The 144,179-nt window shown below is 43.8% G+C and overlaps 1 protein-coding gene and 3 long non-coding RNA genes across 4 annotated transcripts; 2 read left to right on the forward strand and 2 right to left on the reverse strand.

Moving 5' to 3' along the window:
- Nucleotides 1–2,405: 2,405 nt before the first annotated feature.
- LOC142774956 (uncharacterized) lies at nt 2,406–22,959 on the reverse strand. Its single transcript, XR_012886590.1, has 3 exons — nt 22,890–22,959; nt 10,792–11,005; nt 2,406–2,796 (listed from the first exon to the last, which is right to left on the reverse strand). It is a non-coding gene; the product is annotated as an uncharacterized LOC142774956 (long non-coding RNA).
- Nucleotides 22,960–57,584: 34,625 nt separating this feature from the next.
- On the reverse strand, nt 57,585–113,209 carry LOC119160868 (uncharacterized). Its single transcript, XR_005108363.2, has 4 exons — nt 113,066–113,209; nt 84,164–84,581; nt 59,256–59,478; nt 57,585–57,752 (listed from the first exon to the last, which is right to left on the reverse strand). It is a non-coding gene; the product is annotated as an uncharacterized LOC119160868 (long non-coding RNA).
- LOC142774957 (uncharacterized) lies at nt 67,132–71,430 on the forward strand. Its single transcript, XR_012886591.1, has 3 exons — nt 67,132–67,280; nt 68,862–69,832; nt 70,380–71,430. It is a non-coding gene; the product is annotated as an uncharacterized LOC142774957 (long non-coding RNA).
- LOC119160867 (leucine-rich repeat-containing protein 20) lies at nt 104,272–118,058 on the forward strand. Its single transcript, XM_037413134.2, has 4 exons — nt 104,272–104,527; nt 113,120–113,263; nt 113,791–113,958; nt 115,220–118,058. Exons 1-4 carry the CDS (start codon nt 104,422–104,424, stop codon nt 115,393–115,395), a joined length of 594 nt encoding a protein of 197 aa, XP_037269031.1. The 5' UTR covers nt 104,272–104,421; the 3' UTR covers nt 115,396–118,058.
- Nucleotides 118,059–144,179: the final 26,121 nt, after the last annotated feature.

A 144,179-nucleotide genomic window follows, 5' to 3' on the forward strand; every position in this document is an offset into this window, starting at 1 on the left:
CGCCAGGGTGGCCGTGGAAACTCCAACGCTGGTTACCTATACTAGCAACGTTTATAATTCGATGGTGCGGGTTCCGGATAAAAAATCTTGGAGAAGGATAACTTCAACATAAAAAAATTTTGAAGGACCCCTTTGCCTGGAATGAGCGACAGAAGTGAAACCTGACAGGCACATCATCAGCACTATGGGGAGGACCCTAAAAACTGGAGATGGCAGGACTGTGAAGTTGCAATTTTGTACTCAATTGAATCCACTAGACAAACAAGGTATCTTTGAGGTAAAACATCTTGATTGAGGAGATGCATGTATGAATAAACTTTCACGCAACTGTGAGGTTGCTAGAACAGAAAACAGTTGTAGATAACTCAAATGAACTTTGCATTGTGTAACTTTGTGCTAGCCTTTTTTCCCAATCATTATCTGCCAAAAACAACTTTGTAACAAAGCTGCCCCACACGACAAAGATTCATTTGCCTCACCTTCCCTCCCCACCTCAAAAGAGACATTTTTAATAAAAATGTGGATCAATAGAACACTCCGTAGTGCGAGGGAAGGTTTTATAAACGTTCTGCCATTATTCATTATCCTTTATATTGACCATTCACCAACAAGAGAAAAAAACATAAAAAATCTGTCACAATTAACTCCGTTTCACGGTAGTACAAGTCTTCGACATCTAAGATAAATTCACTGCATGTCTTTGGATCATTCTGCCACATAAATATCACGATAGCCCCTGAATTGGGCACTAGAAATGAATCATAATAACGCTACGCCATGCCTCAAAAAGAACTGATAACTGCTGTTAAGGCACTACAACCCGAGGTCAACGACAAGGCCAAGTTCAGCAAAGTGATAGAACTGAAATGTCAGTGAACCTCTCATGTTTAACTTGAATAAAATGAAATATTGCTTCAAAGCAGTGTTTGCAGTGACTGGTGTTGCACCAGCAGTTGGTAATTTTTTCTTAAAGGTATACTAAAGAGAACCAATTTCTCAGTTTAGACCGACATGCTGCATATGAGACCTCTCATGCCAAATTTCATTATCAGTGGAGAAAATTAGGGTTTAAGTTTATTTTTTAATTTCGTGATGCTCAAATTTTGAAAATGCATTGTATTTTTGCAACATTGGCTTGATGAATATTTCTGAAACTTTGTATCTTAGGTCCATCACAAGGAGAGATGACATTGTACCTAATTTTGATGAATTAGTATTTACGTAAGACACAGTACACGCGTTTGAATTTCATGATGTCACGTGGTTTTGTGTGAAAAGATTAAAGTGGCATCTCCACCCACATTTTGTTCTCGCGCGTTTTCTCACTTACCAAGCATCATTTCGTGGTACAAGTGGTATTTTCTGGATAGATAAATTCTACTTGACTAATACGTGAAAAACGTTTTCGGTTTTAGTGTCTTTTAAAGATGTACCGAGAAAATTTTGAGACATCGCCAAAGGGACATTTTTAGTTTCCTCTGTACGCATGTAGTATTACCACTTAGCACACAATAGTCAGCCAGCATGCATAAGAGAGTTACTTTGATTTTTAAGTTTTTATTGCAAAGTATTGGCAAGCAATGGAGTGGACATTATCTTGATGAGTCAACAAGGTTCACCCCCGAGTTTTCAAACGGAGTTTCCGTGCATCCTAGATCACAGAAATCACAGTCACGGTGAATAGGAACAATGCACTTATCGTTTATATGTACCAGAGCAGATCGCTTATCTGCCACTAGTATGTAGCAAATTGTCAAGTTCCTGAAACGTCACACTGCCTTGTCATGTTTTGGAGAAGCCACAAAGTTGATATCGAAACTGAAAGTGTCTTTTAAAGGTAGAGGTATTAAAATATATGCGATGCTTTCCCGGGCAACACAGAACTCTCTTCTTAAACCCAATCGTTTTCTATAAAACAACAATTCCTAAATATTAAAATTCGTCTCAGTACTCCTTTAGGTGATGCCAACAAGATGAATCGGGACTAATATCAGATGATTTGGCAGTATGTATTTCGGTACATGCACGATTACCTGATCAATTGTGAAGGAAACAATATTAACGAACGGATGGTATATCACTGCCGGTCTACAGGCGCTCGCTTCGTGCTTTTATGACCTAAGCAGCCACGGCGAGTAAAATATAGTTGTTTGTATACTGTGTCAGCGCACTCCGCATGAGGGCGTCGAGAGCCCACTCTTCAGAACGCCTTTTGCCGCATACGCATTGCATTGTATATCAGCTGTATCAGGCCACTTTCTCTAACCAATCACTTTTCCATTTGTTGGAAGCAGTGAGAGTAGTAGAGGTGTGTGTGGGCACAGCCTGCATTGTTTGGCACTCATGCATTGGGTAATGATAATGCACCCGCAACAACACAAAAATCTTTTTGTCTGCATTTCCGATGGAGGCGGAAATGTCGAGGCCCGTGTGCTCAAATTTGGGTGCACATTAAAGAACCCCAGGTGGTCAAAATTTCCGGAGCCCTCCACTACGGCGTCTCTCATAATCATATGGTGGTTTTGGGACGTTAAACCCCACAAATCAATCAATCAAAAATCTTTTTGTCAAGGTTTGAACACATTCTATTTGCTGAATTCGAAAATGCATGAGGCTTGTGTGGTTGTATTTATCATTTAGTTGCACATTAAACTCCACATGGTGAAAATTCCCAAAGCCTCCTACTATGACGTCCTTCATAAACATACCAGCGAAATAACTTCCTCGAACAAATATTCTTGACAATTGCAGTAGATTCTTGAGCCATTCATTGAAGATTCCCTGCTACTGGCCTGTCTGGAAAGTGTGAACAAGAGTCACGCAGAAGGGTCGGCGTGAATTGTGAAAAGTTTCTCCGACTTCTTCTAGTTAATTGTATAAATGTTATTGGATCAAAATGACATGCCATCTGGCTTGTTTACAAGCCCATGCAAAAGCATTTCCGGTTAGAAACAATGTTGCTACTTCAGCAAAAAGCATCACTACAGAGTTTTGCCAACAGTGCTTTTTTTTTCTTCAGGTGCAATTAATATATATTAGTTCTAATGAAAACATTTTCTGATTCTCTGAAATTGTGTTGTTCCCCTGCGTCTCTGGCAACGTATATTGAATATGAAAATGTTTCACGTTTTTTCATCGGCATTGAAGATTTCATCTGGGATTCTGTGGGCTCTGGGTTTTTTCTTTACTACAACAACTTTCCAGAACTGTATCGCTACATGCTCTTTCATGTTAATAAATTTTGTGTTTTCACTTTGAACAATTATTAGTTTTATTGACAATCCTATTACTATTGCTATTACTCCTGCTATTGCGAGCGTTATTCACACCTACTTGTAAAAAATAGTGACCATCCCTATTATGCTTTTCCTTTCACCTTTTTGAAGAACTTATTTCTCACCAGAGAAGAATTGGCCAACTTGGTGCAGTATCTGGCCACTACCTCCCACATGCATACGTCAAATAACTCACGGCCCTCAGTCCCCAGCAGCTGCGAAGCAACTGACCACGGCGGCGGTCAGATCTGCAACGCAGCAGAGGGTGCTAAGAATCTCTGGATCCGGACAGGTCGCCATTGGAACCTGAACTTGGCAACGTTTAACGCTAGAACCTTATCTAGTGAGGGAAGTCTAGCTGTACTATTCGAGGATCTAGAGGGTGTTAAATGGTATATAATAGGGCTCAGTGAGGTTAGGAGGACAGATGAGGCCTATATGGTGCTAAAGAATGGGCACGTCCTTTGCTATCGGGGCTTGGCTGACAGAAGAGAAGTGGGAGTGGGGTTCCTAATTCACAGACACATAGCTGGCAACATAGAGGAATACTATAGCAATAATGAAAGGGTGGTAGGTATTGTAAGTAAACTGAATAAAAGATAGAAGTTGAAGGTAGTACAGGCTTACGCGCCTATATACAGTCTAGATGACGCTTCAGTTGAAAGCTTCTATGAAGACGTGGAATCGGCAATGAGTAAGGTAAAAACACAGTATACTATAGTGATGGGCGACTTTAATGCAAAAGTAGGGAAGAAGCAGGCTGGAGACGAGGCAGTAGGAGATTATGGCATTGGTACTAGAAACGCCAGAGGAGAGCTACTAGTAGAATTCGCAGAACGCAATAATTTACGGACTTAGAATACCTTCTACCGAAAACGAGAAAACTGCAAGTGGACATGGAGGAGCCCTAATGGCGAAAATAAGAACGAAATAGATTTTATAATGAGTGCGCACCCAGAAATCGTGCAGGATGTGGAAGTGGTTGGCAAGGTACGATGCAGTGACCATAGAATAGTACGATCTCGAATGCGCCTAGACTTGAAAAAGGAACGACAGAAACTGATACGCAAGAAGCCAATCAATGAGATAGCACTGAGAGGGAAAGTACAGGAATTCAAAATGTTGTTGCAGAACAGGTACTCGGCTCTTATTGAGAAAACCAACCTTAGCGTAGATACAATGAATGATAATCTGACGAGTATCATTACGGAGTGTGCAGTGGAAGTAGTTAGACAGGACACCGGCAAGCTTTCCCAGGAGACGAAGAACCTAATTAAGAAGTGTCAAATCATGAAAGTGTTAAGTACAATAGACCAAATAGAACTAGCAGAGCTTTCGAAGTTGATTTATAGACGTAAGGTATGCGATGTAAGAAGGTATAACATGGACAGAATTGAACACGCTCTGAAAAACGGAGGAAGCGTCAAAGCAGTGAAGAGGAAACTTGGGATAGGCAAAAGTCGGATGTATGTAGTAAGAGACAAAGAAGCCAAAATAACTACCAATATGGATAGGATAGTTAAAATAGCGGAGGAGTTTTACAGAGATCTGTAGAGTAGCCGAGACAACCACGACCTTAATACTATTGGAACTAGCAGTAACCTTGATGACACCCCACCAGTAATGATAGAAGTAGTCAAAAAAGCTTTGGAGAGCATGCAAAGAGGCAAAGCTGCTGGTGAGGATCAGGTAACATCAGATCTGCTGAAAGATGGAGGACAGATTGTGTTAGAAAAACTAGCCACCCTGTTTACGAGGTGTCTCCTGACGGGAAGAGTACCAGAGTGTTGGAAGAACGCTAACATCATCTTAATACATAAGAAAGGAGATGACAAAGACTTGAAAAATTACAGGCCGATCAGCTTGCTATCTGTAGTATACAAGCTATTTACAAAGGTAATTGCTAACAGAGTAAAGAAAACATTAAAATTCAATCAACCAAAGGAACAAGCGGGATTTCGAACTGGCTACTCAACAATTGACCACATCCACACTATCAATCAGGTAATAGAGAAATGCTCAGAATATAACCAACCACTATACATAGCCTTCATAGATTACGAGAAGGCGTTTGATTCAGTAGAAATATCAGCCGTCATACAGAAACTGTGGAATCAGGGCGTACATGAAGTATATATAAACATTCTGGAAGAAGTGTACAGGGGATCAACTGCTACCATAGTGCTTCATAAAGAAAGCAACAGAATACCAATCAAGAAGGGTGTAAGGCAGGGGGACACAATCTCGCCAATGCTATTTACCGCGTGCTTACAGGGGTTTTTCAGAAGCCTAGAATGGGAACAGTTAGGGATAAGAGGTAATGAAGAATAACTTAGTAACCTACGCTTCGCCGATGACATTGCATTGCTGAGTAACTCAGGGGACGAATTGCAACTCATGATTACGCAGTTAGAAAAGGAGAGCAGAAAGGTGGGTCTTAAAATTAATCTGCAGAAAACAAAACTAATGTACAACAACCTCGGAGAGGAGCAGCGCTTCGAGATAGGTAATAGTGCACTTGAAGTTGTAAAAGACTATGTCTACTTAGGGCAGGTAATAACCGCAGAGCCGAACCACGAGATTGAAGAAACTAGAAGAGTAAGAATGGGGTGGAGCACATTCGGCAAGCACTCTCAATTTATTACAGGTAGATTGCCACTATACCTCAAGGGGAAGGTATATAACAGCTGTATTTTGCCGGTACTTAACTACGGAGCAGAAACCTGGAGACTTACAAAGACCCTTCAGCCTAAATTGAGGACGACGCCGTGAGCAATGGAAAGAAAATGGTAGGTGTATCCTTAAGAGACAAGAAGAGAGCAGAGTGGATTAGGGGACAAACGGGGGTTTAGGATATCATAGTTGAAATAAAGAAGAGGAAATGGACATGGGCCGGGCATGTAGCGCGTAGACAGGATAACCGCTGGTCACTAAGGGTGACTAACTGGATTCCCAGAGAAGGGAAGCGGGTCAGAGGAAGACAGAAGGTTAGGTGTGCAGATGAGATCAAGAAGTTTGCGGGTATAAATTGGCAGCAGCAAGCACAGGACCGGGTTAACTGGCGGAACATGGGTGAGGCCTTTGTCTTTCAGTGGACGTAGTCAGGCTGATGATGATGATAATGATTTCAATACACACGAAATGTGGTACCTTGAACAAAAATGTCCAAAATTTATCATTTTCATGGGCACTGGCGGCCGGCATGTGGATTCAAAGAAAACGTTCCCAAAACTATTTTTTTCAGAAAAAAAAAGGATTACGTTGTCTGTCATTTCGTCTGCCAGTTAGTGACGGATCATGTGGCTGAGCCTTCTGAACACGACGCACACTCGTGCATGCGTGCAGAATGGAATAATTATCAATTTACTCCAGTCTTGAAGTATCAGAAAGAGTTGTCATATATGCTTCCTACCATGTTTCTATTGCATTGGTACCACCAGGAAGTGCGACAGTAGAAATGAACCTGAGCAATATTTGAGTGCGCTAGCCTTTTTTTCTAATGGACGGCAGAGAGTTAGTTTGGAATGAGATTGCAGAGATAGGTAGAAGCACAGCCTCCTTCCTATGCACAGGCCGTAAAAAAGCGAGCGTGTGCCTCCAGATTGGCCGTAGGTAGATATACTCGGGACAAAAGAGAGAGAGAGACAATGACTTGACTTGGATGAACGAACTGTGGTCTGAGAACTCTAATGCTACAAGTTCCGCTGTCACCAGTTTCATTATTATTGAATAAAAATCAAGGTGAAAATTTCAATGTTGAATTTCATGCTTAATCGTTTTCCAGGGGTGCAACAGCCGAACTAGAATTCGGAGCAATTTTCGGAGCAGAAAAATATTACTTTTGGAGCATAAAACTTCAAATTCGGAGCAGGTTACAATTGAAAAAAACATTCGTTTTTTTAGCGCGAAAGACAGAATTACGAGCAGCTTGAGAAAGAAGGCTTATATATATATATATATATATATATATATATATATATATATATATATATATATATATATATATATGCAAGCCATTTAACATTCCTTAAATAATGCACAGTGAATATGAGCACCGGCACCGCTATTTCGACAAAGTAGTATTTTCTTTAATTACCCCACTCAGCAAACAATGATGAGGTCCACATTACAAGTTACCAGACCTGTCAAATTGTTTGAGAATTCAAATGTGGATTTCCCAAGATTGTGACCGAAACATTCGTAAAACTGGAACAAAAACTGGCTTTTTACAGCTGCAGAGATGTCATATTGTACTCCAAATAATTTTGCCAGTGACTTTTTTATGCATCAGCGAGCATATTAGTTCTCACAAATATGTGGCGTATACATACATCAATCACTGAACAAACTGTGCATTGTCTAAAGACTACAACTATAAGCCCCTTATAAATAATATAACGCTTTTCCACAGGCCACCCATGTACTATAGCGGAGGTGGCTTAAGCGGTGTTTGTGCACAGGTTAGAACAAGACCAAGAAAATTTCAAACCATAACCCCCCCCCCCTCCATTTTTTCATGAAGAGGTTAGGTTCACAGCACAACTTTTTAGCTTGCTTGCAAGGCACGTTTGACCAGATAAAATAATAACGGCATGCGCCAGTTGGCCTCGCAATGGCACTGGATATCTATCGCATGTGGCGTTGCTATGGCAACTGACGTGGTCACGGCATGAACTAAAGCTGGTAGTGTGCAAGCTCGATATGCTGAGAGTTTGTACACTTCCAGCTTTAGTTTCTAATGATTCCTAACATGCCATGGACACACTTGCTGACAAGAAAATTCATATTTCCAACAAAGTGTTGCTGGCTACGGCAACACATCTTTTGTGTTGTAGTTGCGTCGTCCCGCCAGTAAATATCTGCTGTGGTCAGCAGACCGACAGGCACGCGGCGTTGTTACTTCATTTGGTCGATCGAGTTTCGCGAGTGTCTTGACCAAGTGAGCAGCCATCTTACATTGCGGTTTAGGGTCAGGGTCTGCCCCCACATAGATTGATGATGCAATCTACAACTGGCTAAAGTGGTCTTCATTTCTCGCTAAAAATAGGGCAAATTAGAAAATTTTGAGGTTGGTCGCGCATTTTGCGCTGTGTGGTACGATTTCGGCAAATATCATGGTTTCCGCACAGCTCGGCACACAAATGAAGAATTTCATCACATTGGCGTAATCAGTGCAGCTGTTGCACCCCTGCATTTGAGCATAACGTAGCCAATTTCAAAGTGTCTTTTTCGTATTTTCGCGACTTTGGCGGCTCAATGAAATTTTCCAACCATCGTATGCTAGGTCTAGCACCCACTGAACACGGTGTACTTTATTTTCATCGAAAAGAAGCTATATTGGACTCCCCCAGTAGATGCCTTCAATATTTCGTACGTCACTGTGTTTGGGATGGCAATCTCAGTGAAATCTCCACCCAAATTTTCTTCTTGCATATTTTCTCCGTTGCCGAGCAACATGTCGTGCAATAGAGGTGTTTTCGGGATAGTGAAACTACATTTAGTAGTATTGAAAAAATTGTTTTGCTTTTTAGTGTTTATTTAAAGAGAATGAAAGCGTACTTCACTTTATGACAGAACTGCTGCAGGTATTAAACCTTCAGTTTTTAGGCCTACGCTCACGCCTTACTCAAACTTGGGTGAGATGGCTGAAACTATATTAGAAGCAGTTTTTGTAGCAGCGAAATTTCAATTTTGGAGCAGTTAGCAGGCTTTAATAAATTGTCCTGGGAGCTTAAAAATACCTATGTTCAGCAATATGGGGGCACTAGTGCATATTTTATTTGGCTTATAATACACATTCCACTGAAACAAATTTTGAAGGAAGGTTTTGATCAGATTATCGCTAGGTATGAACTGCACTACCTTTTTACATAACATACACGTGACCTATCTAACCCTCGTAACACATGAAATAATATCTAAAAAAAGGTTTTGTTGAAAGATAGGTTCTGCAGAAACATTAAAAAACACATCACACTCAAAAAGACTATAAAAAATTGTGATTGCATAAGCATCTTAGTGACGTTACAGTGGTCGTTCGCTTAAAAAAAGCCTGACATGATAGCTTCAAGAGCTTTCAACAAACAAAAGCTTGCTGCACTGCCGTTCGCGGCCACCTCATGCAAGACCACCTCCAAGAGTGCAACGCGAGAGCCAAGAAATCTCGCCGCATAGACTATCTCGTAAAGCACATGCATATGGCACTAAGTGATAAGCGAGTGATACTGATAACGCCTCTCCTCATGAGCAACCACGCACTATTATTAGAGCACAAGTTGGTCAGTTTTATATTTTTTCAATATCTATAGGCCTTCACCGTCGATGATGAACTCCCAATAATACATCAGCTTGCGATTGCTGCCTGCACCGCTTCTTGACTCGCGTAAAGTGCTCGTGCACCACAGTTGAAAAAATCCCTGTCCATGCAAACAAACCGCTGTTCATAGAGAGGCAGGTTTTATTGCAAAAAAGAAGAAAAGAAAGAAAACGATCTCACACTGCTGCCGACTGAAACATTGATTGAGATAAGCCAAAAGCTTGTGTAGCCCAGGGCCGGCACTCATGCAGCGACACCTCTTTAAGCATTTGTTGTTGCAAATTTCGATTACAAAACGAAGCAGTCGCGAATCGCCATTAACGAAAACTGTGCCAAGTGATTGCCGATGCATAATAAGTCACGAATAAAGCACCAAGGTGCCCGTTATTATTGTTTACAATGGTTTGAACACTCGTTTTGTCACCGCGGCTTCGCATGTAACCAAGTGTTTTTTTCTACCTGCAGACATTGTGCGGAATTCATTTGCGATGGCTTTTTTTAAATGCCAAATGCAATGAGAACTCGCCTGTCTAAATAAATTAGTAGCTAATGGGTGTCAACCGGGAATAGGTTGCACACATTCTGCCGCTCACGGAACCCATTTTGAGAACCCATGTGCACGTGCCAGAGCATCCGGCAGACGCGTTGGATGCAGGGAAAAAATCACTCCACATTTACAGCTACTCGCTCACAGCAAACACGTACTCGTAGGTGACCGCATGCAGCAGCGTCAACATGAAAGCCACAGTGCCTGGAGGAACCCGCAATGCACGACAGAGAACCGGAGAGTACACCCCGCTGTGCTTGCCACCCCACTCGGTGGTTTTCGCTAGCCGACAGTGGCGCTAGAACACACAGCCTTGCTAGTAGAAGCAGCACGCTCGATGCACGGCAGCACATTTTGTGAGGTCACGCATATTTTCTAAAGTTTGAAGATTATGGCGGCACCACGGGAGCCTCTGTCACTAGAAAAATGGAAAGTGAAAAAAAAAAACACAATTGGATGCGTCTTATTAGTCAAACTCGCCATTTTTTCCCCACTGAAGCTGAGGTTGGCATCAAAATTCCAGCTTTCGAGGCTGTTTAGGGGCAGTGCGGTGCAATTTTCTTGATTACTATGCTTTTAGAGCAGCTTGGCGCAAAAAAAAAAACGGAAATTTATAAAAAATTTGCATTTTGAGCAGCTGTCTCACTCCTTACCAATGCATGTGTGTTGGCAGTACAGGCCCAGGTCGCAACAGTCTCTTTTGCCTTACACATCAGCTTATTCCAAAGTGATCAAAGATGAATTGGCTGCATCTTTGGTACAGGAGGCTGTGTGCAAGTCATGTGTGCACAAGGTATTGAGCAGTGCTTATGCTCAGATCCAGAGGTTTCCAACAGCAGGGTTTCCAGATTATGTGGTCACTAGATCCTGCGAAAAGGTTTTGAGATGGATCAAACATTTCAGCAAATGCGAAGTCTGTGAGAAAAATCGTGAAAGCCGCTTTAGCCTGCTGCCCTACGCTCAAGTTCTTTATTGATATAAGCTCTTATTAGTACATGAAATTACACAACACTTGTTAGACTTGTTGTTAGACTTGGCGCACAATTAGGAGTGTCGCATCGAGATATGATGCGGCAGTGGTATGTACGGTTCTCAAAAAGCTGGGCCGCACTTGCACACTTGTTAAGCTCGGGGCCAAAAGTAAAAACCAAAAATAAAGGTGAATGTGGTCACAAACACCGAGGCTCCTCTATTTTTTGTGTTACAGGAGTAGTGTACAAGATTGCTCAGTGATGCGCCAACAGTTATATTGGTCAGACTGGTAGGTGCATGTTAGATTACGCGGGCACCAGAAGAAATGCGAAAAGAATATCCGAATACCAACTTGTTTACTTATTGAACACAGTGTCACTGAAAGCTACTGTTTAACAACATCAGTGGTGCAACAGCTGAAATACAACTTGGAGAAATTTCAGGAGCATCAAAATATTACCTTTGGAGAACTAAAATGTAAATTTCGAGCAGGTTACAGGGAAAAAATGTGCAATTTTCATCACTAGATATCAATTTTTGAGCAGTATAAAAAAGAAGGCTTACATTTTGAAACGAAATATGTATAAACCATTCAACACCACCTAAACTGTGCAGTGTAAACATGAGCACTGCTATTTCAATGAAAGTGGTATTTTGAACCACCCACTGAGCCAACAATGATAAAGTCCATATTAGCATTTGCTGTGCCTGTAAAATCATTTGACAGGCTCTGCGAATTTAAATATGGATCTGCTAAGCTTGCGACTATGGAATTTAGGAGATTCCTGAAACCGAAGAGCACAGGTGGTGAAAAAAAACCAAAAAAACCGGTGCACAATTTTAGTTTGCTTTTTTAGGAAAGAAGTGTCATACGCAGATCTAAACTATTTCCAGTAGCATATTTAGACATCAGTGATTACACTGATACTCAGAATTAGGCAGCATATAAACGCATGAGTAAGTGAACATTATGTGCAGTGTCCCGTGACTAGGGATAACAGCGCCTTCAAAATCTTGATACGCTTTTTCACAAAGCACTAGTGTAAAATTGCAAAGGTGGTCTATTTAGGATTCCCTGCACGGGTTAGAATCCCAAGCCAAGAAATTTTCTAATCACTACACCTCCCCTTCCCCAACTTCCCATCTTGTTTTTTTTTCCACCGTGTGGTTAGGTATTGCTTCGGGCTCTTCCTTGAAGGCGTGTTCGAGCAGGTAAAGTGGGCACGAGAGCAGTGGTCTCTGCACAGCTCTAAGCCGCTATTTCTTCACCATGCAGGCCTTCTTTGCGAACATCCTGCCGTGGTTATCAATTTGCTCTGCTGGCTTGGCGCATGTAGGTGCGCCGCTACCGACAACGAACCTCGTCAGCGTAGCCGATCAACACATGCCGAGCTCTGACGCCCCTTGGGTGCTCTTTGAGTATCCACCAGCCCCATCGACGACAGCAGCAATCGCCACCGACAGTTTTAAGAAGCAACACCTGGACACCGCCTTCAGTGGGCACGAGAGCAGTGGTCTCTGCACAGCTCTAAGCCGCTATTTCTTCACCATGCAGGCCTTCTTTGCGAACATCCTGCCGTGGTTATCAATTTGCTCTGCTGGCTTGGCGCATGTAGGTGCGCCGCTACCGACAACGAACCTCGTCAGCGTAGCCGATCAACACATGCCGAGCTCTGACGCCCCTTGGGTGCTCTTTGAGTATCCACCAGCCCCATCGACGACAGCAGCAATCGCCACCGACAGTTTTAAGAAGCAACACCTGGACACCGCCTTCAGTGGGCACGAGAGCAGTGGTCTCTGCACAGCTCTAAGCCGCTATTTCTTCACCATGCAGGTGTGTACTCCTTTACTACACGCTAAAAAATCTGACAACCGCTGTCTACTGCTGTTCCCGTGCCCACGGGTGTTGTGCGAGACTCTGTGTGAATGTTTTTCAATGGCTCACACCTTGCTTTGTTCCGGCGACATTGAGACTAACCCTGGACCCAATACCCGTGCCACAACACAACAAGAATTTCATGAGTTACCCGAAAACCCTGCCGAACAAATGAATGTCTTATTCCATATGTTGAAAGACGTGCACTCGCGTTCGTTACAGAGCTCACAGTGTCAGTCTGAGCTTGCTATTGATGTAAAAGCAATTAAAGCCGGACAAAAAAACATTCACGTTGAAATTACTGGTATCCGGAAGCGGCTTGACGAATTGGAAGAAAAATCGATCAAACTGGATACTATGACTGAAGAATTAGCAAGTGTGCAAAAAGCCGTAGAAGAACTAACCGACGAGAATAACCACGTGCAATCTAGACTAACCGAGCTAGAGGACAGGTCCAGAAGGGACAATTTAATCTTTCATGGTGTTCCAGACTCTAGAGAAACGTGGCAAGAAACCGAGGCGAAATTGACGAATTCTATTTCTGCTATTCTTGACAGTTTTTCCAGCGAGTCATTTCAAAGGGTGCACCGTTTGGGTAACCCTTCACCCACTAAGTGCCGCCCCATCGTCGCCAAGTTCACTGACTTCAAAACGAAAGAGAAAGTGCTGTCACTGCGCAATCAACTAAAAGATAAGAATATTTCAGTAAGCGAAGATTTCTCTGTGGCAACGAGGCAGGCACGTAAAAAACTTATTGACTTTGGGAAAGCTCAGGCCGGTTCTTCACCACTTAAGCTGCGTTACAACAAGTTACTACTAAATAACAAATGTTACATGTATTTTCCCGAGTGCGACAAAGTTCTAGAGGTGAAAAAACGTACCAATTATGTCAATAATGCGAGAGCTTCTTCTTCTGTGAACACGACTACATAGGGTTGCGCGAGGGGAGGTGACCACAAATCAAATCTTCAGGTATCTGTCATTTTTTCTAACGTTAGAAGTGTACTAAATAAATATAATTCTTTATCATCAGCTATTGATACATGTAGCGCAAAAATAGTTGCATTGACTGAAACTTGGCTCCATGCGCATGTCCGCGATCAAGAAATCTTTGATGACGCAACCAATTTTCACATGTACCGTTGTGATCGGACAGTGCGCAGGGGAGGCGGCGTTCTTCTGGCAGTCTCAAAAGACACTCCTTCTTCCTGTATTCATATTAACACTGAACTAGAGCTAGTCTGGGCTATAGTAACCATTGGACACCATAAGATAATATTAGGTGTATGCTATCGTTCTCCCTCTTCACCTTCAACATTTGTCGATGAACTTCACGACGCAATTAATATAGTTTGCACACGATTTCCATCACATCCCCTGTTTCTCCTCGGAGATTTTAACTTTCCTAGTATAATGTGGAACGCATACGCACCCTACTCTTTACCGTCTTCGCCGCAACCAAATGAATTCATTAACCTATGTTCAACGTTTTCCCTGACGCAAGTAGTGGCCTTACCGACTAGGGCAACTACTAACAGTGCTAGCATTCTTGATCTGATACTAACAAACCGACCAGACTTTGTTACCGCTATAACCTACGCACCAGGTATCAGTGACCATTCTTTACTTTCATTTTCATTTAATGCACCCTGTCCTAATAGAGATAAAAAAAAGAAAAAGATACGGGACTATAAAAAAGCCAACTTTGACAAGATAAACAGTGAACTAGCAACTTTTCTAGACATATTTCTAAGCAGTTTTGATACCCGTTCAGTGCAGTGTAACTGGGATATGTTTGCAGATGAAGTTGAACAACTAACCAATAAGTATATCCCTTGCCGTACTATCACAACTAACGCACGTGCGCCATGGTACAACGCGTACATCAAACGCTTATCTAACCGAAAGAAACGTTTTTATCGTGCAGCAAGATGTTTACCCACTAACCACCCACGCTGGGCTGCCTACAAATCTGCATCATCCATCTACATATCTGCACTAAAATCCGCTAAAGACAACTTCCTCACTCAAGTCCTGCCGTCTATGTTACAAACAAATGCAAAAAAATTCTGGCGAGTTATTAACCCCCTATCTGACAATCATATTTCCTTGATCGATTCATCCGGTAACGAAATTAGTGAAGCCCTTTGCGCTTCTGTTCTCAACGATTCTTTTATCCAAAACTTCTCCGTAGATAGCCATAATGATTTACCTAGCGCAACCTTGCACAATTATTCACCCATGTCATCCGTGATTATCGAAACTCTTGGAGTTGTACGTCTCATTGAATCACTTAAGAACGATTCATCTCCTGGTTATGATGGTATTAACACAAAATTTTTAAAAAATACTAGCGCTTATAGTTCCATTATAGTTACTAAAATTTTTCAACAGTCACTAGATACTTCTACTATTCCTAGTCAATGGAAAATCGGAAAAGTCGTTCCACTCCATAAATCTGGTAATAAACACTCTTCGAATAATTATCGTCCCATTTCTTTAACCAGTATTTGTTGTAAAATGCTCGAGCATATAATATTTACAAACATAGTCAATTTTTTAGAATCAAATTCATTTTTCACGTCAGCACAACATGGCTTCCGTAAAACATATTCATGTGAAACACAGCTAATATCATTCACTCATCACTTACATCAGATCCTTGATAAATCATCCCATGCTGACTGTATTTTTTTAGATTTTTCAAAAGCTTTTGACAAGGTTTGCCATAGACTTCTACTTTACAAACTACACCAACTAAACCTTGACGGTAACCTACTAATGTGGATTGAATGCTTTCTCACTAACAGATCACAATTCGTTACTGCCAACTGTCATAATTCTCCATTTCGCGAAGTTCATTCTGGCGTTCCGCAAGGGTCCGTCTTAGGTCCCTTGTTGTTTCTCATTTATATTAATGACCTGTCATCAGTTGTATCATCAAAAATTCATCTATTTGCTGACGACTGTGTTATTTTTCGAGAAATTACTACCGATAATGACATTAATATATTGCAGTCTGACCTTAACGCTATATCTAACTGGTGTGATAAATGGCTAATGGACCTAAACATTAAAAAGTGTAAAATCATGCGTGTATCAAGAAGTTGCACTACTTCACCTATTTACTATCTTAATAACATTCCTTTGGATTCTGTTAACTCTTATAAGTATCTTGGAGTTCACATAACAACTAACCTCAACTGGACAACTCATATTGAATACATCATTATCAATGCTAACCGCATGCTTGGCTATTTACGACGTAACTTTTTTAACGCTCCACATGGTTTAAAACTGCTACTTTATAAAACACTAATACGCTCTAAACTAGAATATGCTACAACCGTGTGGGACCCTACCTATAATAACCTGGTAACTTCCCTTGAACTTGTTCAGAATAACTCCGTTCGTTTTATATTGTCCAATTATAACAGAACCGCTAGCATTTCAACCATGAAAACTTCACTTGCACTTCCTTCCTTAGCATCTCGCAGAAAAGTCTCCCGTCTAACTCTATTTCACAAGATCTACCATCATCCCATCTTGCATGCCCAACTACTACTTCGCCCACAGCACATTTCCCACCGCATTGACCACCATCACAAAGTAGGCATCCCTTCATGCAACACAAAAACTTTTTTCAATTCTTTTTTGCCTCGCACATCAAAGGAGTGGAACAGACTTCCCGGTGACATTGTTGCTATTACTGATAACAATTTGTTCCGTGATGCTTTAGCTAACATTGTGTAATAAGTTCTTTTTTTTGTGTTTTGTTGCAACAGCTAACATTGTATATTTAGGCTTGTTGTTGTATTACCTAACATGTATTATTATACAGCATATTAACAAACATTGTGCTCTTCCAAATTTATTTGTACGATTTAACCGTATTCACTGCTTTTTTTGTTAAATTCAATATTTTATTGTAAATAACCCACCCCCCTCTGTAATGCCATTTGGCCCTGAGGGTAAAATAAATAAATAAATAAACAACGGCGTGCACCCGTTGACCTAGTGACAGTAACAGATGTCCATCGCCAGGACCGTGGCCGGAACGACGCAACTTTAAGACCAAAAAAGGAGGGGGCGGGGGGGCTCAGATCTTTCTATGAAATAGGTAGTGCCCAGTTTTTTAAGCTTCATCCACAAATTGTGCAATATTTCACGGTGGCACTCGAAAGATGAATCAGTTTTCTAAGCTAACCAAGTTTTTGCCTGTAGATCAAAACAGCATTGAGAGGAAGGGACAGTGGCTATGGGCCCATCCTACAGACGTAATCTATAAGCAAAGAACCCTGTAAGCTGAGGCCGTAGATGGCAGAGGCGTTGCCAGAAATTTTTTTGAAGGGGGTGCCACCTTGATTGGAATGGGACCCAGCTTGGCAAGTAGATGTGGTAGACAGTTATTCTCTGCACCCCTATATACCATAGGAAAATATTGGGAGGGCAGAGGCACGGGCCTGGTGTGCCGCCCCTGGCTACGCTACTGGTCGATGGGAACCAGTGTGGTCGAGTACACTCATAGAGAAGGAGAGCCGGGGAGGAAGGTGGGAGTGGCACAGGCTACTGTTAGGTTACCTTGACGAGAGAAGTACCTCTAACTGGACGGCACATGTATGATGTAAGAAACAAGGTTTCGTCCAACGTGCTGGCCGAACACACAGAAGCAACATTCATTTTTAGTTGTGAGCGTGGCTCCCATGCGGAAACTTAAATGTTTCGCTTTTATGCAAGCATTCATGGTCGGTGCTCATGTTAACCCCATAGCTGAATAACAACCACAACAGAAAAAGAGAGAGGTGACAGTGGCACTGGAAGCCGCCGTGAGAGTACCCTCACGTATGTCGCGCACTGTGGCATGCCGCCGGTAACTTCAGCTGTCTTTTCGAATTGTGTAGTCTGCAGAAGTCTGCACACATGAAGCCAGAGCAAAACAACGCTGTTCGAAAATGAAGACACTGCAAAGTCACGGTAGAATCACACATGCAACCGCCAGCTTTCCTTTGCCAGTGCGAGGCGAGAGCTCGTGATCCAACCCTGCATGCCACAGCGATGGCAGCACTCGCGCCTCCGGTGATGGGCCTCTAACCCAATACGATAGGAAAACATTATGACCGACCCTTGGTGTACTGAACGGCGCAGCAAGAAATAGAGAAACACAAGTGTGGTCGGTGTGGGGTGAATCAGCGGTCGAAAAGACAGTGACAAGAAACTTTTCGAAAACAGTCAATCATAGATTCTTGGCTCTCTAACCCATTTTTATGTAGTGTAAATAAACATCTTGTATGTTATAGAAACCCAAAGTCAGTGAATCACTGAATCAAACCCTTTTATAACAAACTCTGTCCTGTCATGCAAGTTTTGGTTCATGTCAAACTTTAGTTGGCAAAAAGTTAGAGCTCACTAAAACTCACTTATACATACTTCGCGCCTGGGGCTCATTCGGACCCACCAAAGTTTTCTTAAAACAGACTCGCTCGACCTCAAGCTCGCTAAAATATTACTCACCCTTACTCACTCAAGCACATGGCTTAATTTCAGTATGAGCGAGTCTCGACTAAGTCTACTCATAAGTGAGTTGCTGACCCAAGGTGTCAAGTTAGAGAGACGATCACAGAGCGTCCAAACTTAATAAGCTAGATTAAATCGATCGATCAGATAGATACCACACAGACTGACTCACAGACAGATATGGTCAAGGTGCTTTTAGTTCGCTAAAAAATGCTCTGCTTTAAAGAGCACGTGACTACCAGGAGCTCAGCCCTTAAGGAAAGCTTCACTTTGAGACTTCAGCTTTTCTGGTTTCTATGAATAGAAAGCACTTACGAGACATTTTGAAACTTGCCACTCTGTACTAGCACTGGCGTCCAAGTGATAGCCGACACACTGCCCTAAACAAGCCTTGGAATGCAAACCACATGTCAACATCACGAGAAAAAAGAACTCCTTGTAATCATGCAGGACGACAACACTTGCTAGGCTAAAAAAGAAATAATTGGAAAACTGATGTGTTTTTGAAACACCCGACAGCGTTGTACAGACCTTGTGTAAAATCTGCTGCCGTCTAACAGACACCGAGCGCATTTCTGCAATGTTGAAGGCTGGGCGCGCTCCACCTGTGCAGGCACGGAATGTCCATATTAACGTGTGGTGGAGATAGGGGCGGCAGTGCCAACAAGTTTTCGTGTGCCAAGTTGCTGAGACTGAGGAAACTTGGATGCTAAAACAATGTTTGCAGGAAATTAACCCCTATGTTATTAGACTTCCTCGTGGCTGACGCAAAGGGCCTGATCTGTTGCTTATATTGCTGCTTACAATTAACTGCCTGTTTATGTTATCCATTCTATCTAGATGGGAAACAGCATAGGCACTAATCACAGCACGTTCTTTTATGCCATGCTGGAATGAAGAGTTTTTGCACCGTGTGAATGCAGGCACAGACAAACCGGCCTTATGTAGGAGCTTCGAAGCTGCGTCACGGCTACTCATGCTTGCCTGTGCTGCTGTACAGGATTACTTTGTCGATTACATTGCGATAACAATTACATACTAGCCACGTAGCTTCTGCATGTCATCGATTCTCATCTAATGGACTGGTTGTGCTCGAATATGTTGCTTATTGTTACTTGTTTATTGTGGAGTTTAATAAGGTAACATTTGGTGTTGTGGTTTGCATACGCATTGCTTCACTATGTGTACTTTTCAAGCATTCCATGTTCTCTTTCAGAGGGGGCGGCCAAATTTATAAGGGCAAAGCGAAGGCTGTGACCCTCCCCTTGTTTTTTTTATACCCCAAGAAGAGTAAATATGTTATTCCAAATGGTGATGCTCCTTCATAAAAAATCTTGTTTCCACCTTTGTGTACCGTAAAATGTTAATAGATGTCTCAAGTGTGTCAACACTGTTCAAAATTAAAAAAAATGCTGTTATGGAAAATCTTTTATCCTTAACTGTGGGTGCGCTCCCACTCTTTAGACACAAAGGTGGTTTCGCAAATGTTCAGTAGGCGATACACAACTGCCCTGCTGCAAACGGCGCGAAATTGTAAGGTGCAAGTAAGCCGCGAAAGTGATGATGTGAACCCAAATATTTTACACCTACTGTGCTGTTTACGAGTACATGCCCCCCCCCCCCCCCCAAAGGGTATTCAATGAAAGACCAGCTAATCAGCACCTACTTTATGGACATGCTTTTCATTTTTCTTTTTCACGCACACAAGACTAAAAGTTAAAAAATTTTGCTTGTGTGTTAGTGCTATATATAGCACACTTTGATGACTACAGCAGCAAAGCATTATTTATTTGAAATATAAAGAAATAGTAAAAAGTTTCAAGATAGATGTGCGATAAATCGGAGGGGCTAATTTGTACGTATTCTAACTAGAACAGGGCAGACATGAAACAAAAGAACGAAATGGAGCCACACTAGATTGGTCAAGGCTATTCTCATGGTCAAGACATAAGAATAGCCATGGAAGGTGCATGGAACAGGTGGAGGCCGCATTGCGTCAAGAAAATGGAGACAAGATGGCATCCGAACAACATGCACTTACCATAATTCTGCTGCGAAAATCACAACAAAATGACTCCTCCAAATTGCAACACCACCTAGCATCTACTCAAGACACAAATAAATGGCTGAAGTCATCTCAGTCTGTAATCTCAAGCTTTGAAAAACAACACGTGCCAATATTGATGATGTGCTGTATTCATTTTAAATTTTTAGATGTGTTGAAAGCAGTTCCGAATTTTCTTTGCTTGCCTACAAGCTTTTTGATCCCTCTTGTTCTTTCATTCTATCTCCACCAATGCTAAATAAAACGCTTACGAATTAACCCCCACGTTGACATAGGCCGTTTGTGGAAAATTACGCTTTGAAATGGTGTAACAGGGCCTCGTTAGCCCTAAGTTGTGTCTCACTATGGCCTTTTATTAGCCACCCTGCACCTCATGAATAGCAAATAACTAAAGCAATCTTTATCTTAAAATCCGGCGACCGCTCTGGTTCATTTAGAGGGCCCTTAAACTACCTCCTATAGTTTTTTTCAAACGTTTGAAGTAAACACGTGCATCATATGCAAAATGCTGCATGATCAATGATTCTCCACGTGGCAGCGCAACAAGCCACCAGTGCTCCAAAAATTCCAAGAAACAATCTCCCCATGCCGTTTGGGCTGGCACGTGACATCAAGAAGTTGAATCTGACGTGCAGAATAAATATGCTGCAATTGGTCAAGCAAGCACCTATGACTTCCTCTTAGCTTGCAAGATGCTGTCCACGCCACTCGTCGTTTGTTGAGATGACCGCATACATGCACGTGCTTCAAAAACAGGTACTGTGGCCCGTAGGACAAGGTTCATACTGACACTATTCGTATAAGCACCGGCTGGCACAGCAACAGCGATTCGCTAACAAGCACACAGTTCACAGAGGGTAGAGTTGCGGCAACCGTAACAAGACAGTGTTTGGAGCTCATTGATGATGTATGCCTCGCAAGATTGGGAGAGGTGCTCGGCAAGAGGACAAAGCGATTTCAGGAGAGGTACGAACGGAGGGTGGTGAAAAAATAGAACGAAAGGAGTGATTACTGTGCTTAGATAATCAAACGCATTTAGATCCGCTATTACAGCACCATTTTAAAACTTTTCACAGCTTTGTGGTTGTTGTGCACTTGCGCACAACTTCTTCACCACAACTGAATTTCCACCTCCGGTGGTGAAATATTGCATCTGGTTTCTGGCTGCATGCACCATAGCACATATTGCGTGCCAGCACTTATCAGGTATTAAAATAATCCTTGGTGCATGGCTGTGAGATTGGTGGCCTCGAAATCAAGGGGCAAATGTTTAGGCCAGCAATGCTATTACCACTGATACACACTGTCAAATGTGGGACTCTGGTGCAGCATAGCATAATCTACATTGATTTTATCAGGATGGTGCAGGAAACTTAGTTTGGCACATTTGTGCGCAGAAGCAGCATCACTCGATGAGGAATGGGGGATTTTACATAATTAAACCACACGAAGCTAATAGACTAGGCAAACATAGAAATTCAGATAAATTATTACTTGAAATTTTCTATTTTGTTTCTGACTCGCCACGAGTGAATTTTCAAAACGAACTGAAAGGTATTGTTGGGCATGCAAAGCAAGAAAAAACGAAAAAGTAACTCATACCTCCTTTTGTTGTCTGCCAAGCTAACCCCGATAGTAGCAACGTAATCACCACCACAACTTTCTTTGCTGCGAAGTAACTGACATAAATGTTGATGGTACTTTTATTTACTCGTATTGATTTCACGAAGCTTTTAAACGTCACTGCTCATTTTATCTAATGTGGCTAGCAATTTACACAAGCCTTGTCTAGCGTACTAACCTCCCACACAGAGAACTGCCTCTAGTTGCAATGGGCCACGCTCCACATAATGGCAACGCTGAACCCACGGCATACTGCAGTAGTTGGCCTTGTTTTAGGTGCATCGCAAAGAAAAGACGCGGTTATGCCAAATGGTACGACATGTGCCACGAGTATGCACCATTTTGCTCACACTGGCGATCCACTGTGCAAGTTTGACAACCAGGCACTTAAAATTAGCATTGGTGACAGGCAGGCACTTTTTAAAAAAGATACCTGAAACATAGGCAGACAACATAGGCTCCCGTCATGTTGCGGTAAGCTTACAGAAATTGCAACTTAAAGGTTACCTGTACTCTACTATGTACCCTCGAATCGAAAGAAAAAAGATCGGTCACTCGGGTCGCACGTACGCGACTAGCCGCAACTGTTCGTCCAACTTACTCGCGAATTCTCGCACACTATGGCGAGCGGTTGATTAAGGTGCACGTGACAGGTATGAACAAGACGCCACTCGTACAGAAGAACAGTAACTTATACTCACACATGTAATCTGGCTCGTCGCTGGCGTTGCTGAGGCAGCTGAAATTATCTTTTCCCTGCCCAGAACGCGGTTGACAAAATCAGTGTTGCCAGGTCTTAGTAAGGAAGCGTCGACGAAATCGGACGAAATCACCCTAAATATGGCCAGAGAAGTATTTATTCACAACAAAACTAAATATGATTTCAAGCTTCCTTAATAAAAGTGATAACTAGCTCTCAGAAAGGCAGCGATGGTGTAGTCAACCAGTAACTGTCAAAATCTACTGTCGCTCAGCTTAGCGAGCTGGTATCACGACCGAGGTCATGGTTGGCACAAAAGACTGTAAAACGAATTTTTTTAATGAAGTAGCATGCAATCGGTAGCTTTTATACAGCACCAGCTGTCTGTATAATCAATAAAGCAAGCGTACTACTTCATACGACTGTGCTAAGCTTGCGTTGTGTGTTACATGGACACCTATAATAGCGGAGGGAGTGAGACTGTTGCGATCTGCGCATTGCAATTTTCGACTCTCAGGCCGTGATTTAGCTTACGTCTTCGCCAAACGTTTGCGTGATCTGCGCCAAACACAACCTGATAGGTCTCATTACAATCAAAAGACACCGTTACAAAGCATCAGCAAGGAAATTAAGGTGATCCTCGCAAAATCGCGAAAACCAGCATCAGCTGATCCGATTGCAGCATATATTTCATTTCATCATGCCGGAGTTCCGGATGGTATGCAGCTGCAGTAGTCTTGAACTCGACATGCGTGAAAAGCCACTGTTGTACGTGCGAGAATGACGCGTGAATACCAAGCGAGAATGACGGCCGTAAAGAGGCGAAGAAGCGCACAATTTTCGTCCTAATTATATTAAGTGGTAGTATAAGGTGCTAAGCGTTGCCACAAGGTTGGGTTCACACTATACAGTTCAATACAATAATACCGGTTCAGCCACACCATGGTTTCGATGCTTCACCTAGAAATAAACACTGGCTACGCCCTTTAAAACGTGACCCAACATGGTGACATGTGTGTGTACTTTTAATCTCAGATACACCTCGCTCGCATTGCGACATAAACCAGACCGCGTGAACACAATACGGCAGCTCGTAAAATATAATAAGCAAGCCTATACACGTGCATGCTTTATTAGTAAGAAACGTGCAAAACCATAACAGTCCACCTACGCCTGTCTGCTATTAACTTAGTCCTAACAACATTACATGTTGTTAGGACTAAACTCTGGGAATGTACCTGGGAATGTACATTCCCAGGTACCGCGAATTCACTCTGGGAATTTACCTGATCATGCTACCAGCGAGCGTATAAGCAAAACGTCGCAAAACTAATGAGGACTATGGTAGTGTGTGCACAACACGAGCGCTAATTTCCAACAATTTTTACAGCTTAACCGCTAACGAAAGCTCTGAATTGGTGCGAAGCGATCGGTCATATTATTGCTTGTGTTTTAAGGCATAGCAATTCTACCTGCTTCTTTTCGCTGCAACAATATTATAGCAGACTACATTATCACTGTTTCATAAATTAAACCGCGGAGCCACACCAGCGGTATGAGATGGTTCTTTGAGAAAGAGTTCTAGTCTCAGTGCTCTGATGACAGAGAAACAAAGAAGAAATATTTCTGCATATGGCAACTCAACCATGATATTGATGTACTACATAAATTATATTAGAAGCACTATCTCAATCGGGTGGCAATTGAAAAGAAGTTTTCAGGCAGGCTTGCCAAATTATGCATATATCTACAGAATTTGCCGACTTTACTGAGCTCAATGTGTGCAGTGTGTTGGTATTACTTTGCTCTGCGATTGGTGCTGAAGTGTAAATCAGGATGCCGACGGCATACCACCAACAGCAACTGAGCCTAGTTGTTTCAACCTAGCACCTCACATTCGTATATGATGTCAGGTATATGATGCAGATTTTTTCTGAAATTGGCCTCATGTGGTTCAACCATCAAATCTTTTAAGAAGATGCGTAGATTTCAAATAACATACTGATAGTGACACCGTTCATCGTGTCTGATCTTCTACATATGCCATGCAGCATGAAAAATTCCAGGCATACATTTCAGCATTTTCCCCAGCCTTGAATTCTATCATGCTTGCCTCGACAATCTACTCATCGCGAGTTCATCAGATGAGCACAGTTCATATCTGAATTTTGTAATCCAACATCTGAACAAAGCACATTTGTCAGCGTAAGCAGGTGTGCATTTGATGTTCAAAAGCTAGCCTAGTCCAATCCTCGTGTTCTCCCCATCCGGTATTCAGCTCTACTTAGGCAGATTTATAGGTGTTGAGAGCTTCTCATCTCCGAATACTAGATGCTGATAAGCCGTACAAGCTCCTTCGTCTTATTTTTGTGAACTACGTACTATACTAACATATTGTACCATGGTGCCAGGCCATTATACATATTCCCTCCACTTCGTGCTATTGATACACAGAAATGCTACTATATTGAGCTACCTTAGACTAAGAACTGCCATACAAACGTTTCGGGATTAACAGATGCTTGCAACACAGTATATGCTATTCCCCGAATATCAAATGAGAGTTCCGCTATACATCATCGTACGTCATCTTGAATGCAATTGGTGGTAGATCACCAACTCGTCAAAGGAGTACACACGGCGGCCAATCAGTTCCCTGACTTGTCCTGAAAACTTATGCCCACTATCCGAGCAGCATCACAGCATTTTTTTGTGGAGACTGAAGCCAATATATCCTCAAAAACGCCACTGTATCATGATGGCCCTGTAAACATCTCATGCAATGTGACAATGCGAGTGAATCTTGAAGTGCCACGAAGCAATCTACCCAGGTGGTACGTACACCCACCTGATGCTATACTACACCTGATGTTATTTGCCTGGGAAAGTCTTTGGATTTCCCGTGTACTTAGGGGTGTGTGAAAGACTCTCTAATTGTGATATATCTAATTGTGCTTACAAGTGGGCATAGATGGTAAGTGCTTATGTCATTACATTATTACATGGAATAAACTACGTGATTTTTTGTCATAAAATACGTGAGCACATCTCTTATTGGTACATGTTACCCTCCCTCAGTTACAATCGTTGCATTCATATTCCCATGAATTGCAGCAGATGTCAAACATATCCGACACATATCATAGGAGCTGTCAACATTGTCATTGATGCCCTGTCACATAGCCCAAGCAACATGTTCACCTGTCCCAGGGAAATATACACCTTAAAAATTGGCGACTGGTTGACATGACAACAAATTCTGCCATCTGCAAGAAATATAAGCTTCGACGCTGCTAGACTTTCAGTGGTGCAGGGTCGTTTGCCAGTAACAGGAGACATATTTACCTACAGGAACACATTTTACATACCAATATATTTAAATTCCTTGATTCAGACGCTTTCTTTACTCCCTCCCAGCACGGTTTTCGAAAAGGTTATTTCTGTAACGCACAACAGAATTTCAGCATTTCGTATCCAAAGCCACTGATAACAATAGTCGTGTAGACGCGGTTTTTATAGATTTCCATAAAGCATTTGACACTGCGTCCCATAAGCTCTTAGATGTATGGCTTGCTGCATTGGGCATAAATAAAAAGGTTCAAAAGTGGATACGTATTTATTTGAATGGTAGAACCCACCCCGTTGTCTAAAATAATGTCAAATCTTCGTCCATAGCAGTAACTTCGGGCGTTCCCCAAGGGAGCGTTTTAGGACCTTACTGTTCCTAATCTACATAAACAACATAGTTGAAAACATTACATCACCCATAAAATTATTTGCTGACGACTGCGTCATATACAGAAAAATCACGACTTAATCTGATACTTGCGTTTTGCAAACCGACCTAGATCACATAGCAGACTGGTGTAAAGAATGGAAAATGAATTTAAACATAAAAAATTTTGCAGTGTAAGCTTCTCAAGGAAAATATCCAAATAATTTCATCAATATAAAATCTGTGGCGTACTTATTAACACACACTGCGATTATAAGTATCTCGGTGTTCATTTTACTGAATCGTTTAAATGGAACAAACACATTGACGCGGCCATACGGAAAGCTAGTAGGATGTTATAATTTATTCGAAGGAATTTCAACCAGGCGACGCGTGAAATCAAGGAAACATTATATTTTTTGCAGTTCAGGTTCATACTTGATTATGCATGCGTAGTATGGGACCCCCACCAAGACTATCTTATAAATAAAATAGAAAAACTTCAAAATCAAGCGGAAAGGTTTGTTTTGAATAATTATAGCCCCTACGCCCGCGTTTCACAAATGAAGGCCACTTTGGGATGGGATCTGCTACGTGTACGCAAACAGAAACTACGGCTTAAACTGTTGCACCAGATAAATTACTCTACCACAGGAATCAATCACCATAGCTACCTTGTTCAACCCCCCTACACATCCACTCCCTGTGACAACAGCAAAAAGATATCTACCTTTAAATGCAGATCCAATACTTTTTTCCACTCATTATTTTGAAAACCATAAGAGAGTGGAACCGCTTAAGTGACGATTAGGTTAATATAACAAATAATGATTTACTTTTTTCTATGCTGTGAAATTCTTCTTGCATTATATATGTTCTGTGCGTATGAAAATGTATTTTGTGATGCATTATTATGTTCTGATAAATGTGGCGGTGGTTCTTTTTTATTTTTATTTCAATGTGCATTATTTATTTTGCTACGGATTCCTTTGTACTGACTGTTTTTTGTTCCCCTCCTACGTACTGCCTATATGGCGACGTAGGTACTCTGTAAATGAATAAATAAATATTAGCTTCAACACACGCTGTTACTCGAGGACTGACTATTTATGCCCGATTGCAAGCACAATTAGGCATATTACTAGACTGTCTTTCATGCCCAAATATGCGGGCAATCCAAAGGCTTCTCCTGGAAGATAACGTAAGGTGTATGGCATCACGTGGGTTTACGTACCACCTGTGTCGAATGCTTTGCATCACTTCAATATTCGATCACAGTGTGACTTTGCTGGATATGTCTGCAGGCTCAACCACTTGATTCAGCGACGTTTCTGAGGATATTATTGTGCCATTGACTATACTGCTGCCTTGCAAAAGACAAACTTATAGGCTTGTGTTGACTGCATGGTTCAGCGTTGGGTGGAATATATTCTTCAGACATTTCTAGGTCACGCACTGTTGCTCCTGCTTTTGTAGCTGCTGGCTGCATCACTCATGTCATCCTTGGTCACAAGAGATAGAAAAAGCCAATATGGACCGACAGTATTCCACCAAGCCCTACCTACCAATGAGCAATGGAATTAATGAAACGTATATGCATGCCATTCAAGGCAGACATTGGTTGCAACACTGTAAAACTCGCTTTAGGCCGGACTGTAGGTCTACCCAGTAACCATGTTCCTTTACTCTGATCGACACGAATCCCACCTTCCTGCCAGTGAATACACATCTCGTTTATGTTACATTATAAAGAAGCTTCTACCTATAGCTGTGTGACAGCGCATTGGAAGGCACATATAGTAGCGGTGAACTAGACCCTTGGACACGCATGCACAATGATATGATACGGGCTAACCATCCCTCGTTGGTGTCATGTTGCCAACTTTAAAAAAACCTTTCTTTCAAGTAACTTTTACTGCAGTTTTATGAAAACAAGACAGATTATTCATTTCCTATGAAGAAGTCATCACCAGTGCACAAATGGCCTGAAATAGCAAAAATATCCCACTTACATAACATCAATAAACATTCCCCACAATGCCATGATTAAAATTGCATGTTAACTGGTTGTCAAGCCAATCTAGCTAATAAAGCCTTTACCAGAATCATTTCTTCAGGCAAATCGATAATATTTTTTCTGTGTTTTATGCATTTGTTATATCTGAAATAATAACTTATGCGAAAAAATGCCCATTGAATTTTTGACACCTGAGTTATGTTGGCTACAAAAAGTATTGAATACCAGCTGTAATCTTATCATAAAATCAGTATATCTATGTTTTGCATTGGTTTACAAATGTGCGAGTTCTCGAATGCCACAAATAGAAAGTGAGAATGTAATTTCAATTTTTATTGCCTGGTACTTGCGCTCAAGTGCTATGATAAACAAAGTATAGCTTCATGTTGGCTGTGAGCTTGACACTTGCAACCAGGCCTCACTTAAAACAGGTTGAGGCACTATTCTAAATATTTAAATTTTCAATCAGTTGGAATAAAAGACGGTGTGTTCTTGCATCTTGAGCTTTGTCTCATTTGTAGTCTAACAAGCTCGTGGTCGTAAGTCATGCCTAATTGTCTTTCCTAACTTATTCACATCATAAAAGCACTGAAGCTTGTAAAGCCACATTTGCAAAAGTTAAAGATTAAGACCGTGCATGTCCCCCTGAACAGCAAAAAGGCAATATTCACGCAACCAATGTGATGAATGCTGTGAACCCTGTCATACATCAAATGGTCCTCAAAACATTTTGAGAGGCAAGCTTGGTCATAACTCTGAGATAGTTTAGTATAGGAGCCAGAAAGCTTGAATAGCCATAGGAGCCAGAAAACTGGAATAGGACTGACAGATGAAGTTGGTATATATTCATGATATTAGAACAGTGCAACGAAGAAGATTAAAAACAAATAAGCCACAGGAACACAAGTGCCGATTCGTGGCTGAAGTTTATTCAAAATTACAAAACAGATATTTACTACAACCACATGGCAATACGCAAAATTGACCAGTAATAAAAAAACATAAAAAATAGGTTGTACACAAGAGTGAAGGATTTTTTTACCCTGCAGTATGATTGAAAAAAAGCAGATGCATGATTGTTTTTCATTTTGACTGTACCTTCTCAATTGGTTCCTTTTTTTTCAAAACATTATCACAGGACAACTCGGAAAGCCTGTGCTCGTGCACGTTAATCAAAAGTCTTTGTTCCTTCTTTGTCGTGTCATTCTAAAAACCAGAAAACTTACTGGTTCTCAAGATGAGTTATAGTAGTTCTTCCCCTACTTATTTGTGTGAAAATCAACTAGTATGAGCTCATGTCGTCTCCACTGTTGCCATAATTGTTGTGTATCTTCTGCCTGAGTAGTTCTTTTTTTTAGTCAACTCTATCACACTTAAATAATGCTACTATTAAGACTCCCGGCAGCTTTGGTGCAATGAACTGAAGTTGTCGCTGACAGTAAGTCAGTGCAGCAAACTTTCCTGCAGTTCAATGAATCAAACACACATTCAAGGCAAATCAAGTAAGGGAACAGCTAGTGATGGCATTTTTTATATTGAAAAAGTTGTTTGGAGCAAGGCACAGCATTAGATTTTAAAAAAAGCCTTATAAATCGAGGAATATGTGAGCCCTATCTATATACAAATAATAATATTATTAATAACAATGAATTGAGAGCCGAGTCTGACGGGGGCTATACAAGAAATCACGTTGATTGTCACGCTCTGATTAGCTTCCACGCCTCACTTTAGCTTAAGCAAGCCTGGCTTTATTCACTCATTCCGTGTAGAAAGATACTAGAAACACAGTACAAATGTTTCTCTATAATATACACAGTGTCACTAGAGCGACAATTTGTTTGTTTAAAATCTAACACAGTTCAAATTTGCAATAACTAAAAGGCGTCTCAAATTTTACATGCCTCTCTTACTGATATTCATGTCTTTCATGTCTTTCATTAGGCACAACTACTACACTAACATGTCAACGTGAATATAACAAATTGCTCAGACGTAAAGGGCGGTCAAAGATGACCATGCCGGCCATTGCTCAATTATTCGAAGAGCACCATCTGCATGCAGCCCCACCAGTGCCCTCTGTCTCGTTTAATTCGAACACACTCCAAGCAACGATGAAGAATTACCAAAAAATTTATAGAGACGGTTTCTATAAACCTGAAAGGAAGAGTATTTTATTCACGTAAAGATCAGTTGTGTGTGTGTATATGCCCGTGTTTCACATCATGGCGATGGGCAGCAGGTCATCGGAACATTCTTATTGTGTTTGTGAAGTCGAGATTTCGGTTGGGAATGTTCAGTGTTCCCAGTGTTCAAGATTTCTTGCGGCTTCCACTCTAGCGTAAGTTCATGGTTGGTGGTTATTGTGTTCATTGTGTCACATTGTAGTCTGCCTTCATGTTTCGTTCACTTGCAGTCAGAACTTTTGAGGTTAAGTTCAAGAGTTGTACTGAAGCCATTGTTAGGAATCCAGCCAAGTATATTCTATCAGTGCATAAGAGGCGGATTCGGGTAATGGCTTTGTCCTCCATTATTGTGCATTCCTTTTAATGTTCTTGTGCAACAAAGGCATTAAAGGTAGGTTTTCATGACTGCTAAGTGCTGTGCATGAACTGCTTGCATGCCTGAAAGGTTTTTTTTTGTTGTGGTGTTGTCTTAGTCAGGGCCACACAGCCTCCTGTTGCTTTATAATATTTCGCTTCATAGGATTGCTCTTTGCATGCTTCTTTAGCACTTTGTACTATTATGAAAGCAGGTACTAGCAGGTGTGGACTGTGGTGTTTAATTCGTGTTCCACATAGTTCTCGCTAGATTCATTTGCACACAAGAGAGGGATAAAGATGCAAGAAAAGGCAGGGAGGTTAACCAGACGCATATCCGGTTTGCTACCCTGCACTGGGGAAGGGATAAAGGGGAGAAAAGAGGTTGCAGAAAGATGAGAAGGTACACACAATGACGAGCACACTCGGGGAGCACACACAGTCTACAGGTGGTCGCTCAGGTTTTTTGACTTGAGGTAAAGTAGCAGTGCTTTTGTTGCTTTCTGCGCAGCTTAGGCAGATGCCCAAGGTCCTAGTATCTTCTGCACACAAAATGGTCCGGGGTCAAGTCGATTCAAAACAATCCGGAGCTGGCATCGCTTTGTGTCGTAGCAAGCGCAACTGCACAGGACGTGTTCGATGGTCTCTTCAGCTCCGCAGTAGTCGCATGTAGGAGTGTCTGCCATACCAATGCGAAAGGCGTACACCTTTCTAAATGCAACACCCAACCAAAGGCGGCATAACAGTGTCGCATCAGAGCGGGAAAGTTGTGATGGTAGCTTTAGCTTGAGCGAAGGATCCGGTTCATAAAATTGACACCTTTGGAAGCTGGTAGACGACCAGAACGTGCGTGTGAGATCTCGAGCCAGCAGGTAAAGTTGTCTTGATGCATCATTCCTTGATAGAGGAATCGGGACTACACGGGTTTCTTCATGGGCTGAGCGGGCTGCATCATCGGCTAATTGATTTCTGGTAATACCTATATGTCCAGGCAGCCATTGATATATAATATCATGCCCTCGTGCAAGAGCTTCATGATGGCAATGTCTTATTTCTTGTACCAGTTGGTCATGACTCTTCCTACGCATGGCAGACTGCAAACTCTGAAGCGCTGCCTTCGAATCACAGAATATGACCCATTTTCCTGGACGTTCTTGAACGAGATATTGTAAAGCAGCCCTTATAGCAGCAAGCTCTGATGCCGTAGATGTAGTCATATGCGACAACTTAAACTTGATTGTCATTTCTGCAGCCGGAATTACAGCGGCACCTGATGAGCTGCTGGATGAGACGGACCCATCAGTGTATATCTGCGTTCGGTCTAAGTACAACTCATGTAATAATAGCAGTGTTGCTTGCTTCAATGCTACTCTGGAGTGACTGCTTTTCTTTTTGATTCCCGGAATTTCTAGACGTACTTGCGGCTGGTCGAGGCACCACAAAGGACAAGCCGTTCTCGCAGCTGGCGTATATCCTGATGGAATGCTGTTTAGGTGCTTGGCTATGACGTCTGAAAACGTAGCACGTGGTCTTCCGGAAGGTAGAAGGGCCAAATGGTGGTCGGGGACACGACTAGCATGTCGAATGTGCGCTCTGAGGCAATCCACAACTATATATGTCCTGACCGGATGGTCTTTGGCAAGCATGATTGTGGCATAAGTAGAAGCGCATCGGGGTAGCCCTAGGCAAATACGCAGTGCCTGACCCTGCAAACTCTCCAATGAATGAGTATTCGATTTGCAAGTGTTAGTCAGTACCGGCAAGCTGTAGCGCAATAGACCCAGAAATAGGGCCCTGTACAGCTGTAGCATGGAGGCCACAGAAGTTCCCCATGCTTTACCGCACAAGAACTTCATGATATGCACAATAGATAGCAGTCTCTTCTTCAAGTACGCACAATGTGGGCTCCACGAAAGACCTCTGTCGATTATTATGCCCAGGAAACGGTGCGTTCGTGCATATTTGACACTCTGCCCATTGATGTAAACAGGGTATGGCGTCATTGGTTTGCGTGTAAACGCCACACAAAGCAATAAGTCACACATTTGCACACATTTGCACACAAAGCAATAAGTCAAAGTATGGTGGTAACGTTTGTTTTGAGTTTTCTGTTGTTCTTATTGTATTTTAGCCAGGGTTGGTACCATGATTGGTCTATACCGTGGGTGCTCCCACGATAAGCGAGGTTCTTCAGGAGTAGCAGAGAGGTGGGGAACTTGGCTATTGTGTTACGACTATGTTCCTTTTTGGGAACATAGTCGTAACATATAGTCATAACACAACACAGGCGTCAGGCGAAAATTGGGGGAGGGGGGGGGGCTCCACTCTAGCCTCTTTGTGCTTACCGTGGCACCACCCGCGATTCCAGCCTGTGTCGTATGACTGCTGATGAGCTCGTGTGACAGCTCTCCCTCGTGCACTCATTGTTTGTCAGTTACTTACTCGCCTTATCAGTTGAAGGCTGTTCTTGTGATGAATAAGAACCTCTGTCGGTTCTTGTTTTGTCATTTCCTGATGGCGTATTTTCTGTGTCTTTTCTCAGTGTACCCTTATTTTACTTGGCTGAAAGATCAGCAACATTACAACTTTGAAATATTAGCTGTTTTTATGGACTGTAAAAGTGATCACCGCTCTTTTCTCTGGCATTCCGTTTTGGGTGGTTGGCACGTCAGTACTTCTCCTCCCAGCTGGTGAGTGTTTTGTAAGTAGGACTTTGTCGCGGCAGCCTCCTGGTACTGGTTGCAGTGCTCACTCAGCCAGCCTTATTGGTACAGCAGAAAACATTTATATATATCGACTAATCACTGCAGGTGTGCGCTTTCTTGGTTGGGGCTAGTTTATCTTTGCAAAGGTGATGTCTTGAGCATGTATTACTAGCTCGACAGGCAAAGCCTCTTCTTTAAGTCAGCTGCAAATCACGTGCGAAGAGTACTATTAACACTTGTTAAGATTATAGCCCTTTCAGGTGTGAATTATGACGCACTGTCAACAAATGTGAGAAATTCAGATAGCACAGTCACAAGGCACTCAATATTACATTCCAAGGAACAAAATGATGTGTTCTTTCGTGTGAGCTTGAGCAAGTAATTACAATTTCTATAAAATTGAATACTTCATCATTCTGTTGTTAGGTATATTTACATTTCATATAAATAGAATGAAATCATAAGCTCCTGATGTATGTGCATTTAGTTATTCATTGCATAAATTTCAGGAGAAGAAAAGCCACACTTGACGTTGCTTTTAGAACACGATTTTGACGACTCATCAAAGATTACAGTTTCTTCACTTGAGTGATCAGCTACAATTGTGAGCAGTAGATTGAGGTCAAGTGGGACATACTGACTAGGGAGAAGATTGAGTTAATCTAACGAACTATGTATTTTACTCTATCCAGGCCTCAAGTTGACAAAGCTAGCATAAACAAATTACACACAAATGTCGCCGCTGATGGTAAATGTTTATATTTGTTTCTCTAAGAAAAATGTTTCCATTTGAAAACATAAGGTCACATAAACCTTGACAAAATGCTTGAACATGGGCCGTGGACTTATAACCTGTGATATAGGTGGAACGTTGTGTGGTGGAGGCATATGGGGATGACGTCCTCGGTCTTCAGTGCAGGCAAGTCGAGTATGTGTTATTTGGTTCTCGGTATTCTATTGCTGAAAATTTCAAGGGCGGGCCATTTGCCCAGTGTCCCATTCTCGGCTACACCACTGCATTAACTATGAAGCACACATCTTGCACTTTCGCGCTTTCATTGGCTCATCAATTAAACTTCCTCTCTGGTGGACGAGACCATGTGAGCCGTTGATAATACAAATAAGCTTAATATCTTGATCTGCATGTCAAACTAAAAATGAAAAGGGTCGTTTCAGTTTGAAACGCCTTGAGGAAACATGTTCACATACCACAAGAATATGAAAGCCAATGAGAACTTCAAGTGTGTAGAGCAGTATAAGTCACAAAGAGATAAAGTATACAAAGAGTGCATGATATACACCAGCTAGGCTGAAATACGTGGCGCAAGGTTGACAAAGAGAAAAAAAGACGAGACAGAAAGAGCGCCAACTCACAACAGTTGTGAGTTGGCGCTCTTTCTGTCTCGTCTTTTTTTTGTCAACCTTGCACCACGTATTTCAGCCTAATATGTACCAACTAGCCCAACATAACGGACTGTTATGCACCAGCTACTTTAACCAACTGAGCCGTTCCTTGCTTTTAGTTCTGTTTGACTCTCCCACTGATTATAGGACGTCCTGAAGACACATACGCCACAAAATTGCACACAGAGTATGTGATAATCAAGACAAATGAACTAGTCATTCGCTGATCACAACAATCCTGTTTGCTCTTCTGCACTGAGTCTGGAAAAAGGAAACTATAAAAGCATGACTGAGCCAGATTGAGAAACACTGTGAGAAAGAAGTCGCAAGATCTCACATGCCAAATATACAAAAAATGCACAGCTGCTGACAAAACAGGCAACAGTCTTCAGTACTACAAACAATCACTCACTCGTAGCTTAAGATTTATTCATAAATATTGCCTTTCAGTTGTGAGGACCAGTACTGACACCAGCTGTCAAATGATCCTTTTCATGTTCTGGACATTACAGCAAATTTTGACACATTTTCCGATTTGTACCGTGTACGTCCATTGATTTCTCGAAAGACACCCAGCTGGTCTTAGCCACCCCACTAAACGGAAAATTATTAAAGGACAGCGAGTGTGAAATAAAACTTTCTACTTTACAAGAACAAGCTTGCCAGATCTGTGCAGATCACTTCCTTCTTTCCACAGACTTAAAAAAAAGCAGGAGGGAGGGGGTCGAAGAGGGGTCTGTGTTTCTGTATTTGATAAAAACAACACGACGCCGTAAGCGTGCGTGTTTCTTGTTTATAAACGTGTTATGCGTTCTATGCATCAGCACATATGAACTCACGGAAAGATTTTTTTTGCACGTCGTACTGCGGGTTCAATTAAGTATACGTACTGCGCAAGCTAACTGATGTTTTGGCTACAGTAAGGCAATATATATATATATATATATATATATATATATATATATATATATATATATATATATATATATAGGCAGGCATGGTGGTTGAGTGGCCGTAGCGTTGCAGTAGATCCTCCGTGAGCGGTCACAACGTGGTTTATTTCGACGTTTCGGCCTAGAGTCTCACCTTCATCAGGATTAAAGGTACAATTTGTTGGTGCTCAGCTTTATACAGTTTGAAATCAGAGTGAAAGGAAAGAGAAAAAAGTCAGGAAAAAAGAAAGAAAAGAAAAGAAAGAGAAAAAGAATGTAAGGTGTACTCCCCTCGGGTGCCCCCCTTTCACCGTTCTTTTACTTCCCCCTTCATCTCTCTCCCCTTTCTCTCCTTCACCTTTCTGATGTCAGTGGTCTGTATATATATATATATATATATATATATATATATATATATATATATATATATATATATATATATATATATATATATATATATATATATATATATATATATATATATATATATATATATGTATATATATATAATTATATACATATATATACATATATATATATAAATAAATATATATATATATTTATATATATATATATATATATCAAAATAATCAACAAAATAACGTTCCACAACAAAATTGTAACTCGCGACGACCACGGAGACAAGGTGGCCGACGCCCACGCACTCCACCACACTTTACCAACCGCTCGGAGCGATATTGTAGGTAATTCGTGTGGTCACTGTAATACAGGATGCGAGCGTCGGTGCGTGTGTCAGATTACGGCAAATGCGTGTGTTGTACGATTCATTCACCGTAACGCAACTGATAACTCCAGTTCCCCCACATCAAGTACTTGTGTGCTATTAACTGGTACAGCGCTGTGAATGCGAAAAAACCAAATCGTAGGTGGCGATAGCATAGCAGGACACACGATACGATGCGCTTTGCCTCCGATATCCACGAAATCGAAAGCGCTTGGCGTGGCAATGCCGGCATGATGCGACGAAACGAACGGCGGCGCACGCGCGCGCTTGGTCACGTCGAAGTGGGTCACGTACGGCAGTGGCATCCACGGTTGCTTCAGCGCCCAGATCTGCACGATTTTCATCCGGGAAAGCACCGCATCAGACGTCTGACAGGCGACAAACTCGATAAATGTTTATCAGTAAAATAGTCTATCTTGCGGAACATCAATCAACAATCGTGCATATGAACTAGCTGTGCATGATTTCTTGACAAAAATATATTACTCATGCGCCCAGCATATTACTCTCTCGAACGAGAAAAATCGACTCGTGAGTGGGTACAGAACAGCGCCAAAAGCAGCAGATGCAGAAATCAACTCATACCGGTCTCATGTTATGCCAACGAAGTTGACTCTTTAGCCGACGCCGGCAATAACGTTCTAACGACGGGCCAGTAATGCCAGGCTAATTGCATGGCTCTGCCCATATTGGCTGCTGGTTGTACACCTCAGTCCATTGTGGCCGTTTTAAGGCGCTGGCACAGCTAATAATGGCGGGAAGTTCTGAATGCTGGTCCAACATCATCGTTCTATTCGGCTGGCACAGTCGTTATTGGCGGTACGTTGTCAATGCTGGCCTAACATCGCCGTTCTAATGGGCTGGCACAGCCATTATTGGCGGTACGTTGTCAATGCTGGTCCAACATTGCCGTTCTATTCGGCTGGCTCAGCCATTATTGGTGGTACGCTGTCAATAATGAGCCATTCTCGGGCCATGAACTGCCGATCTATCCCCAACATCGGGCCAACGTTCTGTGCTGTCTGGGTTGTCGAGCCGCTGGACCCTTCTCCGGACAAGCGCCGTCGGGGAGAAGAAATCGTACGCGTCTTTCGGCTCAAGCCATACCATGCTCCCTTCTATGTACACCTGTCCTTAGGTAGCCAGGATGGTTCCCTCTTCGCCCGGGGGTGATTGTAACGAAAGCAGTGGACACGGAGCTCAGGTAGAGAAAGAAGAAGACACACTGGTATCACAGGCTTGCATTCAGTTTAGCCCTTGCACTAAAGAAATCTTTTGTTCGCCGAGTGAACTCCTGTTGGTTCAACACCTCGTCAATATCAAATATTTGGAAGGCCAACGAGAATGAACGATGAACGTATCAGAAGAGGGTGGCTCGACGTGTAAGATTAACATACGCTACTCAATTCTTTAAAGGCGTTCCTCGTTATTATTGCACTTCTTTACCGCAGTGGCCATAAACTCGGACCCTTTTTATGGCCCCGGTGTTCTCCGATGGAGCTCATCAGCTTCTTGTGAAGCACCAAAACCGAATATGTGGCGCACATTTCTTGGGCGACGATATACTTTTGATAGCCTTCTATTGTACCTGTGCGTTGAGATGGATTTTCTTGCGTATTGATGGAAACGCGATAGCGTGAACCATCAACGACGCGTTGAAGTACTTCATGTCTACAAGGGGACGCGCTCATTGCCAGAACCAGGTGCAACTGTGCAGTATGAGTGATCACAATTCTTGACGAACATAGCCAAGGTGGCAGCATGAGTACGCCTTCCTCGAAAACCAGCCCTGCATGTGCGCCTTGCTCACAAAATGTGTTCTTAGACAACCGACAAAATGTACAAAATTATCGAAGAGCTCAAAGAAACCTGCGGTTGCAAAAAAGGGCAGATTTCACGTACCTTGGGAACATATGTTATACAAAGCGTGCGGATACAAAGCATCAGGAAGGTGGATGTCTTTTAGCTTTTTATTGCATCATATGTTATGCACCCCTAAATATATGTACAAACCCATGCACAAACGTACGTTAGCGGCCACACATCCTTTTTATTAGCAGTTGTTTACCGTTGCGTAACGATGCAAAGAGCAGCATGGATCTTAGCAACACCAAAAGTGGTAAGCAGATATGAAGCACTGGTGCGTGCCGGGTTAGTAGCCGTCAACACTGCTGCACAAATCAACTTCAGCGGATAGTGCCTAACTACAATTTACGTTAACCTGAAATGACGGCTGTGTCATGAGAGCAAATATGTAATGTTAATAAAATTGAATAGCCAGTACTACAAGCAGAATCGACGTTTCTCGAACATTATGATCCATTTGCAAAATATTTTCGAGTCCTGGCAATGCTCTCTGGTAGACTACTTCATTTCCACGCAGAATATTAGGGTTTGATTCCTGTGGGACACTGACATTTATTGTTTGCATTCGTCTGGTCAACGCTGACTATATCAGCTTTTACAGCAAAATATCTTATGAGATCATAATTCGCGTCACGTGCGGCGCCGTAGTTTTTCACTGCTGCCAGTCTCCGTAAACACTACCGCTCGAAATAAGAAAAAGTTTAGTAAATAAAAAAACCAAAGCCACAGTGGGATTCTAATCCGGGACCACAGCGTACCAGTCCCGTATTCTACGTATACAAAGCCACGCCGGTGTTTGGGGCTCGTTTGCAAACTTGCCTTAGGCAGGCCTGATGTCGGGAACGTAATCGAGTTAATGTGAGTTATAAGGCATTTAAAGCAGCGAATCACTGCCGAGATAAAGAAGCGGCACGCGTGCACTTCCTTACGGCCTGCGCTTCGTGTCAAGTTCCTACCTTTCACTGCCGCTAGTTCATGGCACTGCTGCCTAACCCTTGCTAAACCTTGCTAAACCCAAGGAGGTTTAAAACAACGATTAAGCGGAAATTATGGCTCACGAGTGCAGTGTTGTGCCGTGCAGAGAATTTTCCTTTTTTGGGAGAATTTTCTTCTGTAATAATGAGCCAAAGATAAAAAAGAAAATTTCGTGATATTGCGAGGAATTTCAGGAATGGGTAAATTCACCTATTGTGACCGATAATTAGCGGTCACAGTGCACCTTCACCTGCTGTATTTGTTTCTCGCGTGTGCACCACGCAAGCATGGCCTCTGAGATTTCTTTCTAATATTTACGCAGACCAAACTCTAGTTCACTATTGGTGTTAGACTTGAAGCCCACAATGGCCGCGCAGTGGTGTTCTAGTGACTAAAGCACTCAGCTGCTGACCCGCCGTTCACGGGATTGAATCGCTACAGCGACGGCTATGGTGGTTTTTGGATGTTAAACCCCACATATCATTTATTTGAAGCCCACAATGTGCAGTGTGTTAGCAGTATTGTTACACTGGCGGCAGAGACGCCGCCGGAGACATGAACTAGTCGGTGTTACCAGGCAGAAAACAGCGTTTATTGACCGCTTGAAACTTATATTATGAAAGAAGGGAAAGGGGATGGAGAGGGAACAAAGAGAGTGAAGACGCATGCACGTGCTGTTCTGCGTCCACTTCGCAACCGCTAGCGTTGCAACACTTCTTCCACCTTAGTAACCATAACGTTTCACCGTTTTTTTTCTTCTCGTGGACCGTCGTATCGGCTGTGATACTGCAGACGCGTTCTTTGTGTCTTTGTCGTCACTTCCTTGTCGGGTAGCGGCGCTTCCCAAGTGTCCTTGATTTATTGATATGTGGGGTTTAACGGCCCCAAAGCGCCATAAGAATATGAGAGACGCCGTAGTGGAGGGCTCCGGAAATTTCGACCATCTGGGGTTCTTTAACGTGCCTACAACATTTCCGCCTCCATCGGAAATGCAGCCACCGCTGTTGGGATTCGAACCGGCGATCTGCGGGTCAGCAGCCGAGTACCTTAGCCACTAGACCACCGCGGCGGGGCCCAAGTGTCCTTATTCACCAAGAACAATTTTTTATCGCACTTTCGTACTTGGTCCATAAGGCGACGGACAGTCCTTGCCTCAGTCTCCACTTCCAAAAGTCGAGCACCGGTCGTGGCCTTGACCCTTCCCTGCGTCCATTTGTCGCTCATTCCGTAATTTCGCACATAGACGAATTGCCCTGATGCGAAATTCCAGTCAGTGTCTTGCGTCGGCTTGGCTCAGACACTGCGATGGTTTCTTGGCGGAAAAGATAAGTCCAGCCTTGTGCGCAACCGGTAGCCCAAAAGTCTTTCCTAAGTTTGAAGGCCAGATTGTTGAGGGGTATTTCTATAGTTGCAAAGCACTCGGGCCAGGGAGGTCGCTAACTCGGCGTTTCTAAATTTCTGTAATGCATCCTTCATAGTCCGCACAGCATGCTCAGCCACCCCATTGCTCTGTGGATGATGTGGGGATGTTCTAATGTGAACAAGACCATTGCGCTCAATGAATTAACGAAATTCAAAACCTGTGAAAGGTGTTCCATTATCTGAAACCATCGCACGTGATATTCCAAACTGGGCAAACATTGTTTTCAAGGCCTCGATGGTACTGCGGGAATAAGCATGTGCTACCGGCACAGCCTCGATCCATTTACTATGTGAATCAATCACAATCAACACAATCTTGCCACGCAGTGGTCCCGCATAGCCAATATAAAACCACGACCACCTTTCGCCTGTCTCTGGCCAGTTTACAGAAGTTTCCGCAGGCGGCTTAGGCAGTGCTTGAACGCAGTTGTCACAGTTGGCGCCTACATGTTGTTTGTCTGGGTACAACCCAGGCCACCTAAATGTCGATCTTGCTCTAGCCTTCAGTGAATACACTCCCTGATGGGAGTCATGCAGTAGCGAGAGAAACTTCTTTCGGGCAGACGTAGGTATCACCACATGATGACCCCAGTACAGCAGGTCGTTTTCCACCGACAGGTCATATCGCTTCTTATAGTATTCTGAGAGTTCGTCATCTCCTTTAACACTCCATGGCCAACCACTGCGGGTGTATTTGCATAATTGAGAAATGATGTCGTCTGCCACCGTTAATACTTGCAATTATTTCATTGGCATAGTAGCAACGTCCTGCTGATCTTGGAATAGAACGACTGGCGTGATGTCCTCCAGTTCTGATGCATTCTGTTAGGTTATAGGTAAACGGATGAGTGCGTCGGCGTAGTACAAAAGTCTCCCAGGCTTATGCTGCAAACGGTACCTATAGCGCCTAGCGTGGCCTATCTCTGTATCCAAGCTGCTGCCATGGTAGGGGTTGGCTTGTCCGCCTTCAAGAGACCCAGCAAAGATTGATGATCGGTGAATAGAGCAAACTCCCTTCCAAGTAGATAGTCGCGAAACCGTGTGACACCATAAACAAAGCCAGTGCCTCTCGCTTAATCTGGGAATAATTCTTCTCGGCCGAGGTGAATGTTCGCGACCGAAACACGATTGGTTTATACTGCCCATCCACTCAATGAAAAAGAGCAGCTCCTACACCATACGGTGAAGCATCACATTCTAAAAACAGCTGTGTAGACAGGTCAAAATGAGTCAGTACCAGAGTAGCAAGCAATGCTTCTTTAGATTTTTTAAAAGCATGCTTTTTTGGCCCCCTATGACCATCGAGTTGTTTTTTTCCAAACGTTGGTACAGCGGTGCCAGTAGAGTCAACAGGTTCGGGAAGAAGTTGTTGTAAAAAGTTAGCATTCCCAAAAATGATCGCAGCTCTAACGTTCCGAGGGCCGGGAGCATGTCTGACGGCCTCCGCGTTCTTTTCTGTTGGGTGCAACCCTGCGGCGTCGATTCAGTGACCTAGATAAACCACCGAGGCCTCAATTATCCGGCACTTGTCGGCGCGAAGTTAAATGTCGTGTTCTCTGAATCGTTCTAAAACCTGTTGAAGCTTTAGGTAAGGCTCGTCTGCAGTCTCCGCAATGAACACATCGTCCAATTACACTTGCACCACGGGTATTCCTTGAAGTATAGACTCGATTGTTCTCTAGAATATTGTCGGTTCTGAAGCGATTTCGAAGGGCAATTGGTTGTAGCAAAACAATCCTTTATGTGTGTTTACGACAGCCAGCTTTCGCGAGTCCTCGTCCAATGCAATCTGTTGGGTCTGGCAGATCCAAGATACTGAATTTTTCTCCGCCTCGCGAATTCGCGAAGATATCAGCAATGACAGGCAAAGGGTATCGCTCAATTTCACACACAGTGTTTAATGTTACCTTTAAATCTTCAGAAATGCGCACAGCGCCGTTGCTCTTCAATACTGGTACTATTGGAGTTGCCCAATCTGCAAATGGTACCGGATATATTGTGCCAGCTTCTACTAGTATCTATCTCCGCAGATACCTTATCTAGCAGCACAAAAGGAACATTTCTAGCCTTGCAAAACTTTAGAACTGCCGTGTCCTTGATGTAAAGTTTAGCTGGTGGGCTTTTGACTAACCCAAAACCTTCTGTGAATACGTCTGCATATTCGTCCATTATGGCACCAGTTCCTGCTGCCTTTTGTTGGCTGCCATGCTGGCTGCCGCAGTGATGTGCAGAACCGGCGTTCCTTCTGCTACAAGCTTCTCCAATAAATTTCGTCTACACAGACTGGGACCTTACCTATCTAACAAGGTAAGGTTACAGTAAACCTCCACCGACATATAATTTGCATTCATTGTCAATGTGCCTAACACAGATAGTTTGCCCAGGTAACAAGACAGCTTTAAAAGAGTATTCTGCAGCATAGGCTAATGGTTGCGATATGCCTCATACGTTCCTTTAGGAACTATGCAGAGAGGAGAACCTGTGTCCACGTTGATCTTTATGGTGACACCATTCCATGTGATAAACTTCCTTAAGTGCGGAACCAGGGGCTCAGTACCAGTGACTGATCAGATTTTCAATGCGCTAGAGTCACTGTCATCACTTTGGTCTGTATTTTCTGCAGTTAGAGGTAGCGTTTTTTCGTTGTCGCCTTTCTTTGTACGCATGCGAGCCAGGTGCCTTTGCCTACCACAACTGTAGCATCTACGGCTCTTTTGAAAGCATGTAGCAGCTTTGTGACCGTACTTGCCACAGCATTTGCATTGCCAGGGTGCGTTTCTTAGCTCCTTCGTTATGGTATCAGACGCGCGCCGTTGGCTAACGTTCAAAACCGTCGAAGTAACAGTGTGTTTATCTATCTGCTGCGAACTAACTGGCTTCTGTGCTTTTCGCAACCAAAGAAAGGGCTTGCGCTTCTTTAAGAGTCAAGTCGCTTGTCGCGAGCAACTGTTTTTGTAAACTTTTCGGACAAACACCACATAAACATTATAAAATTTTACACCCAGAAGGGTGTAAATGGTCTTGCCCCATGAACGACACCCTAAGGGTGTTATTTCAGCACCTTCCATGAAGGGTGCTTTTCCATGCAGCCTTAAAATACGGTGTACATGTAAAAAACTGTAGGGTGTTACAAAAACACCCTTAAAAAGGGTGCCTTCAATGTCCTTCACTTTTTTAACACCCACTGAGGAGGGTGCGAGAAGGGTGCACAAGGGTGTTGAGTGCCAATGGCAGGGGTGCCAGTATTCTTTTAGACTGCACTAATTGATATCAGCATGCACTGATTACACACTACTTGAAGAAAGTGGTCTTGATTATCAATAGTGCGCCACCTGTCGAGGTCCATTCATTGCGTGTGGGCAAAAATATATACACGTACAAACGTGTATGAACTCCTGCCGGATCTATATATACTTCACAGTATATGCATAATGCGCGTTACGGAAAACTAAGCCTTGTTGCCCTTGCATATTGCATTCATTTAATAGGCAAATGAAACTTAGAAAACGTTATTCTTCCAACAACTTGTCACCAGATGTGTAACATGTTCACGTATACGTACACTACAGACACAACACTTCAAATGTTTATTATATTTTTCACTTTCACTTTATTGACCATTCTTTGAAACTAACAATTACACTGATTTCAGTTTAGTATACTGCTTCAAGTACACAGAGACTACAAATGAAACACACGCTAATATATCCCTATAATTCTTTCAAATATCTACAATCCGAGGGGTTTCCAGTTTAATACTGCTTCATGTACACAGTCGGTTAATAGGAATGAAATACAGGCAAAGATATACCTATAATTCTTTCAAATATATACAATTATAATGATTTCGCCATATACGCCTTCATGTACACAATTGTTCCCAAGAAGTGATGCACACGAAAATATATACCGATAGTGTTCGCAAATGTATACAATCACTTTGGTTTAAACTTTGTATTCCTGGATGTATAACAATTGGTTATGAGAAATCATGTACATGCAAACATATACGGGTGTTCGAACATATAATTTTAGCAAATACCTAAAAAACCAAACCAATAAAATGATAAGAAACAAATTGAGCTAAAAACGAACACAAAACTGAGTAAGCACACACAAAATCAAAAGAGGTAATGCATAATTATGGCTAATGACACAGCTCGGTCATTTTAAGCCAAATCTCCAGCCATTTTGGCGACCATCTCAAATGTATTCGAAAAACTCTTGCTGCATTGAAAATAGTAAAGTTCTAGAATATTTAGGAGAGGAAAATTATTTGGTCACGTGGCTGCCTTCTGTACTTCCTGCAATGCCGTCTAGATGTTGCATGTGAAATTTTTATCTTAAAAGCACCGCTCCTTCTTTCTATAAAAAACTCGGTCTACGTATTAAGCAACAGCAGTTTCATTTGGGCGAGTTAGTTCATCGCGGTTGTGTGCTAGTAGTAACAGCGCGACAACTTCAGGAAGAGACAAAAAGGACAGGAAAGAGCACTGACTATCAACTAAAATTAATGAATGTGCTACGAGCAGTTTTATACGAACAGTGCTCATACGCGACGACACGAGTGACCACTACAAAATAATCTTAACTGAGAAAAGAATACTTTCTCTCGGAAAGGATAAGTGGAGGTGTAGTGATGCAGTGATCATTGATCTTCCTGATAAAAAATACTTCTACAAACTTTGAATTGGCTTTAATTAAACCTATTCTCGTGACGAATGGTGCAAGATTGACTATTCTTGTTGCTCTTTAGTACACACACTTTTGAAAGCTTGCAAAGGGTGGGAAACAACATGTTAATATCATGTATATGTTGGCTATTTTTTTTAAGTGTGAGACACCTTATGTGGTATAACATGCAAAGGTTTTGGTCATTCTGTTTTTTTGTTGGTTCTGTCTTCTTCAACTTTACTTTCTGCGGGAGGGTTTAGCGAATGGGTGTGATGATTCTGTTGGGATATCCAGCATCTTTTTGTCTTTTTATCTGGTGTTTAAGCCTGACCACACCCTTGTGCTAACATGACTTCTGAAGGGTGGCCTGAATACATGTTGTGTCAATTCCTCTTTTTACTAATTTTGAATGTCCACTATCAAAAGGCAGAAAATTTTAAGCACTCCTGGGCTGATAGCACCAGCCAATACCTCAACAGCATCATCACACTCGTTTGCGAAGCCCTCCTGCAGAAAGTAAAGTTAAAGGAAACAGGACAAAAAGAAAAACAGAATGACCAATGACCTTTGCATGTTACACGGTACTCACAGTTTTAAGAAAAGAGCCAGCAGATATAATATTCTTGTTTTTCACCCCTTGCAAGCTTTCAAAAGTGCATGTACTTACAGCGACAGAAATAGTCAATCTTGCACCATTCGTCACTAGAATAGGTTTACTAAATGTCAATCTAATGTGTATGAGAGACCGCTAACATGTAGAAAAGTAAACATAGGACAAATTGGGAAATGCTTTAATGATCGAGCAAAACAGCATGCTTCATTTCTAAAAATGGCTATAGTAGTCTCATGGCCGGACACCGTAAAGAATGTAAGTGCAGTCCTAGGTTTCATAAAACACTGTTTTTGAAAAAATTGCAAGCAGAAAAATGAAAGATTTTAGAAATTTTTATCAGGAAGGCCAAGGATCAATGCATCAGTACACCTTCACGTATCTTTTCCGAAAGAGAGCATTCTTAACTCGGTTAAGATTATTTTGTCATGGTCACACACATGTTGTTGCAGATGAGCCCTGTTCTTGTGCTCAGTATAAAAGCGCTCGTAGCACCTTCAATAAAATTCAGCTGACAGCGCTCTTTCCTGTCCTTTTTGTGATTTTTATTATAAAAAAATTTTATTTTCTTACAATTTAGGTATAATGATGAGTTTTCATTGTATCACAACATGGAGCAAATTGCATTTCTATACGGACAAAAATAACAATTTTGTGAAATTCGTGATATTTTCTCGTATCTTTCAGCAGCTTCAGAGATCCAAAAATATTTTTTCTCAAAATATACTTTCTGTGGAGTAAGTATTCACTGATAAGATATTCATACAAAGTGCAATATTGCAATAAAAAAATGCAAACAAAACACAATTTGGCTTGATTCTTGGAAGCGAATGTGGCGAAAAAATTGCACTAGTATTATTAAGCTTCAAATACCTTACACAAGCCCATTTACTTAACATGTAGACCGAATCTGCTTTAGAAAAAATAAGCGGTACTTTTAAAATGAAATTTTCCACAAACAGCACCCAGACGGCATTATGCCAGGAGGTTCAGAAGCCAGCCACAAGAAGACATGTTTTTTTCTCGCTGAAATGTTCTAGCACTTCACTGTTTTCAATGCAGTAAGCCAGCACATTTTGTTTTTCAAAAACATTTCACATGGTCACCAAAGCGGCTGGGACGTTTGGCATAGAATGGTTCAGCTATATTTAAGCAAAATATTTTACACAAATAACAATATTTGTTCATCTACCATGACCACAATAGAAAAAGTGTTTCAGGCATTGTGACACTAAAATTTTCAGCGTCGTACTGCTTGAACAACTTCTTTGACACACTCCAAACTCACGCCGAGATAAAGCCGCTCTATCATGGTGGTTGTTAAAGGCCTTGCGGCCGTAGACATTGCTGGAAAAAAACAACTCATCAGTGCTGCCACTCTTTCTTCGTCATTACTGACACGGAAGATTTTTCGGTCATCCACGTTGAGGTTCAGGAACTAGGCTAGCTCTAGGCTGGGGACGGAATAGACTACGCAGGACGTCAGCGGTACCCTCTGGTCCTGTATTAAGAGCAAATATAATTTCTCATAAAATGATGTTCGTGCTGTTCCGGCAGCACCATATATGAAGAATGTGTAGTGTGTATCTTTTGAAATGGCGTGTAATTGATATTACACTTAACTCGAAGCATACAACCCATACATTCCAATAATTTCTTATGATGGATATAAGATAGTTTTTCAGCCTACAGCGAATTCCCGAATTGAGGTGAAGTGTAAGACTACAGCTCAAAAATCGCACTTACGAAAGCCTGAACTCACCTAAGCCAGTGTGAAAAACAATTTTTAAAGTACGAAATTCGGAACATGTAGCATTAATCAAAACGCACAATAAACTTACCTCTTCATGTACAAAATGTGAAGGCATCTCTGCTTTCTCTTTTACATGAGAACAAATTATCTTGGCCGTGGCACTAGCAAAGAGGTCTGCAAAAAAGTAAAAGGTTTACTGAATTTAATCACGCCTCTAACAATTTGAGGAATTTTGACAATTCAGCAATCAGTGAAATTCAGACTGCCTCTATAAGGGCATCAATAATTAGCAATTTTCTCGTTCCTTCTACCCTCACAAGAAGCTCCGTTCATGGCATCTAATCCAAATTTGACGCTCTGCTTCCTATTTGCCTGCTTTCTAGACGTAGGGCTGCGAACAAGTATTGTGTGAACCTAATCTAGCACGGAAATTCGTCATCTATCATTCAATCATCTTAATTCATTATAATTTATTAAAAAAATGTGATAACTCGTCCAGTTTTTAAGGCGTTGCGGGCCTGAAATACGCACTGCCTAGCACGTATGAAAGTATTTCTTTTTAAAAAAACTTTCTTCAAAGCTTGGTTTCAGAAAAAGTGTCTGGCATATTTTGACAACCATGCCCATCCTCTGATGGCAATCAGGGCACGCTATTAGCGATTATTGACCACAGGATTTACAAACGCAATCGGTGCCTAAATGCTCAGTTAAACACAATCAAGCAAGTTGAAGCGCTTGAACGACACCAACGCGCGTGGACGCCGTCTACGTTGCAGCAGCCTTGGCTTAAGCTAGAGCTACCGCACATAGCTTCCACAGTCACGTATACTCTCTCGATTCTGTTATAACGCCGAACGTTATCGCAGATGTAAGCAAAGCACAAGAACAGCAAACATAAACGAGGGAAAACAATGCACGGCAATGGCCACAACAACGTGCCTTTAGAAGTCTACTAGATCTCCCTGTTGCTGGTGACACGTGTCCTAAATATTTTAAAATAGCAACGCGCACGTGCGGGGAGCATCGCGGCATATCAGCACCTCACACTATACCGTCTTTAGGCAAAAAAAAAGCCATTTCGTACAGTGCGCCTGTGTACATAAATTTTTTTCTTTCTTTTTTTTACGCTTACATCTACAGAAGCACGTTGCACATTTGAGTATTAATAGAAATGTTACTACGATGTAGCCTAAAGCGCATCTTGAAACAATATCAATCACTTTCAGCAGTGCAAAGACAATGTGCGATCAGCAACTAATCGAGCCCTTGTTAAGTGATCCCATCACTCACTGTATGAGTGATGCAGACACTTACACAACATCGCGCATATCAGTGTGAACTCGTTAAGTGATACGTTTAATCGCACATCTGCAACAGGCCCACGAACGCATGCTGTTGTAAATGGCTGGCAGCCTACTTTGGCAGAGCTGCTGCAGGCGCCCAGCTAGGGCTGTATGATTATTCCCTACGAAAAATGTACACTCACCGTCAGCAGGCCCACGTTGCCCGTGTCCGCCGCTCCATGAATATTCCTTGATCCAAGCGTCACTTCGAACACGTGTCATGCGTGACCACCATTGAAGATGCGCCTGTTCGCTGGAACTCACACAGCGACCAAGACCCCAGACCAACGCAACGCATTTGAAAGACGGATGAGACAGAAAGAGCAACGTTGAGAGAGAGAGGAAGGAGGAGGCACTTGCAGCGGCACCGCAGCTGTTGACGCAAGTGTTCTGTGACGCAACTATTCGCTTATCTACACCGCCCTTGCGGGGGCAATGCTGGCCGGAGTGAGCAGGGTGAGTGGGAAACCCGTCAAGAGGGCACCGAAAGGCAAATGCTATGGCGCATACGGCGGGCGGCGGTTCGACACGGAAGGCAGTCGAATTGCGCTTCAAGAATGACTCCTTGTAAATGGCAGCTCTCCTTCCACCAAGCCACACAGCGGCGCAGGTTATTTACCAGCGTCGGGTTCTTTGAGTATTTTCACGGAATGCGACTGCAGTGGGCGAAAAATAGTGAAGCGAGACTTGCGGAAAACGAAGTGCACCCTGGAATGGCCAGAAACAATAATTATTTCATCCTCGGTGGCATTAGCGGGAGAGCATCCCAACACCTTTTTTCAGATGAATTTCTTTTCGCATTGTCCGTGTCTGGCAATTCCGCATATGGTGCCGCACACACTGAATGCGTAGTCGAAGCTGGAACAAATTGATCCACAGTCGCGGTTGTTAAGAAGACTTGTCACGCACCACGAAACGTGCCGAGGTTGTTATAACAAACTTCTTGCTGACCACACGATCAGCACATAATTTCTAATGAATGCCAATGAGCTAGCTAAGCCCCTGTAGCAAAGGCAGGGCACATTCTTGTTAAATGTTGTTAATATAAACGATGCTTGTGCATAAGTGCAGTGGCAGCTTTCCGTGTGAATTGGTCATAACCACGTTTTCGAGCGTAGAAGTGCCTCAGCGTACCTAATCAGCTACCACAGCAAGTTAATAAGCAATGATGAGGTACGAGAATGTGCAGCTGTTTTCCATGTACTGAATAGTCCATGTACAGTGCGTTGACCACCGCCATTCCTTTAGCCACCTCCCATATAGACTTCCAGTCTGAACAGCTGTAGCACCTTAAACACTAAGAAGCAGTGCCCTCTCCCCACACACGAAATTCGCGGGCGCACGGGCTCATACACAGGCATACTTATTCACAGGCACACACACATACACGCATACACACATACGGTCACACACACACGCAACCGTAAACGCACGCATGCATGGGCGTACACAAGTGAACAAACACGCTTAACACAAGCACGGACTCGCACATACACGCGCACGCACACATGCATGGGTGTACACATAATCGCGCTTACACATGAACACATGCGTAGGCTCACGCACACACACCCATACTCGGGCGAAAATTATGTGTGTGTATATGATTCATAGCAAACATGTAGCTTATAACCAATGCTGAGGAAAGCTTTCATAAAATGAATCACAGTTAATTGCCAATATAGATGAAACGCGATTTGTTTCTGCTGGCATTCTGCTGTATTCAATGAGCACCTTCACACATTCTAAGTCAATTAGGCCATCATTTAACGCAAGGTCCATATATTCGTGCAGTAGCTACGCTGCTCGGCCACCAATCCGAAGGTTGCGGTTTCGATGCCGGCCGTGGCAGTCGAATTAAGATGGAGGCGAAAAGGTAGAAGCCTGTGCAACGTGCGATATCAGCGCCCAATAAAACACTCCAAGTGGTCTAAATCTCTGGAGCTTTCCACAACGGCGACCCTCATAATCATATCGAGGTCGTTGAGACGTTAAATTCCAAATATTATAATTATGTGTTCTTCTTTCGCTGCATATTCCATCTGATGAATTGTCACCTACACCCTTCTCAGGCACAAAAGCACCCTTAGAGCCTATTTTAGGGTGCTATCGAGGCAAGCACCCAAACAAAGGGTTTTTTTTTCAATCGACCGTTTATGGGTCTTAAAGGGTGTTGCAAAGGCTGATTTTTTGTAAAAGCACCCTTTTCACACCCTTCTGGGTGTAAAATATTTACTGTGCATAAACGTCATTCAGCGTTGCTACCACTTCCCTGTAGCTGAGAGCGTTTCGCAGACGTGAAACCACTATTCCGCATGGGACGTCTGTCGTCTTTGACCCCAATGCAGCGACCAGCGATGTCCTCTTCTTAGCTTCATCGGTAACTTCATTGGCTTCAAAATACGCTTCAACTTTTACAAGATAAGCATTAAGCATTCTACTTACCTGTCTCCTGGTTGAACTCCGGGAGCCTAGGTGCCATGGCCGCCACTGGGTTCCACGCTGAGTCAGCATTGCAGAGCTCCTGTCGTCTAGTCAGCGCTGAAGGGCGAGCGATGCTGGGCTAGCGTCGGCATGAGCCTTTTTGTTGGGTCGCATAAACTCGTCACCACTGTTGCATTCGTGGCAGAGACGCCGCCGGAGGCATAAACTAGTCGGTGTCTTCAGGAAGAAGACAGCGTTTTTTGAACGCTTGAAACTTATATTATGAAAGAGGGGAAAGGCGGTGGAGAGGGAACAAAGATAGAGAGAAAGAAGACGCATGCACGTGCTGTTCTGCGTCCACTTCGGCAACCGCTGGCGTTGCAACAAGTATATCAACTAGTTTTGTTGTGCGGCAGTGGAGGGACTAGTCATGATTTCAAAAGCCTTCAGTATGAGACGCTTGTAATTATAGCATGTGTGTGCATGGATGGGGTGGAAATTAGTAGTGTTGTGTAAGAATATATGCAGGGATTTCTTCAACGTTTACTGTGAAAAATCCCCGAAATAGGGAAATTCCATGTTTCTGAATGGGAAATCTTCAGTGTAGTACGGAACATCACTGCACGAGTGAAGCCGCAGCAACCGTAAGATGGCGGCTGCAGCAGCCATCTTACGAGGGGCATGATTAGCTGTAGGCGTTCGGTGATTGAGATGGAGCGTTTTCTCAGCACGCCCAGCGAGTGTAACGTGGCAAACTTTTTTGGTCAGATAGTGCTCAAAGTGCGTCCTTCTGTTGGTTGTTTCAAATGCGAAGCATTTCTTAGTGAACTTCGGAGAGTTCAAGCGTATCTATCTATCTATCTATCTATCTATCTATCTATCTATCTATCTATCTATCTATCTATCTATCTATCTATCTATCTATCTATCTATCTTCAAGCTCTTCTAGCCTTCTAGACTTCTAGCTCTCCTGGTCGTTTGGAGGATGGTATCGATACGAAACTTGGGATGGCATAACATGACTATATTGTGAGCATATTACGAATATAACATGAAAATCATGATATGTACCTCATGAATGTCGTGATTTACAATTAATGGTCTTGTTGCTCTTGCGGTGGTCTGGTTCACATGACATGTTGCAAAACTGGTATGGTATGACATGATTGCATGGCAAGCACAAGCGACAGACCCTATCATGAAAATTATGACATGCGTGTCATATAACAAATTGACTAAATGCCACGCTCATAGCGTAATCGCGGCCATTTCGCTAGCTTCCCAAATACTAAATTTGGCATCACGTCACGTGAATAGATGAAGGTGAATGACATATCCAAACATAATAATCATGTCACGGAAGTCATGTACGACCTAATTTACCTCCAACTCGCAGCGTTGTGGCGATTTTAAAGTGACATATCAATCTTCCTCATTCGTGCTTCACGTATCATCGACTCCCACTGTACGTGGGATCTGCCAATTTTTTTAATGAGCCTCAAATTCAAGGCACAGTTTATTGGAGATTAAGTCATGAATACTCGTCTGTGCAGAGTATTTCATCAATTTATGATTAATGTACGCGGGTTTTCTCCTCGATTAAAATCAAAACACCTGCGGCTGGTCAGAACGAAGGCGTCGACTGAAAAAATGGAGAAAGAGAGAGTTGTGCGTTGGCTCGAAGCGCCCCCACTTGCAACATGCTGTAAAGAATCTGCCCTCTGTGGGTTCAGAGGCCGTAAGAGAGTGCGCTCCTCTAGCCTAGCCATGAGAAAATGAACAACCAGGTGTCACACATTGTGAATTGCGTAATGATTGGGTCGTCCAATGCTCCTACAAAAGTTTGTTCTTGATCGCCTATTAACTGAGGCGCATACCCACTTCAGGCATAATTCTTCTTCGTTTTCAACCACTGCGTAAATTTGTACGAAATTCCTTGCAAGTGTGTAGCGGATACCACGCTTCTTTGAAGAAGGACAAAAAATAGCACGGTGGATGCTGGACTACTACACGTAAATTGGCGTAGTGAGTACCCAGCAAGTGTGCTTGGAGCATTTACCCGAACAGTGTTTACAAAAGGCTCCGAAAAGCCGCTACTCCTGCTTTCGCGGTGACTGCGCTGTGCGTTCCACGCAGGCGTGCCTCTTTTTATTAACGCTCAAGTATTAACATTACCAATGTGAATTCTCGCCGTTCCTGGGTAGATAAAAATGTATAGCACCTGTGGCGTACACCAGCATACCAGTGGATCATACCCCGAGCCGGGTATGACAAGCACTTTCCCGGCCCTGGGTATAAGCACGTCATGAGTGGCACATACCGGCCCTGGGAATGTGCCACTGCCTTTTGGAAAGCGTTTGAAGGCGTATGCGACGAGATCGTGACACTATTTTTGTCATGATCAGCTATGCGTAAGCGTCAAACCATCTTACCCTACCGTACTAATTTTGGTGTACCCAAAGTTAAAGCGGTGATCATGAAAGCACCCAGACGTAGGTGGATAGATAGATAGATAGATAGATAGATAGATAGATAGATAGATAGATATAAAGATAGATAGAGAGGTGGATAGATAGATAGATAGCGACTGGTCCACATATGCGAAATACCAACTGTGATTTCTCTCCTGCAGTGTTCTTCTCTGTAGCCGCCCATTCGTTCTTTGTTGTTTCGCATGAATATTGTGCATGATAATGCAATCGAACTTCTTTTGGAGTATTCACAACTGCGCGAAACAGGTGGCGATAACAGCGCGTAGCCGAGAAGCGTGAAATCTTGTCAAGCTCTAGCGCATAGCGTTGACATCTTTCAGGTTCTTATAGCGAATAAGGAGCCAGGAGGATGCATCGTGTGTGCGAACTGTAGAGAAGGAGAGGAGGAAATCCCCCTTCGTGTTTTAATGCGGTTTGGCGAGTTGTTCTTTACATTAAACATTTAAGTTTCATCTGTTACGTGAAGAGTTTTCATTGACATTTGAATCGGTTTTGAAACTTAGAGATCTAAGCAAGAGGAATGCTCACTCTCCCGTTGCGTTCCATCCGTTTTTTTATAAAGCGAAGCATTTCTTTGCCTGCAGCAAGCACCTTTGGCGTCTGTCTATCTATCTATCTATCTATCTATCTATCTATCTATCTATCTATCTATCTATCTATCTATCTATCTATCTATCTATCTATCTATCTATCTATCTATCTATCTATCAATATATTTATTTATCTATCTATCTATCTATCTATCTATCTATCTATCTATCTATCTATCTATCTATCTATCTGTCTATCTATCTATCTATCTATCTATCTATCTATCTTTCTATTTTCGCTCCGACATCGGCTTAAGAAAACAGTCCAGCGGTTTAACCTGAGGGTCGTTTTTTTGTTGTTAATAACAAGCTAAGCAGGCAATGTTCAATGGTCGGCAACAAGCTTGATAACGTCGGGAATCGCTGTTGTTCCATTAACCACGAGGTTAGATTCGAGTCGTGCGGAGCCAACGTCATCTATTGCATCACTCTGTTGCACGGAGGAAGGAAAAAGGTAAGGAGAGGGCATGCCCAGCCGGCGCAGGGCGTACAAAATGTGGCGGAAATGACATCATGGCGACCATATTCACTAGGCACAATGGCGGCGTTGCTATGGTTACGTGTTGCGCAGTGGAGCTGGTCTAGCAGTGAGCGGCCGCGGCTGGCGGCGGAATGTGTGCCTCCCCAGGTCTCGTGCTGAGCCGTGGCGGACAATATCTGTGCTCTGCGCCGCGTTATTGGTTACGCAGTGTTCTCCTGGCTGTTACATTACTCTTAGCAACGTTTACAAATCCCTTTGTCCATCACGGGGTTTCAACAGTGCGTAAAACAAGTGCATATCCATGTGTCGTGCGGCGGATGACGTGGATGAAGCAGTTAGTGTTCAGCGAAATTGCGTTGGGCACCATGACGAAGCTGAATAACGACGAACGCCTTGCAGGTCAGTGACGGTTCAGCAGTACTCCTGCTTGTGACAACGGACGACGCTGTTGAGCCCAGCAAGACGTCGTGAAGACCATGTGTACTTACGTAGTTTCGTGTTGTGTATGTACAGTAACAACTTGCATGTGCGTATTAAAACACCTTTTCTGTTCCGCTTGGTACACTCTCCACCAGCATTGCATGTAATCTCAACGTAACAGCAAGCACGTTCAACTGTCACTAGCAGCGTGCTCAAAGTCACCACGGTCACAGAATGCTGACGCCGGTGAGTTTCACGCGGAACACGGGACACAGTGGCAGGACGCTGCGTCGGCCGCGTGACGGAATGCAACCGTAGAAGGCGCACGACCGATCGTGTTGTCTGTACAGTTGCTGAATTAATGACGTGAAAGCACTCGCCGTTGTCAGTGCATCTAGCGCGCGTTCTCTCGAAGTTGCTTCGTTGTCGGCGAGCTGTTACTCCCTGTTATTACTCGGACGAAGCGATTTTGCTGAAGGTGTCCCGCTGGCTGAGAGTGATGAGCCCAGTTCCATTAGTTTCGGATCATCACGACACACGCGCTGCGCAGCCCATGTGCTTTCCGAGCCGGAGAGAGAGTTGCGCCTTCTGCTTTACATTCGGATGTAAACAAGCGAGGAGAATTTGCCTAGTCAATATGGCCGACTTCCGGCTTCATCTCGGCTTCACAACGAGTGACGTCAGGGCCTCTCCTTACCTTTTTCCTTCCTCCGTGCTCTGTTGTGTGGTTGTGTCTACGTCAGCCAGACAGGCCAACGTTTAAACATACGTCTTAGAGAGCATCAGTCTTCTTTGCAGGGAAAACCCCTAACACACCTGACCATGCACTGCACTGAGTGCCAGTGCCAAGCGCGATTCTTCACGACGGAGATATTCTTTAGACACCACGACAGCACAACACGAGAACTTGCCTAGGTTCACCATAATAACGCGAGGGCTCCTATGCACGTTAGCATTTTTTATTTAGCCTAATTGGAAAAGGAAGTCACACAACTTCAGGAAAGGGGATAGATCGGGGGGGAGGCGGGTGCAGGAGCTGTGTTCTTGTTCTGGTTTTTGTTTGGCCCACGATGCGCATGCGTGGGCTTTAGTCAAGCATCAAGTGTAGTTATATATTTTCTGTTAAAACAATGAATCTTCCAGTTGTAAGTAAGCGCTTGTGGTGTACACTTTCTCGTCCTTGTCGTTTTGATTTGATATGTGGGGTTTAACGTCCAAAAAGCACCATATGATTATGAGAGACAGCGTGTGGAGGAGTCCTGAAATTTCCAACACCTGGGGTTCTTTAACGTGCATGCAAATCTGAGCCCACGGGCCTACAGCATTTTCGCCTTCATTGAAAATGCAGTCGCCGCAGCCGGGATTTGATCCCCAGACCTACGGGTCAGCAGCCGAGTACCTTAGCCACTAGATCACCGCGGAGGTGCTGTCCTTGTATTTTTGGCGCTACATTTGCGCCGTGATGGATTAGTACCAAGTCGCTCGCCTCTCTGTTTTGCTTCCATTTATACAACCCGAGTTATTTTTAGATTGTTGGTGTCTTATTAGTGACGCTTTATTTGTTGTGCATATTCTAGAAATACCACAAACACAGTCATAATAACTTATTATTTTCACAACGTTCGCGAGGATTCACTAAATTTTAGCGAATTGTGGCTTCACCACACTGTGATCGTTCAAGACAAGTGCTGGGTGGCGCTCATCACTGATGATATGTCGTCGCCATGTGAGCGCATGCACCTTCTCCGATGAAGGGAGGCTGTAGAGTGAAAGAACAAATTGGATTGTACAAATAAATTATACTCTGAAAACGTTAGTGTCATCAATTTGGTCATCATACATGTACGTTCATTATTAACTCAAAATTTCAATGTCAGACGTTTCACTTTTAAATTTCCCGCCGGACGCTTCCATGCTGATGTGATAGTTTCTCAATGTTTTGCCGTATTTCGGGCATATGGCCTTAACGAAATTTTCAGAAAATGGGTATGATAAGTAGCATGGCTCCCTAACAAAACAATGTACCTCATTTTCACCGATTAGAAAATTACCTAGGCTCTAGTACACACCACCAAAATCTATGACGTCACGGTGGCTCGTGCGCGGATTGCGAGGAAGTGTCGCCACCTGCATTCCCTTTTTGCGCGTTTTCTCGATTGCCAAACCCTTTCTCGCAAGAAAATTGGCCTTCTAGTGTCGTGATAGAGTAAAATGCTAATAGAAGTAAAAGTGTTTTTCTCTTCGAAGTTTCTTTGGCCTGGCTAAAGGTGTTCAAACAGACATTTCCGAAGGTATAAACGCGTATAGAAACGCGCAGACCGTCTTTGAATTGCCTTAGTTAAAAAAAAAAACGCTATGCCTGTGCGGGAAGCGCAGCACACTTACAGCAAAAGCTGGAAGAGCGCCATTGTTGGAAAATGTCGCAAACTCTCTTGGAGCTAGAAATACAAGTACGCTTGCAAGGTACCCACCACTAAATTGATCGATTCAGTCGCTCATGACGATGCAGGATTATGGCTGAGCCCTTTGTAAAGGCTTCGAAGCTCTCGACGACCCTTTGGTTACAAAACCTATGTTTTGAGACGCCTGGTTGCACAATTCTCAGCCTGTGACGCCTGGTTGTTATTGTACTCTACCACCACGTTATAATACGCATGTTAGCGTGGATCCTTCCCGACGTAACGATTGTATGAGTCTTTTTTCGAAGTGGAGGGGGGGCACGAATTTTCAGCACCGGCATGACTCTGTCTTCTAGGACTTTTTTGAAGACGAATCCATGCCGTTGCTTCAAATTCCTGCCCACAAAAACTATACACAAGCGTTATGTCTGGGAGGAACCATGTTAGCATACGTAATATAGCGTGCTAGTCGAGTACAATAACAATCAGACGTCATAAATTGAGAATTTTGTAACGAATGTGTCAATGAAAGCATTCTAATATAGCAAATAATTATACGTTGGTAGACTATTGACATTGTTGCACTGTTTTGTCTATTATTGCAGGGAGTGTCCAATATTCATGCATGTTACGTGTAACTAAATTGGTAACAAAAAACAGTAAGGCTCTGTCCTAGAACGCTGGGCGGCGCCGGAGAGGGCTCTGGTTCGAGCCTCGTTCCATCATGGTACGGAGTGGGACGCAAAATATGCACGAAGGGATACACCTCCACAATTGCAAAGAAAAAAGTGTTTTTTTTTTTTATCGCGCGCTACGCTGTGCATTTAATTAGGCGGTGTACGTATGTAGTCAGAGTGACCTACTTCATGTAGTAGGCACTTTCGACAGCGGCATGCGGCGTCGTCATAATACTGAGGCACTTTTAGCGACGTCCTGGTGCGTAGGTTTCGCCCAGCCCGAAGCTCGCCACGGCTGTCCATGGTCACGTGACAACTCGAACACCAGCTGCAAAGCTGCCTCCAAGCACAGCGCTTTTGACTCACCGATGCGCTCTGCTCGGAAAAATTGAAGCCCAACGTCTGGGACCTAAAGAGAAAAGGATGATGGGAGCGCGTGCCGGTTCACAATAATGATAGGTTAATATCTACGACACATGGCGTAGATATTACAGCATAACAGCCCTGCTAAAAAAGAAAAGGTGTTTTTTATAGGTCCGTGGACATTTTAAAACCAATTTCTGCTTAGACGTGTTGGACCGAGGGGATTTCCACTTCTATAGAAACCTTCACAATCACCAACTCTGCACTAACGTCGGCAGTGAAAAGGGGAAAAATTCTGTAATACTTGCCGCTACAAACTTTTTACTAGCGCAGGTAGCAAACAGGGTAAAAAACGTAAGTAACTGTTAAGAAATGTTGGTAACCGCTGCACTGTAGCACCTAATCACTTGCAATTACTAATTTTTACTACTTTTCTTGTTTGAATATCTAGGAATTTATAAAAGCATTGCAGCAAAACAAAGACGCGTAGCGTCTTTATGTTGCTGAACAAATTTCTCGACCAATTATTCTCCGTTTTTCTATGCACTCTTTCGCTCCTTATCAACTGCCACTGAAATAATGTAAAATTCTATTGGAGCGCCGGTGAGGCGCTACTCGCCTTGGCCTCCTGTGCCTTCCTTGAGGTTGTCTTAAGAGAAATTAAATTGATTGGTTGATGTGAGGGGTTTGACGTCCCAAAACCACCATAAGATTATGAGAGACGCCATAGTGGAGGGCTCCGGAAATTTCCACCACCATGGGTTCTTTAACGTGCACCCAAATCTGAGCACACGGTCCTACATCATTACCGCCTCCATCGAAAACGCAGCTGCTACAGCCGGGATTTGATCCCGTGACTTGCGGGTCAGCAGCCGAGTACCTTAGCCACTAGACCACCGCGGCGGGGCAGGAATAAAGGTTACTTTGAACTGCAGCGTGTTGTGTCTTTCTTCCTCTGCATTAGTATGCAATATAACTCAAAACCACCTCAAAATAATGCGGACTTCAGCGTCACTTTTGCCAACCTTGGGCCTGGTCAGGAGCAAGCGCTTCAGACTCTTCATGGGAGCGCAAGAGGATAAAATTGACCGAACGGAGTAAAGCGGAAATGCTGCACGTGCGCCGAGTGAGCGTCAGTACCATAAACGGATAGTAGGAACAGAAAGGCAAGCTTAGATGCTGCAATGCTACGGCGACGGCACTTCCCGTTTGACAGTACCACCTGCAGTGGCTGTTTAGCCGAGGACCCACCGAGGAGCTACGCTTGAGGGCAAAAAGCACGCGCGCTACTTGGTTGCAAGCGTTACACTCCGGGGTAGCGCATCACAATGACCCTGTCGAAAAGAGGGGCTTCTTAATAAAGAACATGGCAACGCGCTATTTCCGACTCTTTCGGCGGCGGATGCTCGCAGGGGTTGCCTCACGAGAGAGAGGAGGTTCAAGGACGACCCGGCGACTTCCGACATACGGCCTCTTGCGAACGCGCTGTTTTGAAAGACGCCGCTGGGACCGTTTGCGTCAGCGACGCGCCGCGAGACACATGAAGGCACGTGACACGAGGCAACACGTGCAGCGCCGGGTTTAGGAATAATGTGGATGACGCAGAAAAGGACTCGGCAGGGTTCACGAGTGTTGCTGGAAGGCCGATATGGTTCCTCCATTCGGGGCGCGCATCCAAACGACAAGCTTGAATTTATTATTTTATACAATGGTAGTGTGTATGTGCTTTATAATCCAAAAACAACGAAAAGGTGGCCCAGATGATATCCCAAATAAATTTCTTACGCGATATGTGAAAGTTATTGATAGAGTTATTTATAGCGTACAGAGCTCCTCGTTATTTACTAAGGTGGCTCGAGGTGTGCCTGTTTAAAAAAAGTCAGTCCTTTAACGCTGGAAAGTTATTGACCACTATGATTATCTTTCTCATGCTGCAAAGTATTTGAACATATTATTGTCAAGTGCATCAAAAACGTTTTGGAAAGAAATTTATTGTTAACAAATTCAATGACAATTGACAGCACAGCTTCAGAAAATGCTACGACGCAATTAATAACTACAAATCGTCAAATTGCGAAAACGTTGGATGTTAACGGTTAACTGTTAGAATTATATACGACATTCGAGAGAGTAGTTCATAATAATTTTTTTTCATAAACTGGGAGAATACAGTTTTCCGAACGTTATATATTCTCGGATAAGGACATATCCTTCGAATCTTGTGCAGTTTGACTCAACTCGAGCTGTTTCCCAGTAACATCCGGTGTACCCCAGGGCAGGGTCAAGGATCCGTTGTTTTTACTTTCAGTAAATGACACCGTCAATGTTGTTACATCAGGTACACAGATAAGATTGTTTGCGGACGATTGTTTTTATTTAGGGAAATATCAACAGTACAGGACCAGGCAGACCTTGAAATAAGTTCGCAGAATATACAATTATGGTGCGATAGGTTAGGCATCGCTTTAAACAAGCACATATTAGTCAGTTTTAGCATAACACCAAAGAAAAGCCCAATAAAGTATACCTAAACGCTGCCTGTGCCTCCCAAGGGAAGTTGAAAATTGCAAATGTTTCGGAGCAGCGTTCACAAAAAATCTATCTTGGAACACACATACTAGCAATATTTGTTCCTCCGCATCCCGAAAACTTTGCTTTCTAACACATAAATTTAGAAATTATCCTGTCATCCCTAAATTACTTAGCTATGGGACTTTCATCACTTCCAAATGAGTGTATGCTTGTAATACATAACGCCTATAGGCTAAACACAATATTAAAACACAGGATATAATTCAGAAAAAAGAAGTTCGCTTATTTAGTCGAAGTTTAAGCACACCAATTCAACTACACAGCTCACGATAGAAATTGACGTTGAGGTGCTCAAAACACGCCGGTGGACGCTTCGCGTGAACAATTTACAACATTATTAATCATGAATTATCCACAGACGCCACTTCTTATACACCCCCCTGCCCACTAGGGGTACACTTCATTATCACACACACTCTTTAAGTCCTCATTTCGCTAGGAGAGATCCTTGCTTACAAACATTCCTTCTTCCCTAAGACAGTGTCGGAGAGAAAGTCCACGAGTGAACTCGCATAAATAAGCTTGTTGTTATAGTTTTATTTTCTGTATCAAAATTTATACTTTTTGTTCTAACCGTATATTTACATCTTGGTATTACACTCTTTAGTGCACGCCTATTAGAGCCCTTCTTTTGTTCTCTTTGAGGTTTTGGGGATTGTTTGGACTAACTGTATGGATTATGTGCGGCTGGTTGTGTTTTGTACGTAAAATGAGCGTACAAAACAAATAAACAAATAAAATTTCAATGCTTGAAGGCGTTACAAAACGGAGCAGTGGTTGAGTACAACATGCACGAATGGTAATGAATGCTACAGCTGCTACCGCTTAACAATCGTCAGCTGCCAATTGAAGCTCAGATGTAGCGAGTATTGTGACGATGCAGCCGGACAGGTGGATCTATTCTTTGATGAAATGAATCAGTTAATAACTTCGTAGGAGAAAAACGGACCTGAATATTAGCAGGGTGATCAGCACTGGCGTAGCTAACAGGGAGAGTTTCGACTCCCCTCAAGCCCCCGAAATTTTCAATTTCGAAAGTGTAATATACACGCGCGCATACAAGCGCACGCACCAACTTAAATCAAATATGAATGAGCAGCTACACCATCCCCCCCCCCCCAGAACATTTTCAGATATACGCTAGGTGATTAGTACGACAAGATAAATTAGACACATCACCAACAAGTTAATCATTCAGTTACGCATTACAGAAATATCTTGTGAAATAACAATAGGTGAGAAATCTATTGTCTACACAGACCAAGGTTGGGAAGTTGCTAAGTGGTTATCGTCAATGATACAGTTAGAAAGCGGGAATAACTCAATAGACTTAAACGTACACTATTTTATTTGGTAATTTGACAATACTGTCTGGTGCAAAGGATTTGTTGCAGAGTTCCTTGCAATGATAAGTTATACTAATGAAACCATTTTTGTTAAGCAATAATAGTAACATAAATGTATGAAACACTACATAAGACAATAACGGTAATACAACAGGCTTACCCTACATATGACTAAACTGAAAAAAAATGGCTCATGGGTAGACTGGCGGGCTCTTCCGATGGGACACCTGCAAACATAATTCTTGGGGTATAGGTCAGTGCATTCAACCGCCATACTGAAAGGTGCTGAATGCTCCCATTCTTCACAAAATACAGCTTTACAGCACTGTTCACGCCATGCGTTGAGAATGTATACTCAAAACATGAAAGAGTGCCACTTTTAGCCATAACGGTTGTTATAGCGCAAACTCAGAACGACGACAGAAGGACAAGAAGACGAGATCTATGAGAATTTTGAGTCCCGAGTTCGCGCTGTAACATTCGTCGTGACCTATAAACTAGCCCAAACCGCCACGCTTCTGAGCCACTTTTAGATGCGAAGCAGTTCATCGTGGAGTTCAATCTGGTGTGCGGCGTGACCTTCCTTACGACGGATGCGCCCCCCCCCCCCTTCTCTCTCTCTCCTCCAGGAAACGCAGGCCCGGACGCGCCAGTGCCTGTGGGCCTGCGTAAGTGGCTGTGTAACATATTGTGGCCTCTGCCCTTACACTCTTGCAGCAATGACGGGATAGCGTCGGGGAAGGAGATTGCGCAGACACGCGATTAACCGACGTCCTCCCGCGTGGCTTGGCAATGGACCCGCGTGGCGTGTTCAGTACAATTAACAGCAACAGTTAATTGATAGTGTAGTCCACTTGGGAGGACACGTTAACATCGGGCAAGGTGCTCGTAATGAAAGGAACTTTACCTCGACCCATGCGCTCCTTCGCATGCTACTTATGGTTTCTTATAGTGAGAGATAGTGCAAATTTGTTCACCTCTTATCACCTTTGTTTACACACGTGAAAAAGATTCGGCACGCCAACTGAATAGTGGCCTTTCCCACTTTTCTTTGTTGTTGATTTAAGTCAAGCGTTGCGAGTTCAGTAGTAATGGTTAACTGAAGATGATTGATAGAGTTTTGTGGCGCAAAGGCCACGAGTGACCAAAGAGCTCCAAGTTTTTTATGAGTTGTAAGCGGTGAATAATTATGGCGATGAAAGGATGTATTAAGACTATATAGAGGCCTAAAATCGCACGCTATATAAAAGCGTATAAGTTGTGCATAAAATATTAGATTATGACATTGATACGCTATTTGAGATATGGGGGCGAAATAAATTACAAATGACTATGTTACCTACAATGGAGCAATCGAAAAAAAGCACGAATGCATCTTCAGGGCCTTTGAGACCGAAGGCTAGTGATCTGGTGCTTAGAGTGGCTGCCGCAGCAACAACGTCTGTTTAGAGGCTTTCCTATGGATATAAGATGTGAACGCAATAAATGTACTTTGAAGTATCAACATTGAGTCAAATTTGAATATCTGGGGCCGCATTAAAAAACTCACTTACGAAAACATTTTTGCGCAAGAGAAATTTTCTTGCGTAAGTCGATTCACGAAACAAAGAAAACGTCGTAAGAGGCCATCGTTGTCACATCGGCCAGTACAATAAAGTGCGCTGTGACTGCCCGGGAACATGTCAGCGATGGTGATGCAGTTGCTATATTGGCTTACGTCAGTGAAAAGTGCTCGTAAGTGGATTCGAGAAACAAAATTTTGCGTAAAAACAGCGTGGCTGAAAATAAATCCTAAGAGTGGTCGGGACCACTCTTAGGAACAATGTGGCTGCTTAAAACCTGCCGCCACGGCGGTATACTTTGGTGCCCTGGCTGGTTTTGAGTTAATTCACGCCCATGAAGGGCTGCCTGATGACTGTTGGTGCGTTTTTATTTCTGTCGGCACTTTGAATTTCGTGTGTTGTTTCTCTTGTACGGAGTGGATAGTATTGACAACGACCGTCGTCTAATAAGTTCGAAGTCGCAGTATTTGAAGAATTCTATTGAGGGTCAATGGCGCAAAGTTATGCATGTAAACATTTGTGGTTGGATGAAAACCGATATGCTACGTGAATGGTCGGTGCATTCGAACGCGGCACGGCATAGGATCAACCTTATTTGTTATGTTGTTGTGTAGCGCCCCATCTCATCAAACTAAAAGTACAAAACAAGATCCTTGCCTCATTGGTGGAAATTGCCACCAAATAGGTTAATGGGAGCACATTCCTTGCACTCTATTGGAAATAAAAATGAGAGGAACATTTACTGAGTGCTTCATAAAGCTTGTGCTCTAGTGAACTTTGATTGGCTCTAACTGTCCAATGGAAGCGATCTCTGAAATACAGCGGTCGATACACTTCAGGACGATCTGGAACGGCGCGTACTTTGCAAACCGAAGCGTATTAGGGGTGTGCGTGATTACGCACGAAACTACAAACAAATCAAGCATTTTCACCTTTAATGTTCAGAAACCGATATGGACTGTGATAATGTGGCAATCAGTCAGGATAAAATGACCCTGCTAATTTTAAATGACACCGGAAATATGCAAACCCTCACACTTCTGAAGCAAACCCCACGACAATTACTAGCCGTTCAACTTGGCCCACGAACATCATTGCAAGGTAGACCAAGCAATTGACATGTATTGAAGAAGAACGGCTATTTGGGCTAGTTTGTTGGAATTCATGGTAATAAGGGCTGCAGCGCGAGCACGAAGGTGCTAGAAGAAACGTGAAACAAAAGGCGAGGTGTTGTCCTCTTTGCACTCCTTGTCTCGCCTTTCGTTTCACGTTTCTTCTAGCACCTTCATGCTCGTGCTGCAGCTCTTATTACCATCAACTGACATGTATATTGTGCGACACAGTGACCACTTGACCTGGGAATAATTGCGTTGCGAAGGCGAATCCCCCGTGGCGTGCTCTGATTGAAGCAGACGACAAACACGAGCAGACGACGGCTTGGCCGACAGGCACAGCTTGTGATTGGTTGTGAAGCAATACCTTCAACATCAGCTCACTCCGTGACGTTGCCAAAACACTTCTTTCATCTGGCCTTAGTCACCTGGATTTCCCTTGCATGCCGGATGAGCGCGAAACGCCCGTCATCTATAGCGGCACTACCTACGTAGGGGTAAGGGTTACTGTACTTGGCGTTCGAGACCGCCAATTTTGGCGTTTGCTACTAATGCTAGAGGCTATGCCTTGTACTGAAGAAGTTGCTTGCTGAATCACGGCGTCACTTACGTGTGGTTGATTAAAATTACGTTTGCGCATTTTCAAATTTTTTCCCGCTCTTTTTGTTGCATATAAGCCCCAACAACGTAAAAACTTATTTGAAGACACCCCTACTTAGGTGGCGCCACCACCATAGTACTGACGATGGCCGCTTCCAAGTGACCGCCGATAATCCGGCAGGCAAGAGAAACCTAGGAGGCTATAATCTGGCACGCCTGTCGTGTTCGTCATATCACCCCCCTCGCACATAAGATTGAATTTTGTCACGCCGTAAAAAATGCGCAAGTACTTTCTAAGAGCTTTGTTACGTGCTGCGCAGTTGTCGAAAACAACATGGTGTCGTAAACAGCATATCGGTCGGTGCGAATTTCAGCAAACGCTAATCGCATGAGTGACTTCAGCGTTCGACCGGATGCATTGTGATTACGGCAGCTCTTCGGTGCGTGTAAGCAGTGTGCAAAGCTGCGGCAGTGCAATGGTGTACGGTGAAGCGGAGCGAAGCCTGTGCGTCGATGTGTTTATGAAACGGGGTTCGGCGCCGGTGTATCGACGGCAACTAGCTCTCGAGAAGCCTGAAATGCGTGTTTGTGTGCCCGTAACAGTTCGTTCGCTCGACTTTCCAGACTCTCAGTTGGGTGCTGTGCGATATTTTTTGAATTGACAGTGTTTTTGCACGTTACTTGAGTGACCCTAAGTACAGTACGTACGGAAACGTATGAACTGTGCGTTGTGTTCGGTTATTGCTTGGCCACTGGTTAGCCCGTACGCTTCTATTTTCTTGTGGGCAATCTAGCGTTCGAGAATGAAACGATTTTCGTTGCGAAGAGTGGTGCTGTGTTGACGCTTCCAAGACTTGTGAAGAAGCTGTGCTCGTGTGATAGAAAATTGAAAGGCAGCAGAGAGTTTTAGAATAGCGCACTGCGAGCCCTTGCGGTGCGGTCGCTGCCACTGCGCATGTAGAAAATCCGAAATTACGTGCTGTGATCGCGGCCCGCGTGTGGCCCGCAAGCGCTTATTTTGAGGCTACGGTGTCACTGCGATTGTGCGTTGCGGTTTTCAACAGGGCAGATGCTATTCTAAAACTTGTATGGCGCCCGCTACGCCCGAAAATCCCGCAGCGCTTGCAAACGGCATTCTGAAACTCCCTAGCGTTGATAACGGTTTTGCCCTGCAAAGTTGCGGTGGTGGAGCTTGGCGTTTTGTTAATGAACTCGTCACGTCACCTTTTTGCGATAACCATAGTCCTAAAGCTGTGATGTGATGAACCGAAGCTGTGAGATGCTATATTCTGTTGTAGATCGTGCTACTTTGGCAGCGCGCCTAGGCTGTTCTTCGGTAAGAACTTGAAAGTTCTGTGTGTCAGCGAGAGCCCGTCAACGTCAAGCTTCCATCCGACCCCCAGAAAGATCAAAAATTTCACCGGTGCCTTGCTTTAGATGAAGTCGTAGGCCAGTACCAGCTACCTACAGGTTTTCGAGTTTTCGTCTGGCCATCGTTTTGCATGGTACTAGAGCCTTGACAACAGCCGCTCATGGTTAGTTCTTACACTATATCAGTGGACGTGCACGCCTGGCTAGCCCTGTATTGCTGTCAACGGCAGCTTCCAGTCAGCACATGTCCATTGCCTGTTGGCCCTAGAGCACACTTGGTTCCTCTTGACACTAACGGCTACTAAATGCTGCCATCGGTGACTTGACCTTGAAGAACTAAATTTGTTGCTATTCACGCAGTACTATAACGTGTGCAAATTTTTGGGCCCATCAGATGTAATGTTTCCCTATGTTGAGTTCAAGCATGAAAAATTTACTACTACTGTTATATACATACATGTATTATGGAGAGGCGGGCAAATACATCACAAGTTTTTTGTGATTTGATATAGGTAAGTTTTTGTTTGATAAGATGGGCCTGTCGATTTACCACGTTTGGTAGTTGGATAGTTATTGTAAAATTATTTTCCAGGAGCCAGGTTGCACTTGAGGAGTCTATGTTATTTTGAAAAAATTAGTTATATAGTTGATTACCGCTGTGGTAACACTATACTTCACCAAGACATATATAATCTGGTACGTAAATTTTACGTGAGACTTCAGTTTGATTCAAAGTGATTATAGCAGATTTGGTCCCTTTGTCGATTGATAGCTTCGTCAAATAAGTATTAGAAGTGAGTGATTTTAATGATTGTTTATAAATATCTCGTTTTTGGCTTTTCACAGATTGCAGAGATTAGTTTGTCAAGGTCCTGTGGTGCATCGGTTGCACACACTGGCACATCAAGCCTCATCATGACTTGGAGAACCTGGAAAAAATAGGAACGACACGTGCTCCCTAACTGTGCAAGTCTATGTCAATGCTGGGACTGTTATCATTCAGCGGACCTGGATGTGATCTGGAAGCATGCATGGCAGCCTCATCTGGAAGGGCTGCGATCTGCTTGGGAGCTTCGAGGGCACAAAACTGCCTAATGGCTGGCGGCAAGGCTAGTTTTTTTTTATTACATACCATTAGGTGAACAACAGTTACTGTGCACAAATTTAAAACCCGGTTGCCTGAAGTGGATACCTGTATTATTCTCACACGTAATGCTTATTGAACCTATATAAAACTGAATTGCGAGCTAATTTAGAATGTTGAAAGTTGAAAGCCTGCAGCTTATGAATAAAACTTCAATCATCTGAGGCTCAAAAGCTCATGCTTTTGAATGCGCACAAATACTTTGATTTCTTATTGAGCTCTCAAGCTTGTTACTCACTCTTTGGATCAACTGCTCAAGAAGGAAAGAGCAAGTGGGTGGAAATCGCCTGACTGTTCAAAACTTGCAAAGAGAATGACCTATTGAACAAACTTCGGAAGAAATGGGGCAGTAATAGCATCTTTTACTTGATGTAACTTTTTCTCTCTCATTGCTATGGCTTGTGTTCAGCCGAACGTGTTCACCACGATTACATAGGTATATATTTTTTTCAACAAATCGTACTTGACCTAAGTATGCATTGTTGATCTCTAAAGATGACAATCAGTGTGCTTCAAAGCCATGGCTCTTCATCTCTCTTTCTGTGGGAAGCCTACTTCAGCAGCAGTGCGATGCAGCCAGCACACATGCAAGCCAAGTCACAGAGTGCTCCTTTGGTGTTCTGGGCAGCACACAGCATATACATCCGGCAAGACGCTGATATCAAAAATATTGGTGAGTGTTGGGGCCACCTACAGGAGCCCATTGTGTTTGTTGCCTATGATTATTTCCTTTGATGAAGTGCATTTTTGAAAGGTTTTCTTGCTTTGGAATATTAGGTGTCCGCAACACGCATACTCATAATACACAAGTGCTTTGTGTGTTCTAGACTGCCCATTCGCTCGTATACGCTGCATGGTGAGCTGGCTATATTAGACATCCTTAAAGTTATGAACATTAGCTGTTGTGTTGTAATGCAGTCCAACTTGTGTTTCTTAGTGAACTTATTTGTCGTCTGCTTCTCGGACCTCGTGTGAAGTCGAAATAGAAGAAACTTTATTGGCCTATTAGGCCTGGCAGAAGTTTCATGCCTTCATCTATGTCATTGTAGTTTTGCTCTTGTAGCATAACTTAATATATTTCCAGTCTTCTCTGTTTGTGTGTGTGTTGAGGCTTGTCATCGGCTTCTGAAAATACGACATCTGTAAATATGAGCACATATTTAACAACTGTACGCTTTTGCGTGTAGCATAGTTGTAACGATGACCTGTATTTTTATAAGTTCCAGCAGCAACAAGGGATCGGGTGCTCCATGGTCATGTGCAGTGTCTCAAGAACAGAGCACAGAAGACCGACAAGTAGAAAACGACTGCAGTAACTGTTCTCCTGCTCAAAGTTTACGACAACAGAAAGAGCACATCGTGATGTCAGGAGCAGTTTGAATTGTATATGTAGTAACATTTTGTGCAGCTGCAGTTTGACTTCTTAGCAGTGTATTATTCAGCATTTACTTTGCTTGCATTCCAAATTATTTAAATTTTGCACAGAAGATACCAAACTATGACACTAATTTAAAGGCTGGTGTATTGTTAGTGGGCAAATAATTTTGAGCTGATGCTTTTAAGATGCATGTTAGTCAAAGTGCCTGCGTGTCTCTGCATAAAACTGCCATAAATTACAGCATCCATGGTCGGCAACGGTAACTGTGTTTGCATTCTTTGTAGTACAAGAAGAAAAGCCATGGATGCGGTAATCTTGTACTTAGTCGATATAATCCTTCAGTATACACTCATTTGTATAGCTCCAGTAATGGCATGTGTGGAAAGTGAATCTATGAGGATTATTTTATTTGGAAGAAAAAGGATCATTACTACTCCTCGTATACGTAACAGTAGATATTAGTGCTTGTGTATTGTTATCCCACTGCCTGTCCGTCCTTCAACACTATACTTCTATGTTTCTACTGTGTAAGTGTAACATTTTTAATGTATATTTTGCTCGGATAGGTTTGTTCATATCGTGATTGTGTACTATGCAAGTGACTTATGATCTGTGCAGCTTTACTCACACTAGAAATAAAAGTATTTATATTAGTTTATATGTAGATATAGAATGCATTTACTTATATCTTTTAGGTGCCTTTACAATTGTTTAGCCCAACAAAGGTACTGGTACACTGTAATAGTGAAGCTGGAATCTCAAGATAGTTTGTCAGTCTAAGTAGCAATGTGTTTACAACCGTTATTACTATTCTCAGGGGAGCTGTGAAAACTCTATGGAAATGTATATACATTTTTTAACGGTGTGAAAGTAAATGTTCTTATGTTCTTTTATTGTGGTCCCTGTTTCATGCAGATGAAACATAATTACTTTGCAGTGGCATAGTATTAGTTGTTATTGCACACATATGGGCTGAGCGACATTGCAGTTGAGGCCAGCAGCAAGACATACATGCAGTGCACTGGAGCATTACCTCACATAATTAGTGTACAGTTTTGCCCAACAGTGAACTGAATTTTTTCAAGCAGACTAACAGACAGCTGTATGGGAACTGTGTTGAATTGCAAACTTTGAAGTATTTTCGAGGAGTGTTTTCGGGAAACGAAATAGGGTCTATAGCTGTCAATATTGTTACGTAAAAATGACACGAGGTGTGTCTATTTAAAATCTATATTCAAAATGATGCGTATGGCGTCGACTAAGATGGAAGCAGCACGAACAACCGACAGACCACTTCCTCATTGTCGGCTTTTCACCACTGATACGTCAGCTACGTAGCATTCCCCCCCCCCCCCCAGCGGTAAAAGCACCGTCTCGGTGCACATTAACTACGGTCATCAGTAGGCAGGTGGTAAGGTTTTAGCCTGCTGACGTGCACAGCATCACTGGGTGTGGTTGCAGGCAGGCTTGTGGTCTCAGATGCAGAAATGATCTCATACGTGACGTCGGTTACCTGGCGGATGATACGGTAAGGACCCATGTAGCGAGACAATAACTTCTCTGATAAGCCAACTCGACGAACTGGGCACCACAGGAGAACAAGAGAACCGGGTGAGAAGTGAACGTCAGCATGCCGGCTGTCGTAGATGGCTTTCTGGGTGGCTTGCGAAGCCGAAAGTCTAGAGCGGGCAATGTGACGTGCTTGGTCGGCACGAGCAATAGCGTCGCGTGCGTATTCGGTTTACGGCGTTGTAGTGGTTGGACGTAAGGTGTCGAGTGGTAACGTCGGATCACGGCCATAAAGCAAATAAAAGGGTGAATAACCTGTGGTGTCGTTGCGCGAAGAATTGTACGCGAAGGTCACGTGAGGTAGCGCCAGGTCCCAGTCATGGTAGTCGGAGGACACATACATCGCGAGCATGTCCGTTAGGGTCCGATTTAGCTGTTCGGTAAGGCCATTTGTTTGGGGATGGTAGGAAGTGGTCAGCTTGTGGCGCCTAGAAGAAGAGCGCAGAAGACCGTCGATCACACGGGACAAAAATGCGCGGCCACGATCTGTGAGTAATTGGCGAGGAACGCCATGCTGTAGGATGACGTCGTGGAGCAAAAAGTCCGCAACTTCAGTAGCGGTGCTGGTGGGGAGCGCTCGAGTGATGGCATACCTAGTCGTGTAGTCTATAGCAACAGCGACACACTTGTTGCCCGATTTCGACTCGGGAAAAGGACCGAGGAGATCTATACCAACACGGAAGAAAGGTTCGGTTGGGATGGAGATTGGTTCAAGAAGTCCAGCCGGGGGCGCAGTAGGTCGCTTCCTACGTTGGCATTTATCACAGGAGGACACGTAACGGCGAACGGACCGGGCGAGACCGCGCCAAAAGAAGCGGTGACGCACGCCGTCGTACGTCCGAGATACACCCAGATGACCAGCAGTTGGTTCATCGTGAAGCTCGTGCAGCACGGTTGAACGCATATTTTTCGGCACGACAAGAAGGAGCTCAGGGCCATAAGGCTGGAGGCTACGACGGTACAGCGTGCCATTCAGGAGGACGTACATGCGAAGTGACGTGTCGTTCGGAGCAGATTCGAGACAGTCAATAAGTTGTCGCAGAGAAGCATTACGACCTTGCTCATCGCCAATCTGAAGAAACTGGGACATTGACATGACGCTGAGGCTAGGCTCGATGTCTGGTTCGTCGAGCTGATCAACAGGGTAGCGGGATAAGCAATCGGCGTCCAGATGGAGACGTCCAGATTTATAAGCAACCGAGTAAGAATACTCCTGTAGGCGTAATGCCCAACGACCAAGTCGTCCAGTGGGGTCCTTCAGAGAAGAAAGCCAACACAGCGCGTGATGATCTGTGATGACACGGAAAGGGCGGCCATAGAAGTAAGGACGGAATTTCTAAACCACCCAAACAGGAGCGAGACATTCCCGTTCTGTTATAGAATAATTGCGTTCAGACTTAGAAAGCGGACGGATCGCGTACGCGATTACACGGTCGTTGCCCCGCTGAATTTGCGCCAAAACTGCACCAATGCCGGGACCACTCGCGTCTGTTCGCACTTCTGTGGGAGCATCGGGGTCGAAATGTGCAAGAATAGGAAGTGTTGTTAGAGCGGTGATTAGCTGAGAGAAGGCGTCCGCTTGAGGAGGGCCCCAAGAAAATGGGACGTCTAGTTTGAGAAGGTCAGTGAGTGGCCGTGCGAGGGCCGCAAAGTTTTTCACGAACCGTCGAAAGTAGGAGCAGAGGCCCACAAAACTGCGAACATCATGGACAGAGCGTGGGGCTGGGAAGTTTGTTACAGCGCGTACTTTCGCCGGGTCTGGCCGTACGCCGGCAGCGTCAACAAGGTGACCCAATACGATAATCTGACGTAGACCGAAGTGGCACTTAGAGGAATTGAGCTGCAGGCCGGCCCGTCGAAATATGGATAGATTGATCGAAAGGCTTTCAAGGTGGGTTGCAAAGGTAGGTGAGAAAATGATCACGTCGTCCAGGTAACACAAACATGTCGACCATTTAAATCCTTGTAGGAGCGTGTCTATCATTCTCTCGAAGGTCGTTAGAGCGTTGCAGAACCCGCATGGCGTGACTTTGAATTGGTAAAGGCCGTCAGGGGTAACGAAGGCGGTCTTTTCTCGGTCTATGTCATCTACAGCAATTTGCCAGTAGCCAGATCGGAGGTCGAGAGATGAAAAGAAGGTGGCGCCATGAAGGCAATCAAGGGCATCGTCAATGCGTGGTAGAGGGTACACGTCTTTTTTTGGTAATTTTGTTGAGGTGGCGATAATCAACGCAGAAACGCCATGAGCCGTCTTTCTTTTTTACTAATACCACGGGAGATGCCCAAGGGCTCGTTGATGGTTGTATTACGTTTTTCGTAAGCATTTTGGCCACTTCTTTCTGAATCACTTCTCGCTCAGATGCTGACACGCGGTACGGCCGACCGTGAATGGGCGCAGAGTCTTCAGTGTTGATTCGGTGAGTGACAATTTTAGTCTGGTCCAAGGGACGATCGTCGGTGTCGAAAATGTCACTGTATGAGGCCAAAACTTGGCAGAGAGCGTCGGCCTGGTGAGGCGACAGCTTTGATCCAATCATGTTTCGAAACATACCATTGTCTGAGCTGGGTGACCGTGAGACTGCGCTTCGATCAAGAGCAGATACAGCGACAACACTGACATCGTCCTCTGTTATGGCAGTTAGCTTGGCTAGAGAGATCTGGCAGGGCAACACTTGATGGGTGAAACCAAAGTTAAGGAGCGGAAGTAACACACAGTTATCCGCTATGGTCGCGATGGTATAGGGCACAGTAACACTGCGCGTCAACAGAACGTCTGTAATTGGCGTAACGATATAATCACCGTCAGGAACGGGAGCGGTCGTCGACAAAGACACGTACATGATGGCTCGAGGTGGCAGGCGAACGAAAGTGGTTGGGCTCAAGCGGCTGGTGGGCTTTGCAGAGTAGTCGGCAAAGACTGGTAGATCAAGGCTGAAAGTACCAGACGAACAATCAATTAAGGCCGAGTGTGCCGAAAGGAAATCAAGGCCAAGTATGAGGTCATGAGGGCAGCAGGCTAGCACGGCAAAAAGGACCACGGGGTGACGACCGGCAATGCTGACACGAGCAGTGCACATTCCGATTACTGGTACAGTACCGCCATCGGCAACACGTATTGCCTGCGTCGTAGATGGCGTCCTAATCTTTTGTAAGCGGCAGCGTAGAGAAGCGCTCATAATAGACAGGTGCGCACCTGTGTCAATGAGGGCTGTCACAGGAACATGGTCGACTTGTACTTCAAGCAGGCTATGGTGCGTGGGAAGCGTCAGTAGAGGATTTTCGGCCGTCATTAGTATTGCAGCTTCACCTCTATAAGCTGCAATATCTAGTTTTCCTGCTGCGGTCGTCCAGAGAAGCTCGGCGAGGAAAAGTGCCGAGGTGGCGGAGAGCGGGATTGGCGACGTAGCGGGGACGGGGAGCGAGGGCTGCGGCGACCGGACGAAGGGGCGTCATTGTAGCGGCGACCGGGCAAAGGGGCGTCAGTGGAAGGCTCGTAAGATGACGACGAATTTGAAGGGTGTGGCGTCTGAACGTCGAGGGGTCGTCGGATGCATGAGCGCCGAGGTAGAGAAAGTCTGACGTGGTTGGTTTGACCAACAGCGGCGGCAATAGCGAGAAACGTGCCCAGGCTGGTGGCAGGAAAAACAAATAGGCTGGTCGTCGGGTGTTCGCCATTCCGAAGGGTTACGGAAGGGCATTGTTGGAGGTGAACGGCGAGCGTGTCCTCGGGAGTAGGACGGGGCTTCAGGGCGAGTCAAGGGACATGCTGATGGAAGTCCGAGATTCGCAAACTCCTGCCTCACCACAGCTTGTATTAACGCCACTGACGGCTGTTGTTGGTCAGTGGCGAGCGTTGCGAAAACGGGTGGCTGAAGAGGAGCCGGACAGGCGGCTTCGATTTCCCGACGAACAATACGTGTGACGTTGTCATACGTGGGGGACTGGCGGGCGGCTTCACACGATGAGGTCGCGGCCGTGTTGGGCAGCCGGGTGAATCGCTGAGTAATACGGCGACTCTTGGCTTCTTGGAACCGCCGGCACTCTTTAATGATGGCGTCGATGGTGGCAACGTTGTTGTACACCTTAGTTGAAACACTGTTTGAACTAAGGAGCTCAGTAGCTTTTAATGGTAGTATTCATGTATTTTCTAGAATTTCTTTGCGCTATGGCGACTTTCAGCCCAAGTGTCCAAACATGCTTTTTAGTGTGTTGTGAAAGAGCCAAGCTATGTAAATAAACAGAGAAATATTGCAGATATGTACGAAATACTGATGCACAGCCCTTTTCATTGGCATGACATTGTCAAGGGCTTTATTGCTGTGTTTCATATAAAAACTGCTTGTTGCTAGGCAGCAGCAGAAACTATGCCTCAAGCTTTTCCGAGATGGTTAGAGAAACACTGAATTCAGACATAACAGTGCTGGTGAATTTCTCTCGTCAGTTACTTTCTGTATATTCAAAATGAGTGTATTAGAATTGTTGTTTTATTGCCATTCATCTTAATATTTACACCTCAGTGTATGTATGTATGTAGGTATGTATGTATGTATGTATGTATGTATGTATATATGTATGTATGTATGTATGTATTTATGTATGTATGTATGTATGTATGTATGTATGTATGTATGTATGTATGTATGTATGTATGTATGTATGTATGTATGTATGTATGTATGTATGTATGTATGTATGTATCTTTCAAATGAGAATTTGTTTATCATTGATGCGTAAGTTTGGTAATAATTTGGCTGAAATTATTTCTACTTCTTTTCCTTCTGAGCCATTATACACTTCAATTTGCTTTTACCGCGTAAAAATAAATGTAACCTTACACAAAATGTGTGCATTCGAAGAAGTTGTTTCATTAGACAATGTACAGTCATGGCCATGAAATCGGGTAAAACAGAACCAATAAGCGAAGATTAGTTTAGAGCATAGCTACTCTACACGACATATCTTGTACACATTGCGTTGGTCGAATATGTCGATTTGAACATATCTATTTTAATCAGAATAAACAAGCTATCACCCATGGTTGTGTATGTGGGTGATGTTTATGCATATTGTAATACCGGTTAGCAATTACTGTTAAGGTCACAAACCTAGTCAAGCTGAATACACAAATTTTGTCCATGCACATTTCATCTGTACTGGAACTGTCGTTAATAAAAAATAAACTTCGGTTTAAAAATTTATTGTAGTAACCAAAAGCGGAGTATTTCTCTACGACACAAATCAAATTGCTATTGTTCTGTTCCACTCTGGACAATAGGGCACGCTCTCAGCTGAACTCGATTAACTGCTATAGTTCATTTTAACCATTGACAGCAACATTACACTGAAGCGCGCAGCATGACAGATAGCGGGAGAGCAGACACACACTAATCACTCTGTTTGTGCCTTCTTTACAAGTCCGTGCTCTTTGGCCTTGCTGCATGTAATGATGCCCACCTAATTAGCACGAAAATGTGTCCCAACGAAGGCAGTCAACTTGGACGCAAGCAATTAGCTCGCTGCATGTCTAGATTTTCTTCAAAACACCGTGACGACTGATCGCTGGTAAAATAACCAAACAAGTGAAAAGTAATATACCAGGTATAATATTGGTATTTCAGCACCGGGCACTTTTGCGACAAGAAAGGATGGAGGGAAAAATTATGAACCCTGAATTATGTATTTATGAAGGAGCATGGCACAGCATTTCTGAGTCAAAAGGAGAGTGAAAAAAGAGAGCGCAAAAGCCACCTTCTCAAGAAATTAGTACCCGCAACCAAGCATAATCTCAGGCCGAGCAACCTATTAAAAACAGTGCTTGGTGACACTGCGGATCGAACCCAGTACCTCCTATTTGGTAGCTAAGGGCTGTAATCACTCGTATACTGCAGCAGTGCTTGCTTTCACGCTATTGCTAATATATCGTCAATGCTTAGAATGACGCCAAATGCAAAAACGTCCGGTGAAAGTTGGTCAAAAATAGAAAAAAAGTTAGAATGCGCTTGCTCAAGGTTACTAGAATATAGAAACCGCCACGTGTGGCTGTATAACCGTGCACTCTTTATCTTGTACAATTCTGTCATGATGTTGGGATAGCCGGCTCTAACGTACGCTCCCTTCTCATTGTTTGCCAAAGATCAACCAAAAATAAAAATATACATCGGCCTGTGACAATGCTAATCAACTATTATGATTTCACTGTTACTAGTGTCACTTTCACTAGATGAATACACAGTTTGTTTCCATTATAGTTACTCAAGTAAGATTTGGTTCAATAACTCACAACTCTCCTAATTAGCATTGATTCTCACATCTAAAGACAGTCACGCTTCATCTCGCTTTCTGTGTGGCTGTCGTTCCCATAAAACGCGTACTTCTCTTTTTTATGCTCTCCAAGCCTCCGACAACGCTTTGCGGAAACTTTCTCTGACATCTTCGGGGCCAGAAAATTGTATTTATTATATATCGATTTCAAGCTTTCGCGGAGACAAAACGAGAGTCTCTCTTTCTCCTTTTTTCGTCCTTCTTGCACGTGTGATAATGTCTCTTGACTTCAAGACTCGTATACACGTCTGTTGCTTTGTTTGCTCACTCAAACAACGCTGGACGAAACATTTGCACCGTGTTTTCTGAAAAGCATTAGCACTAAAACACCTTCCGATGAGTCTCCCTCGTTTTACGTAGACACATATCTATGAGCATAAGCGTATGCACGTTCTCGCATTCCGTCCCGCAGCGGTGGCCTAGTGGCTAAGGTACTCGGCTGCTGACCCGCAGGGCGCGGGTTCGAATCCCGGCTGTGGCGGCTGCATTTCCGATGGAGGCGGAAATGTTGTAGGCCCGTGTGCTCAGATTTGGGTGCGCGTTAAAGAATCCCAGGTGGTCTAAATTTCCGGAGCCCTCCACTACGGCGTCTCTCATAATCATATAATGGTTTTGGGACGTTAAACCCCACATATCAATCAATCAAATCAACGTTCTCGCATTCCGGCTTTATAAAAATGCTGCAGTGCATGAAACCTGTAAACTTCCGCTCACAATTTCATTTTATTACTGTTGTTCTATATTTCTGCGCAATTCGTCCGCTGGCGCAAAAGTCGCTCCGGTGTCTTGTAATAAGAATATTGTAAGAAAGGCAACCTTTTACGTCTGGTACAAAACACCCTAACGTTCACCACTATACCGAGCTCAATTACAGCGGATTAGTTGAGTAGCAGCGCAGCTTCATCAAAATGCAAGGTCACTGATCGCATTAAACCGGGGAAGAAAGTTTAGGCACATTTTCAAACACTGAATGCATCGATTTATGCGTGGTTTCATTGAGGTGGTGCACCTGGAGTGTTGTTTGCTTGTATTTGTCGAAATAGTGCATAGATTATTGCTTAAGGTCATTGAGCAATTTCTTTTTTAGCTATGGTCAATGATAAAGCGCGAGCGCTTGGCTTTTTTGCCGCAGCCCCAGGCGTCTATTTCAACGCGGCATCGCGTAAGTGCTGAAACAGACGCCCGTGGAAATGAAACTGAGATGCAGCAAACCATGGGCTATCATCTTATACTCTCGACGCTAGACGCTTTGCGTGCTACCTTGATATTATCGGCATACACTTCTTTCTTTCCTTGTCTTTTCATCAGCTATTGTGTGTCCTCCTCCCCTTCTTAAGTGCCCAATAAGTCAAATTGGTACTCACGCCATATTAATCCCTCCAGATAAGAAAATTTTTGGAGAAAGCTTTGTGAATTCGGCCCTTGTTCTTTACCTATGAACGTTCCAGGATAAAGAGCAATGTGGTCTTTAGAGTTAGGTTTACTGATTTGTGTTCCATTTTCACAGGTAAAAGCTGAGTTTGTGTGATTCCACGTCAGATTGAACATAACATGGTAGGTCGACCCCGAAAAACTTTTTTTTTCAAAATTTTATATATTCTTCTCTGATGAGTGGAACGAAGAGATCCGCTGTTGAATTTGCGAGAAAAATATTTTCCAAGCACAGTGAATCAATAACGATGAACAGGTAGAGTTCCACGCTTTCTTGCTGTGCTGTTTTTTGCGAGTTTGGCGATGATTTACACAAAAAAGTGGTGGACGCTTAAGCTTCGCCTATAGGAGTTGAACGCGACAGCGAACCCCCCCCCCCCCCCCCCCCTCCTAGTGCGTCCTTCAACCGCTAAGTGCATACTTATAATATGTTTTGTTACATACACACACACACACAGAGTAAATTGTACCAGAGCGCGCGCTCGAATGGTACATACAGGTTTTCGATTTAAAGCAACAGTCGCATGGCCTCCAGGACACGCCGCGCGCTCACAATCTCGGCGTACCATAAAGAGTCTCACAATGCCTCACATATAGCAGAATATTATCTAGCGTTTGCTGTTTGCTTGATCAACGCCTCTGGAAAGGCATGATATGTTTTCCGCTAGATGGGCATAGTTGTTGACGTGTAAAGCTATTGGTAAGTTCCTGTGTGTTTTAGCGGCGATGGCTGCACTATCCAGGCCCTTTTCGACGTCGTTTGAGGTCTCCTATATGCGCCTACAGATCGCCGAATGGGCTCGTTTTTGTCGAGACACCTGTCGAACAAAGTACGCTAAAAAGGCCCTTTAACACTTTTTCAAGTAACCATGGAATGAACTCACTAGAAGTACTTATTGCCTCAGGAATTCAACGCCGCACAAACTTTAAGAATTCGTCTGGTGCGAGTGGAGTTACACTGGTTCTTTGCATGCTGCAATTGCATTATCTCTTCTCTCGTCTCGACGAAAGCGCTGGAAGCTAAGCAGGGAGGGATAGCAGGGGCAAAGAAACTACGTCAACCGCCCCTCGTGACTTTGAGCATTTCTTTTTTTTTTTCCTCGAATGCGCGGTTTCTTCAGTGTGATCGTCCGTGCACGCGTGGACAAGCAGCGGCCTCCCGTGGCGTTCTCTGTAACTTGCTCTTTCGCTCACTGATGATTTTTTCTCAGAACCAATGGGACCGACACTGACGGCGGGATTTCTGCGACACGAGCTCTCTAATACTATCGCGCTAAGATAAAGCTACGTACAATAATTTGTTTAGCTATATATATGCCTATGTTTGCTTACGTCCAGTTGTTTCTTTTCGCTTCTCTGGGTTGTTTATATATCTTTATGAAATCTGAAGTTCAACCCCAAAACAAGTTTATGATTGTTTGCAGGCCTCAATTTCGAAAAGGGCTTACGACAGAGTGGTGTAAACTCCGCACTACTCTTTTAGCATGCTTAGTTATAAAACTGCCAGAGCTATAATAAATATGTTCTTCAATAAAAAACTATAATGGCGCTTACTTCAAAAAAAGACCATGCAAGGGGAATTTCAGACGATGATAAAAGAGATTGTTCATATTTCTCAATTTTTTCCTTTTATTGCCTTGTAAATCAGTTCACACAATCAATTAAACATGTTACATTATATGGTTTCATTTGCAGTTACAGCCCATCAAAAATGCCATTGCGCAAGGAAAGACAATTGTAGTTCGGACTTTCTGTCCACTAAGTATGAAATGCAGACATATACATTGGTTGCTTAAAACGCAAGGCAGCACTGAAATGTATGTCGAATGCACTGAGAACACCAATTACGAAATGATATCGTAACGGGAGTGGTCATGGCTGCTGGATTAACGAGCAAGCAAATGTGCCTAGTCTAGCAAGTTCCGGGGCAAAGAGGGCTTGTTTTCGTGTCTTCAGACGGAGAGATTGCGATACAGCCGGAGGTAACTTCCACGCATTGACATTGGAGCATATGTATTTCATCCGCCCTTTGCTCGCTTAGGTGCTACGCGCCTAAATATTTATTTATTTATTTATTTATTTGTGATACCTCAAAGGCTCCTAAAGAAAGGGGTTTTACATGAGGGGTGGGCATAGACGTAGCAGACGTACCAGACGTTCTTTATGCTCTTAGTGTGTTGCAAGTAAACGCGAACAAAAGCACGTCTAGAATACGCACTTGTATATTTAAACAAAACCGTCTCGAGGTGACTGGTGACTAATCAACTTGGGCAGGGCAGGATTTCAACACTCGTGCTTGGCCTGTAAACAAAGGCAATCAACCAAAGTCACAGATTTGCTGTCTGTAGCTCAAGTTCCCCGAATGCATTCGGCGCTCGCGCAAAAAACACTAGGAGGCGTCGACGTAGAAGTTAAAGTTTGTCTGCGTTCCCTCATTGGGAAGCATCATAAAAATTCTTGTCAGGAAGCTGCGACCGCTTGCTTCCCGCGTGCGGCTGACAGCCGCTTTAGGCCGAGAAACTGCGCTGCACGAATTGATCTCAGTGAAAACCATAAAGGCAGTGTTTCAGGAGCCGTAATAAAAGGGAACAAATACCAAACTATAGGAAACCAGGTAGAGGCAGCAGACGTGTTGTACTGGCCTTGCGCCCAGTTCGCTGCTCACACTTCATTTGACTCCGATAGTGCTCGCGCTTTGCCCTGCTACTTTGCGTTTCATGACTGCAAAGTATAGGTCCTAGCAAAATTATTCTGCTGAATACCGTTCGAAACACAAGAAGCTCATTTTAGAGACACAAAATGTTTGCAGAGTTTGCGACTAATACGTCACAGCGTCATGCCGCAGTGCCTTAATGAACCTCACGCGTACAACACTAAATTCTAATGTTTTACCACCATGTTTATCGCTGATAGTTTGCAGCCGCAAGACGTAATTACTCAATACAATATCATGCCAAATTGAAAAGCTGTCGGCTATCACAAATTTCATACAGTCTTCAGACATGTGCTCAGTCTTGCGCAAAGGTCTCATTCGACGAGCCCTCTTCACGCCGAAACATGGACAGTGAGCTCATGCGTGCTCTGTAATCTCACACTCATGGCTGCTCCTGTTACCAAATCATTTCTAAATCGGCGTACTCAGTGCAGTCAACAGCTATTACAGTGCTGCTTGCCTTTTAAGAAACTTAAGTACAACCCTGCAATTCACACTTAGGGGGCCGGAAGTTCAATCAACAATTGCCTTTTTTTGCGCAAGAGTATTTTTTGACGAGCAGTAACCATAAGTGACACCATACTATGCAACATGTTTCTATTGATTGTGAAAGCTGATGTGCTGGAGATTAAGTGGGGAAGTGAAAAAATCATCAAAAGTGTTTTTGATTGTCGTCAAAAGTTTCTCTTGCATGCTTTTTTCTTGAAGTTAGCGCAATTATATCTTTTTATTGAAAGTTAATTACTATTAGCTTTTACAGTTGATAAATAAGGATGCTGGGAGAGTATTGCGGAATTTTTACCACTCTGTCATAACCCTTTTTGAAAACACCTACAAACAAGAAAAAAAAAGGTTTTTCATAGGTCCAATTCCACGTTTTTGATAAAAAAAATGTGCATAACCCACAGAATTAAAATATAATTGAGCTCAAATGAAAGCACGCGTATACTTAGCGAAATTAACTTGAGGTACGTAGCTGTAATATATTTTGCGTAATTCATCATTAGAGTAGAAAAATAACAGCAGAGCAGGTAAGCGTGGCACTCCACCATTCATTATATTTACTGTGCTTTGAAAAAGTGTTTTCAGGAAGACCAGTTGTGAATCTCTTCTTTCCACTCATCAGGCAACAATATATAACTTTTATAAAGAAATGTAGGAGGTAGAGCAGTGGCTTAGTTCAATCTTTCGTGGAATCAGCCCACATCATTTCGATGTCGGGAAGTGAGAACAGACCTCAATTTTACCGAATAAAAGATAGGTGCTTTTTCTGAATTCTTGCTGAACTTTTTTTTGTCCGCCCATTTAGAGACCTTGCTCAAACCCAGCTGTACTTGCCGCTCATGCACAGAAAGATTGCATTCTTGAAAACCTATTTGAGTATCATCAACATATAGCAAGGAAAACGTATTTCGGGGAATATTGTCATAGTCTTTAGACAGTAAAAGAACGCAGAACACTTAGGATAACGAAAAAGTCCTTATGCAAAAAAAAATAAAATATATTTACATTAAGTGTTGAAAAATTTAACATTACAAACCGGAATTTTCAGCACAGACTACATCTCCAAAACTAAAAAAAAAGGTATTTACACTTTCATCACTGCTTGAATGCCTTGATGAGGCTGCTCCGGTGCCGGGTTGCAGTCTCGTTGTGTCCGTGATGAACGGAGCTTCACCGGAGCATGACCGTCCGACGCATCGTCGGGTTCCCGTAGTGCCCGGCAACATCACGTCAGGCACACGTCGCGGCTGCACCACTCTTCCTCAGCTGCGAGGCCCGAAGAGCATAGCAGCTTAGCATCTGTTCCGAACCAAGAGCAAGGCCTCGCTGATCACGCCCCGCAGGTTACGGTGCGTTTTCGGGAAGAATGGGGCACTTGACCAGGTGCTTCGCTGGCGGACTTGTAGGGAATGCCTTGCCGGGACCACCACGCGTCCACGACAGTAGCCGTTCCAATCCGCACTGCATTGCTTGCTCGCTTGCTTGTCCCTATTGCCTGGGACAAGCCTGCGACCCACCATGGGAGATTGGCCGTTAAACCAGCGGTTATTGTATAGAGAAAAAGGGAAATTCAAGTATTATTGAAAAAACAATTATCCTGTCGTCGATGGAGTTTAGAAGTAGACAATCTTAAGGTGATGACAAATAAAGTAGGTAAAAAACCTATTATCGAAATGTGTGAATGAATGGTAATTTGAACAAACTAGAACTTCATTAGTAAAGAAATTGAACAAACAAACCTCCTTCTGTCTCATAGACATATACAAACTGCCATGCAGACGCACGTTTTGCTGTGACCCAAGTGAAAGGCCGAAAGAGAAAGGATATTTTGAGAATTAAGAGTGTTGTTTATTTTTTTTAATGTAAGCTTATAACTGTTTTTTTATTGCTTGTGAAATGTGGGAAAATAAATAAAAATAAACGATGTTTCCTGGCTCATGACAGCAAAAGCAAGTGGGAGTTGGTACCTGACCAGGGCCGTATAATTGAAAAGTTAGTGTCGGAATCCAGCATCGAAAAATTGTCACGCGCACTTAGAATTTGTGAGAGGGGCACCATTCATTATTCCAAGTGAAAGAAAGATGACGGTATTCTTGAGCTGGTAATCTAATTTTCCTGAAATCCTCAGGTAAAAAATATTTACGAAATCAGGTTTCAGTGACAAAACTGGTATCAGGTACAATGGACACTACAGGATCATCTATAGGGACCACCGCACGAGAGTGTCAGCCATTTCACTCATGAATATGCTTCGCTGACCTGGCATCCACACCAACCACACTGTACTCAAGTGTTTTGGTAATAAAGAAGCGAAAGCATTCCAAGTTGAAGGCACAAAACAAGAAGCTGAGGTTATGGATCTGCATATCGAAAGCGAATCACTAACAATAACAACTGCCGAATGATTTAATGAACGTTTTGTAATGGCCAAAGTAATTGCTGAAAGCTCTGCTTCAGATGTAGCAGTGTAATCTGGGAGACGTACTGAGAATGACCCAGATTATGTCTTTGAAAAGATACCTGTCCCCGCTTTCTCTTCCCACATGGATGCATTCATAGCAATTAGATAAATAATTTCCTATTGAAGTACATAGTCTTCTAATAAACATTTTAGATATATGTTAAATAGAACTTTGGTGACTGAAGGAAATCGATGATGAAGTTCAATTTTGGTTTTTGCCAGTGAGTCATTTGAAACATCGCTGAGTATGTTAAAGTGTAAAGGTTCTATCTACTTTTGCCAAGATATTTTCAGGCCAACGTACCCTAGACCAAGGCTTTTTAAAATGTTGTCGGTTTGGAAATGATTACGTTCTGTAAACGTGTGTGCGAAAAAGTGTTAATTTTTTATTATGCTTTTATGGCAGACATGTTTCATGTACAAGATAGGGTGGGCTTCTTGATATAACGCGTTGTTCGCAGTAAATTTCGAAACTTGTAGACAACTCCGCAAGGCCTCTCATTGTAAGATAACGGGGACATTATTTTTATATAGTGGCTCCCCAGAATATAAAATGCAACCTTATTCTAGAAACCGGCGAACATACGTACAGTAAATGATAAGTAGACTGTCCTAGCGTAGGCCAGTGGGGTGTCCACCAAGTTTACGAATTGTTCCAAAAGCATGAGTTGCCTTAGATTTAATATGTTCAACGTGCTTTCTCTCAGTATGTTTTTCCTCATAAAACACCCTAAAAATACTTGACACAGTCACCTTGTGAAATCACCTCTTGGCGACATTTAAGGGATGTGCTAAAAGGAGAATTCAAATAAAAAAAACAGCCACGTAGCTTTTTCTAACATCTAGAGTCATTTGAATATGTTTAAACAAAAATTTTAAAGTTGTTAAATATGATTTAAATGTAGAATTCAGAGAACGTATAATACATGCAGACGAAAAACGCAATATCATCTGCATATACACGCACTTGGATGTTATTGCGAAGTTCAAATGAACCTAACAAGATATTAAATAAAAACGGAAGAGAAGACAGAACATTGAGGAACCTCTCTGTACTAACTATATTTTGGAGAAGCTGAAGCTCGTTGTGAAAAATGAAATTTCCAATCCTTTAGAAAATCGTAACCCGATTAATATAATACTGCGAGAAGTTCAAGCTTTTTAATGATCTGAGGAGGGTTGAATATCCGGAACTGCCATATACCTTACCCAAATCTAGAGTTACTAAGGCTGAATAGTGATGCATGTGACGAGCAAGCTTGAAAGGCGTTTCACTAAATCAATATGTGCATCCAAAATGGACCATCCAGGTCTAAATCCTATCTGACAAGGACTTAGTACAGAGGTATCTGTCATACATTTATTGATTATAAGGTTTAATACTACTCTTTCAATTAACTCTATTACATGCGAAGTCAATGCGATACTGTTATCAATATGTGCACCTGCACCATGTTTTGTAATCGAGAAATTTGTTTTCGAATTTTCTTTGCGCTGAAGGAATCCAGCCATTCTGAAGTGACGAGAATAAGTGGATCCTGAGGAGACACCTTTAATAGCATTTTTAACATATATGACGTTATGCCGTTTTGACCTGCATCTGAACTGGGGAGACACCAGGCAAAATGATCAAGCTCACTTGTACATACGCTAATGAAATCGCCCATACACGAAGGTTTTGGAAAGATTACCTTGGAATTATATGTAAAGTGCTTTTGTAAACCCACTGCAATATGACCTAATGAATCAGCCAATTTATCAGAAGTCAGTACAACAGACTCTATCTATGTTGTTTGATGAAGGAATACCGCTATTAGACCTAAAAAGTCTATAAATTGATTTTGTTGCTACTTTAAGGAATAAAAGCATAGCGGTTTCCCTCATGTTGACATTTTAGCATAGAAACAGTTCTTTCAAGCATAGCTTTGGTGTACTTATAGTTGCTCCGATTAGTAGGGCACTGGTTATTACGAAGTTTGTTTTTTCGTTAGCTTTTCTGCACCTGTACTCTAGTTCGCAATCCACCAGACACACCAGACACTTACAGCAGACATTTGCAGGTTCCCTTTGTGCTGAGGCTATAGTGAATTGTGAGTTTTTCATAGAGCAATTTAGCACCGAACACATACTCTTGGCTTCAATGTCATTTCCAGAGTTCTGAAAAGAAGGCAAAGCTGACAGCAAGCTTTTTAAAATTTTAAATAGGTTGCAAAAGAGTGAATCTAATGATCCAATGGGACTGAGCTGTAATAAACGCCAATTACTATTCGGCAGTGATCACTATTAGTGGTGGTATCAACCGATGCCCGAGAAAAAATCACGAGGTATGAGCTAGCGAAAGGCAAGTCTAACACAGATCTTGAATTACCTCCAATAAATGTAGCAACATTAGAATTTAGACATGTATAGCCATTTTTACTGATCCAGTTCAGCAGAATTTCACCTTATGCTTCTATACAGAATCTCCATGTTACATGATGTGAATGAAATTGACCCATAAATAATGTAGAAAGTCGGCAGAAACTCTTATTGGAGTCCAGAACACTTTCTCTTCTACGGCAGTTGGAAAGTAGATGTTCACGAAAGTAAGTGGCACGCAGCAGAGAAGTACAAGTTAAACACTGCTTGAACTTCGCAATCACATGATAGTGCCCGGAAAACAACGTTCGCTTGATCCCTCGTGCCTCCTTGCGTATGCCTTTCCGACGCCGATGCCGAGAGGCGCAATTGAAGCTTTCGACGCGTAGACGCGAGCATATGCGTGCCATTGGTTGGTACTTTAAAAGCATCGTGCACACCGACGCGCGAGCGGGTTTCTCACGTGTTATTTTTTTTAATATTTCGCGGGCATTTGTAATTAGCACAAAAACATTATTATTTCACACGTATAAAGTTCAAAAATATTTTTTTGAACGTTTTGCAAACCGATCGACAACTTTCTCATTGAAATTGCTTATCTATCTTCAGTGCTTCGAAAGTTAGTTATTAAACAGGTCTAATTAAACAATATTGGAGAACACAAAAAATATTCTGACCAACACCAGGTAACGGTGAGCAACATGCATTTGGTCGCGTCGTAATCGCGTGTACCGGCATAATTTTAAACTTGGAATAAGGTTACGTGGGAAACCCTGTATATTGTAGTAATTGCATGTCAATTGTATTGCCGTTTTGACGCTTCGTATTCTAGTTTTTCTGCATGCATGAAACTGACTGGTCCCAGAAATAAAGTCGTTGGCAATTGAAAAAAACGTAGTGGCTCTTGGACTAAATTCACTGGCAAGCAGCCTAATTGACTTGGCACTCGGATTAAATGTCTGGCACAAGGAATAAATAGCTTGGTGCTCAAAATATTTTAATGGCATGCAGATTGTTTAAGCTGGCACTTGGATTAAAGTGAACGGAAAATCCTGTAGTCAAAACCTGAAAATGATAACATGTATCTCATAAATGTCAAGATTTTCATTTCTTGGTTTTACTGCTCTTGAGGTGGTTTCATTCACAGGACATGTTGCTAAACTAGTATGGTATACATGACTGCACAGTGTTCATAAGGGGCAGACCATAACAGGGAAATCACGACAAGAAAGTCCCGTCGTGCGTTATAGTTATTTTTCACGTTGGGTAGTCAGTTTGATTATACTTATTGTATGATCTCCGTCAGCAAGCTCAATCTTTAAAAAAATAGTTTTTATTGTGCATTGCATGTGAGCAATTACAGTGAATATTCCAAAACGCCACACGCTGCCTTTACACTCGAGCTCGACCTGTGAAGCGAAATGGTTTGAGCAATGAAATCTAAAGTTGCAACCACAGTCCACGCTAAAGTCTCCTGCACTTCACCAGTGCCGTCTGAATGACGTTGCTGCTCGAGAAATTTTCACAACTTTGACGTTGCGAAAAGCTTACGCGTGTATTCGTTTTGATGTTCTTGTTCCGAACTTGCTGATGGAACCTGCAACGTCCGAGTGCAGCAAATTGCACACTGTTGGAGCCTGATCATGGCTGACACAGGCGCTACCTAATGCGAAGGTAAACACTTGTGTTCCGTTGACGAAGCACCTGAATGGTGCTTACAGCGCAAGTAATAACGACGGCGTAATACGTTTGCAAACCATCGTTACCATAAACATTCGATCCTGTGCAGCCGCGACGGCACGCTCGCTAGTGGTCTACTACTGCGGTAAATTCACCACGCAGGCTCGGCACAAATTGTCTCGGAGTGCCAATCACTTCATACGAGTTCACGCAGTTTCCTGTAGCACGCACAAGATTACGCAAAGCATCGTTGATCCACAGACGATCAGCTGACACCACCACCCTTTGCACTGCGGCAAAAAATGAGGTAGTGAATGTTCAGCAGTTCAGATAGTATGGGAAAGTACTTTGTTGCGATATATATTCAGATGACGATCAAGAGTTCATCCGGTGAAAGTGGCACGGGGAGTACGGCCGTGCATCCTATCATTTCCTACGCGAGTTCAAGGGTTGATCATCCCTCCGCAGCCACCTTGGATTGCACGGTACGCCACCTATAGGCCGTGATCATTGCTGATATATACGCCCCAAAAACATTAAATATTATCTTGTGCGGTTGAAAACCGATAAGACATCTATAACTGGATGTCAGCCATGCGGCAAGGCCTGCTGTAAGGTTTGCAAATACATACAGGTAAACAAGGTTGCTGAAAGCACACATTCCAGATTCAAGTACTCCATTCACTCTAACCTTAACTGTGACAGTTCTAATTTAATATGCCTTTTTGATTGTGAAATATGCAGTAATCAATAGATAGGACAGAGTGATACGGCCTTTCGCGTCCGCTTCAATAACCGCCGTTCACACGTACATTTGCTTCCAAATCTGCCTTTATCACCCATTTGGTTTCGTCAAGGTTACACTCTTACTTAGTGGTTTTCCCAGTACAAGGAAACGTAAACAGCGTGAATCAATTTGTAAATTTACACATTAAAAGCTGGTATAAATATTATTCCAGGCATACTTTCTTCAACTCGCGCTCCGGAAGATTCAGGTTGATACTTACCCTAGCCAAACCTTTTTTATCTCTTTTTTATATCGCCCCAAGCACGTGTTAGGGCATGCAACATGCACGTGAATTCCTAGAAATGTGGGCAACTCCAGAAGAATCATCGACCCACCCCCCTTCTATGAAATCACTCTCCAGACAACTGAGTAACTGACATATTCGACCCCCGCGGTAAAAATTTGAAAAACAACCTCCATTCTTTTAAACATTCTTGAGCCCCAGACCGGAGATCATAGCTGCTAGGCACGTACATATTCCACACGTTTCTCCGTTTTTTGCGAAGCTTTGACACGCGTGACCGTTTTTTGTTGTTTTTTTCTCTTTTTTGAGCATTTAGCACATCGTTTCAACGTGGCCCTCCTCTCCAGGCTTCAAGAGCAACTAAGGAGGGGGATGGGAGAACCACTGGAACGCAACAGCGACAATGATCGCAAGGAATGTACTATGGTACTTTTTTTCACGCAATAGAAGGAAGATCATAAGGAGTGAGCCTAAGGAGCGAAACTTCAAGATTTATCGCTAAAATGTGCTTAATTTAGCCATCTGCATCATTTAGCAAACTGAACCCAAAAAACTTGACTTGATTTTATGTATATCAAGGTTTGTTTGTGCACTCGTTCATGCCTGCACATTTTTTTGCACAAACACACGTGCTATGCGTACGTGGAAGTACGCAAACGTGGTTGTTTGACCACTTGTTAGTATGGATGGACCAATCATCAGTATATCATTAGTTGATATATATATATATATATATATATATATATATATATATATATATATATATATATATATATATATATATACATATATATATATATATATATATATATATATTTATATATATATATATATATGAATGAGATCTGACAGTAATGCCAAGGAATGTGCAGGGGAAGGTATTAGAACCAATGGAATGTAAATAAGAAGAAAGAAGAAAGAAAAGTGGATGAAGAAATAACCAGCCGCGAGCTCACGGCTGGTTATTTTTTAATCCACTTTTCTTTTTTCTTTCTTCTTATTTACATTCCAATGGTTCTAACAACTTTCCCTGTACATTCCTTGGCATTACTGTCTGTTAGATCTCATTATTATTGTGTTAAAACACAGAAAAACGAGCCCTTATGTATACACTGCTTTCCCCTATATATATATATATATATATATATATATATATATATATATATATATATATATATATATATATATATATATATATATCAGCCGGGGACCAGCCTTTATAAGAAAAAACACGATAGAAAATGCGTGCGTTTTTTTAAGTCGGAATGGTATATAAGAGGCCCCTAACACGTGAACCATCATGAACGTTGAACAGGGAATGTCAAAGCAATGTCAATTGATTGATTGATATGTGGGGTTTAACGTCCCAAAACCACTATATGATTATGAGAGACGCCGTAGTGGAGGGCTCCGGAAATTTTGACCACCTGGGGTTCTTTAACGTGCACCCAAATCTGAGCACACGGGCCTACAACATTTCCGCCTCCATCGGAAATGCAGCCGCCGCAGCCGGGATTCGAACCCGCGCCCTGCGGATCAGCAGCCGAGTACCTTAGCCACTAGACCACCATGGCGGGGCCAAAGCAATGTCGAAGTAATGATATGAGAATGCATGAATGATGTATAGACAGTCACACCTATATTTCGAAAGTTCACATCCAAAGCACTGCGAAACGGCATTCCAATATGGTCAAGCATTAGGTTTTAAGAAAATTCGTTCCACGAATTCGCCTTTTACAGACAACTGCACCAAACTTAGGGAGGCCCAACAGAAACAAAAATATTCGCCGCAAATCATCAACGATGCTACTAAATGGGCTGAGGACATTGACCATGAGGAAATTTTTGTTTGAAAGAATAATGCCGCACCATGAAGCACGAAGCAGGTTCTAACCTACTCCGCATCAGCATCAAACATCCACAGCAATCTTCAGAAGCATCACAACATACTACTACAGCGTTAGAACCTTAAAAACATTTTTCCTGATCCCCCACGTGTGGTATATCGCAGATCGCAGAACTTGCGCGACTTACTAACATCATCAAGGATTACCCCCCTCATATTTTTGTGCTTGTCATCAGCGCAACAAACCCTGTTGCAAAGTTTGCAACTACATGACGAAGGCAACTTTAGTTAAGAGCACAGCATCAAACTTTCATCTAAAAGTAAAGGGGGATTTTGACTGCGACAGAACCAGTACTGTGTACATTCTTGAATGATCTGGGTGCAAACTCCAATACATCGATTATACTGAAAGGCCTTTTCGACTGCGTTTTAATAACTATAGGTCGCATGCCACAAACCTACCCAATCTACCTTTGTCTAGGCATGTTAATAGTCCTGGTCACTCCTTTGATAAACTAACAGCGACTATACTTGAATCAGGTTTCTATTCTCAGGGAAGCCCCGCTGCGGTGGTCTAGTGGCTAAGGTACTTGGCTGCTGACCTGCTGGTCGCGGGATCAGATCCCAGCTGTGGCGGCTGCATTTCCGATGGAGGCGGAAATGTAGGCCCGTGTGCTCAGATTTAGGTGCACGTTAAAGAACCCCAGGTGGTCGAAATTTCCGGAGCCCTCCACTGCGGCGTCTCTCATAATGATATGGTGGTTTTGGGACGTTAAAACACCACATATCAATCATTCTCAGGGAATAGCGCGAGTTATTTCTTACACACAAGTTTAACGCGACCTTATCTGGTATCACTGAAAATCCAGACAAACTGACGTTTCGTTCGGCGCAGAACTAAGTTCTCGCTTCTTCACACTCAGATCATAATCACTGTACACGCAGATTTTTCACTACACGTCTTCTTTCAGTGCATTTCTTGACTTCGTGTTATCGATTTTGTTTGTGCCCAATGAAGTTGTTAGTAACGCATCTTGTTTCATTCAAGCATTTCCTGTTATACTTTATCTATCTATCTGTGTGTGTGTGTGTGTGTGTGTGTGTGTGATTTGCTATATGGGTTTTGATAGCTTCGATTTTTTGTGTAGATATTGTCGTAGTTTTCAAACTGCTATGCATGTGATCTACTTTATGGAAACATCATTCATGTGTTCACATATAATTACTTTGACATTGCTTTGACATTCTCTGCTCACCGTTCATTACTCACCACATCGCAGAAGCCAGTGTATGATAATGATTGTTCACGTGTTAGGGGTCCCTTATATACCAAGCCTACTTAAAAAGCAAATTTTCGTATCGTGTTTTCTCTGATGAAGGCTGGTTTCGCACTGAAACGTGAGAAAAAATAAAAAGCTTTCATTTTGCCCTTCCTCTACTACTTGGTATTGTTCCACTGGCCACTGGATCCACGGACTTCATCATCATATATATATATATATAATATCCCCGCCACGGTGGTCTAGTGGCTAAAATACTGGGCTGTTGACCCGCAGGTAACGAGATCAAATCCCGGCTGTCGCGGCTGCATTTTAAATGGAGGTGAAAATGCTGTAGGTCCACGTGCTGAGATTTGGGTGCACATTCAAAAACCCTAGGTGGCCGAAATTTCCGGAGCCCTCTACTACGGCGACTCTCATAATCAATTGGACGTTAAACCCCCATGACAATCTATGACCCAAAATAAGTACATATATATATATATATATATATATATATATAGAATGAGATCCAACAGACAGTAATGCCAAGGAATGTACAGGGGAAGTTATTAGAATCAATGGTATGTAAATAGGAAGAAAGAAAAGTGGGTGAAAAATAACCAGCCGTGAGCAGGAATCGAACCTACGACCTTCGAATAACGCGTTCGATGCTCTAACCACTGAGCTTTCACAGCGTCCTTTTCTACATCCACATTTTTGGGTTTATATGTGAATTTAGAAGTAGGAGCGTCAGTCAGCGCCATCTATAAGCCAAGCGACGAGTGTGAAACACTCTTTTATGCGCATGTGTGGCGCCACGTAGCACGTCAACTTATTACGAGCGGGCAGCTGACTAATAGTCCCTCGTATACAAGCTAATGGCACCAAGTCTGCCAGTACGAGACCCTCGTTAATGAATGACGGAAAGAAGTATATACCTAAGGGCTCGTTTTTCCGTGTTTTGACACAATAATATTGAGATCCAACAGACAGTAATGCCAAGGAATGTACAGGGGAAGTTATTAGAACCAATGGAATGTAAATAAGAAGAAAGAAAAGTGTGTGAAAAAATAACCAGCCGTGAGCAAGATAACCAGCCATGAAAAAATAATCAGCCGTGAAACTACGACCTTCGAATAACGCGTTCGATGCTGTAACCACCATATATATATATATATATATATATATATATATATATATATATATATATATATATATATATATATATATATATATATATATGTTGTGTCTACGTTCGTCATTTGTGCTGTATCTAGGCACCTTAAGAAATTGTTGCTTGTAGCTGTTGCGCTGACAACATTATTATCTTGGCTAGAATTATTGTTTACGAGATTGAGATGCTTGAACCCATTACTGATAAAAAATTGGGCCATATATGCAGACGCAGTCACCATATGGTGCACCGGGGGTAGCGATGGGCATGCCATTGAGCTCTGAGGATGCTACCTCAGACACACTAGAATCTGATGCTCACCGCGGAAATTAGAGCTGCTACAGTATAGTCCCGAGCGCAGGGGCCCCAAACCGAAAGGTCGGAGGCCTGTAGAGGCGATCAACATTACTCTAAGGACAAGTGAGGGTGATATCATTACTAGGGTAGACACCGTCCGCGTTCTGGTTATAGCGATTGAGTCAAACTGTCCAAATAACGAGAGTGTACTGAAAACTACAAGGAACACAGACAATGCCCTGGGGTTGGTAACAAGGGTTGCTAACCGACAGCAAGGACTATGCGAGGACAACTTCATCTGGTGGGTGCATGCTTTCGTGATGTGTCATGTCACCTACGTAGCGGCAATGCACAACTGGTAGAGGTCGGAGCGGGACAAACTGAACACGCTGATAAAAAACGCGGTAAAGGGAGCCCTCGCGCTTCCCATTTCTCGGAGCTCAGAGATCGAGAGGGAATAAGCTTCATTTAGCTCTGGAGCTCTTCTGCCAAGCGCCCTTGTGCAGAATGCTTGTGGATGGGTCCTCAGTCCAGGACTCCTGGTGCCTTTGCTATCCGTCTGGCGCGTTCAACCAGCCTGATCTGGTCGTCCGCATCCCGGCTGGACAGCGCAGCCTCCCGCTGCTGTGACGTGGTGTTGTATATGACGGGTAGTGCCGTTATATTTTGGCATCCCCAGGTTGTGTGGTATACTTTGGGTTTCTCGCCACACCAGGGACATGTATCTCAGTATTATGTTCGGTGTATTTTACTGTAAACGTTTAAGCATGTGTATGAATTTGTTTGTAGCTGCCGCCAGGATACCGGCTGCTCCCTGTCAAATTTCCACAAGAGGCGGCGGATATTGCCTTCTTGTTTGTTTGAAATGTTGTTGAATGTTCCTGTAAGTGCTGGCTACCGCCTCGACGCTCCCGGCCATCGACCTCTCTAGGCTAGTGTATCCTCGAGATATGAGATCGGCCTGACTATTCCCGACAATACCATCATGCTCTGGGCCCCATATAATTTGGTGTTTTTCGTTGCTCATACCACCGGTGTTTAAAATCCTGGCGGCTTTCCTGCCTACCCTACCATTTGTGTATGCCTGGCAGGCGTCCTGGGAGTCCGTGACTATTACAAGCGATTACCCTGATCTTTTGCTTTTGGCGACCACTAGAGCGACGGCGGCCTCCTCGGCATCTAACACGGTGCAATTCTTCAGCAATGTGCTGACCTTCTCCGTTAATTGAGTGTCGATAATCGTCACCACAGCGTCTTTCCCGTTCATCTTTGTAGCAGCATCGACATAGACGACGTTTTTTCTGTTCTGATAGGTTTTGCTAATACTCTGCGCACTGGCACTAGGCCTTCCCTGGTGATCCGTAGACTGCATGCGCTTAGAAATAGGAGTGACCTTGAATGTAGATCTGATCTCATCAGGTACGTCTACCATGCGGTAGAGTTCTCGCATACTATCTTGGTGGCCTAATCTCTGGAGCAGGGCTCATCCTGTCGTAGTGCGCTGTAGTCTAGTCTTCTGAGACGCAAGCTGCGCCTCCCTGTGTTTGTCGTAGGTATTTGTTATGCCGAGGTCTGTTAATTTTGTGGTCACCGTGCTTGTTGGCAGACAGCCTATCTTGCAGGCCTTCCTTAGGATTGCTTCCACTTGCTCCTTTTCTCTTTGGTTTAAATGCAGGTAGGGAAGGCTGTAGGTGGTTCTGCTCACCACAAGTGCTCTTACAAGCATGAGAGTGTCATCTTGCTTGAAGCCGTTTCTCCGGTTAGTTATGCGCGCGATCATTCTCGTTATCTTGGCCGCCGACCCAGAGAGCAGTCTGATTGTGCGGTCTGCGGTCTGGTTAGAATGAATCCACATTCACAGAAGCCTTGATGTCTGTACTTCCGGTATGCAGAGCCCGGCCAGTGTGACTGTTAGGTTGACTCTATCGTTCTGTCTGGGTCTGCGCACCCTAAGTATTTCCGACTTTTCAGGTGAACATGACAGTCCTCTTGCTTTTGCGTACTCTTCCACACAATTGGCAGCCACCTGTAGTCTTTCTTCTTCGAGTCCCAGCGATCCCTCCTTCATCCAAATGGTGATGTTATCGGCGTACATTGCATGCCGGATACCATCTACACCATTCAGTTTCTCTGCCAGGTCGACCATTGCAATATTGAAGAGAAGAGGTGAGATCATGGACACTTGCGGCGTGCCCTTGCTGGGCAGTCTGAACGCGTCTGACCGGAGGTCACCCATCTCTATGGTCGCAGTCTTATCATAGAGGAAGGCTTTCACGTAGCCGTAGATTTTTCCCCGCAATTCAAGTTGGTTGTTGCCGATAGTATGGCGTTATGGTTGACGTTGTGAGGAGAACCTTTGAGGTCAAGAGCCAGTAATACATGTTCTCCATACTTAGGGACGTTGCTGAGAACTTCCTCTTTGATGAGAAGTAAGACATCTTGCGTTGATAGCTTTGAACGGAACCGAAACATCGTGGGCATGAGGTCATTATCTTCCAAGTAGATTTGCAGCCTGATTGTGATTATTCGTTTATATATAGTTTCCCTAATCACGAACTCAGTGAAATAGGTCATAGGTTTTCTAAGCTCGGCTTTGTTGCCTGGCTTTGGGATGGTGATGATCTGCTCGTGTAACCATCCCATCGGAACGATCTCCGCTTCCCAATTCTTATTCGAGGGTTCCGTGATAGATTTGATATGTTCCGGCACCGGGTTTCTTATTATTGCATTGCTAATCTTGTCTGCTCCGGGTGCTGTGTTCTTGACGGCCATTCTGACTACCACGTACAACTCTTCTTGCATAATGGAGTGGTCGAGTTTTTCGTTTTCGGCACTTTGATAGGGGTCCGTGCAGGCATCGATGTTCACAGACCCAATGTATTGTTCCCTAGTCTTACCTAGTAGCTCCACATCGCGACAGTGGAAGTTGTGGGCGATTTTGTGTAGCATCTTGTTATTTTCTGTTTTTAACTTGGCTGGATCGGTCATGTTTTTCAGCAGCGCCCAAGATTTGGAAGTTCCTAGCGTGCCCTTGAGCGAGTAACAGAATTCGTTCCAGTTTTGCTTCGAGAGCTCTTGCGCGTATTGCTCTGCTTCGGCCGTTAACGCAGCAATTTTTCGTTTCAATTTTCTGTTGCATTTCAGTCTCCTTCATCTCTTGGTCATGCTTCTACAAGCTTCCCACAGGCGTAGAAGGTAATTGTCAATTTCAGGAGTGCTGTCCGTTGTTTACACTGCCTTCGTTGCCCTTTCGTACGCCTCGCGGATCTCTTTACTCCATTCCGCAATCGCTTGAATCGGTTCCACTTCGCAGTATTGTCTAAAGGTGTTCCAGTTATTTTCGCCTGGCCGAGTTTTCGTCGCACTTTTGCGGTGGTGACTGACATCCAAAGAATAAAGTGGTCGCTGCCAAGGTTCTCTTCAGAGTTTTCCGATTATATGTCATGGGTGGTTTAAAGACGATAGTCTTTCTTGGAGACCTTCGACGTAAAAACTTTGGTCTGTCTGTCTGTCTGTCTGTCCATCTGTCTGTCCGTCTGTCTGTCTGTCTGTACATTACTCTGTTTATCCACCATTACCGCGAACCGGGTACTCGAAACAGCACCAGTCGATACCCTGAACGGCCGACCCCATACGCAGCGCCCGCCAATGTTGCTCAAGAATCAGCGTTTATACGTGTGCGATTTTCAAATAAAAAGCAATTATTGCGCATATTTGAGGCCCCATAAGAACACGTATATACTCTGAATGTTTGTTTCTTACTAGAAGAGGCATACAGAAGTAATTCTAGGAACCGTAGAGCTCATCACGCTGCGCTGACCATGCAACGCTTGCGCGAAGAAGCGAGTGTTTCCAACGCTTTGCTAAGACGACATGGTCGTGGCACCTACCCGCCGCCTTGCGTTCTACACATTATCATCTCTGAGACGGGCGCGCACACCCGTCTCAGGGCCACGCGCTTTGTTTTCAAAACATAACACTGCCAGATGGGGCTCATGTCTGACGTGTGACGTGACTTGATGCGCTCGTTCACCACCGCTGCACTCTCGAGGCACTCTAGCGCAGCGCCTCCGGAATACATTTCACCGATTTTCTTGCGCAGAATATCAAATATATGTTTTGTTCACTCTCTCCACACGCAAGACTATCGTCTTTCGACGACGTTTGCAGTGTACCATAGAGATATGGGGCCAATTTTTTTTACAAATGCGAGGTGTCGGCACGTACCTCTGTTGACACTGTTCCCCATTCAAGTCGGCTTCGTGAAGTGCGTGACCAATTTGAGGCCTGCGTGTGCGGGCACTTGAGCCGAATTCTTCCTTTTGCTTGTTTCTTTTACATATGCCCCGCTCTTGTGTTGCGCGTTGAAGTCTCCTAATACCACCAAGCCGTTTTTCTTGGCTAGCTTTCTCGCTGCTTTTATTAGTGGCTCGAAATCAAGGTTACTTTGCCTAGTTTGGCTGTACATGTTCAGAATGAACACGCTCCCCTTACCTCTCTTGTGCGGTATTATTGATGTCAGTGTCTAGTGCGGGGTGTTGCATTGCCGTTATTGCTTTGGGCACCAGGGTCGTCGCTTTTCTCTCAGTCTGGCTCAAGAATGCGTTGTGCCCTCTTAGGCTGTGAGAGTAATCAGTCTGCTGCACTGCTATAATATCGGGCCTGACAAGGGTTGTCTACACATATTGCCGAAGGGTGCTTTGCTTCTTGCGGCAGTTCCACTGCCAAATTTCCATTCTTTCTGTGTTTTCCTTAGTGGTTCCGGCCATTATGCATGATTGGACTCACTGTCACTTACGGATGAGAACGGAGGCCTATTGTATGCCTTTTTTAATTTTGTCGGTGTGGAGTTTCTTCCTGAGAGCATTGTTCGGAAAGTTGGCTTTGAAATTATTGAAGCTGCTGTGTCAGCTGCGACGGCGTTTGTTCTTGTCGCAGCTGCATCTGCAGCTGCAGTTGCTGTAGCTGTTGTTCCGATGGCAGTTGTGCTGTTTGTGCGCTTTTCATGGAAGTGGTCTGATAAACCCTCGGAATGATCGCCATTGACACGTGCATTTCCTTTCCAGAGTTCCCCTTCCCTGCTGTGGCGCGTATTTCACTCTGGTCGCCCGCGTAAACATCTCTGTTTTTGAGAACTTTCAATAAATTATTTACCTTGCGGGTGAGTTCGTTGCATTCGGTGCGCGTAACTTCGAGCTCCCGCCTCATGACTGCGCATTCGTTACATTTGTATATGACTTGTGTTGTGCGTGTGTTCGCCGGAGCTTTGGTATTGGCAGCTATTTTTGCCAGCCTACCTTTTTGGTTTTCTTCTTTTTTTTCTTCTTTTGTTTTGGGTTTGTGTTGCTTTCGTCCTGCTGCTTCCTAGTGGTCGACGTCGAACGGAACCGGCTGCGGCTCATGGAGGTGTTCCCCTCGGAGCTGAACCATTGTCGCTTGCCTTTCCCATCGCGGCCGTCCTTGCGGCTACGCCGGGTATTCTTCCAGACGTCTTTTACTTGGTTGTGATTGGTTGGGCGTATTGACTTTTTTCAGGCGCTCTTTGCACTCGCGAACACCAGTGAGATGCATTTCACCACATAGCATGCACTTGGGCACACAAGTATGCCCAGTTTCAGGGTTGCACAGTCCGCACTGTCGGCACACACGCAGTTCTGGTTGTCGGGCAAGCGTCCGAACGGGCACCTAGTTTAAAGCAAATGTAGCATACTTGCCTTGTGAGTCGGTAGAAGTGACAGGGTTCCTCACCTCCATAGTAGTTTACGAACCTCGGTTCCTCCTTCTTATGGAAAGTGATCACCACTGTCTTAGATTTCCTTAGCATTCTGGCTTATAAGATCTTCACCCCTTGCGTGCGGACTCAAAGAGGTTGCTTCACCTTGGCGTGCACAACACGCTGGAAGACATAGCTAAGTCACCAGAGAGGGTGCAGTTCATGAGACTTTTTACCCCCAGTGCCGGGAGAATCCTGAAAGAGCTTGGTGTTCACCCAACAGAAATCGATACCAGATCCTGCAGCGTTTCTAGAGAACGACGAGAGCGAATTACCGTGAACCCATACCTCAGAATGTCTAGCATGAATACAATTCAGCCAGATCACGTGCTAGGGTTGAAGCTCTCCTGAGAGTACCCATGCACATGCCCGGAGTTGCTGTTTCGTTGATTCTGCACGGTACCCAACTAGAAAAATATTCGTTGCAGTCACCGTTGATACATAAGGCATTTGTTACAAACTCCTCGTCGGTCCGGACCACAACGGCCGATGTTGCCGAACAGGTCGCAATAGCCTTGGAGCTGCTAGACGACAGGAGAACAACAATATACAGTAACTCAAGATCAGCAGTTCGAGCATTCGGTAGAGGTACCATCTCAAAATCAGCCTTGCGAATCCTGTGAAGTAAGAAGCTACAACTACACACAATCGTTCCAGCTCACATCGAAAAGATTGAAGGCGCTCCGTTCAACCTGGACGAGAAGGCCCACAGAGCTGCGTGAGCAGTTGTCGACCACGTAGCTACTGAATGGCGTCACGACGAAGTTCTGGAATATTTAACTGATGAAGCGAAATATCCGCCACCGCAACATTCAAATGAAGAGGCCTGAAGCATCGATGCTCAGGCTCCTGCAGGGCGGGGCATATTCCAGTCCCGCACTCTTGCACAAAATTTACCCAGATATTCAGACGGCAAATACATTCACGCTTTGCCTGCAGACTCTGCCAATTTAGGCCATATCCTCTGGCAGTGCCCTGTACTACGGATTGAAAATGTTATATCGTCAAAGTGAGATCCTGCGCAACGCAGTACGGATTTAAGGACGCAGCTATGGGCAGCCGTACGGGCCCACGACGTCGCGGACAGGTTAGGCATATCTGTCTCGACGTGGGAGCGGCCCGTGATGTGCTATTTCACGACCTGAAGGGCCTAATTGAAGGTTTTTCAAGCCATACCATACCGCAAGAAATGGGCTACTTTATATCGCAACTCTGTTGACAACGAAAATATTTATTATTCGTTTACAATACTTCCTGCTCATAGGCCCGAGCGGGATTCAAGTATTACAAACTTGAATGTGAACTTGGATTAGCAAAATGAACACCGACAATTTGCCGGGAGGAAATGTTGAGGCATCTCATCGCTTCGAAGACCAGCTGCAAGCTGTCGAACGGGCAACGTTGTGGCTGAAGTGCTTGACCTGACGGTGCCATCGTGGGCGCAGCACGTCTCAGCCAAAACAGGCCGAGTCTGAAGACTTCTGCAAAACAAAGTTGTCAGACAAACTAACAGAGCCACATGGTTATATCCCTGCATGTTCACTGCGTGATAAGTAGCAAATACAAAATATTAATACAACCACATTCGTTTCAGTCAGTTTTGAAAATTCAATGTCTTAAGAGAACGACTTGAAGATCGTTCAAGTTGGAAATAGTTCTTAAAAAGGGCTTTGCTTATATGCGTTGTTTTGTTTAGCAAATAGCTGCGGTGATATCTACGACGTGAAGTATTTCCTTTGGCTTTGCCAGTGGTTCGACAGGGAAAAACAAGCAATGGTTGTCAGTTAGAAAGAGTGGTTGTCTTAGTCACAGGACATTTGGAGGTGGCAATTGTCCTCTAGGGTGCGTGGCCAAAAAAGAGGCGTGCAACAACTTTTGCTTGCCTTCCTGCGAGACACTGCACTTGTTAACACGTGCTAACATGGACCTACGATTCGTGAGATGCTCAAGCGGAGAAGTTTTCGACTATGTACGTCAGGCTACACAGGTAGGTTGCAACATCACTGCCCCCATGGCAAACAGTTGTTTCAGCACCTGGCGTCATTGTGGCGATTGCGGGCTGGACATATATAGGATTCGGCATGTAGGCTTTGACTGCACGCTTGAAAATATTCTTTGTTATCTACAAAGTGGCGCCTAGATGGTCCCTTCTGTTGGCCGGGTGCAAAACGTCTGGCTCTCTGGCATACCCGCAGCAGTAGCTGTTGCTATGGCGCTAAGCTGCTTTCGATACTGGTTAGGGGCAACCACTTTTTGTGGGGTTGAAACGGGAAAACAACCAAACACTACAATGCTGGAGCACATCAGAAGCGGTTTAGCCTTCACACCCTGCGTGCTTCTTAAACACTGGATGGTTGAAACCCCATTAGTTAATTGCTTTATGCCAGGACTCGCCATCACGTCCTGGTTTTCAATTTCGTTGAAAGAGCAAGAGCCAGGCTGGCTTCGAGTCGCAAGATGAAGCAACTTCCATCACAAATTCCTGTTAGACCAAAGGAGTTGGAACTGATTTCGTAGAAAGGGCAAGAGCCAGAGTAGCTTTGAGCCACAAGATACAGTGAGTTCCCTTGTAAATGCCCGTTAGACCAAAAAAGTTGGAACTGAACGAAAGACTTCAACTGGATCGTCCAACCACACTGCATCCTTCCACTGAGAAGCAGGGGTGATGGCCAAAGGTTTAACGCCAGATAGGTGCATCTAATAGGGTGTTTGTCAAAACCAGCACTTCCTCGAAGCGCCTGCGTCACGAGCGACCGTGGTGCGGGAAGCCTTTGGCAAGCAATTAAATATTGCGATGAAAAAATCCCCGAGTTACGAAGAAGTGAGCATCATGCTCCCGTAGCTCAGAGGTGGAGGCAGGAAGTGCGTCGTAACTTGGTTTGTTCAATGGACGTGAGCCCAGCAGTCTGAGTGCGTCACGTGCGGCGAAGACGCGCTGCTTGCGCGCGCGAGGTGTTCCCTGTGCTTCTAATTCCGGCTCGACCTCCTGTGACACCCGGCAGAGAGAAGTGCGGCTGCGTGAAAGGCAGCCGAAAGAAACAAAGACAGGAGCAAACACGTGGTCTGCAGAACCCCAGGTCCTTCAAGGCGGCCGACCTTAACTAAGAGACAAAGAAAAAGAAACAGCGTCAGCCAACGAGAGCACAAAACTGTTGGGAGGAAAAAAAAACAGATGGCCAAAGCCCTTCCAGGATCAGAGCCCCGGGTGTTTCGTCGTTGGCTCAGGTCCGAGGTCAGCTGATTGTGGTTTTCCGGAGGAAGAGGACGAGTGGGCTCCTGCCACGGGTTTATATTTGGGTGGGCCGGGGGTGCGGAGTCAGAAAGCAAATCGTCGTCTCGTCAACAGAGCAGGCGCATTTTGGTGGCTACGCGTTCACCAGTGTTTTGCAGAACTCTGTTCATCTGCTGTGTCTCTTCTAGACGTGCCCAATTTGTGCTAGCGTGTGCTTTGCACTTGCGAGACAATGCCTCCCCCGTCGCAGCAGCAGGTGGACATCGTCGGTGGCGCTGGCAAGGCTGTCATCAAGGTGGTTCATCGGTGCACGGATGCCACAGAGAACCAAAATCTTGGTGAGTAAATAATATACACGACCCGCCCATGAATGACGATGTGCATAATGGTGGCATGGATTTTGTGGTTGGGCTGCCGCGTTTTTGTGCAGTTTATGCGCAAGTTTTTTGAAGCCGTGTCGTTCAGAAGACTTGCGACAGGGGAAGCATTATGTCATATTTTGTTTCTGATAAGTGGACGTCTCAGCGATCCTCATTAGCCTCTACGGGAGTTCTTTTAACGATAACTTGCCCCGAGCGACCAATTAAATGTGGCTGCTGGAAACGACGTTAGTGAAAGTGTCTTGAGGTGATTCATGCGCGAGGGACAAACGCGACAAACATATCAGCATGCCTTTGTTACCTGGGCAAACTGAAGGGTGAAGATGTGCCTAGCACTTTTACTTTGCTACTGGGGCCCTTCAAGCAACCGGTCAATACAGTTTTCAACTAAGGTGAAAAAGCGCGGTAGCAGAGAGTGTGTGGTGTAGGTCTTGATCGTTATTTCAAGAAAGGTCCCTTGCACAGACAGGGCTGACACTGTTTCGTGCAAGCGATCATCAAACTGTGCTATGCAGTAGTGTTCTACACTAGACTTCCAAGAAATACGGCTTACCTATATCAATGATTAATTTGTGGGGTTTAACGTCCCAAAACCACCATATGATTATGAGAGACGCCGTAGTGGAGGGCTCTGGAAAGTTTGACCACCTGGGGTTCTTTAACGTGCACCCATATCTGAGCACATGGGCCTACGACATTTCAGCCTCCATCAGAAATGCATCCGCCGCAGCCGGGATTTGAACCCGCGACCTGCGGGTCAGCAGCCGGGTACCTTAGCCACTAGACCACCGCGGCGAGGCGGCTTACCTATATCAAGTATTTACATATTCTCTTATTCATCTCAATATATTGAAGCCCAGGAAGCGTTACAGAATGAAGAGGCTAACAATGTTCAAAATAACAGGATTGAAAACTGGAACAGAATGCATAGTATTCAATAGCAGCGCTAAACGCAGTTCCATGGTTAAGTTGGGCAGCAAAAGTGGGTGGTTGGTTCCAGTCATTCGAGGGTAGTCTGCTCTGCTTACATAGCAATAGCACCGGCTTGTATTGGTAGGGGATGCTTTTATGTATGTATCACATACCGAGATCAAAGGTCCACTCGCGCTAATGTGCGTATAGTTTCTACATATCAGTAGTGGCTAACTGAATCTGTTATAGCCAAAGCTGACACAGGGGCAACTTGAAGAACTTTGAAAATAACATTACTGCACTTTATTTAGTTGCATAATAAATATTAAACGGTGAGAAACAAAGGTATTCACGCAAGTTCTCTAAGTAGCACATCCAGACACCTTGCCTTTTTGTGTGTGTGTGTGATGAATCTGCTGCGTGCTGTTTTTGTTTTACTAACATCATGATTCGGAAAAGTGCCTGCTAACTTGGCAAAAAGATAACGAAGCAATTGGTACTTACCTCTGCGATACATAGTTGTGTTGGAACAAGAGACTGGCGCACACAATAGCGCAAGAATTCTTCCCTATACATCCTCTTTCTGGTGACCCCTCCCACTGGGCCGATTTAAAACCTATATATGCCTGAACGTTTACCCAGAAAAGGATCGCACCTGTCTTAAGAGCTGGTGCAGTGTCGTCATTTGTCCCCGAATAACCAATTCTGGCAAATTTCTAGGCTCCTTTTAAAGGGGACATAATTGTGCTATCAGAGAAGAGTAATTGAGGCTAATGATTACATTGAAATGTCTTGAATATGCTCTGAAGTAATGACACTCTGTCAGTTTTAGGTAACTGAGAATTACTGAATGCACTTTGGCCTTAATATGCAAGAATTGATAGTTTGACGCATTCATTTGATACAATCACTAGTTATTAACGCAAGAATAAAGAAATTCAGATCATGTCATCATAACAGATCTTGCAAACATTCCGGCTTTGATGGAAAGGGTCATGCGTTGCCTATACGCATGCCAGTAAAATTCATCCTAGTTATTCTCCTAAAACATTCCGTCTTTATTGGAGAAGTAAAAAGGCGGTTACTCTTCAATGAAACAGGCTTCATTGAAAAGAAACAAACCGAAATTACAGTTCGACTATTTGAATCACAGTTCTGCACCGTCCGCTAAAAAAAAAACGACAAAGCTACGTCGAACCAGTGGTCTACAGCTTGTCGCTGCGTATACTCTGTGGTCACGAAATACAGGTGTAAGCAGATGCGAGTTTGAATGTCATCGATGGTTCAGCAGAAGCAATGATCTCGTTAAGGCGTAGCATCATGTGCACTATTCGCTAGATAGATGTGGACCGAGTGTGGCCCTTCGCTCCTAAAAAATTCTCCGAGCATATGTGGCCTCTCTGACTTCTATTGTGGTAGTCATTCGCAAAATACTTTCAGTGCGAAGACGAATGATTCTAAATTTCCGTGCGTCGAAGCGGTGCTTTTACCTCTCAACCATTTCGCCCAGTTATTGGGCTTGAGCTGCATCCCTCCCTTACATAGAGGACACCAAGCTTCACGCTGTTCCGTCGGACCTATCTATCATCAGGTGCCGCTACAAACGCGCCCTCCTTTATCGGCACAAAAGCTTGAAAGTACGAATCACACCAGGCGCGTGAGGGACGTAATAAGATAATGCCACGTTCCAAATCACGGGCGATTGAAAAATCGGTGTGGCGGCGCGTTAGAACTTTTCTTAAACTTTATATTAAGACACACATTTTACCTACAGTGACTAAATACGCATGTTTACAATGCCGTAGGCATGCGCTAGCTTCCACCCCACCACAGTGGTCTAGTGGCTAAAGTACTCGGTTGCTGACCCGCAGGTCACGGACTCGATTTCCTGCTGAGGCGGCTGCATTTTTGTGGAGCGGAAAATGCTGTAGGCGCGTGTGCTCAGATTTGAGTGCAAGGTAAAAATCTCCAAATGGTTGAAATTTTCGGAGCCCTCTACTACGGCGTCTCTCATAATCATAAAGTAGTTTTGGGACGTTGAATTCCACATACCAATCAAATCAATGCGCTAGCTCCTCCATTTCAAGAATTCTCATAGCTTTAGGTGCTTCTAATGCTGTCTGTTAAATGCGGCTATTGCCATCGAAGAAGCACGCAAGCTAGTGTGTATGTCGTCAATGAATATTTCTTGCTCAAATAATTACGAATGCCTATAATATTTTGTGCCAGAGACCATTTGAATAAAGTAGTTTAAGTACGTCCTTGTATATTCATGATACCAGTGAAACTTGCCATGGACAAACGCTATATGAACAGTTCACACACAGCAACGCATCCAGCTGTTAGCGAAGGGTGCTTGCATTCTCCTTTTATTGTATGCCGGACGCGAAGAAAACAGCAAAAAATCACGTTTATTTGTAAGGAAACACAAAGAGAACCCACACCATCTATGTTTTCTGCGGCATATCTCCTATCTACCAGACCGAGACAGCACTGATAGTGCAAAGTACGAGGGCACAATAAAGTGATAAAACGAACCGCTGTCGACATAACTGGACTGCGAAGCTGTCTGTTTTTTCTGCTACTGCGGCTCTTTTCTACACGTAATGTTGGAAGAATGATGTTTGTATGGGGTATAAATACAATATACATACACATATACACTCAGGTAGTGTTTAGTGTTATGTTTCAGTCACTCTTTGCATGTGAAATCTACTGCTTTTCTCTTGTGGGCGCATTCATCTTGTTTTCTTTTGTGCAATGCCGTACAGGAGAAAGCAGGCGAGCTGTCATTTTCGCTCTTTGGGGAAAACTTTGCCCCGTCAGGCGTTCTGCATGTGGGAGCATACGCGGTCCACCAAACTTGCTTACATGCGAGCATTGCTTTCCACCTGCAATAATCTTTCTAACGGCTCTTGATTCACCGGTAGTGCACGTCATCTCAGAGTGCTTTGTCCCTTCTCCGCGCAGCAATAAATGCCAGGACGTTGTTAAATTAGGCGTTAAATTTGCTATTACTCATTGCGAGAAAGGTACCCGTTTTCAGTGATTTACGGTAGTGTAAATATCCACTCTAGAACGCCTATAGTTGATCTAGCAGGCCTACAAATGACAAACAGCTTCCTTATTGAATGGTAGTATAGCAGAAGGCGCTTAGTCAGCGCGGACGACTTGAGTCGAAATCATCTAGCGTGCGACATGAGACCAGATGGCATCACGGTACAGCAAATGTGCGAATGTCACAAGGATAATATCATGTTAGGTGAATTACAGAGCCTTCTCATTGTGCCCACTCGTGAAAATCAATTCCGAAGACACAGCGAATAAAAATGACGCAGTTTCAGACACATCAAGCATCATAGCATAGCAAGCCACTCGCCCTCTATTGAGCACTGGATGGCTCTGTGTCTGAGGGTGCCCAAGTATGACACGTATGTTTTTCGTCGTCGTCGGCCGGTATCGAGTGCGCACACAATTGGCTTACACTGCGGATTCAACGCCTTTGTAGGAAAAGCCGTCATTAACAGACGGCAACATGGTGAGCCAGTGCACTATATACGCCAGCATTACCTGTGTTGCTCCGGTATATATAACTGTAGTCTCCGGTATATATAGCAAAATCAGGAATGGGCCCACATTTTGTGTTGAAGGATGGTGACGACACGAGAACGCAACTTGCTTTGACTTGGACTGCATATCTTTGCCAGTCCTTGGCGATTATTTTATCGCTGCGTAACGCACCAGCAGAGTAGTTTTCAGTTGTTGGATAGGCTCAATCCTTGTCAGTTTGTGCTGCTTTCAAACTGACCATGTCACCGATCTACCTCTGAGAATTTTGATCCATATACGGGCGCGAACGTAAGTCTTGTCGGTTTGGTTGAGCTGCCAGACAAAATGGGCTTAGCCTTAAGTGAAACGGTAAACCGACGTTGGTCAGGCTCGCTTATATGCAAAGCACCTGGAGTTCGAAGTCTCGCTTAGAGGACTGCACAATTTCGGGATTTCGCCGTTAAAAAACACTAATACAGTTGTTTAGGAAAATACAGGTTTTCAGCCCCTTAGATTCCCCTGGCGTAACACATTATGCTGCACAAGAAGGCTTGAAGTTTCGCAAAACCATTGAACCACTAAGTTTTTTTTGACGGACCTGCTTCGTCTTAACATTGATGTCCTGATTGTAATAAACCAGAAATCATTGCACACATTTCTATATAATGTGGTAGGTGAGAAAATGCTTATGGAAAGATCCCTTCAGCAACCAACTTGTGCTGGACACCACTTTACGGTAAGTGAGGGCGTCGACACTTGGCTACTGCAACAAGGGTATACTTGGCGCCTTATCCAGTTTTATGAACAAATATCAATGACTTCTACGCTAAGCATCCTCGTTTCAAAATCAAGATGGGAGCGGACTGATAGGAATACGTATTGGGATTGATTGATTGATTGGGGGGGTTTAACGTCCCAAAACCACCACATGATTATGAGAGACGCCGTAGTGGAGGGCTCCGGAAATTTTGACCACCTGGAGTTCTTTAACGTGCACCCAAATCTGAGCACACGGGCCTACGACATCTCCGCCCCCATCGGAAATGCAGCCGCCGCAGCCGGGATTTGAACGCGCGACCTGCGGGTCTGCAGCCGAGTACCATAGCCACTAGACCACCGCGGCGGGGCAACGTAGTGGGATTAGCGGAATGAACAGTGCAAATGCCTTAGACAGGCTGGCCGACGTTTTGATAGGAGAACCTATCTTGATCAAAAATCTTTGATAAAGATAATTCGTACCTACGAAACTTGGGCCAGCCTGCGTCTGAGGCACTTACACTGTACATCCTGCTTATCGCACTCGTTTCGAGAATGAATCGCGAAGCTCTCCGAGGTGTAACATGACACTTCAAACTTGCAACAAAGTTAGTAAAAAAGTGAGAATATTTCATTATCTACGTTGCATAAAGAAAACAAATTCATCATTCGGTATCTTCATTTGTCGTCCAAGCTAATTTCTAGCTTTTGAAGCTCTTTCCGGTTAGCAGTATATTGTCCCTGCAGTGGGTAACTGACTCTAAAGTAACCAACCGAATAAATAAGAGCTTTGCTGTAGCTATTTTGCGACAAATGAGTATTACAGAGAAGATGTGATTTGGTTCATTTGACTTTGTTAAAGCAGCTGCGCAACATTCGTTGCGTGCTGTTTGGCGTCTGCTCAGGGACGGCTTAGCGGCGAGCGATTCCAGCTGTGCCAACATACTTTGCCGTCACGTGAAAGCCGCAATGACCTGCGATCCACCGTTGAGCAATGATTTCTCCAGACATGCACAGATGTTAGCTTGCACTCGGGAGCGGTAAATGGCGTCGCATCCACGTCAATTTCACAGGGAGGGGGCATAGCGCCAGCCGTCGCTCAAGCAATATCGTAATAACATCTTGCCAGGAAGCGGAGAAAGAGAAAAGTTCCAAAGCCCCGTGAGTACACCGGAAATGTGACGTGCCAGGAACGGTCTGGTTTTTGCGCGCTCGCGTCAGGCGGGACCACGCCACTTGCGTTCTGGGCACCGGTTCAAGAATATTTCTCTTTCGCGCCTCGCAACCACGAGACCCTGACTGCGCAACCCCGACATGCGCTGCGCCACAACTTCGGTGGTTGCTGTGCTTAGAGTCGTTTGCTCAAGTATAGCGTGTGGTTCCAAGTTTTGTCAACTCGTTTCTTTGGCGGATAGAGGCCGTCACATGGCCTAAACAAAACGCAAGGCGCTCGCAGAGGATAACACAAAAACGAATGAATGTGCGTATATTGGTGCATATTTTTGTTGTTAGCACTCAGCCAAGAATAAGTACAAGAAAAAATGTCGCTCTTGAAAAGCGCCTTTTCGCGGCGCTTTCGAAAGCACCGCGCTAAAAAAAAGCATCGTGTAGCTCGCCATGGAGTTATGGAAAATTTCCGACAGACGAGGAGACGAGGAACCAACGGTGCTAGCGTGAGGGTACTGGTTGCGTGCTCTCCAAGAACACCAGGGTGCCGCAATGGAAGAAGAACTTGCCGGCCATCCGTTTGTAGCACAGCGCTACAAATATATTCATAATTATTTTTCAGAAAAGAAACTTTTTTTATCAGACGAGCACTTTTTTACTCTCCGCAATACAAATAGGACACAAAGAAAACTTTGATCATGGCTTATGAAAAGCTGACAAAGTTCTGTTTCCAATATCTTTCAAGAGTCTTTATCTTTATTCTGAGGCTCCGCAGGCCTCAAAGTTTTAAAAGTCGTGTTTCTAACGAGTTCAAACTGATGGGATGTAATTGGAAAGAGATTTCCACTCGCTGCCCGCTTTTAGTGCTTTCTATTAGTAAAGAAAGTAAATTTGCATGCAACGGCCCGGTAAATTTTCCGCGATATGGATGCCTCAGCTCATTGTCACAGCTGCTGTCGTACATCGGCTATCTTATTTTATGTTGTATACTGGACGAAAAGTAAATGAATCATGGCTGCGTCCAAGTAATGGAGACAAATTTATTCCCGTTAGCTGTAATATTAGCTATTCTTAGTGATAACGTCTCGGACGGAAAGTTGCAATCAAAAAAGGAATTTATGAAGCTGGCTGCAACAGTCCCGGACATTTAAAAAAAACACTTGCTGTTACGCGCCCAGTATATATTTAATTGTCTAAACAAAACGCGCATTGCAAAATAGAACTCTCAAAAATATACAAAGCTAATTTTTTTACGAAGTAGAGCAGCAGCGTTGACGATAGATATTTGGAGACAAGATACGCACGAAAGAACACGAGGTTTTACAGGTTGAAGGTTTAGACAAGGGAACACATCCGCACGATCCATTCGCAGGCGACACGCTTGCGGCGTGATGGGATGAAGTCATGCTTATCTCTTGAACGCTTTAGCGATCCCTACATTGTCGTCGACAGAGCTGTAGAGGTTAACCTCATTTATGCTTACGGACGCAGCGTTCGCAACAAGAAGTGATGTACGACGTCACCCCCCCCAACCCTCTCCTCTTCCCATATTCAAGAGTAGTCTTTGTGATGATGTGTTTGTTGACGTAGAGGCAGCGTAGCTCTAAACGAGATTCTGTGCATCACAAGACACAATGATCCTACCAGCTGATTTTCTCAGTTCAGTGCGTGCGCGTACGCTTGTTCTTTTGCTCTATTGGGAGTGGTTGGCTACCATAAAAAGAATCGACGATACACCAGCTAAATGCATCGAGAAGTGTCCATTTGGAGTTCAACACCTGGTTCGAATTCAAGCAGCTCAAGCGTGTCGAACGGAGGTTACCGTGATCAAGTATTGACAGGTGCCCTGTAGGTTTTTTGGTTTAATTGGGCTCTCAAAATAAAGAAAGGTGAGGTAACGGATCCCCACCTGCACATAAGCAGTCTCTCGTGAAAGTACCAAAAAATATTACATTTGTATTATGCCAAAGATGACTAAGAAAAATGACCGCGAAACTTAAGTGCACACGTGGATAAACAGTTGAAGCAGCATGCCACAAGAAAAATAAGGCCAATGCGTGCTCACAGAAATTTTGCGAATATTCGGAAAATAGAACTTTGACGGGTACGCACCTTGACTGGCTGGCTAAAAGAATATGCTCAATTGACTTTGCCCGTTCCGTGCAGATCTCTCCGAGTGCCAGCTGATGTCATTCCCGGATGCAATATTTCATCTAATGAGGAACACTCGCGTTCTGGCCTGTGACCTTTCCAGCAACGTGCTTCGCAAGATTCCACCTAAGCTGCCGCTCAAGTTTACCCACATCACAGGTGGGTGCGCACGTGCATGGAGATGTGCTGCTTTTCTTGCCCGTGAAAGTTGTTTAAATAAGAGCCTACCAGCAGTCTCAATCAGCTATGACGCAATTTTTTTTTGGACGCTCGCATCTGTTCTGCTCAATTGCATTATTTTTTATGAATAATTATAATACCTATTCACAGCGTAAGAACATAAGTCACACCGCTCATAGTTTTTGAAAACTGTAAAATTGCATTCTCTAAATGAATTTCGTTGACTTCTGGCAGTGCTTTCTACAAGCATAGGGCGGAAGTGTATTTTGATCGCCCTGAACGCCCGCAAAAATTTTAAAAACGCTATGAATTGAGATTTGAAGACTGAAGTCATGTCCACGACAATATTCAAAAAACAATTCAATACTTGAATAAAGCCGTTACTGGTTTGCCATGTAGGCGGAAGTAAGAGTTTCGCCGAATAACCCTTTGTTATGAGTTTGCGTTGGATGTTTATTTACATTTATGAAGCTAGCGCTGACCTTTTTTCACCCATTTGTGCACAGAATTGAACTTGTCTCACAACCGACTAAGCAGTTTGCCAGAGGAGCTAAAGGAAATGCCCGAGCTTCGGCGGCTAGACATATCGTACAACGACTACATGTCCATGCCTTGGGTCATCTTCCGCCTTCCGAGGCTTACATACCTCGACGCCCGCAAGAATTACATCTCTGGTGAGCTTCTCTGCATTGAAGTATGCTTGGCGCCTACACTTACCTGCATTAGCTTAGCTTCAGGGTCAGCGCAAGCTGTAGTTAATCATTGATGAAAGCAAGATGCATATGCCCGTGATGTATTTTTTATGCGAGCTGCGCATTGTCCTTGCTAACTATATCTTTATGTACACATAAAACTTCCAGCAATGCTGTGCACGTTGTCAGCGATAGTTCTTCATACGACTGATGTATTCATGAGTACACTGCATTTGCAGGGCATGTTGGAGCACCGAGATTATCAAGAAATATATTGGTCATTCGCATAACATTATTTTTATTGGTATGAAAAAGAAAAGGTGTACGGGGTGTGAAGTGGTAACGACGGACTATATAACAGTGAGAGACCTTGTAGTTTTTCAAGTTCCCCCCTTCCAAAAAAAGGATATTGAAGGATGCTGTAGTGAAAGGCCATGGAGCTATTTCTACACGTCCCGTTTGCTATCGAACACAATGATAGCACTACAGTTCTGATATTTTGTTTCTATTATTAGACGAGTGACAAAACAAGAAAAAATGATGGAATCAGACGTAACGAATGCTGGATTGACAAAATACTGTTGTGCGTTGAAAAAACAAAGAAAAATTACTATGCTCATATAATACGACTCGACTACGACTGTATCTCTGATAGCAACAGCATTTTGCAACCATCAGTGACTAGAGCGGCGATTGAGTGAAGAGCCTCGGAGTTAAAACTAAGTAGCCGTGGCACCCGATACTGATATCATGCTTTTGCTACGCAATCAGCATTTCAATTATGAACATGAAATTCATATCACTGTTAGACTTAGCAGGTATGGCGTGTGTTCAAATGTGATTAAAACCTGTTACAATAATTCATAGTGGAGGTGCGTTATGACAACACCATGTAAAATCCGCTGTATATGCAACAAGGTAACACCCAAAGTGACGTGAGGCAAATGATTTGGCGAAGTGTGCTAAGCTCGGCTAGTTGATGATAGTTCATTGCGGAACAACAAAATAAGGACAAAATACAAAGGATGACAGAACGACTGCGCATGTTTGTGTCTTTCAAGCCTGCTGTTTTGGTCATTTCATGCGCTCCTCCGCAACGAACACAATAATTGCCCCGTCTAAAGTACTATAAAAAAACAGACAGAAAGACCAAAATTTTTTCGCGGAAGGTCCCCAAGAAAGACTATCGTCTTTAAAAAAAGAAAGAAAAAGTCTAACACCGTATGCACTTCCCCTTTCGCAGACGTGGAAGCGCCTCGGCTGCGTTCTGTGAGCACCCTGCGTGAAGTTCACTTGGAGGAGAACCCTTTGTCTGAGGACGCCTGTCGCCGACTGGAAAACATCTCACAGATGGTGATCCACGTGACGCCTCCTGGCTCATCCGACTCGGATGATGATTCCTCGTGCGACGAGAATTGATGCTCTCTAGTGCTCGCCAGCCGTGTGAGGCCCTTCGTGGCGTCATACTGGGACTTGTTCAAATGTGCTCCGGAAGTGGTCTCATGTGCCATTGGCCAACATTGTGATATCGCGGACTTTTGTAAACACACATTTTCACTCAGAAGGCACCAGCCATCTCCTTGTTTCAGAGGGTCCCTCAGAGGTTTGACCCTGCTAGGCCACCACTTTCCACCGTGAAAAATTCCAGACACTCAGTGGATGGCCATGCTTTGCTAAGCTGCCATTCCTGCGAAGGAATGGTGGATGCGATTGAGGAGAAAATCGTGACCACATTGGTGACGCTATGAGTGGCAATAATTCTCGTGTGTGGTCTGTATACCCGCGCGATTTGTGCCACACTCGTGATCATAAGCTCCATGTAACCACTTATTAATGTGTTGACAAAACATTTGCGTTCAAGCCCGAACATTAGTGTGAGATCATCGTCGATGCAATAATATGGAACTGCTAATGTAAGTATGGCTACGTATATTATCTTACAATGGTCACACAAAAAAAAGTTACGCGTGCGCGGCGTTGTGAAGCTCCGAAAATATACCAGAGGAAATGAAACCTCACCTGACTTGTCGTTTTCCTCATGGCTCATTTTCGTATACAAAATTTGACAAAGAGCACCTTGAAGCTGTGAATCTCATCAGAAGACACACGTCACGGTACGGCTTTGTGTCGAACCAGGTTGTGCTATATAACTAAATATGCATGAAAAGGTTAAGTTACGCAGGAGCACTTATGAGGTTATAGCTTTTAGAGCTGCATATTAAAGAACAAAACATGTTGCATTTAGTCAAAATTTTGGTATTGCAATGCACGTTTTTTCTCGGTGTGATATCTCTCTTCGACTAGTTAACGCAAGTGAAAGATGCAAAATGAACACTGATTCAAACTCCTTGCGTGTTTATGGCGCGTAGTAGCAGAGAGATTCATAGTTTACTTAAAAAATAAATATCAGAGACAGCTTCTATGGCAAAATAAAAATTATTGCAGTAGATTCAAAGGGGAAAGAACGTAAAAAATTGTCTGAGAGGGCCGTTCGGACAGCCGTGAGTACATTCTATAACTGCCCAGACCGACACCTTAGTTATCTGTTTCAGGAGGGCATTGTATATATGTTCGTACAGGCACTAGAGCTCTTTATTTCTGTGTAAATACAGATACTTATTTTGCATACGTTGTCACGAATTATTCAGACAGTGCTTTGTTCAGCACATATGGCGTGCAGGCGCTTTTTTGTATATCTTGTCAGCGGTTGGCCTTTGTCAGCATGGTTTGGTTAGGAAGGACACACTGCTACGTTCAACTGCTTGAACACCTAGCAAATTGTAGATATGTACACTTTACTGAGCTTTACTGAAAATTTATCAAGACAATATCCACAGTGTTATTCTAAATAAAACAATTGTGGACCTTTCGAACGTATTGTCATGCATGAGCTGATATTGATGCAGCTGCGAAATTCCTGGTTTGAGGTTCGCAGTGTTAGATACCTCAATTTCTCAATATTTCAATGAGTTTCTACAAAGGAAGATGCACAGTTCAAGAGTTCTTGTATATACTCCAAAATCTCCGCAATGTGCGAAATCAATGCCTTGCGGACCTTATTCGCGTACGATGGAAATTATATGTGGTTGGAATGACTCACGACGCCTTTGTATAAAAAAGACGTATCGAATAACGTTTAATTACACGCTCTATAAAAGGCAAAATACGTGTTAACAGCATTAACGAAGTCAAATCAAGACAAAAGCGCACCTTAGCTTTAATATATTTTGTACATACGAGCACAAGGCTCGCCAGATGTCATTCCATATCACAGTAAACAGCCTAGTGTGGACCGAGTGTGACGAGCGTCTCATCTTTGGAGGACGCCGCACTAAGCTGTACTCCAAGTGACGATTCCACAATTCATGGCCAGCTGTGTTGTGATAATCGTTAGGCTAGTTTTCTGTTGTGATGTGCACCCGCACAGAGGACTGAGATGTATTTGTCGCGCGATCCCGTCATATGTGTGCTGCCGCAAGAAGTTCAGAGTTATTGGTTGTAAAAAAAAAACTGACGAGCCAAAACTCTCGCCCTGGTGACTTTTGGCAATTGCTGCAGAGAAATTGTGGTGCAAATGAAAGCCCTAATACAGATGTTGGAATGGGCGGCAATGTTTACTGCACCCTCATGTCACGAGACGTATTGAGGAGCGTACTCGGAGCGAGTTATTTAGTGAAGCAAACTATGGAATGTAATTTTCACAATGTTTGAGTGTGGCACAGAGTTTGGTTATCACATTTTTCACGCGTATGAGAACGAGAGCTGCTCTATTTGCCGTATTCAGCTGAATTGATTCTTTACGGATTTTCTCAAGAGAATTTATTCAGAGACAGCAGGTTGCAGGAGGCACAAGTCATGTATTTAGTGTGTAGTAGTTACCATTGGCGTGTGCGTTTTATAGTTGCGTTATTTCATTATGTGTTCACTGTACAATGAGTGCTGACTGAGTACGGTTTTGTATGATAGAAATGCGGTTGGTTATGGGTGACGATGTTCTCAGTGACCCATTAGACGCAACGCCTGGAGATGCAGTGATATAAAAACAAAACTGGAAGCGCAATAAATGGGCAATATTGTTTTTACAGGGTGTGTCTGTGCACTTTTTCGCCTCCTGGGGGAGAGGGATAAACACGTACACTCTTGATCGGGTTCTGATGAGATGCTGGCTATATCCAGGAAACACGATGAAAGATGTTGGGTGTCCTGCCTATACCTAGCACTTGAAGGAGGACGTCATTAAGAGTGTAGAGCGAAAAAAGCAGTGGGCTTTCGCCCATAGCACTTCGCACGTGTTCAAGAAGGAAAGAGTATATTACTGGAAAAGTTATTCAAATCATCACTGCGGCAGAGAAGTTGGATCAGTTGAACGGCTATAAACAGCCTCAATTAATGCAGTGTCGGCTATGATGCTTCTTCATTAGGGCCAAAACCCAATGTAGTGCACACACGCACGCACGCACACACATGCACACACACACACACGCACGCACACACACACACACACACACACATACATACACAAGGATAAAGTTAAAAAATAAAGAAAGGCAGTCAAAAGATTGTCACTGTCGTGCGCCTCGATCTACCTTACTGACATTAGCTTTAGCTTCACACTAGTGATGCAACACGATCCCCACATATGGCCGAAAACGAACGACACCCACGTCATTAAAACGAGTCAACATAAGACCTTCTGACCGTTATCTGGATTTTAAGTTTTGCGGATATAATCAGCAAAGCGTCAAGCGCACTGGTCGGCAGCTTAAGAATTAGTGAATTAGAAGTTTATCAATCGAACGGGCGTAGGGTAAGAGAGGCTAAGCCACGTTGGCTGCCAGGCTATGCTTCTCAATTGGGTATCCTCGCGCCAAGACCCTTGTCTTGACTTTTCCGTAAGTGTGGGAGTGCAGGTTTCACATTGCTCCTCGGTGGCGGGCGAGGAAATAAAACTGGTGGGTGGAGGATATTCCGGCCAGTCCCTAAGGTTGTTGTTCAATGAGGTAACTTTACCTCACAGTCAGCAGTGTGGACATGATTGATTTATATGTGGGGTTTAACGTCCCAAAAACATCATATTACTATGAGAGAAGCCATGATAGAGGGCTCCGAAAATTTTGAAAACCTGGGATTCTTCAACGTGCAACCAAATCTAAGCACACGGACCTATATCGTTTTCGCCTCCATCAAAAATGCAGCTGCCGCAGCTGCGATTCCATCTCACGACCTGCAGGTCAGCAGTCGAGTACCTTAGTCACTAAACCACCGTGGAGGGAGCAGTGTGGATCTATGACACCTGGGTGAATGTTGAAAAAACACAAGAAGGATGCGAAAAGTGTGGGTCTGTGGTAACGTGAGGTGATTTTGGACCGCTTAGAAAGAGAACATTGAGAGACTACATAGCCGTACGGCTCGAGACAAGTATAATCGTCATCAGCCCGATTACGCTCACTGCAGGGCAAAGGCTTCTTCGTGTTCCGCCAAATAACTTTGTGTTGTGTTTTTTCTGCCACCTTATACCTGCAAACTTTCTCATCTTATCTGCTCACTTAACTTTCCGTCTCCCCTTCATACGTTTGCCTTCTCTGGGAATCCAGTCATTTACTCAGTGGATATCCCGCCTACTTGCTACGTGCCCGGTGCATGACGATCTCTTCTTCTTGATTTCGCCTATGATGTCCGTAACACCTGTCTTTTTCCTGATTCACTCTGGTCTCTTCTTGTATATTAAGGTCAAAACTATCACTTCCTTTCCTTCGCTCTCTGGACCATCGTCAATTCAAACTGAGCTCTCGTTGTTAGCCTCCAAATTTCTGCTCCATAGGTAAGCACTGGCAAGATGCAGATGCTATATTCCCTACTTTTGAGGGTTTGTGGCACATTACCAATCATGAGTTGAGAGTCCTTGTCGAATATGACCCACCCCATTCTTATATTTCAACATATTTTACTCTCGTGGTTCGGCTCTGCGGTTAGTACCTGTCCTAAGTAGGCATATTCCTTTACAACTTTCAGCCGCTCTTCATCTATAGCAGAGTGCTGTTTTCTATCGAGACTGCTTCACATTAGTTTTTTGCATATCAATTTTCAGATCTACTCTTCTGCTTTGTCTGCCCAGTTTAGTATTTCTGGGCTGGAATTATTCCCCTTAGTTACTCATTAAGACAGTACCATCAGCGAATCGCCGGTTACTAAGGTACTCTCTATTAACTAGTGTTCCTAACTCTCTTCAATTTAGGACCCTGAACCCTCCTGTACACACGCGTTGAATAGCATTGGAGATATCGTGTCTTCATGAAGAACTATGATGGCTGTGAATCCGCTGCGGCTTTGCTCCTGTATCTTTACGTAGGATTCTTCGATGTCCTGATTCTGTATTGCCTGCAATACGGCTGATGCCTCGACTGAGTCAAATGCCTTCTCGTAATCTAGGAAAGCTATGTATAGCGGTTGGTTGTATTACGCCCTTTCTCTATCACCGGATTGTTAGTATGAGCAGGGCCTATTGTGGAGCAGCCTGCACAAAATCCTGCCTGGTCCTTTGGTTCAATGGGCCGTAATGCGCCTTAATTCAGTAAGCTTTTATTTTCTTAAATAGTTTGTGGAGAGCTTAGAGTAAGCTGACCGGCCTGTAATTTTTCAAGTCCTTCACGTCTTTGTTCTTATTAATTAAAATGATACAGCCTTTCTTTGGAAATTATGGTACCCTTTTCGTTACGAGACACTTCGTACGAAAGGTGGCCAATTTGTCAAATACAATTTCTCTGCCATCTTTCAGCAGGTCAGTTGTTTTCTTATCTTCCCCAGCAGCTTTGCCTCTTTAGATTTTTTCAAGGCTTTCCTTACTTCTCCAGTCGTCACTGGTAAGACATCCTACCACTAACGACAGCAGAAGTATTAGTAATTAGAGGTATGTCGAATTACTATGGTCTATTAATGCTTCTTTTGGTTTGCCATTGGTTTGCCAGTGCTGGTGATCATGTATGCACACATAAGTTATTTGTTTTAAATAAATCTCAATCAGTGCTGCGGTGCAAATATAATATTTTTTAACATGTAAATATATCAAAAATCTGGCTGCTATATATTCACCTAACCCACTAAAGTTGACTGCGAGCCCAAGGCTCTAAGTAGCCACCGCACGGCTTTTTAAGCGTCTCTGGCATGCCTCTATATTCGCCTCTCTGTTTGAACATTCAGTGGTTAGCCGCATTCGCAAAGAAGTGGTCGACAATATGGCAACGACTGTGCTGCAAAATCAATTCCTAGCTCAAAATCTTTCATGGAAGTACATCGACGATTTATTAATTATAGATCTGCTACAGCCGCAGCCGCGGAAGAACCTTCGCGTGAACGGCGTGTTGGATATTGAGGCCATTGATGCAACCACCTTCTATCGAAACTTCACGTTCCACAAAGCCGATTTCGACAACCTGATCACTGGCCTGCTCACTCCCGGCGAAGTGATAAGCGTGCAGCGCGTCCGAGATTCCAAGGCTTTGTGTATGACACTGCGGCGCCTTGCTTATCCAAATCGGCTTTGTGACTTGGAAATAATATTCTACCGCCAATGCTACGTGATGTCAAGTGTGCTGTCCAAAGTAATGTCTCACATCGAATGTTACTTTGAACTCCTGCTTCTATATCTCACGGTTTATGGTTGGATGAACCTCCAAAACCTGTAACTGTTTTCACAGGTACGCATGAAAGTCAATAAATTTTGTTTGAATATCACTTTTTTGTACGAAGCAATGTAGAAGCATGTCCAAAAGCTCGCAGAATATTTAAAGTAGCAGGTGTAAATGAAACGGCAAAAAACGCCACGTTTAATTGAATTACTTATTTCGATTTCGCTGCATGGCGGGCCTACTAAATTGACGATTTGCCAGCATTGCAGCATGTATGCTGTAGTGAAATCCTTGGCTCAGGCTGGTTAAATGCAATGAAATGCGTCTGTTCGTTTCTCGAGGTTTTTAAATGTTCCGGTCACATCGAAGCAAGCTCAAAAACTGTCATAATCGCACAAGCTGAGAGGATACATCTGTACTACAGTTTTGAGCTCAGACAAACATAGGCACACTATAGCGATTACATTAGATGTAAATGTGCCAGCTTGTGTTGTTTTTTCAGCCTCTTTATTCTTTTGCAACCCTGTTTTTACTGTGCAAGACAACAATTGCACACGAAAAAAAAAACAGATCAATTAGACAACTAGAATGCAATGCGATGACCTTCCGTGTGACCTCTTCCACCGGAAGTCCTCGATGAAGTGTTTTGGATCCATCATTATTAGGACCTTGTGTAAGTAATATATGTCATAGAGATATTACCGGATTAACGGCACCGATAGCATGTGTTTCAAGAACAAGTGCGAAAGTAGAGCACCCATTATGTGAGATATTGGTATCAAACAGCTGTGACACCATGAGCGAAAAAGGTAATATTATGCTAGCAGGCTCATGCAGCAGCACACTAAGGCTCATCGAGACTCCGGTCAAGCTGTGCATCTGTGTTCGTCGGTCTCGGCAATAAGTTGCTGAGTTTGATTCCAAGTGAATGCAGTGGAGAAAAAGCTTTGTCACTTCGAGTGCGAGGAAAAATTTTGGTGTGTTTCAGAGGGAGCAAGTGCACCGAACAAAATATATCTTTCGAGCGAGTGTAAGAGAGCTCCAATGCTCTGGCTGGCTTCTCATTGTACGTTTACCTTTATATTTTTTACTAAATTGCTGCTGTGCATAATGTTTATGCTTTAGGTACTCCTAATTGTCGGCCTCCCTATGTGGCATGAAACATCATTTCTATTCAGTGTACCTTTAATCCAAAGGGCCCAGGCTAACTGTAGATTAGGAGAGGCAAGCATAAGGCACCCTTCCAGTATATTGCAGATTGCAGTGCGTGTTTGTGAAATTTTAAGCGAAAATATTTGTGAGTGATGGATTCAACACTGATGCACTAGGTACAGCTTGTTGCCACAGGTCAGTCAGCCTCTACAACTCTGCGAACCATGGCCGAAATGCTGGCACTTAAAGCACCTGTGCGGATTTGAAATAGATTGCCTGATGCTAGCTTTGTGTAGCCAGTTTCTAGGGACTCAGGCAAAGCAGTTGAAGCGAAAATATACTGAGGAATTTTGTCAAGATCTCTGTTTTCACGCCTTATCTTAATCCTTTGTACCTCGCATACATTCTGGTCATTCCATCCTTCGAGGCGCTCTTCTTCACTCAAGTTCAGAAGATCAACGTTGAAAATCACTCCTTTGATGGTGTTCATTTACCGATGAGGGGTCACCGTGATTGGAACAGTGCCAAATGCCACAAGGTTGGAAAGTTTTTTGTACTGTGATATGCCTCGTATTACAAGTAACAGGTCACCGCTGTTCATTTTGGTGGCCTTATAGTTGGGTCCTATTGTGTCAGAAAGACACTTTCCAACAAGGAATAGGGACAGGGTTCTGACGGTCTTTTGAGGTTCTGTGCAGTGAATGACATGAAAACGAGTGAAATTTTCCTTTGGCTGAGAAAAGATGCTATGTATTGCTTCGGTGCGCCCTCTTTTTCCTAAAGGACGTTCAGAAAGTTTGGGAAAGTCGTTGGAGGTCATTTGTATAGAAAAATATTTGGTGGCCATGCCAGCCGCCCACCACCGTGCCCAACAAAGCGACGCTGTGACACGTAATGGGAGCACAAACGCCAGCTGTACATGGCCACTATAACCAAATATATAGTGCACAAGGAAGTAAATATGCACAATGTTAACCCTTGCCGCCTGGAAGATGGAAGTAAACAAAAGTGAGGAGATGACAGGAAAGATTGAAAGAGATAAAAAGATGAAGATCAGGGGAGACTGCCGATTTACCCTGGGTGGTTCAGCCCAGGGGTGCCGTCAACGTGAAGCCGGGGCCAAAGGGGTATGTTGCCTCTGCCAGGGGGCCTTAAAGGTCCAATCATCGACTCAACCTCCAGGATCCCCTTTTGCACGGATACGGCAAAGCCACACACGGCCAGGCGTGGGAGGGAGTCAAAACCGCCCCGTTAGCTCGGGTCCGTGATGTCGCTACTCACCAAACTCCTACTTACGCAGACGCCCCTGTGGGGAAAATCGTGGGTCAGACAACCTGAGGTTTTCTGCAGAGTTAAATCTGCTTCTCAGGCCATGACGTTTTCGCGTGTGGCGTGCTGTTGCTTTTGGTTACAGTGAGTCAGGCAACCTCAGGTTCTCTCGGCTTGTGGAATGTGTGCATGCGTGCTTGTGTGGGATGAGCTGTACGCGATCGCGAGCTGTGCACATCTGTGTTGTGCTGGAAGTGCGCTGATTGTGGTGTCCTTCTAGTGGGCGTGGACACTGCGATTGAGCTTATGGTTGTCCATGTGCTTGACGAACACGGACAATCAGCGCACTTCAGCGCTTGAACTTGCAGCGCTTGAACTTGCACTTGGGTCCCTTGCACTAGAGACCATAGCTACACGGTCACTACGTGCTTCAGCGTTTTTTTGTGATTGCTAATATTTGATTTTTCGTGTATCAGGTGGCAGTGTTCGTTGTACAAATTTTACTGAGCATGAAAGTATGTTTTTTACTGTGCTTGATCATATGCTTCGGCAACTTGCATTTGACGTCGCGTGATCATCGAATGCATCAATTAATCAATGAGTGGCATTGCGGCCATTTTATTGGTGAACGAGGCCAATTTTCTTTCTCGGTTACGCCATGCAAGTGTTACACAATGTAATTTCAATTGAGATTCTTATCGTGATTGCAAAATGCAGAAGTGAGTCGTTCCTGCTTGATAAACAAGAATCAAATTGAAAGAGACTGTTTGGCTCAACTCGTTGCTCACACAGCTGCATAAGATCATACTATAGTTAGTTGTACATAAACAAGTGTTCTACTCCTAGGTACTTAGTACGTGTGGTTTGCGCTCCGCGGGTTTTCCTGCATACGCGTGCCTCATTTTCTGGTGCAAATGGCACCCTTGTAAGCAATAAACGAACTAGTATCAATTTCTTTCGGAGATAAAAAAACAGATAGACACCTGTTTTGTTTCTTTCTGTAATAGTAAAGTAAGCGAATTTCTAAGGATAAAAAAACTTCGTCCATGTAGAATGACAGCAAAAAAGCGCTAAAAAATGGTGACTTGTTTTAACGTATAAAAATGTTGTACAGTGACATAATTTACAATTTGAGACTTACGTTACATCATTGAAAGAAGATGGCTCTGGTGTATTTAGCGAAACGTACTAAATGACATTAAACTAATGAAGAAATGCTGTACACACAGATGTATGTTGAACAGTTCCATATGTTTTATTTAACCAGCTGTTTACATTTGTATAACGACGCCAGAAGCCACACGAGTGTTATCAACATCAGTTGCGGTAAGCTGATATCTAGCCCTTGCGCTCTCAAGGGTGATAGCCCCGAACACTGGTACATAAATGTACCAATGTGTATGGCACTTAAATACAATCGACGTGAAATGGTCATTGCGGCTGCATCATAGGAGTGCATGTGTAATTTTTAGAAAATTCTATCTGCAATCGCACATATCTGCCTGGAAGCCACCTACAAAGTGGGTTCTAATAGGCCTGGCCTACCTTCGACGTGTCTTAATGCACTATTTGTTTATTGTGCTTCCAAATTACAAGTGCACTTTCACTCTTGCATTCTTGCTAAATGAGCTGTATATCATACCTGTCAGCTTCATAATAGCATGTGACAGTATTTTGTGCTCTAAAATAAATTGATATTCATACCCTGGTTTCCTTTCGGCTCCGTATATGGCAAGGATGCATTCATAGTCCTTGTGCAGTTCTAGCCATGTAGCACGAAACACACACAACACAAAAATTCTCTTCTTCAAGGTAGAGGTACGTGTAGGAAGGAGTAGAGATTAAGTGACAAATTGCTAAGGGGTTCTTAGGGTGGGGCTACCTCGGTGAGCTAGCGGGACCTTTGTTTCCATCCAGCCTCTGCCACATTTGAACTACAGTTAAGTTTTTACTATCACGAGAATGAGCAGAGTTACGCGTTTGTGTTAGCATGGAAGCATATAAAAGCAGCAGAGACCAAGGTGAGAAGCAATATTGCATCTTTACCGTTCTCACAATAAATATTTCTTTTTGTGACTGATTTCTCCAGTCATTCTTCAGCACGTGGCTACGTGAGGCAATCTCATGATGCAAAATAGTTCCCAAATTTTTGTGTAAAGTTAGGGCTGTGTTTTGCTGGGCACATTTAGCTAGTGTGTAGGCTGCATCAGCAATGTAGTGGATTACGTTGTGCATTACTTGATACAGAAGAAATTTAATAGCGCCATTAAGAAAAGGTGGGTGAAAATGACAGACACAACATATGTGTATTTTTCCTTCTATTTTATCTACTGTGCTGTTTGATACCTTCCTAAAAAATTCATATTCAGTAGCACACCTCCAGTGTGGGCTGCCATGCACAGTCTGAACAAGTTCTCCAAAAAATTTGGGAGAGTCATTGATTTCAGAGTACAAGAGTAGATTGATTGATATGTGGGGTGTAACGTCCCAAAACCACCATATGGTTATGAGAAACGCCATAGTGGAGGTCTCCGGAAATTTCGACCACCAGGGTTTCTTTACGTGTACTCAAATCTGAGCACACGGGCCTACAACATTTCCGCCTCCATCGAAAATGCAGCCGCCGCAGCCGGGATTAGATCCCGTGACCTCCGGGTCAGCAGCCGAGTACCTTAGCCACTAGATCATCACGGTGGGAACTACGGGAGTAACATTAACACGCAGTGCGTATTCGTGCGTGTTAGCTCTGGAGAGGTGGTCGTTTTTTGTGTATTTTAGCCGCTGTGTTTGGCAGTGATAGTTAGTTTCATTATTGATTACCATATTTGATTATAGTACTATAGGATTGTGAGCAAACAGTGTAAATGCTTGAAAAACCTTCGCTTATTTATTTGATATAAGGTGCAGGTAATGAATCCAATAAACAAAAAGCTCCAAACTAAGCTCGTGAGTTGAGCCTGAAAGGGGCTCTTAGCTTTGAAGTTGATGCATGTGTAGCCTGGAGCTTCCGCGAAGCACCCTCGAAAAGCTCGGTCGACGACGCATCTCGGAACTGGCCAGCGACAACGGCAACACATGTTTCTCTTCTGTAGGTCATTGTCTGTATTTTATAGGAACATCGTTATGCCCCCACAGTTCCTTTCGGCACCTAATGACCCAGTGAAAACTATGAACAGCTAGAACACGCGTTTTTTTCCAGTGTTTTGTGTCACCAAAAATCAGTATCAAATCACCTAGCACGTGTTCTCTCAATACCTCGTCATTGCTTTTTTTCGAGCTAGTTAAAACGTTCAAGCCTCATGAAGCCCTGCTTTCTTTTCGAATCACATATACTTGTTCATTTCCTGTAGGTTTATGTCATGATGTATCCACAGAAACGCCGTCAATGGACAGAGATCGGTAACTGTTTCGGGGGCAATCACCAAGGATGGCCTCGATCCTCTCGTCTGGGTGCTGGATTGCTTCATGGCTGAGAGCTACTGTTTCATCATCGACAATGTGGCCTTGTCGTTTATTTTAGGCAAATTGTTTCCAGAAGATTTCATCCTTCAGCAACACCACTTTCCCGGGCACACGTTGAAGCCGGCAACCAGTTTTCTTCAGCATCGTAGAGTTGCCGTGCTGGGATAGACACCGCAATCTCCGTTATTTAATATTATAGAGAAAACTTAGAAACACGTCAGGATAGCGTTTTGCTCCGGCAACCTACACGGGTTGTCGTCGGACATCATGTGGTCGGCAGTGAAAGAGTGCCGGGAGGGAACAAGACGAGCATAAAGCTGTGCGATGCCTTCTGTGTATCTCTTTCGGAGAAGATTAGGGTGGTCAGTGAAGCCCATGGTGACGCCCCCCGATTCTAAGTAATCTAAGTGTAACGTAATCCAAGTATAGCAGTCAGGCTAACTAGAAACTTATTTCTAACCATCCAACATTTGATTTTCAGTGTAAAAAAGAATCTTAAACTAAAGTTTTTTTATTTCTTGTCTACATGTAGAATAAAACACGTCTATGTACTTTTCGAAGAGTTCTTATGAAGTACATTGCTATACCATCCTACTTGATACAAAGTATAAGACACCTATTTCTATTACTAACGACTTTGCCGAGCTAGACATCGAGGCGATCAAAAACAATCGTTTTAGCCGCAGGAATATTAGGTTGCAATCAGCTGCCTAGTTGTTACAGGGCCAACGTGGTTTGACAGCTTTGCTTGTGCGTGGGTTAATGTTTGTTACTTCTGTGATTTCTAGGAGAAACGTCGCAGTGACTGTGCTTCTCGACAACCTTGCCGGATATTCAATTTTTGTGTGCATAGCAAGATTGAGGTTTCCGTCACCAAAATGCAAGCGCGTATCGGAGAAGCTTCCGCGCTTCAGAAGACGCCACAGCGAAGGCTGCACCTACAGTGATTACTTCGCTTGCGGACTATTGCCCCAAACACCCACGACAGTAACTACTCGGAGCCTTAGCTGCACGGTGCAGTGTTTAAGGTTAAAGTGCATGTCTGTGTGCATATAGCGAATTCAAGGTTACAGGAAGTACAGAAAATTTCTATGTAGAAGTAAAAAAATTACAGATATAGCTTCGAAACCTGACAAGCAATTCGTGACAGGGTGACTCAGATCATTACGCTATCACGTGGAATATAGCGTGGTATAAACAAATAACAATAATCCGCGCCACACTGTTAGTACAGTAACCACGTGCCAAGTATTTCCATATTCATGTCCAATAAGTCGTTGAATTCTTGCAACCCGTCACAAACAGCTCAGTGATAATTCTTGGTCATTGTCAGCCACAACATCAACCAAGTGCATGCAGTGCCTTACAAGTATATCGCAGGTACCACAATTCTCAAATTCCTACTTCACAAATTGTGTCTTTTGTTGCTAGCGTGGAGGGTAAGACTCCAAAAGACCACAATTTTCCGTTTCCTGAGTAGTAGAGTAAAGTAGACCTTGGAGTGTGTGCCACACACCCACGCGGGGGGATCGACCAAGGACGGGATAGTTTTTTATAGTATAGTATTTTTTATTAATAGCTTGTGACTGGTCTATTTTAAAGAAAAAAGAAACATAAATTATGAAGAATTTATTAATGAAATAATGAAATGTAATAAAGTACAAGAAAAGTAGCGGTGAAGGAAGGATAATAAATTGACAACCGCGCGTCGCACAATGCGAATGAAATAACTAGTGAGTTGTTTAAAGGCTCAAGCTCATTACAGAGTGCTCAATCAAAATTCCTCATCATCGTTCGCCACCTCACAAACAAAGCGCACACATTGCTTACAGATGTGCAGTGGTCACCACGCGTCTCGGCAGACAAATTGAGGCGTAGTAGCCACCTTGCAAAGCACTTGAATTAGTATCCTCAAGAAAACTTCGCAACGGGCTCTAGAAATACTCATCTACCAGCGTTTGGTGTGACTGTGCTCCGCTTTCCACGCAGACTTGGTGTTTTTTTATGGCGGTCATACTTTTGTCAGAAGAGTGACCGCGTGGTCCAAGTAATAAGACGAGGTTGAATTTCTTATAATAAAAAAAGGCATTTGAAATGAAACACTGCATTGTGACACAGAAAATCGCTCTTCCTGACAGACGCCATTCGTGGCTCCCGTACGTCTGCAGCCCCTCTCCGTGAACGCTTTTCTTTATGCCCCCTGTTGCAACGTTTTTTCAGTTTCCTCTGTGTATGCAGAACAAGAAACGACGCGCAGTGAACGCTTTGTGGGGGTACATGTTCAAGTTCTTGCAGAAGTAGCGTTTTTAACCGAGCGTAATTTTTCACTTTCATCAATAGCTGGCTTCTTGGCCAATCTCGGTTAGTGCTCAAGAGCCACAGCAGACAAACAAGCAGGTAAGCAAGAGGTCTTGGTCTGACGACGCAGCCCGAGTGCTGCTGATGGTAGATTGTTCCCTTATTTAGAGAATGTTTAATCACAGCTCATGCTTTTTATTACGTTGCCGCTTCTAAATTTTTTCAGCTTGAGGAAGAGAACATTCTAAAAGCATGGCTTGGTGATTGTTATTTTTTTCTGGGCATTCTTTGCAAGAAGGACCATGCCTACTTGACACCTGCACAGAGACGTTCGCTCAGCCCTGAGAAATTACTTGGTCTTTGGGACTGATTACATGAAAAACTTACCTTCTTGGTTATCTTTTTTTCATTTACTTCAGATTTTTTGGCTGAACTTGTTAACAAATGAGTGCATTTGAGAAGCATACGAATGGCGAGAAATTGCCTGCAGTGGGCATGTTGCCTCAAAAAATGTAAAAATGCCAGGCCTGCGTGGATGGCGTAGCAAAGTTATATGGAAAGCTAGAAGAGCCTCCTTTGAAAGCCTTTTCTTAACACTCATTGACTAAATGCTGCCAGCACAGTTGCTGGGTACTCAATACGGCAACAATATTAATAATTTCGGGGTAGTAGGCCAGCATTCGCCATCTTATCCTTCGTCACTTTTCTGAGAAGCGTGGTATCCGCTAAACGCTTTTAAAGAATTTTTCGCCAATCGTTCATACAGTAGCTGACGACGATGACGAATTGTGCCTGAAGTGGGTATGCACCACAGTTAATAGGTGATCAAGAAAAAATTTTCTAATGCGTTGGAGCATGCGATTACCCACTCGTTACGCTATTTGCATTATGTGGCTCCTGTTTGTTATTTTGCTGTTCTAGAAAGCTTTATTGCTCATATTACGTGGTTTCTTTCCCGACATCAAGCCTGCCTAAGACAAGCTTGCGAACAAGTCCCAAGCACCGGCGTGGCTCAGTTGTGGAATACTGAGCTGGCACGCAGTGAGCTCGAGCTCTCTTTGGTTTTTGGTTTTTTTTTCTTATTACTTGCGATGTGGTTAAGGACTATGGCGGCGGACAACTACGGCGCCGTGCATGACCCGTGTTGTGATCTCAAAAAAGCTTTAGCTGTAAAATAAAAGCTAACATTCGTTGACCTGTCGCTCAGAAAAGGGGTTAACCAGGGAGAGATGCAGACACGAAGATCATCATCAGCAACAACAACAACAACATGGCTGGCTACGGAGCAAGGTGAGTATTCCCTGCATGTTTTCACTTTTGCACTAAATTTTCGGGACCTTCGTGCTCGCGCTTTTCGCGACATGAATTGAAGTATGTCCTTTTTTGTATTTAATTGGTGAATTGGGCTGCAGGTGATACCAAAATGAAGCTAAATGAGGCCAAAAGAGAGCGTCAAGGTGCCACAGGACAAAGCATTCCTCGCTCTCCAGAAGCGTCAGTTCTAGTCAACATGTAGATGTCGCTTATAAGTAGGTTGATATGTGGGGTTTAACGTTCCGAAACAACTATAGGATTATGAAAGACGCGGTAGTGGAGGGCTCCAGAAATTTCGACCACCTCGGGTGTTTTAACGCGCACCCAAGTCTGAACTCAGCAGAAGGGCAAAAAAAAAATACCTCTTAGCCCTGTTGTAGAGGTGTATTCAATAGGAGATAAAACCAGCTGGATATTGTCGAATATTGCGTGAAAAAGCTGCCACCTCATAGTGATCATTCGTAATAAGACAACAACAGCGTAGAACTGTACACAACGCTTACCAAAGAACCACGCACAAAAACAGGAGCGGGCGGGGAAAGGTTCTTCATGAAAAAACTCCTCCTCACCCTCTCTCGGAATCTCTTTTAGAATCGTAATTGGGTGGCGGAACCCACCAGAAATATAAAATTCACAAAGTTATGGTACCGAACTGCAGCTGTGCGAAAGGGGGGAGGGGGCGTGGCATTAAAGAGTAATAGCTGAACGGCTTAGCGGGTCAACGACAAGCGGGAAACAAAGTGCGCATGCGCGGTATGCTGAGCGACCGAGTGATCTTCCGGAGCGAGACGCTCGCCCGCTGATTTCGTCTCCTCTGCGGAGCGTGTGCAGCGGACCAGCGTGCACGCGTTCTCCACACATCTGCACAATCGACAATAGCTTCAAACTTGTTCAACAGGTGGCGCTGCGATGCGCTCCGCCGGGCCAAATACGGAAGAGTAGACATGGTATGCAGTGCTTGTGGGGAGGAGGAAGAAACTGCTGAACACTTGATAATGTTCTGTAAAGGGCTTCACCCTATAGTTCAGGATGATGGCACAGAGTTTTTCAAAGCACTGGGGTTTAGGGACAGGGAGGGCAAAATAGACTTTAAGCGGGTAGACTTAACTAGAAGAAGGTTATCTGATTGGTGGCAAAAGTCAATGCATGAGTGAAAATAAAATCTTTCACTTCAAAGCAGCAGTCCTCAACTTCACTATTTAAAAAAAGATAAATCTAGTGGTTAGTCAACTAAGTATTACGGCTAAGTGGCGTTAGCCACCGCCCGATCTAAAGGGTATACAGCCGCATCCATCCATCCATCCATCCATCCATCCATCCATCCATCCATCCATCCATCCATCCATCCATCCATCCATCCATCCATCCATCCATCCATCCATCCATCCATCCATCCATCCATCCATCCATCCATCCATCCATCCATCCAGTCTCCATGAAACAAACGTATCAATTTCTCAGGTATTTTATTCTTCCTTTAGTGTTGTGCTCCGCTTTTCCGCTGGCCTGCTCAGCCGCTCAGCTATTACTCTTTATTATGATTGCCGCTGCAGTGAGCAGCATTCACTACGCGGGCGCTGTATCAAGTGAAAGTTTGAATGTACGCCAGCCAATTAACAAGCATTGGTATATGCCACGAAGCTCTTACTACCGCCTCATAGGCTCACATGAACACACGCCTATTCACAGAAAGACCTTTCGGAGAGGATACCCCAATAGAAGTCGTTCGGTTGTTTGTAACCTCAAATTGAACAAGGAGGCAACAGGGCAATATTCACATTACCGGCATCCAATCTAGTTTTGAACACGAGCAGGCTCTTTTCGCAAACAAAGCAAAAATGATTTGTGAAAAGTGCTGGTATGCACCAGTGTCTCGCAAAAAACCAGAAAATGCTTCGCTACATTGCACGAAGAATGAATCAGTACCATGGTCGACAAATGTTTTTCTCTATTTCAATGAAAACATTCTGTAGAACATTTATTATTTTATGGTATGCCTCGGTCGTTCAATTCAAAGTGCATATTTAGAATTTTCTCTGAAATGTTTTTTGATATATAAATATGGTGCCGTTTCTTAGCTGGCTACCAAAAATACACGATACTCAATTTTTATACATTGAAGAATACTTTTGTTGATGTGCAACTTGTGTTCTTGACCTATGGATATGGATATGAATTTGAACTATGGATAGTTTGATATGCTGCAATGTGTGCTGGTGTACTTTTCAAACTGGCAGAACGCTGCTTTCCGGGACATCTTTCAGGGACATTTTTTTTATCATATCCGAATAGTAAAGAAACACCATATGGTCGAAATTTGCAGATCACATTCACTATTTCGTCCTTGGGGAAAAATAACTTTGTTTACTACTTTTGTGCCTATTTACATTACAAATATTGATATCACTATGAATGTTTCTGTGTTTTGGACGCACTTAAAAAGAGAACCACAGTCGTAGTAACGCAAAAGCATAGCTACCATGGAAAGTGCGGGTTCTTTTGCGTACATACAACATAAACCCTTCATGGCGGGGAAATGAGCAGCTAAATGTGATCAATTTGCACTTGTCAAGATTCTCGATCTTGAATAAATTTATTTAGACGCAGCGTTGCGTACCAACCAAGATTATTTTAACAGTAAGCTTTGGGGAAGAAATGTTCGTATAAAAGTAAATGCACGCAACAGCCTCCAAAATCACTTCTTTCCTCGCATATAATTGGACAACGTTTAGTGGAGTTTGCTAGAAAACGTTGCAAGTCTAAAACCAGCTCTCCACTCGGCGACAGCTTTTATTGACAGCACTCTGGAAGTTACAGAACCTAGGCGCCTGCCTGCTAGCACGTCTATAAACAGTACTGAAGATTACTGATATATTTGTCGCTTCACCTTCCTTAAATAAATGTTACTTACTGATAGATTTGTCGTTTCGCCTTGCTGAAATGTTGCTTTATTTATCACGAGACCCCTAGAGTTGCGGGAAGTCATAAGCAAAATAGCTGTTGTTCAGTTTTTAAGAAGGCCTCCTTTTTTGCCCTTCTCACCTCGTATTCACCGACATAACCTTAACTTATCCTTATGACCCAAGTCTTCCTGAAAGCGTTTCAAGAAAAAAAAAACCTTCTACTTATCGCGGAAGTGCTCGTGCTTATCAATGCCCCAAGTTAGCTTCTGTTAAGATAGCCTGTAAACTACCTTAATGCCTAGCTGTATGGACCGCAAATATATGTGTTTTTTCTAATAAAAAGTCTCTCTCCCTCTCATTGCACGTAAACAACATGACGGGGCACGACATCTCTGCGCACATTGTTGAATATGTGGTCCACAGTGAAGTCCTAATGAATGGCACAGGTTACGGATATGCATCGCCATCATGGTGGATCTTCAAAGGCTGAACGCATGCAGACTTTGGACTAGCACGACCGCTTTAAAAAAAAGGTCGTCGAGAAGCTGCTTGCTGTGCTGCATATGCAGGAATGATAACGGTCATTGGTTTTCTTTGCTAGCTCTTATGAAGCTGCTCAGTGCATTGCGATTTTACGGAGATAGCACGTTTGACCTTGTGCGCGGTGACCTTGTGAATGTCGTGAAGCTGACCGGATACCCGAATTTTCGGCCTGGCGTTTACCGTTATGCATAATAGGTTGTGGCGGCGTGCGACCTCTGCCAGAGGTGCGAGACAGAGCCTGCTGGTAGCTTTCGGCCCATTGAAATAGCAGATGAACCTCTTTTGTTAGTCGGCCTGGAGGTTCTCGGACCTTTTCGCGAATCAGTCATTGATAATAAATATATTGTCGTCATTATAGGCCACACGCAACACAGTATAAACATTCTGCAGACACGTAGCGCCACCTTTCAGAGAAGATAAGGGTAGTGTAAAGCCTGACCTTCTTGCGCAGTTTGCTGCGCAACCAGGTGCAACTGGGCGTGCGAACCGACAATTGAGCTAAATATTAGGTGTGTATGCACATTCAACGATCAGAAAAAGAGCCACGAATTCCCGTCCCCTAATTGGACGTGTCAAGGAACCGCCATGAAGTAGTCGCTGATTCACTGGCCACAAGGATGACGAAGAGTGGACGCAAAAGCTGCTCGCTCTATGAAGAAAGAGCTCAGTCGACGCTCTTGTTGCGTTGTGCATGGCCACGACGTAAATGCCTTGAATATTTCCTTTTTTCGTAGCCGTCGGGAAGCACAACGGAAAAGGGCTGGATACGGGCAGTTGCGAACGTGTTGGGTAAGCGAAATACTCACATTTTTCGAAGATGGTCGCGTAATAATGTGTGATAGCGTAGGTCACCTGTTAATATTTAAAGTAGCCTTGACGTAAAACCGTGGTAAGTTTGATTATGAAGCTCAACAGAGTCCCGGACAATGGTGCACGTCGTGTTGAATCCAGAATGATGCGCACGATAAACATCGCACCGCACGACACACCGTGATGACGATAATTTCAAGTTCCTCAATCACATACTATCGAGCACGTCAGCTTTTCAAGGCTCTACCTTCCAGATTGAACTGGAAAATTCCAAAATGTACAGTCAACCACAAAAGTTTGCGAACCACGCGAGCGCGTGGCCGATAGCCTCCTCGTGACACTTCTGCTACGTCCCCAGCGATCGACAGCAGCCCTACGTTAATGGCGCATCCCTCGTTATATGTGCGGCCTGTTTATTTTAGCGCTGAGCACAAATATTTTGTACCTATCCCTTTCAACGTGACGTGCTCTTTGGTAGCCAGTGCTACTTGCTTATATTTTGAGAGCAGTATATCAGTACAAGTCATCAGACAGCGTATTCTTCGTCTGCTATCAGTTCTATTTCCGTGTAGCCAAGCTGTTTGGGCTTTTTTTGTGTGTGTGTGAGTGAACGGTGAGGCTGCCAAGGGACACAGATGCTTAGTCAGTAGGCAGAATTTTTTCATTTGTCCGCCATTGCTAAGTGATAGTGGCGGCCAGCATTTCATCGCCTGGACCCAGGTTGTGCTGCGCAGAGTCCGACCCGCCGCGCTGCTATTGTGGTAACATTAGAAAAATAAGAAATAGGCGGTGGCGATGACTCTTTTCATAAATTTATTCACAGGACATTTACAGAAGTGTCATGAAACATACATTCCTCAAGGATCTAGTAGGAAGTGAAATGTCCGCCATTTCTTAGTACCCTATTGATGTGTGTGAGCATCGACTCGTAAAAAGATTTATTAATGTCTTGTCGACCACGCAGGTTTTCGCATTCTCATGGGATTGCTTGCCACAGCGTATTCGCGGTGCGGACGCCGTTGGCTCGTTTGAAAAGCCGTTTCTTCAATATGCCCAAGACATTTTCTATGGGATTCAAGTCGGTGCCACATGGAGGCCACTCGAGCTGGCAAACAGCATGCTCTTCTAGCAATGACTGGACGACACGTGCTTTATGTACCGGGCTGCGGTCGTGTTGAAAAAGGTAGCAGCCGTCGCTGAGGGGACCATCGAGCGCATATGGAATGAGGTGTCTGGTGATGACGTCGCATTACCGTGACGCAGTGAAGGGCCCTTCCATACGCGAAAGGGTACCAAGGCCGTCATGGCTGATTGCTCTCCACATGCTCACGGAATATTGTCCACTGAATAGAACACTCTGTGTGTAATTAGGCAGATATCTGCAAGATATAGCATATAGTTAGCCTCCAGGGGGGCGTCTCAAAATGTTGACATTCCTCTTGTGTATGAACTGTACACTGCTGTTATTGAGTTTGCAAAGAAAAAGTACGAACATCATTAGCTAGTACCGAAATTTACCCACTGGCAGCTCCTAATTAGCTTCAGAGTAAATGGTACTAAGAAACAATTGTTAAATTGGTATTTTTAACTTTATACCACTGAAGAAAAATATCGTACTTTTCAAAACCTCATTTTACGCGAAACAAGTTGGGATGCAGAATTATCTTCTGGAATTAATTGCGAATACACTATAAACACAGCTGCAGTTTAGTGGACGCCAAACTCGCTTCCGTTGGTCCCAGCTTATGGAAAAGGTTGACTCATCGCTAAAGATGACATCGCCCTATTTCTCCGTTTTTCAATCTTTCATTACTCTAGCAAACACGAGTCGTTCTTGCAGCTGGCTGTCTGAGAGAGAGAGCTTCTGAGCTGCTACGAAAGACTGAAGGCCCAGCTCACTCAGCCTTCTTCTTAAAGTCTCAGACGATACCGAGAGTGAGAGCGCTTTGCGGATGTTCTCAGCACTTTGAAAAGAATCAGACACGATGGCGGCCGTAATCAGGCGGTCCTCTTCCTTAGTCGTGGCCCTTGGACGTTCGCCGCGCTCCATATTTGTGAATCTGTCGTCGTCGCGGAAAGCCTGAATAATCAAATTCATGGCAGTCCGGCTCCTGTTGGTTCGGCGGCAAATTTGGCGCTTAGGTACTCCCTCAATAAATAAACGCACAATGCGCCTTGTTTCATCTAGTGGAACACGAAGCGGCATCTTTCCAAATGGAGAATGACCACGTGGCTAGAAGCAAGTCGACTACGTTTTCAGCAACTGATACGAAGATGCGCCTGTTTGTGCAAGAAAAACTTTTTATGCATCCGCTTTTTCTTTGTTTTTGGTGTCAGTGAAACATCTTCCTGCCCCTTCTCTCAAAACGCAGAAGCAGCAACACTCCTTAGATCAAGATGCTGCTAAACCAAAATGCGCCAGTAAAGGTGACGTAAAAAATCGTAGCAGCGCTTCGTTAAACTTATCGGCACGCCAGTCGACAAAGGTTGCAGTGATTGCTCCGATACTGCTATCAAGGCAGATATGTGGCAGTCTTACCACAGACAGCGCTCTTTGTCAAGCCAACGAACTAACAATGTCTTGCTGAGGAATAGAGACTTGACATGCAGGCGAGTACCAAGAAGGCTCATATCCGGGAGAGAGCCGCTGTAGCCGTTAGGTGGCGTACCGCTAGGTGGCGCGGATAGGCAGTTTGGCCCGCGCTCGCGTGGTCCGCAATCTTTTGTGGTTGACTGTACATAGAAGTTATTCGCAAACTGTTGATCTTGAGCACAGTCAGGTTTTTCTCGCCGACGCCGTTGATCTTTGCCATTGGTGGAGCTATTTCGGACGCCTCCGTTTTGCGTATTGTCGTGCACTGAGAAAGTGGACACGCATGTATACGCATTTGCTGTATATGCAACGGTCGCCAGAACACTCTAGAATGCGTAAAAATAGCTCAGCGCTCGTATGCGAATCTGCATGAAGAATACAGCTGCACCCCGCAGGGGCACCTGCGCAAGTAGGCGTTTGGTGTGTAGTGAGACCACGGACCCGAGCTAACGGGGGAGTTTTGACTTCCTCCCACGCCTAGCCCTGCGTGGCTTTGCCGTGTCCGGGAAAAAGGGGATCCTGATGGTTGAGCCGACGCTGGGTGATTGGACCTTTAAGGCTCCCCGGCAGAGGCAACACACCCCTTTGGCCCCGGCTTCACGTAGATGGCACCCCTGGGCTGACCCACCCAGAAAAATCGGCAGTCACCTTTTCCTTTCTCTCTCTTCCTACATCTTCGTCTTTATCTCTCACTTTTTATCTGTCCCGTCCCCTAGTCTCTTCCGTTTACTTCCAAACTTCCTGGCGGCTAGGGTTAACCCTGTGCAAATAGCCTACCTTGGCCTAGGCGCATTGGGTTATAGTGGCATTGCACGTCTGGCGTCTGCGCGTTTCAGCATCCGCAAACTTGTAGCGTCCCTTCGTTGGGCTCCATGGTGGGTGGCCGCTAACGCTGCTGAACAAAAATAAGACAGGCGTGCATAAAGCATTTCTTCTACTGTCTGATCGTACCGGCTTAAAGCGGGTACGCACCGATGATATAAATTTTTTCAACCAGCCAAAAGAAACATTTCCCAACTTCCATGTCATTCACTGCGAGAAAACTGGAAAGCAAGCCAGGACCGTGTCTCCATTCGTAGTTGCCAGGTGTCTTACTGAAACGCTCGGTGCTGTATACAAAGTAACCAAAATGGCTAGCGGAGACTTTCTTCTCGAAATTCGAGACAAAGAACAATTTGTAGAGCTAGACAGCCTCTCAACATTTCGTGACGTACTGATAAACGTAACACCCCACAGATCTATAAACATAACTCGTGGAGTGGTATCTGATGCAGACTTACTTGACCTGACCGAAACTGAGCTCTTGGAGGGGTGGAAGAGCCAAAATGTCACTAATGTACAGAGAATTATTATCAGAAGAGATAATAAGGAAACACGGACAAACACTTAATACTCACGTTTACATCCAGTAAACTACCAGAATCTATTCAAACAGGGTACACGAAGACATCTATCAGGCCGTACATGCCAAACCCTCGTCGTTGCTTCCAATGCCAGAGGTATGGTCATGGCTCTAAAACCTGTCATGGTCACCAGACTTGTGCACAATGTGGAGTCCTAGGCCACGTGTCTCAGAACTGCAAACAACCACCACACTGTGTAAACTGCGAAGGAAACCATGCCGCATATTCACGCTCCTGCACATACTAGAAAAAATAAAAAGAAATAATTACGTTGAAAGTGAAGGAGAACATTTCATTTAAGGAAGCACGGCGAAGAGTAGCACCATTCTATGGTCCTACATACGCTGATGCGGCGCGTCAGGGGGCACCGCCGCACCAGCCCTCGCCACTCCTTCGGCCCGCACATACCGAGCCGGCGGTTGTGGCACCTGCCCCCAAGGCAGCTGTAGCCCAGGCTACACCGCCTACTCCCAAACAGGGACCGGAGATTCCAGAGTCCTAGGGTCTCAAGGCCTCACCTCACCAAGCGAGGCCCAAAATTCGAACTAACAGCCCGCACGTGCGGGCATCCAGTGCCTCCGAGGAGGCAATGGATACGTCAGTACCTGTGGTGCCGAAAGAGTGGCGTGGCTCCTTGGAGCGCACCAAGAAAACAAAAAAAAGCAGATAACAGGGCCTGGTGACGGCCCTGTTACGTGAACTCAAACTCCCGGTCTAAACAGACACTCGCTTTTCGTAGACACAGCACTATTTTACATTCACCATGAACACTCAAATTATACAATAGAACGTCAGGGGCATCGTCAGAAACCTTGACGACATCCAAGAACTTTTACACAAACACTCACCAAAAGTGCTGTGTGTACAAGAAACACACTTTAATTCAATACACACAAATTTTCTTCGTAAATACGCTATTTTCTGAAAGAACCGTGATGATGCCATGACATAATCCGGTGGTGTTGCCATCACAGTGAATCAAGGAATCGCATGCACACACAACTCCAAACATCCCTTGAGGCAGTGGCTGTTCGAGCGGTTCTTTTTGATAAACTGATCACAATCTGCACTATTTACATTCCTCCTAGCTATCAGCTGCAAAAACGTGAATTAGACTTTTTGATTGATGAACTTCGGGAGCTTTATGTTCTCCTTGGAGACTTTAATGCGCATAGCGGGCTTTGGGGTGACTTTTGGTATGACGCGCGAGGTCGACTGATTGAACAGTTCCTTCTCTCGTCGAGCGCGTTTCTCCTAAATCGAAAAGAGCCAACCAATTATAATCTCGCTCATAACACCTACTCCTCCATAGACCTAAGCATAGTATCTCCATCTCTTGTGCCTCTACTCCAGTGGAAAATCGTCAGTAATCTGAATAGAAGTGACCACTTCCCCATAGTTTTGAGCACTACTACAGTAACTGAGTGTCCACCACGTGTTCCCAAATGGCTCAGAAACAGAGCCGACTGGGAACAGTTTTATACCATCGCTCATCTACGTTGGAGTGATATATGCCCTTTGAACATTGATGTTGCTGTCAACTACTTCACAGCGTTTTTGATTGATGCTGCAACAAAAGGCATCCCACAAACAAATGGACACCCTGGAAAACGGCGTGTGCCATGGTGGAACTATGAATACCAAAACGCGCGCAAACAGCAAAACAGAGCTTGGAGGTTGCTTTGGAACTCACCGACAGCCGAAAATCTTGACACCTTCCAGAAAATAAAGTCTCAAGACAGGAGAATACGTCGGCAGGCCAGAAGAAAAAGCTGGCAGAAGTTTTTGTCAGGGATCAATTGATACACACAGGAGGCTAAAGTCTGGAACATGGTCGGTAGGATAGCAGGAAAACAAGTACACACACTTCCACTCGTAAACACTCAGGGTGATACCTTGGAAGATCAGGCAAACTTCCTCGGTACACACTTCGAACAGGTGTCCAGCTCGTCCCACTATACTGACACTTTCCAAAAATACAGAACAAGAATAGAAAAGCAGAAACTCGAACACAAATGTACTAGATATGAGGCATATAACCAAGCTTTCACCCTAGCTGAGCTCCGAACATCTCTAAGCTCCTGCAGTACTTCCGCCCCAGGTTCTGATCGTGTGGTCTATGAAATGTTAAAAAACCCACCAATCGAAACACGAAAAACCTTACTTTGTTTGTACAATGCTATCTGGTTTTCTAGCACTAATCCTACCTCCTGGAAAGAGGCCGCTATTATTCCCATTTTGAAAGAGGGCAAGGACTTTTTTTTAGCTTCGAGTTATAGACCTATTGCACTTACAAGGTGCTTGTGCAAAGTCTTCGAAAAAAGTGATAAACTGCCGACTAGTACATTTCCTTGAAACAAACAATTGGCTCGACCCATTTCAGAGCGGATTTCGAGAGAGTAGATCCACCACAGACCACCTTGTTCGTATCGAGGCACAGATCAGAGACGCCTCCGTCCATAAGCAATATTTTTCTCTGTATTCCTCGATATCGAAAAGGCCTATGATACAACATGGTGTTTCGGAATTCTAAGAGACCTGTCCCACCTTGGCGTGCGCGGAAGAACGTTTCACCTAATCGAAAGTTACCTGTCGAACCGGACATTCCGTGTTCAAGTCGGCACGGTTCTTTCCGAAACATTTTTTCAGGAAACAGGCGTGCCACAAGATGGTGTACTTAGGTGCACACTTTTTCTCATCAAACTGAATTCCTTGCGCCTGTTCATTCCTCGCAATGTGTTTTATTGTAGATATGTCGATGACGTCCAGCTTGGTTTTAGATCTTGCAATCTGGCAATGTGTGAGCGGCAGGTTCAGTTATGTTTAAACAAGGTCTTAAAATTGGCAGAGAAAAACGGATTCCGACTGAACCTACAAAAAAGCACGTGTGTCTTGTTCTCCCGAAAAAGAGGCATGCACTCAGAACCCGACATTGAACTGAACGGTCAACGTCTGTCTGTTAATGCGAAGCATAAATTCTTAGGCTTAATCTTAGACAACAAGTTGACCTCTTTACCGCAAATTAGGTATTTAAAAACAAAATGTTTAAAAGCCATGGATGTTTTAAAAGTGTTGTCACGTACTACGTGGGGTAGTGACAGGCAATGTCTCATGAATCTGTAGAGAAGCCTCATTCGCACCCGCTTATATTATGGGGCCGTTGTTTATCAGTCTGCGACTCAAAGTGCTTTGAAGATGCTGGACCCCGTGCACCATTTGGGCATCCGCCTTTCTACAGGTGCTTTTCGCACCAGCCCCGTGGAAAGCCTTTACGTTGAGTCAAATGAGTGGTCGCTTCATCTGCAGAGGATTTACATGTCCTTTGTTTATTTCCTTAAGGTGAAAGCAGACAAGGAGCACCCCTCATACTCTACTATTAATGATTTGTCGAGCTCCATTCTCTTTCAAAACAGGTCCTCGATGAGGCAGCCCTTTTCAGTTCGTCTGAAGGGTCTAGCTGAGAAAACTGGAGTGTCACTTGAACACAGTTAAAGGCTCCTGTAGCATATCCGCCTCCGTGGCAGTGGCAGACTATAGACTGCGATGTGTCTTTTCTAGAAGTTACAAAACATGCACCTATTGCCCATATCCAACATACTTCCTGGAACTTCTACACAAATACAAACGTCGTGAGTTCTTTACAGATGCCTCCAAGTCTAACTACTCTGTGTCGTACGCTGCTGTCGGCCCATCCTATTTGGATGCTGGCCCTCTACATCCAGACACAAGTGTCTTCACTGCGGAGGCTTATGTGATACTTGTGGCGGCTGAACACATCAAGCAGTTACAAATACAAAAAGCAGTAATTTATACAGACTCCCTCAGTGTGGTAATGGCTCTACACACTCTTAAAAAGAAAAAAAAACAGTTCTTGTCTCACTTTACTTCATTTTGTGCACACTCTACACACTCAAACAACATGTTGTAGTGTGCTGGGTGCCGGGGCACCGTGAGATCCAAGGCAACGTGAGGGCGGATCAGCTCGCTGCATCCGTCCACAAAAGCACTGCCCCTACACCCGTATCAATCCCGGCCCTTGATCTTAAGTCGTCTCTCAAACGAAACCTCAGGGATTACTTACTGGCAGAGCAAGTGGAATAGACACACACAAAACAAACTACACATTATTAAGCCACACCTTGGTCATTGGCTGCCAGTATCAAAATCGCGTCATACAGAGGTAATACTAAAGAGGCTCAGGATAGGACACACATACACGACACATACATATCTTTTGTCCCGTGGCGATCCACCATTGTGTGACAGATGTGGTGAAGCATTACCAGTCCTTCACATGTTAATTCAGTGGAAACACTTAGAAACTATAAGAAAACAACCATTTCCATTACTCTCGCGACAACATATACCTTTACACCCAATGTTCGTCGGTAGGGAACCGCTTTTTAGTCATAAATCATTGTTAGCGTTTTTAAAAGAAATTCGTAGTTTTCATATCATATACCCAGGCATTCTGTAGCACGACCTCTCAAGAGAGGTTTTTGCTGCGGTGGCTACACAAGAAATCACTTGCCTCAGGGCCCTTGGACGCAATGGTATGAACGAGTGAGGCACATTGTGCTAATGCCATACATGTCTACCATCGTTTTTCATCACTAACTTTTGACACCTATTCACACCACACACTCATGTCATGGCATGGTCATGATTTTATTACTTGTATGTTTTTACCCACCTTACCGCGAGGAATTTTATGGCCCTTATACAGCCGCTTATCACAATCATTGTCCATATTTTTATTAAGATGAACTGACGCTTTTTGACCGTGAAAGAGCCCTTGCGCCACAAAACATCAAGCATCATCATCAGAATG

The sequence above is a fragment of the Rhipicephalus microplus genome, chromosome X, assembly GCF_043290135.1.
Source record: "Rhipicephalus microplus isolate Deutch F79 chromosome X, USDA_Rmic, whole genome shotgun sequence".
Taxonomy (NCBI): Eukaryota; Metazoa; Arthropoda; class Arachnida; order Ixodida; family Ixodidae; genus Rhipicephalus; species Rhipicephalus microplus.

Excerpts from the sequence above, each read along its gene's own strand:
- LOC119160867 (XM_037413134.2), top strand. The coding sequence starts at position 104,422 with ATGCCTCCCCCGTCGCAGCAGCAGGTGGACATCGTCGGTGGCGCTGGC. Across the intron at positions 104,528-113,119 it reads CACAGAGAACCAAAATCTTG|ATCTCTCCGAGTGCCAGCTG; the intron begins GTGAGTAAATAA and ends CGTTCCGTGCAG. Across the intron at positions 113,264-113,790 it reads CAAGTTTACCCACATCACAG|AATTGAACTTGTCTCACAAC; the intron begins GTGGGTGCGCAC and ends ATTTGTGCACAG.